The 144,179-nt window shown below is 32.1% G+C and overlaps 3 protein-coding genes across 11 annotated transcripts; 1 reads left to right on the top strand and 2 right to left on the bottom strand.

Annotated features, from left to right (window-relative positions):
* Window positions 1-47,763: 47,763 nt before the first annotated feature.
* Window positions 47,764-54,376, bottom strand: Shal (Potassium voltage-gated channel protein Shal). 2 transcript variants are annotated; one of them, XR_011783397.1, is made up of 6 exons: window positions 52,697-54,376; window positions 52,199-52,361; window positions 51,939-52,124; window positions 51,494-51,673; window positions 48,071-48,493; window positions 47,764-47,822 (listed from the first exon to the last, which is right to left on the bottom strand). XR_011783397.1 is itself a non-coding variant. In XM_040723590.2 (5 exons), exons 1-5 carry the CDS (start codon window positions 53,809-53,811, stop codon window positions 48,155-48,157), a joined length of 1,983 nt encoding a protein of 660 aa, XP_040579524.1. In that variant the 5' UTR covers window positions 53,812-54,376; the 3' UTR covers window positions 47,764-48,154. The 2 variants fall into 2 exon arrangements, 1 of the variants encoding a protein (XP_040579524.1); XM_040723590.2 differs by having other exon boundaries at window positions 47,764-48,493.
* Window positions 54,377-70,492: 16,116 nt separating this feature from the next.
* LOC121128222 (uncharacterized) lies at window positions 70,493-125,274 on the bottom strand. 5 transcript variants are annotated; one of them, XM_071893031.1, is made up of 6 exons: window positions 124,992-125,274; window positions 95,597-95,739; window positions 82,174-84,668; window positions 72,508-72,550; window positions 72,240-72,326; window positions 70,493-71,472 (listed from the first exon to the last, which is right to left on the bottom strand). In XM_071893031.1, the coding sequence occupies exons 3-6, from the start codon at window positions 84,561-84,563 to the stop codon at window positions 71,014-71,016; spliced, it is 2,979 nt and encodes a 992-aa protein (XP_071749132.1). In that variant the 5' UTR covers window positions 84,564-84,668; window positions 95,597-95,739; window positions 124,992-125,274; the 3' UTR covers window positions 70,493-71,013. The 5 variants fall into 5 exon arrangements, with proteins under 5 accessions (XP_071749132.1, XP_071749134.1, XP_071749135.1 ...); XM_071893033.1 differs by having other exon boundaries at window positions 82,174-84,665; window positions 124,992-125,248; XM_071893034.1 differs by lacking the exon at window positions 95,597-95,739 and having other exon boundaries at window positions 124,992-125,232.
* l(2)k01209 (lethal (2) k01209) lies at window positions 121,659-131,382 on the top strand. Of its 4 annotated transcripts, XM_071893035.1 has the most exons (3): window positions 127,639-127,905; window positions 127,970-128,102; window positions 129,081-131,382. In XM_071893035.1, exon 3 carries the CDS (start codon window positions 129,119-129,121, stop codon window positions 130,802-130,804), a length of 1,686 nt encoding a protein of 561 aa, XP_071749136.1. In that variant the 5' UTR covers window positions 127,639-127,905; window positions 127,970-128,102; window positions 129,081-129,118; the 3' UTR covers window positions 130,805-131,382. The 4 variants fall into 4 exon arrangements, with proteins under 4 accessions (XP_040579731.1, XP_040579730.1, XP_071749136.1 ...); XM_040723797.2 differs by lacking the exons at window positions 127,639-127,905; window positions 127,970-128,102 and adding an exon at window positions 121,659-121,732; XM_040723796.2 differs by lacking the exon at window positions 127,970-128,102 and having other exon boundaries at window positions 127,633-127,905.
* Window positions 131,383-144,179: the final 12,797 nt, after the last annotated feature.

The raw sequence follows: 144,179 nt of genomic DNA, 5'->3' as shown, positions 1-144,179 counted from the left end.
AGCCAAAAAAAATAAAAATATATAAATGTAATCCTAGGGAGGTCTTGCAGAACTCAGAGCTACGTTACAGATCTGAAATTTCCTTTTTGAGTTTTCAAATAACAGTTTATTTGACATACTAAATTTTGTTAAAATCGGATGAGAAAGACAAATAAAGTGAAAATCCCCTCCGGTAATTCCCACCTAGGGAATTCCTCTCTCCCAGCCCCTGAATTCCCCCATGGTGAATTCCCACCTATATTAATAAACCAATTTTGTATGAAAATAAAATAAATCGATTTATTTGCATATCCATTTTCTATTAATTTTGTTTAGTTTTGCTTGGTTTTTTCTTAACACAAATCCTTTGTTTACTCATCACAAAATCAACAATTTAATCTCCATTTATCATTTTTTTAGTTTATTTTCTCCCCATCAATCCCTAAACGTTGATTGGTTGAATAAGAATTACCTCTTGTTAGTTTGCTGTGAAACATCCCCACAATCATTAAATAATTATTCTAAAGTGAGGAAGAATTGGCTATTGACTTTGGACATTTTCCCTAATTTATTTTGAAGGGAAAGGCCACAAGATTACACCACTAAAATGAAAATTCACTCTGTATTTTATTATTAGTTATCGATTTTTTCACTTATTTTCATATTATGAAGGATCTGAACGTTGATTAGTTGAATTCGAATAAGTTCTTTTAAGATGGAATAATTTCCGCGAAATTATTTTTTTGCGTATAATAATTTCATAGTTAAGAAGAATAAGGAATGAGGAAACGAAAAAAAAAATCCATTACTTCAAGATGGGGCAAACATACTAAGTTGTTGATATAAAATAATAAGTAGCGAAATCTGACCACTTTAAATTTTAAACTTCAACAAGACATAATTTATTAATTAAAAAACATTTTTATTAAAATAAAATAAAATATATAATATTAAATTTTCTAGTAAAAAGTAAAAACTCCTTAGTTGGAGGATGGCTACAGCCCCTCTGGGCCACTCCCTGCAGACTTCCCTATACCATAATTTTTTGAATGGGAGTAAAACAAGTACTTCTTACACATTGCTTGGTTGTACATACATATATGTACCTACATGTAATTGTTCCATTGTCTACTTTGCCTTAAGAATTGATAGATGGTATATCATTACTCATGCATATTATAATTAAATAAAAAAAGTGGAAGCGTAGATTTATCTGGCTTTTTAGTTAAAAAAAAAGCCAAAACTGTAGACATTCTTTATTTTTATCTCTTCAAAAATATAATGCATTTTTTTGCTACTGTTGCCTTGCTTCCTTCGTTTTGATGGCGTAAGGTTGCCGTATTTAGTAAAGTAAAAGGCAAGGCCTCCAATGTAGAATATCTATTATTATACACACTATCAATAGCCAATTAATGACTAAAGGAAGAAGTTGCTAGACCACAATGAGACTATAGAGAGGAGATATGACTCCAAAAAATACCATCATTAATACAGAGGCCCCCAATGACGCTAATGATCTGGTTCCCGTAGGATTACAGTCTCATGGAAGCCATCTACATCGACGTCTTCAATGCCAACCTGCTCCTCTGGATCCAGGCAAATTTCTCGGACGGTAACCTCGTCTTTCACCAATATGGGGCTCCCGCTCACATTTCAAAAAATACTTAGACCTTCTTAGCTAACAACATCACTTTCTGGACAAGAGAATGTGACCACCATACATTCCGGATGTCAATTCCCTCGACTTTTCTTTCTGACCGCACATTAAGAAGATGGCCGTAGCATCCGTCACCCGAATGCCAGGAAGGCCTTTGTCGACGGGAGTGGGCTGCCACGGATCTACAATTCATTTGCAATACTTGCAACTCTTTTCGCAAAAGGCTTGTCGCCATCTTTGAGGGCAATTGTGTCCAAAAAGAATAGATCAATTTGACATTGGCTATGTATCAGAAAAAGATTAATAAAGATTTTCATTAATTGTACTATTAAAAAATGTAAGACTATTTTCTTTTTTCTTTACAAAGGTGTAAGGTTCAGGTTTCCACCCGATTTGTACCTATGTATACTTGATAAAAATAGGCAATGGTTCAAATGAGTCGAGACGCTACAAAATATGTATGTTCATTGAAGTTATGAACAAGTGAGATATTTCATGGTTGTTCAGTATCTTCTTCCCTATCCATTCATCGAATTCCATGACTCATCAAAGTGCATAGATACATAATAATATTTCTTAAGTGTGGACTGTGTATGAATATCTATATACATATTTTGACCATGTTACGTGCTGCAAAATGTCTAAAAAAATAATAATCAATATTAAATTCGCCTCAAGGCTTCAAAGCTATCTTAATTATAGTATATGTACTTTGTGTTCATCCACAAAAATAATCAAAATTCAAATAGGACTTCATGCCCATGAAGATAAGTGATGATCGAATTCCTAAAAAGATAGAAACAAAAGAGTTGTATACTGTATATATGTCAGTGCTGAAAGGAGTTTTTGCAAAGAATGATTGGATAATTTGTTGCTTTTAGTATGTATAAAATGGCTTTGTTTGTTTGTATATACATAAGTGGGCCCGGGAATGTATCATGTCGTGTACAAGTTGTAAAGTTAGAGTAGGCCTTTTGATGAAGATTATTTTGTAATAATTCCGTGGATGGTGGATATATAATGGGACCCGGGGAAAGGATAAATGCACGTCCAAATTTGTACCCCCAATTGCGTGGACCATAGACAAGAACAGGTTATTCGTCACTTAGTACCCGGATCGGACTATAGGGGGGGATATATAAGAACTTCCCATCCGAGCTTCAAACAATGGATGTTCATAATAGAGGGTAGAATTGAACATTTGGCCATAGGGGAGTAGCTTTGCCTGACAATCCCACCAAACACACAACATCAACTTCCTGGCTTGGCCACGGTCTGGGCCGCTTCGTTGACTTTCGACCACGATCTCTGTCACTTGAAATTGACTTAAGTGATACATTTTTCATTGTCAATCACAATCCGCTTAAGAAATGGATACATTTGGTTTCGATCCATGAGATTTTAAAATATGTCGAATTTCTTCCTTTGATACCACTATACTCGACGCACGATAATTCACGACTAAACCACCCCAGCACAATACTGTCAAAAAGTGTTTGTAGTGTACACCGACATCTTCACAACATCTTATAGTATGATCCGATGTGACCAATAATGAACAAGTTATACCTTGTTTTTAAAAAAAGGACGAGAAATTCGAAATAACTTTTTCCCAACATAATGATTATGTTATTAGTTTTGACTACATTATAAAGTTCAAGTACACACTGTTATATAACTCTGTATCTGAGTTCTAAATAGCTTAGTGCTTCTTATGGATATGGAAAAGTGGTTTTAGGCACTTAACATTGTAATTACAAGAGGAAGGAGATGGAGTAGATTATGGATCCAGGTCGGATACTAAGCTTGTCGGGGGCCTATAATATTTCGCAAGCCAGGGTTTCCCATATTTCACTATACCCAGCTCCCCATACACTTATACATTTTAAACTGAGGGCCCATTTATACTAATTTTCGGAGCCCTGCTGGAACTTGGGGCACTAAATACTCTGTAGATAAGGTAGATTCGTCCTTGTTTGTATCTAATATCATCGATTATTCAAGCGACGCCCCTTGTTTTAAGTCCCTGCTACGACACTGAGCCTGTATACCAAAGAACCAAGACCGAAGACCAGAACTGAGACCGACAAAGATGAAACCGTTGAAATGAAAGAATCGATTGAATCGCTGAACTTGAACCAGGCACAACCTTGTCAGAATGCAATTAATAGTTGATAATTAAAATAACAGATTTTTTAATTGAATAGAATGGTGTTATGATATCTACAAATCGTATCTTTTACGTACATACATAAAATCTGCTTGTATAAGTTACATCTCGTAGACAACACATACAGATCCGTGACTAGAGATAAGATAGCTTTGGATCTTGATCCAAAGTACCCAGATTTGCTATAAGTAATCTTTTTTATATAATATAATATAAGAAATCTTGTGTTATACGAAAAGATTTGTGGCATTTTATGGAACATGTTTGCAAGTGGAGGAGGGCCGTGACAAAGTTAGTTCTATGCAGAAAGGGGTGTTAGCCTTTTTTTTTTTTTGACTATTTTGATTGAATCTTTTTGATTTTCCAAAACTATGACGTATAACATTTTTTATACAATACAAAAAAAGTTTCTTGTGATAACTATCCAAATTCCTCAAAAACGGCAGGGGTGTGCAATGGCCTCTATAGTTCCGGTGCTATTCCTAAAAACTAATCTAGTGGTTATCTAGTGGTACACTTAATTTAAATTTTAATCAATCGGAATTTATTCGTAAATTGTCTTCAAACTCGGTGAAAGTTGGCTCAAGATTCAACTATGTAAAGTTTGGACTTAGTTAAAAACAAAACAAACGAGAACGAGTAGAATGGTGCAACAAGGTTGTGAAATTTTGAAACTTTTCTCACACAGGATGTTTACCATGCCCATATCCAAGGTACGAAGGTAAAGCTGTACCACTGTTTATCGTGTTAGGGAAACATTCACCGCCATCATGGGATTGGGTATTATGGCCAGCACAGGCAAAGTCTACCCTTCCTTTTTTGTGGAAGGAGCGGAGCAATACAGATGTTTACATCGAACTTCTGAATAAGAAAGTATTACCTTGGACCAGAGAAAAGTTCGGGCCCAACTTTTTTATCCACTCAAGACGGAGCTCAATTTCATAGCACCGCTAATACCCAGACTTTCTTGAGAGACGGTTTTCCAGGTTTTTGAGACCTCAACATGTGGCCACCCTCCTCTCCAGACACGAACCCCTTAGATATCAAGGTGCCTCTGGAGGAGAGGGTATGTGCAATTCCATACAGGAGTGTCCAGCCTGCAGAGGCTTCCATCAATAATGAGTGGACCAAACTGGAGTCTAACTACATAATCAAGGCCTGGAAAGGATTTAGGCCTCGTATGAAGCCGTTATTATAGCTGTGGGCTAACATATTTATTAAAAGTGCACATGATATTGTTTAATAAATGTTCTCAGAAGACCTCATGGTTAAATTTACTCGTGGAAAATTGAAAATAATAAATTGTGTACCACAAGATAAATCAACCCTGAACATTTTATTTATATTATATTATCTTATTGACACCATAATTCCTTAGACACGGTTTTCTATGGTATTATTCCAAGGTACAGTTAGAGGGATTAGGAAATTTACTGGTATCTTGCTTTGTCAGTATTCATCTCTTTATATACATATAATATAAGTTAATAAATTATACTCGTACTAATATGTATATAATGAAAATCAAGTAAAATAAAATATTAACGAGGTTATGATTAGTGATGGGACGATTCATCAGAATCCGGAATATAATATTTAATTTGCAATTCCGATTGTATTTCATATTTATTACTTTTCTAAGTTATATATTTAAAAAAAAAAAAAAAAAAAAAAATAGCCCCTCTAAAAAATTAACGAATTTTTCTTTTTTACAACAAAATATAATATTTAAACTTTTTATTCAAAAATTTTATATTTGAAGTTTTTATTCAAAAATTTTACATTTGACTTTTTATTCAAAAATTATATATAGTTGAAAATTAATTCAATTTTTCAAAAAAACTAATTTTCCAAATTAATTAAAAAAACTTAATTTTTGGTGAATAGCTATGGATTTTTGAAATTTTTCTCTTAAAAAATTTAAAATTCGATTTTTTTTTTTCAAAATTTAATTTTGGGATTTTTTTTCAATTTTTTTTTGTAAATAGCTATGGATTTTTGAACTTTTTTTCCAAAAAATAAAAAATAAGTTTTTGTAAACAGCTGTAGATTTTTGAATTTTTTTCCCAAAAAAAAGTTTTAAATTTTGTATTTTTTTCAAAAAAAAATCCAAAAAACAAGATCCCCCCCCCCATAAAAAAGATAAATATATAAATCTAATCCTGTGGATCTCTCCTGATAGCAAAATTGTATTTTTTAACTATTATTTATAATATTAAAGAATCAGAATCGGCATTGGGATTTTCTTTTTGAATCACTAGTTCTGATAGTCAAAATATGTATTAAGTACATATTCGATATATTTTTTATTTTTTCCAATAAAGAAAATATCTATAAAGTGATAATTAATAATAATGCAATGTACTCTTTCCAAACCAATTAATTATAATTTGAATCCTACAACAGTATTAGAAAATAACATATTCATATAATATCTTTTTTCATTCAGAAATAAGTGGATTAGGTACATATTCATTATTTGAATGACTCATACCTTTGTAAGCTCATATAAAATATTAATTACACGCTCCAATACTACACAGATGTATTTTTGGACCAAAATATACATAATTCGAAAATATTGAACAGTTACATATTTATATATCCTCCTGTTTATCGTTCGTTTTCTTAATTATGATCGTCAATGGAGACATTCGTCATAGAGTTTTATTCACCATTTACTTATAACTTGAACATTGAATTGACATGTCCTTTGGAAGTTGAAACATTATTAATTATTTAGGCTCGGCTGCACCCTAGAGAATATATAGAGTGATGAAGTTTTTATTGAAGAAGTTGATACCGACTTGAGTTGATATCAGCTGTTGTTGGGGGATTTAAGATATTATATTAATTATTATTTTGCATTAAAAAAAATATTTAAGTATATGTTGGGTGGAGTGCTAAAATAAAATAAAATTTTAGCCCTAATTTGCGGATTCAAAAGCACTGAGGACTCTAGAAAAAATAATTTCGAATTTACGGTCAAACTTCATTTAATTTTCTTCGAGTAGGTGCAATTGTGACACAGATTTGTCAATTTTAAGCATTATCTCACGAGCAAAATATTTGTTCGTTGGCAATCTGAACAGTGTTCCATATTTTTCTAAGCTGTTATCATTATTCTTGAAGAGAAAACAACCAAGTATAAAATTATCATGAGCGAATGAAAGGGATGATTTATTGATGAATTATAAGCAGTGTTGTAAATTATGTGTATTTTTAGCTGTCACATTCTTTTGGAATTGGTAATATGAAGAATTAATTTTCTATTCTTCAGCTGTTGTTGCTGTTATTTGACTCTTGGGTAATGAAATCCTTTTCCTACAACATTCAACTATATTCAAAACCTGTTGAACATTTGTTTGTGCTCATAAAAGACTAGAAATAACCTTGAGGATTTGTTGCCGAGTTTTAATTGTATATGTTCTTGTCTTTTCCTTCTTCTCTTCCTACCTTGTCACAGCTGATTATATCTGATATAATGAAATGTCATGACAGCTAAGCTACTCTCCTCCAAAACAGTTTTTCAAATTGTCAGGGTTGCCATGTTGATTTTCGTTCTTTTTTATATCCCCAAAATGCACAGGATTTTCATCACGGGTTAAAAGTCCTTGTTGGATTCAGATTAGAACCCTGGATCGACATCTGAGTAATTCCAGTCAATGTCCTTGCTAGACTCTGAGTTGATTTTTTTTCCTTTTCCTGGAAGCTACTCGTAGCTAATCTAATAACACATCACGACAGCTGAGCTGTTCTCCTTCCATTCATTCTGTAAATTATCAGGGTTACCATATTCCTTTTTGGCGTTTAATTTATAACTCTAATCATTAGCCCTGCTGTTCCCATATCAGTAAATTATTATGTGATTTGACGTAGAGGGTCACTCCAAGGAACCACAATGAATCATTATGACGTTAATTAAAGTCGTCCTTTTGGTAATGACTTATTTAAGAGCTTGTTAATAGTTTTCTCGAGAGTCAGGCTCCTTTTATCTGATTATTATTACTTTTCTTGCTTTCTCATGTTCTAAGGATTATTATAAAGGGTATTAAATATATATACAGTATTTACATAACCAAGAGGAAAAGATTTTCATCATATTTTTTAAGCCTTAAGGTCAGAGATATTTCTAAATTTGCTCAATACAAGGGTGTCATTCTTTGTAGCTTAATGTCTTGACATTCAAGTGGAAATACAAATACGGATGTAATATTTGAATAATATTCATATTAATATAAAAGATAATCTTTTGGATTCCCAGTTAAATATAGACTTGACTACTTTGTATATGTACAATGGTGCGATCATAGAATAAATTCATAGAGAAATACCTAGTTTGAACTATCTGTACATTTCTATAAATAGAATATTTTATTTACTCTAGAACAATAATAGAAAAAATTCTCCCAATTAGGTAGAAAAGCTTTATAGGATGTTTATTAATAGAATTTATGACGTCATCACTCATAAGACTATTGTCAATATGTATTACAATTACAGTAGAACCCCGTAATTTGAACCTCTCAGAACTTGAGATCATAGGCTCGGTAGAAGAAAGATTTTTTAAGGGCTCACAACATTGGGGCTCAGTATTTAAAAAAAAAAAAATATTTTTCAAATGATTTTCTTTTAAATTATTGCAGTAATTTATCAAATTACTTGCCTAAATAAGGATTGGGGGCAATTGAGCGAATATAACATATTAATTAAGTGAGGAGAGACAATTTCCTATCCGTCTCCAATATTTATGCTCGACATTTTCGAAGTTCAACGCAAAATGGCGGGGAAAATGTCTTTCTTCGAAATCTGACCTAATTCACGTAAACTTTTTAAACAAAAACAGTTCGTTCTTCGGTCACTTATCGCAGGGCGTGGGTTAAAGGGGCTGCAGCCCCCTCCCCAATGAAGAAATTGTAACTTTTTAGAAAAAACTTTTTTGCACAAAATCTATAAGTGGATTTTGATAATTTTTTTTCCAAAAAAATTAGCCTAGTAAGGAAATTGTTGAAAAAAATTTCCAAAAAATTTCATTTTTAAATATTTTGTAAATAGTAATGAATTTTTGAATTTTTTTTCAAAAATTTGGATTTTTGCATTTTTTTCAAAAAAAAATAAAAAAATCCAAAAACCAAGCGGACGCCTCTGCATAGTTGCAGTTGTTGTTTAGCCTTTTTTGAACCATTTTAAGACTGTATTCTAAGATTTTGTTGTATCATGTTGATTTTGCATTGTGTAGCTGTCGTCACGGAAAGGTGTGGTACCCCCATCTATTAATTAAATCTTATTTTTTTTAAAAACAATGATTGAAAATTGTCATTTAAAAATGTTTTCTTAATTTAAGTTCCATAGATTAATCTAAAAAGGAGTTTAACTTATTTGAATTGTGATCATAAACGTAATTTAACAGTTTATATATTCAACACATCAATATTTTACTAAAGTTTGGTTATAGCTTTTAACTATAATCCTTTAAGTAGCACTGATTCTCATTAATATGAATGCATTTTTTAAATATTTTCCCCCCCCCCAAAAAAAAAAAAAAAATATATAATCCTGCTTATAGCAAAAATTGAATCGGAACTTGACTGTTGCATCACTTCTTCTTACCGCTCCTTCCGGACCAAACAAAGTTGGAATTCCGGGCTCACTCTAGTAGAATATATTTATCATATAACTACATTCGTAATTTGTATGAACTAATTTATTAGATGTATGCATCTACTAAGCAATATATGTAAAAATGGCTCAAGTCACTTAATTTGAATGATAAACTCACTTGAAAAAAGGCATTGCATCAAATTTGTTTACAACATACATACATCTTATTAAAACCACCAGACTCTTGGTTCTACTCGCAGGTATGCATTTAATTGTATACAAGTGTTTAAAGAAAACCAATTATTACCTACGTGGCTGGTTGACTTATCATAAATAACTATAATGATTGTAAGACTAAGATAATTATGATAATTTCATATAATGATACAAATAACATATGACTAGTGATTGCTTAGTGTTTTTACTAACTTACATACAACATGTCACAATGACATTTAAATATGAATGGTCTGTACCTGATAAGTATTTATGGCATAACTATATAAAAGTTAATTGTCACCTATGTGGATTTAAAATACTTTGATACGGTGTTTCCTCGCTAACACAAAAATACCCTGTTGTCAGCTGTTGATCCCCTCTTCTCCCTTGATACGTCATGGCTATTTCATAATGTATTTTTTTTGATAAATAATCAAAGTAATAAGTTATTCAATACATATGCTCCGTTTCCAAAAGAGTAGCAATACAATTTCTTGTTTGTAATGTATTTCCCCTCGTCAAGACACAACATTGTTGATCCCTCGTCGTTTATATAATATATATTGGCCATTTTATTATTTATATGAATAAATTTTGGCTATCTTACTGCAATACAAATTAATAGCTACGCTTTTATTAGAATATTACTGAGCAATACTATACTAATCTAACGAATGAAATACAATGTAGATTTAAATATTATAAAATATATTTTAAAAATGGTGAAGAAATAATATCTGACGGTGATAGTTTGGAAAAAAAAACAAGTGAAAAAGGCCTAAAATCAGTAGATAGTTGGACCATTCTTTAGTACGGAGTTATTATTCAATATTTTTTTCGGAGTTCTTCACTGCCCAATAACAAGAGATTTTTGAATTCAACCAATCAACGTTCAGAACACCGATTAGGGAAATAAATGGAAAAATCTACAACTGACACGACGTTATCTCGCTAACACATAAATATTTAGTAAATTCTGTTGTCAGCTGTCGATGTTTCTGCTTCTTTTCTCCAAATCAACATTGGTTGCAGGGATTCGAATTCGTTCTTGTCTCGATGTGTGTTTAGAATTGAGAATGTATTTCTAAAGAATCTGCATTTTTTAATAATAATTTCATAACTGTTGGGAATTGTTCAAAGTTTAAAAATAGCTATTTATAATTCAACCAATCAACGTTCAGTAGAATAGATTAGGAGAAAAGATACAAACAAATCAACAGCTGAAAACAAATATATCAATGCGTTAGCAAGGTGTGTCAAACCTTAAAATAATACTCCTTTTTCAGAATATAAAAGTTCTACCATTTAAAAGGTTGAGATACACAATAAAGATTTTAAAACAATAATTTGGGGGATTTGACGACATTGGAGGAGAGACAATTCAAAGTATTCAACACTTCCTCAATCAATGATCAACTTTCTGACGGATCTGTCGAACATGATGACATATTATTGTATATTTTATGATTATGAAAAATCCATGATGTATTTACATTGTAAATATTTATACAGAAATAAAATATTTGACTTGAAGTTGTCAAGTTTCTGATGACAAGAAGATCTTTGATGAGAATGCACACAATTAAGGAACAACAACCCCTTGGGCAATGTTGCCAGATTGTATAATTTCCTACTAGATTTAGCCAAACATTACTTCATTCATTCGATTTTTGTTTGCTTACCTATTAATAAAAAAAATCAATTGATGTTTAAATGATTCAGCTATTTTAAGACTTATTTTTAACATTATGATCATTTAATAATATTTGTTAGATATGATTTTGATTATTAGTAACTTATTACGACCACATTTGTAGGTGGGTTCCTGATGGCTCATTTAGTAAAAATAAGCTCCCAAAATACTTTATAGTTGATGAAAATTTTAGAATAGAATTACAAATTTTTTTTTCCAAGTGTTGTAAAAAATTAAATAATATATAGAAGTATATCTTTTTTATGATATTAAATAGATTTATTAATTTAGACTGTAATGAGATATATAAATATTTAAAACGATCTTTTCACATATAATATGTTCAAATAAATTTAGCAGTTTTTTTAACTAAGATTTACAATAAGCTTCAACTGCAACTTGGAGGTGCATATCAGAGTGCATAGATTTTACTCCCCCAAGATTAAGGCAGCATGGGCCAAGTACAACAAAGGAGAATTTTCAGCATACAAAGTATTGAAGTCCAGTGTCCAGGACCCTGGGGGAATTTGGAAATAAGTTTATTTACTATTAATTGAAACCCCAAAAAACATATTTTAGTGAATGTATCTGCTCATAGAATTGATAGTCAACATGTGTCCAGACGATAACCCCTTGAACTAATCTTATTAGGTGCATCTGGGGGATAGGGGGTGTGCTACTCCTCACAGGAGTGACTAATCTCTAAAGGCTCTCATCAAGAAAGAGTCTACCAAGCTCGAGTTTGACTACATAGTCTACCCTGCAAGGGATTTAGGCTTCATATTGAGGCAATTATTAGAGCTGAGGTCTCAAATAATCAATAAAAGTTGTGCCGCCGATCACTATTTTTAGATGATTTTGTTAAATAAATTGTACTCGCAAGTGCTCTGGTTAAAATTTTTACTCTTGAAAAGAATGGAAAATATTAAAATGTGTGCCACATGATAAGATCAACCTTGTATATACTACATTTTACATCGTTGCACTCAGCAAAGTTATGTCCTTATAATTAAAAGGTTGCAATATATTGAATTTCAACCCTCCCTGTTACCAATTTTGAGACAGAAAAAGAAATCATTAAATTTGTAAGGTTATATTGTCGTTTCTTCTGCTTCGTTTTGTTTCTAAATATTATCTTTTTAGTTCATATGAAGATGTATTTTCTTTTTGCCATTATAACATTACAGCTGTCATTTCTTTCTTATTTTGTAGGTCAGCCTTATTTTCTTAATATAATATTGTTTTGTCTCTAGTGTATACATACTGTTACATTATGTATGTATAGAACCAATCGATTTTTTAACTCATGATACAAAGACGTCATGATAATAATATTTCACATTATTGCATATACTTGTACCTACCATTAAAATCCCTTAGCATCAGAGATATCTCATTTGTCTCCTCAGTGTTCTCTCCTTCTTCCAACCCAATGCACATTTTATGATAAAATGCAATTCCCTTAACTTGATTATCACATAGAACTATGACTCAGAATAAATAGTATCGTATCAACTTTATGACTTTTTGACAAGTCATTTATTTTTTTTTTGTTCGTGACTCATACCTACAGAAACACAATTAATATTTGACTCTGTTTCAAATATTCCATACATACAATAAAAAAATGGGTGGTTTGAATTCTATATATAAAAATCCTGATCCTATCTCTAAGGGATTTTTTATAGTACCTATCAATGCTACTACATTATGACTCATCTTATGACTCTCTTGCAGCTCTTAGTCAAGGATGTTTCAAAAATCTCAAGCAAATAGTTTTTTAGTTTGTATTTATAAAAACATGAGAGATGAGGTTGATAGTATATTATAATTTGCTTCTTCATAAACACAGAGGACACACACACGCACACTCACACGAATATCCTTCCTTACATATCCAAGGATAACTTTTGCAGATTACATATTATTAAAAGAGTCAAAAATGTTCATCAGCACATCCCTACATAAAATCCCTGAGTCGGACACCAATACAAAACATTTAATAATATTTTTTATAGCCTATATATGAGAGACAATAAATATATCTAGAGACTATAATTATAGATTTAATTTATAGGTATATTTAGTTATTAGTTAAATGAAGTAAATAATTGTGCCAAGTATCAGAAAATATTTCGAAGATAAGACTTTTAACAAGATGAACAACAAATGGAATGGATCAAAATCTATCTCTTTCCTCTGATGACATTTAGTATTCATAAGACTAAGTAATGAACTATCATGGCTATGTTCCACTCAATATAATAATTTAGACTTTGGGGATATTCGTCACTTAACCTTTCTAGAAGCAGCATAAAAACCTACCCGTCAAAAAATAGTATATTTAATAATATGTATTTCATTGCTTATAAAATTAGATAAAACTATAATATCAGAAAAAAAATAGAGTTTTTTAGTTACGTCACTTTTTCCCAACGATACATATATGTATATAGTGATGAAGTATTATTTGAGGGCACTGTTGTCATATACGTTGAAGTTAGCTGTTGTTGGGAGATTGATCAATATTTGTAAAATATCTTTTGGTTTTTTCTTGATGTTCCAGTTATATATATGTACGTCTTAAAAGGGAGGGAGAAACAACTGTTAACGTGAACTTATGCGTAGGGATGGGATTTTTGTAAGAGGATAAGGTCAGAGCGAGATATATAGTACTATTGAAAAAAGACCCTTGTTAATATTAGCTGCCTTTTATATACTTTTGGGGGGAGAAAATGAATTACTGCTATAAAAAGGATAACCTTCTACATTTAAAATATCATTAAGGCAGGAAAGATATTGTTCATATATATTTATTTTATTATGAGATTTCAAAACAATTTACACCAAAGATAGGCAAGAATACTTACTTCAGAGGGAGAAGTTAACACCTATTAAATACTGAAAAAAAAGGAAAAAAAAGAAAGAGCACACGCAACAAACGTTTTTCGATTTATAATCGCAACACTTAGTTTTTTTCTTTACACAAATCCCTTCTTTACTTATGCAACATCAGCATCTTTCAGAAAACTATACTTATTTACAAGTTTTGAGCCATTCACCCTTATTCTGTTCGTTCCTTCATTTGTTCATTTTCTCAAGAGTTTCTGTTCGTCGTTCATTCGTTCATTTTTCAACAATAGAAAAAAAAATCATGAAAGAAGAGAGTTTTGTGCTGCGATCAATACAAATGACTGTTACAGCAGCTACATGGCAAATATTCAGCATTTATAGTAACATATTTTTCCATAAAAGAACCCTTGCTATAGTTATTTTCCAAAAATTAAATGGGTCAAACCTCGTCTAACTACGTGTCACTGCATGAAGCATCCAAATCCAGTTTTCAAACTCAGAATTGTTACAATATAGGAAACAAGGCTTAAGAGTTCACGTAAACTAAGCAGTTGCTTTTTTAATTTACCTTTTCTGATCATTTAATGTAGATTTGAGAGTATTTGCGTTTTGTGGTCTCTGCAGGTAAAGTTCTGGTCATAATGAGCAAGACTTGAGAGTTGAAATTGATATGATATGTTTGCAGAAGTGGTATTAATCCCCCTGATATAAGAACATATCTTTTAATACTGGGGCTAGTACGATACAGGGCTTTTTTACGCGGTTCGGTACGTTTTTACATTCGTTGTGGCAAGTATATTTAATCACATATTAAAAGTTGTGAAATTATAAAATTTTGGTCATTTTGGTTAATCATTATTTATTTGGTTTATATATAACAATAAACCGAAGCCGTGGCTTTGGTTATTTTTTTTTACATAATCAAATTTACATTTCGTGTCATTAATATCTATGGCATCTTAAATTTTAATATGATACCTACGAATCTAAGTCAAAAGAAATAAAACATCATCCATCCAAAAGAAATAGAAAAAGAGATAATGACTTACGAAATGATAAAATGTAACCCAGCTGACGAAAGCCCAGTTATATGGTGGAGAAAATAATTGAATTTAGTTTTCCAATGTTTCTCAACTACAGGTACATTTGTACCATACCAAAGTATTTTTTTTTAACAGCTGGCGTTATTGGGACTGTCTTGGTTATTAAAGGACAAAGTAAACAAACCCATCTTTTTCAAATTTAAAAAAAAAAAAATTATAATAATAGTATTAAATAAAAATTATTAATTTAAAAAAACCACCATCAATTTTTGGACATACTGAAAAGGTTTCGTTCTACCCCTATGATTATCTACTTCTGGTCATCAGAGCAAACCAAAGATTGTGGGATCATTTCACTGTGAGTAAACCAAGTATATCTCTTGCATTACGAGTTCACAGACCTATTTTTTTCTGTGACTTGAGACAGTTAAGTTGAAATATGAAGTGCCTTGGCTTTTCTATCCCACATTACTTCATCTTGGTATTCAACCAACATGGATAATACACAATAAATTATAAGCTCAACTATGAATCTCAGATTTTTTTAATTTTCCTCCAACCTCCATGCTTTGATACCTAGATTCTATTCAATGTCTATTAGCAGTGGTGAGCTGTGGTAAATAGTTCCGATCTCCAAGAAAACCATCCTTTCAGAGAACACTTCTTCTCTGATAGCAAACAATATCTTGTAACCGTAGCATTGATCTGTAGAAAAATCTTGAATAACCTCATCTCACAGTTTAACTGGTGGTGGGCCAATAGAGACCCGGGGAAAGTTTGGATTGATGTCCAAGCCAGTAACTGAGTCTATGAACTTTCCTATTTGTCATGATGATCTATTATTTTAGGGAGTTGGGCCATGGACGTCTCGAGCACCTGGAAAACAGACTATAAAACGTGCACTCCAAGGGTTAGCTTAGAAGAAGTTCACGAATGTTATTTTTTAAATAAAAATACATTAATACAGTTTTTCAATACAGATACTAAAATCTATAAATATTTATTCATAATAAGAATTCAAGACTAAATAAGCAGCAGTTGTGATCTTACCTAAAAATAAAATCAATAAATTAAAATTCCGTCTAGTCGTCAACCCAACGGGTAAAGAAATATAAAAGAGTTGACTCTGGACGAGGTATAGTTTAAAAAGACGGATGCACTGAAAAAAACGGACTAAAATACATAAAAGCTTAAATATAGGGAAGTTACCTGACCCATAGGTAAAAATGTATAAACTTGAATAGTTAAAATATTAAAAGGTACACAATGATAACTAATATATAAAAAGAAATGACAAGACACTACGCAACCTTTCTAAATTAGAGCTTGTTTTCAGATGACCTTTTTCTGTCTTCCTTTTTTCGGATGTTGTCATTGAGTTGAAAAATCAATTTTTGCCCATCACGTTAAAGAGGATTTATATCCTCCTTGATGACTCCAACATCAATGAGTGCAGCCATTGCTATTGCTGCTGTTGATATCAGCCCAGTACCATACTTAATATTAATTAGGCCCATGTTTGGAATGATGTAATAATTTCTTCGTACATTTGGACGTGCCCAGAAAAACGACCATTGTCATGGACGAATTCAGTATTCTCTTCTTCCATCCCTTTGTCCTCTTCTGATATAGTTTTTTCCCCACTCATTTCAGTTGCCTTCTCTACTCAACGCGTCTCTGCCTTCTTTTCCATTTCTTTCTTTCCAATGTCCTCCTTATTTTCTTATGCTCTAAACGATAAGCGTTTCCGATTTGATGGGGCCCTTTAATTCGAATATTTTCTTTCTTATCTTTTATGTAAATAAGATCATTCGCAGTGACTGGAACATAAAGTCTATGTAAATTATGTTTAAATATATTTTGGTATTTATAAACTATTTAAAAGTTAACTTAAACTACCAATTGTGGTCAATTCTACACCAAGCAGAGCGTCATCAAGTAGTATACTTACTTAACTTAATGTTACGTTATGACTAGAATTTCTTCATATTTAAACTCTTCAAATCAAGGACAATAAATATATACCTATTCCTTTAATATGAATAAAACCTCATTTTCTCTAATCACTCTAAAGGGAAATTGATCTAGCTTAGGATCACTTTATCTTTTGAAAGTTACGTTTTTGAAATCTACGTGATAAAAAACACGACCGTTTTTAATTTTCGAAAAAAGAAAAACTACGACTCAGCCTAATATATAATACCCATCTAACTCGTCTTCCATATATTGATACAGACAATAAAAAAAATAAAAAATAGAATTTTTTGGTGTTCAATTGTAAATCCTTAAAATCAGTAATTCCATGTTATTAATTAATTCCTTTCCTCTAACTTTCTCCCTTCAAGTGAAAGATCAAAATGTTATAATCCTTTGTCTACTAATGGAATTATGCCTAATTACATAAAATAGGAATAACATTATATTTCATATAATCTCCGTGGATCTAAGATTGTCTTATTTAAAGCTGAGAAAAACCACACAAAAAAATCATGGATAAATCTACATAATTAGCTTCCCTAATAAAAAATGAAACCCTAAAAGTTGACTAAATTTGTAAAAAAATATATAAATTTTTTCTAAAATTAAGTACATACTTATTACATTAAAGATAAGTGTTTTTTTGGTAGTCAGTAGTGATCTAATATAAGATAGAATAGGTACACTTTAATAGTTTATGCAACTATTTAAGATTGAAGTCCTCGTTGGATAATTTAATTCAAAAAAATCCTTCAAAAATCCATTAAATCATTGAAGAAGCAATATAATAATATCTTATTTACGAATTACTGTTTCTTTCCACCAAATCCGGTAATACTTGATAATTCTCACGAATTGCCCTTGGAGCACTTGTTGAACAATATAAATGATTTCTTTTACATTCTGACTCCTATCTCCATTTCCATTTATAAATACACAAATGAGGGACTTTGTGGGGATCCCTATGATCAGGATTAATCCCTTTGAAACAATAAATAATTATTAATCATTCCTTTAAATTAAATGAATAACATTGAGATATTTATTTTATCATTCTTACAAAGTGATATTATGGAGGTTGCGTGTCTATTATATCTAGATGTCAATTTACCGACCATTTTTTTTCGGTCTCATTAATTATAAGAGACCATTTTTTTTCTAAATCAACTGTTATTCATTTTTTTCAAAAAAAAGTACACGATAAGTTATAGAAAAAATACTGTATATCTATAAGAGACGGTAGAATCAAAATTAATCCGAGCTATCTCTGTTTAAACTTCGTATAACGTCATCCTATATGTAAAAACATATGATGTCATGTTATAAACAATTTATTTGCAGAATCGGTCTAGACCGAAGTTTTTTGGGGACCGAACTAGACCGAATTTTTCATTTGGACCGATCTAGACTGAACTTTTCTTTTAGGCCGATCTAGACCGAATTTTTATATGAGATCGGTCTAGAACGAGCTTTTTTTCCCCCAACAAAAACTAATTCGGTCCAACAAAAATATAACGGTCTTAGCCCGGTCATGGATTTCCGAACCGAAACCCATCTCTAATAACTATCCATTGAGTAATGATATACATCGTATTTACATCAGAGAGGTGAAAAGAAGGTACTGCACTCATCGATGATTAATTCGACAAAATGATTAGAAAATATCTGGAATACATTTAGAGCCTGTATCCGCTAGTCTATTGAAATCTGAAAACTTACTATTCAATAATTTATGAAGGTTGAGTAATTGAAATTAATTCATATTTCGATGTATAAAAGCATTAACAATTAGTAACAAAACTAAAAAATACAAACCTGAGCTCTTGGTTACGTACAAGTCGAGAAAATGACCCTTGAACGTGATCGACGAATTTCCATTCGTGCACTCCTTCACGCTGGAAAACAGAAGTCTCCAAGCAATTGGGCCACCTCCTATGCCGTCAGCAAGTCCACAACGTTGGAGAGGAAGAAGGGCTCTCTCAAAAAGGCCAAACTGGACCGGGGGAGTTAAAGAAAACAGACCTCGGCCAATCCCCTTCAGTCTATGAAGGCTCATGCAATAAATCTTAGGGGTTCACACCATAATATCCAGAAAGCTATGAAAAAACTGGTTGACAAGATCCTTGTGAGGATGGAGAGGTCACTTTTGACACCAGCAATGAAAGAAATCGATATCCTCCGGTGCAAGACTCTTTTGAATGACCTCAAAAAGGCCTAAACCAAACGGTCATCATCCGCCCACCCCCACCCCATAAGGAACAGGCAGAATGACACTTACTTAAGCCTTTGGAGACATTGATGAATCAATGAGGACACTTAGTACTACAAAACAAGAGCCTCCGTCATATCCTGGGGGTTTGTGGCCTCTGATGGCAAGACAGCACCTCCGGTGCGGTTTCTGGTCGGGCACAAGGCTCACGGGATCCGACTAAAAACCTTGGAACCATCCAGTATCTTAGAGAGGGAAAATTTTTGTCATAGGAAAGAATATATAATAACCTCCCCCACTTTATTTTATACCTATTCTGGAACAACAATTGCGAGATAAATTTGCTCATCAGCCTTCGTTGAAGTAATAAAAATCTTCTCTTTTAACGACCATAATTTATCGGAGCTATGTAGGTATTTATTTATACTGATATAAATATATTAATTATAATTTATGGTCATATAATTTGTGAAGTGGATTGTTCCTCCATTTTTCCTTTGTTCTTTTTCTTCTTGTGGGGACCTGTTCCCTTCCCTATTGTACATTCATCTTTGTAATATATAAATATGTATCACATCTTTTTTAATGAAACATACATATATACAAACATACTTAAATATATCATATGAATATACATATTTAGTACCTAGATAATCTCTAGTAGAGGATATGTACATATAACACAAAGTTGTAGAGGAAAACTTTCGCACAGAAATTGAATGTGTTTTGTAATCTAGCAGCTGTGTATAAAAAATATATGTGTATATTCAGTTGTTTATATAACTGCTAACTAGGATTTAAAAATCTCTTTCAATAATTTACTATTTGAAAGAAGAAAAAATAAAATAAAACATACTTCAATCATTGTTAGTGATCTAAAAACACTATCTGTATATATTTGTACGCTCCATAACATGTGTTTTTGGACAGACTCCATTTACATAAATATTGCAAATTATAATTAATAGAGAGACCATATTTTACCCTCTCTCGTCAATAATAATAGTAATTAACATAATTCAATTACAATTTTTTGGCAGGCATTCTGCTTTGTGTTTATAGTGATTAGTACATAATTGATATCCTTCTGGGCCATAAGAAGTTCATTATATTTACGCTATGGGGACGCAAAACTTACAGTCGCACTTAATTATGATTCTAATCTCACTATTTCTAACTATTGCGAGGTGTCATTACGCAACTACGACAGCTGAAACAAAAATAAACAAATTTTCTTTTAATCCCATATTTCCATGTCGGAGCAACGGAAAAAAGTAGCGTATATTCGATCTTCTTTAGCACGGTGTCAGTACCGATAAGGCTGCAAAGACCATTGGCATATCCATTCGATTAGCCTTTTTTATTTGAGAGGGGGCCATCTTATTTAATTGTCCTTTCTAGACAAATAATACTACTATATGTATGTTCATATATCAGTCCATGCAAAAGAATTGAGACTCTTTCGGGATAAATAATTAAATACTTATAATTCATTTGAAAGGCATTTTTTCTGTATTCTATTTGTACAAAAGTGGCTTAATATTTGAATAATTAAATTTCAAATATTAACAACAAAAATTCCTCAATTTATTTTTGGGGTAAGGGAGCTTTATCCCCTCATTCCCACCCCCTGCGGACGTCCTAGAAATATTTATATTCGCCTCTGCATATATAGCATCTGGGGATCCTTGGGTATTCTCAGGTCAGACACATTTTGCAAATGATTAAAATATACATATGCTCTAGAAGAGTCCCCAACTATAGGACGATTTGTTTCATTAAGAATTTTTAAAAGTCTAAAAACCCTTTAGATTTTTGCCTATGGTTAATGGAAAAAAAAATCCACTCATTTCGAAATTTGATCTGCAATGTATTTCTAAAGGATAATTTCCCAAAATTTGTGCATGCTGTTGTAGTTTTTATTGTTTTGTGATTTCCGGGTAAAAAAGAGGTGGTCATTTGTCCGAATGTTAACCTTGATCCATTATATTTTTCAAAAGGTGTACTTTTCCACACAAATGCTGAACAATTCCGCAAAACTGTATGGATTTTAATTCTACAGGGTTGATCTTATCTAGTGGTACACATTTTATTATTTACAAAATGGAATGTCAAAGGTGCAAAATCACGGAAGAGGACAACAAGACATCTTATCTCAAGCTGAGACGGTTGAAAAGGGGAAAGAAGATCTGATGAAAAACTTTTCACCTTTGATGCCACTGTAAATAAGCAGAACAGCCGTTACATCACAACTGAAGACAATCTCTCATCTCCTGTAAGACAAATTTTTCAGAAAAAAAAAATCCGGTGACCATAACAGGTAAAGCCTCAATATGTGGGAAATTTCATCTCCAGACGCAACCCCCCTTGGACTACTCTATCTATACACATCTGGAGGATAGGCGTGTGCTCCTCCACACAGGAGTGTATAGTCTCTAGAGGCTTCAATAAAGAAGGAGTGGACCAAACTGGAGTCTCACTACATAGTCGAGGTCTATGAGGGATTTAGGCCTCATATTGAGGGAATTATTAGAGCTGAGGACTCACAGTTTTAATCAAAGATGTACCGAGCACTATTTTCAGAGGATTTTGTTAAATAAATGTCCTACCAAAACTTTTTGTTTAAACTTTATACTTGAAAATAATAAAATGTGTATCACTAGATAAGATCAACCATCTACATAACGATGAATCTGTAAGATATTTGGAATTGGCAGATGGAAAATATTGTTGTTAGATGGAAGGAATGTAAACCTTTTCCAAAATGTCCCTTTAACCATCATTATATCAATAATAAAGAACTTTGACATTCATGGAATCATTTATTAATATAAATGGACTGATTGTAAATACGTATATCCTTCTCTCTCATAGAGCCAAGAGAGTCCATATAATTATAAATAGCCCTTCCCCCTATAATAAATCATAATTGCATATCCCATTAAGCTGAGTTCACGTGAGTTTAATTACAAATGGAGGGACAGATTCTACCAACAATACTATATAATATATATCCTATATACATGAAATGTATAGGTGGTCCTTACAAAAAACGTAACATCCAAGGGCAATGGGATGCTGACTTGACCCATAGGATCCATTGCATTTGAGGAACTCAAAATGACTTTAATGATTTTCCATTTATGGTTACTTTGCGTGCTTCGTTCATGTTTTGTCTTTTTGAAGGTAGAATAATATCATTTATCATATGAGTGGTATTTTGTGAAAAGATAACAAATTATTTCAAAAAAAAGGTGTGAGGTTTCTTTTCCTTTTGTCTGCCTTCAAGGGAACTCTTAGTAGGGATTCATTCATTTCTGGGTGTACAATGTACCTACATACTAGTCCTGAAACTCGGCCCAAGACTGATTTTTTTTCGGTTCGGTTGTCTGTACTAATTTTAAGCCCAGACCGAAATTAAAATCGTAGATCTTAAATTTTATTTCTGTTTAAATGTTTGAGCTGAAAAACTCATGAAAAATTTAGATAAATAAGTTTCAAGAAGGAAGTTTCTAGGGGTTCGAACAATATTTCAACTAGAGAGAGTTCCCTATCACACGAGCCAAAAGGCCCGAAAATTTAGGGAGGTTAAACTTAAGGTTTTTGGTGCAAGAACATGTGCCCTCCCACCTCCCCCGATCTTAATCCTTTCGATTATTCCGTCCAGACTAAGATCTGGGAGGTGGCTGCACAAGAATCACAGATCTGTCAATTCTTTAGATTCGGCAATCAAGATTGTAGTGGCTGACTTGTCAGAAGACTACATCTGTAAGGTTTGTGCGCCCTTCAAGAAGAGATTGAACACCGTCATTGAGGCTGAGGAGGCAATATTGAATAAAAATGACCATTTTATTTATAATTCACTCGAAATAAACTTAATTTTTTAAACACTGTCTTCACAAACTAGTTTTTAATACAATTTGAAAAATCATATTGAGTTTAAACTTAAATATAACGCTTTGAGTATGTGTCAATGGTCAATACATTAACTGTAAAATCGTGCTATATGTTGATATCCGTGGTACATTGATCCTTTGCTAAGCTCTACGGGTCTGTGTGAAGGACTATTTCTCTTAATTTGTATTTTCAATCATAGGTATATAATAGAAGTCATCTTTCTCAAGGTTTCTCCACTTAGTGCTGGACGGGATAATTTTTGCCTATGTCCTTGTACGATACGGAGTAGGATTTGTGCTAATTTCCTTCACCTCATTTGTGCTTGCAGCTAATCTAATGAAACATCCTGACAGGTAAACTGCTCTACTCCCAAAAATATCTTAATATTGTAGGGATTAGCATGTTGTTTTTAGGTTTATTTTTTTAGCATATGGGAAGCAGGTCTTAATATTTTCTACAATTCTACAAAAGAATGAGTCTTTGCTTATTGTATAAAATACGATATGCATTTCAGGGCAGTCGACTATGTCCATACCCTCCTTCCGGTGTGCACAATATTCGAAATATGACCATTGCTTCATTAATTACTAGAGTAGTTTTGCCCAGGGTTAATTAAGAATTTTTTCTGTTTATTGTAAAACAAAAATAAGTGTTGGTATGTATCTTTGGATCCTTTTTTTTTTATATAAGAAGATAGAATAGGTTTGTCCGGTGTTCCCGGAACATTAAGACATTCAAGTTAATTCTAAATTCTTCTGCTTTTTATAAAGGAGATGATGAGGTTTAGACAAGAACAAATATTCAAGTTAAACTACTATTTTTTCTTCTCTGAACCTTATCGTCTCCTTTAAAAAAAAGTGTGCAAAGATACATATCAAAATACCGCAAGAATAACTCTTAAAATTTAACGTTCTTTATTTTTTTTAATATGAAATAGTCGTTTTTTAGTTTAAAAAAATAATTTCTAGAAAAATGCTATTTAAAGGCCGCAATAGGCATAAAGGACAAAAAAATTCTTACTAGAATCATCTCTTAACCTACATGAACCATTTCAATCAAACTTATACTTGGTTTGGGCAAATATACCCCCACACAGACCCATATTCACGATTAATATATAGATATTATAACAGATAAAACGAATGCCAGCCTGCAAACTATTTTTAATGATGAAGCCAGTCCGCGCCTTAAAAAAGGTTAGGTGACCTCTGATCTTGAGAAGAGGTAGATATATTGTAAGTATTTTTCCTTGCATCAATTGAAATGTACTATTGTAGACCTTAGGGCTCAATAATACTTATTAATAATGACTGATATTATTGATAATACTCTTAGTAATAAAAAACCTAAAGTAAATATATTTCTCAAGAAAAGGAAGTTGCAATTACGAACACAATACATGAGGGAATTTGATAATACAAAATAGTAATTAGAATCCAGTCAATTATAATTTGAAGAAGGAAAAAAAAACACAGAAAAGGGATTGAATGAGAAAATGTACATGATATGTAAGCTGTACATAATATGCAATATTCAAAGTAAAAATAAATTTCTTCCTTTCATCGATCCCTTCCATGACGTAACTTCAAATCTTATCACAATTATATGCATTTTAAAAATATCAGCTCCTCTGAAAAAATTGATTTTTTTTTCTGTAAAAAAATAATTGATGAACAAATATTTTTCTCGCATACATTATTGATGATATAATATATATGTCGTGTACAAGCTGTAACTTGTACAAACAGATTGTACAAGCTGCAACATAGGAATGAGATGAAAATATGAGTAAAGCCAAAGGTTGCATTCTTACATTTAAAGATACTTTGTTAAGAAGGAAATGTATTTTTGGGTGTGAAACTCAGGGTAACCAAGCTGTATGATTAGGACACCCCTTTTTAATTAATATTGAGGAACTATTGGCTGTTAATATAGGATCACCAGACATAAGGGGGTTATACCTTATTCTATCAACAATATATCTATCTATTTTCTAGTTTTATTATATATCTGATAGTCTGATCCTAATATCCATTAAAAGTATGTTACTATCAGAGATGCCACTCCTTGGGATTTATCTCAAGATTTTTTGTATATTGACATTACGTTAGGAATTATTTGTATCAAAATGTGGAAATCTTGGGATTTCAGTGTTGATTCTTGGAATTTTTAGGGGAAAGGCTAAGGGTGTTATAAAATAGACAAACGAAAACGAGTAAAAAATAGACTAAAGGTCAAGAGTTTACTTCTCGTTTAATCGTTCTCGTTCCGTCTGATTTTAACTGCAACTAAAAACAATATTAGAAAGAACGGGTGAACAGAACATGATTCTATACAGATATCAGCAGATATTATTTAGGGTGAAGAAGGATATGAAATATAAATGATTCAAGCTGATTATCAAATTATATTGATATGATATAAACTATCATTATTTTCTTGGGATTTCAGTGTTGATTCCTGAGATCCGATAGTAATGCTATAAATAACTCCGGAATCTAATGTATAATTGGAATTGGGAACGTATATTTGTATCAGCATTGAGATTTTTTTTGAAATCTACCATAGCTATTAGATAAATGATTTTTACTGATCAAAATGAAATGAGGACATCAATTTATGTTTACTGTAAATTCGTAATTAAATTAAGACGTTAGGTGACGAACTAATTGTAACTTGTCCAATCAGCTTATGGTAAAAGTTAAAACTTGTACAGAACATTTACATACATACAAAATATAAATACATATTGTACAAATTGTATAAAGATAGAAAGAAAAAATCGACCATCTTTGGATGAACTCAGTCAGTAGTATACTTTTGATAAGTAAGTGTTTTTGTTTTTTTGAATCTCTTTTTTGAAGTATTACTTTAAAGAAAGAACAGAACATTTTATAGATTCTATGTTGTAAGTTTGATTAAATTTACTTTTTGATTTACAATATTGTATTTATATATTACCTTTTCTTTAAAGTTATCGACTAATCTTGAATACTAAATGGTAGGCAGGTAATTTTGACGAGTGAATATGTTTATTTTTTGCCTGTATGGTTATTTTGATAGAAAATACAAAAATATTTATCATACATACAAATTAGTGATGTCATGGTTCGTGTATACGAACCACGTAACTATTTTTGATAATACATAAAAAGAAACGGCTCGTGAAACCTGCATTTGTACTGACCAATGAGAAGGGGATTATAGCACAAGAGATTACAACGCATGGGCAAATGTTTATTGAATAGGCCGCCTGATAATCTATCTGACAAAGAGAACGTGCCAGTTCAGGGGCGTCCACAGGATTATACATATATATATATATATTTTTTTTTTTTTTTGAGGGGGGGATGGGTTTAGATTTTTTTTTTTAATTTAAAATATCAATTTTTTTCCATTAAATTTCAAAAATCCATAATTATTCATAGAAAATTTAATTTTTTGGACAAAAAATTTAAAAATTATTTTTCAGTCATTAAATTTTTGTAAAAAAATTTCAGATGTTAAGTATTTTGGAAAAAATAAAAAAATAATTCCAGTAATTAAATTTTTGTAAAAAAATTTTAACTTATATTTCAGGTTTTAAATTTTTGTAAAAAATTCATAACTTTTCATATAAAATTTAATTTTATGAAAAAAAAAATTCAAAAATTATATTTCATGGTTAAATTTTTATTCAAAAATTTATAGATTTCATACAAAATTTAATTTTTTGAAAAAAAAATTCAAAACTTATATTTCAGGTTTTAAATTTTTGGAAAAAAATTCAGATATTAAGTATTTTTGAAAAAAAATCATAATTTGGGGAGGCCTACAACCCCTTTATCTCACCCTGTGGACGCCCGTGCCGTGTTGTAGGGCTGAACCATCAACCTATATAATAGCTGGATAATCAATTGGAGAAACAAAGAAGACCCGATCTTCAGCTGTTATTTTATATTAGATCTATGTAGTACACAAATCCATGTAGTAGTACTATTAGTTTAGTAGCCAACAGCTGAAAAACGAGGAGCTCTATTTCTACTTTTTATTGAGTAGGTTCCACCTCCAGTTGTGCAATCAGGTTGGTGGGCTCAATAAAAAGGAATAGAAACAAAGAAAGAGGCTAGAGGAAAAGAGACAGGGAGAGGAATGTAGAAAGAGACAGAAGGAGAAGAGAAGAGACAGAGAAAAGGAAGGTTTTATTTCGGTCAAAATTAAGCTTTTAACCTTTTACTCCCTGAATTAAATTTTAAATAAAAATATTTTTTAAACATTTAATGAAACATGAATTTCAGGATGATTATACTTCATATTAGTATTTTTTATTTATTTCAACAATTGGAAAAAATTTAAATCTATAAAAAGTAAAAATTGTCAGTTGTACCGCGGATGTGATAAAAAGTCTTACCGATAAAAACTCTTTTATTTGTCTTAATCTCACCTTATAATGCATTTTAGTGACATAAATAGATACTTTCATAAACGTGCATGATAGTTTACTACTAGTTAGCGTAGCCGGAATATTGTCTACCAAGTAAAATGAAACATATGTCAAGGAGAAATTAAATGCACTTAAATGCAGCGACAAAGTTTTTGTTTCGACTAAAAAGTGGTGCGATTTTCTGATGCAACACTAATTTAAAACGTCACCAGAAACTTTATCTACCAGTCTCTTTCTGTTTCTAAACTCTACTTCTTTATGTATTCTTGATATATGTATTTTTTTATAGTATGACGAATGAGTCATATACGGAAGTAAAGAGTTAATGACCTAGGAGGCCCAGAAAAATATCATAGGAACAAGCTTGGTTTATTTATAAGCCTACATGCTATAGGTCAGACTGATCTGTTTGACCTTTTTGGATTCAATATGTGATAGAGAAATGTATTTTCCAAAAAAAAACAAAAAAAGGTTTTCAAAGAATGTCTTTCATAAAAAAATTAATATATATTTAACCCCTGCGCGCCTATGCATAGGGCGTTAGTACATAAAATGGGATAAGAAACCCCCGGAACTCCAGGCTAATCAAGTCAACGGGTCAAAAACGGATCAAAACTGCTGAAATTTAGAAGATAATCCCTTAAGAATATGGAATCATTAAAGTATAGAGCCCGGAACCGTAATTTAAGGTTCCGTTACATCACTAAGCCTAACGTAGTCAAAAGTACATTAACACTCTATTTCTTAAGCTAGCCTTTGGTCATATGTAGGGTGTCTTTACGAAAGTCACGTTTAAAATGTATCACAGGGGCGTCTATGGGTGGGCCTATGGGAAAACAAAATATTTTTTATTAAATAATTTAATATTTGAAATTTTTTTTTTTTAAAAACCCAAAAAAATAATTTTCTATGAGAAAATTTCATTCCTTATGAATAAGGGTGGATTTTTTAATTTTTTTTCATAAAAAATTTACTTTTTAAAATCTTTTGCTAAATATTTTTTTTTTTCACAATAAATTTATTTTTTAAAATTTTTTGCTAAATATTTAATTTTTTTTTAATAATTTTTTGTTTTAAATTTGGCAAACAAAATCCAAAAACCAAACCCTTTCCAAAATCCATAATCCTGTAGACGCTCCGGTATTATGATGGAATAAATAACTATTATATAGTACTGTATATAATATTTCTAGGTACAGTTGATACTTAACTAAAAATACACAAATAAACGGCACTGTTCACCCTTACCTTATCCTACCAGGCAACTTTTTCATTCAATATTTAGTAGTAAATAGTGTTGTTATTCTGAATATATAATATTTCTATATATATTATATATACAAATAAATATTTGAAAAATAGGCTTATTTTACATTCATACCTAGATGCAATGTTATGACTCAGAGGTTCTTGATAAATCACAGGCGAGGCATAAAGATGTAGGGGAGACGGTTGCAAGACTTTATCCTTTTTAATTACTCCAAGTTGGTTTGAAGAAGATTCACGAAATCTACGCAAACATGTCAAATATATGTCTGCTTTTGTTTGAAGCTATTTGAGGGTTAAACTGGGCATTCATTTTTCCGGAAATTGCATATGAATGTAAGAGGTAAGCTAGAGGGTATGGAGCCCCCTAATATCCAAATTTCCAAAAAAATAATTTCTTCAAAAAAAAAAATAATAATAATAATTTTTAAAATTTTTTCCCGAAAAATAATTTTTTTTCGCGAATAGTTGAGGATTTTGAAATTTGATTTTCCAAAAAGTTTAATAATAATTAATTTTTTTGTAATTTCTTTGTGAATAGTTGTGCATTTTGTAATATTTTTTTATAAAAGTTAAAAAAATTGAAATATTTTTCTGAAATTTAAATTATTTGTGAACAGTTGTGGACTTTTGACATTTTTTTCCAGGAAAATAAATTTTTTGGAAGTAACTATGGGTTTTTGAATTTTCTTTATAAAAGATTTAATATTAGAAATTTTGTTTTGAATAGCTGAGAATTTTTGATTTTTTTTTTCGAATTTTTTTTTTTTTTTCTGTGGATTTTTTAAATTTTGTGTCACCCTTACCTTCACCCTGTTGTGACGGCCCATCTCCCACGCAAAAAATTTGAAGTATATTCCGGATTTTGTTTTTATGTTTCACTTCTTTAAAAATTAGGATTCCCCCCCCCTATTTCAGAGCCTAATAAAGCATTCATTGTAAGGAAGACATGATCCCCATGGCGTCCGCATGATTAAATTTTTTGTTTTTCTGAATTTGTTGGTTTTAAAATGTTATACCTCCGTTTTCTGATAAACAGATTTCTTCCAAATCAATATTCTTTTCTTGGTTAAGAAAAAAATTCTTTCATTGTGGCGTAGGAGGAGCTACATCCCCTTCAGACGCCCCTGACCCCGTCCCCCTCCCGACCACTCCACAAATGGGTTAGAAATATTATGACGTGTAATTACCATTTTCATTTGTAGTAAGTTTCATATACAGTCAAATCTGGATATAATCAAAATACGTTTATAATCTACGTTCTTTCAGACAAAATACTTTGCATAGAAGAAAAATGAAGTAAATCATCCATAGAAGATAAACTTTTTCTTCAATTTTTCGATATTAACTTCATAGGAATTCATAAGAATGAAGAAATCCCAAGATTATTTTCAGTATTTTTATTTTTAAATTAATTTCGCATTGCTTTTCAATCAATACATATCATACGTGCCCCCAAAAAACAATTCTACTGAAAGATAATCCAAAAATTATCGATGATCTGTCAAAAAAAAGGATATAATCATACACTGTTTACCTCCAAATGGGCAAGGTGAATAGAAATACAAGGTTATACCAAGACACTTTTTCCGACTGATGTTTGACTTCCACCACACTTTTTAATAGTTATGTCAAAGAGTATATCTATTAGCAAGAGTAGCTATAAATCACCTTTCCTTCATATTTACTGTTAAAGTACCATTGCTATACTTTATGACGTCAAATCGGTCTGTCTTGCCCAGCAGTCGGTATGGTACATCAAATTGAAAATTATAGCAAGCCTGATTACATGATGGCCTAATCTTGTATTTCTATTAATCTCGGGTTCTACAGAATATAAAAATTGTGTTATTTTTGTATCCATCGAATATTAAAAAATTCTGGATTTACTCAACTGTTCATCTGACAAATAGCAGGGTCCTTTAACCGGATTTGACTATATTTTTATAATCTAATGTCACTGAAAGTAACAGTTGTAATTCGAATCCAGTAAAATACCCTTTTATGTGCTGCTCCGGTGCCCTGGAATCACTATATTACCGGTTTACCGAACAACACTCGTACCTTTTAATAATGAATGATATTTCAATAGTTTGACCCTCAACACTATGTGTTTTCAATTATGAGCATCCCTGTTATTTTTTTAATATGTACAACCATTCAAATCTGTTTTTTGATTATTTCCTAATTTAAGGGTTTGTAATAAATATAATTAACTAATACATTTAAAAATATTAACATGCACACTGGCCTGACTTACAAATACTGCACATTTATGCATGTCCGTATACTCCTCCTACATACCTCTAAGGTGAAGCTTGTAAGCTCATTAAGTAATTAGCTATTTTTTTTATTATAGAATCTACATAGTGATTGATTGTCTACGTACACTCCAGGTATATGAATATTTTCTAAGAAATACAGGTATTCATTCTTTTTAATTTGACGCAACCATTAATTTATTATTAGAAACTGTGTGCATTTTTATCCTGCCTCTATTTATACTTCATGCAATAACACTAAAGCTCTGTACTCTATAGTTGCAAAGAAGGGTTGCAAAATCAGATAAGGGCCTTCACAAAAAAATTTGCATAGAAAAACAACCTCATAAAAAAGTTTATGATAATTTAATTGAGGTTTTATCAAACCATTATCTGAACGAAGGTAGGCACTTTAATAAACAAAAGCTATACTTATTAATACAGGGTGATGACTCAAAAATTAGAATCCTCCTCGAGGCCGTCTACCCTCACTTCTAAAAGTCTGACCATTTTGTACTTGGGGTATTTCAAAAGACAAACAGCAATAATTTTATGATCCTGTTGTTTTTGTGCGATCAAAAATGTCCGAACAACAAGCAAAACTCCTTCACGCACAAGTCGATCCCAAGAATATCTCAGCCAAGGTTAACGTGTCCCTGGGCGCCGTCTACAACACCAGGAAGGCAATGAACAACTCCAACACGGTCTCCAGGAAGCCTGAAAGCGGATACCATAGCAGAAAGAGGAGTATCGAGTTCGTGGCCATGGTCAAGGAGGAAATTGAGAAGGACATGAAAAAAATCCGTGAGGAAGATGACGATCGAGATGGAGGTCGATTTCAAGACCATCAGGAAGGCAATCAACGAAGACCGGGGCTTGAAGAGCTTCAGTCCCAGCACACACGTCCACGAAGGTGCAACATTTTCTGCAAGGAGAACATAGCTACCTTCTGGCAGACTTCTTGCCTTCGTCCTTACCTGTCGTGAACCCGTTGGACTACGCTGATTGGAGTTTCTTGGAGGGTAAGACAAACAAGACTTCTCACCCGAATGTCGATGCCCTGAAGACCGTGATCATGGAGGTGTGGAACAACTTGTCTTCGGACTTCATACAGGCCAGCTGTGCTTTTGTTCGTCCCTGTATTGAGGCCATCATTCAGAATGGAGGGGGAATATTGAATAAAAACTGTTGAAATTGTTCAATTACCAGCTTTTGCTTCGAAAGTTTGACATAAAAATGTGACAAAATAAGAATATGTAGAAGTGACAAGGGTTTTTAAAATTTTCTCATTTTTGAGTCATCACCCTGTAGGTGTATTAAAGGCTTGTACTTTGGCATAAACGACTTTTTTTCATTCATTTCATTTTCCAACAATTTACGTATAATGTACATTGATATGACGTCAAATCCTGAGGTTTTGAAAGCATAATATTAATTATGCATATACAAAGACTCTAGGCTACTGTTTTCCATTTAAAGAGGGTTCATTGTATTTATACACTGTACATATGTATACTTGGAAGGGGGGAGGCTACATCCTTTGTAATACATAGAATCGTCGTTTATTCTCAAGAGAGAGAGAAAAAAAAAGTAATTTTGATTCTTTTCTCCATAATAATATTTATGTTGTTTCTGGAACAGGAATCGTTTGATGAAAATAAGAGAGATTAAAAATAATAATATACCCAAACTTGGGGTGTCTATGCTCCTATTTCCTTTTATGGCCTCTAATCTCTTCCCGTACATATCAATCCAACACATCATCCACCCAATAATACCACCAACGAACTTTAATCACAAGAGAAAACACCTCACAGGGAGATGTAGCCATTAGTTAGTATGCCATATCAAGGTAATGCAGATAGAAACACTTTGTTATACATACAGTTTCATTATTTTCCCATACTTTTGTGGTAGATGAAAATGGAGGCCCACCTATACACATTAGACTGTCCCGTTTTCGAGTTATATTCCACCCCTCCCCTGAAAGATTTTTTTTTTTTTTACGGGAGACAATCAAAATTTAAATCGACTATTTCTTCGTTATATTTAACATAACCCTAATAAAAAACTAACTAAGGGAAAAAAAAGAGAGCGAGTACACTTGAATTAAGACCCATGTTAATATCAGCTGCCTGTTATATAATTTTAGGGGGAGAAAATGAATTACTACTATAAAGAGGAGAATCTTCTTCATTTAAAATAACATTAGAGCAGGAAAAATATTATAATTACATTTAAATTCATACAAATAGCTGTAGTAAAAAAAATCAATTATTTTTCCAATTGATGGCTCTAGTAATGTGTATCTCGCCTTGAAAAAAAAATTGTGCCGTGACGTTTTAGCTTAGGTTATTTTGCGTGTACATCAAAGGTGGACACCAGCAAATAGAAAATACACTATATTTTACTGTTTTTTATTCAGAAAGCAACAAATGCAAGCCAGGCTGCTGAAAATGCGTTTAAGGACCTGATACTATAACATCAAATCAAGTATAGTTTCGGTTTAGTGATTCTGTTTCGGTAATTTTGATGTCAAAGATGCACCAGGTTTTGGAAGGCCAGATGTCCAAAATGTGGATAAAACGGTGGAAATCGTCGAGTCCGACCATTGCGTATCCATTGTTTTGATTGCACAGAAGATAAATCTTAGGGAAAATTATATTATCCACTAAAAATAATTTATTTCTTATTACTACGCTTTATGTTTACTTTATCATACATTTAAAAAATAATTTAGAGCAAAGATAGGTGATAATACTTACTTCAGAGGGAAAAGTTAACACTCCGACCAACTATTAAATATTGAACACAAAAGAAGAAAAAACACTCTTAACAACGGTTTCTAATTTCTAAACGCAGTTTTTTTAATACAAAAATGTCAACTCTAAACATAACATAGAAAAATAGCCTTAAGATTTGCATGGGTTTGCCTTAGGGCTTCTAAAAAGTTATTTTATGATACAAAATCTCCTTTTGTATAATTTCCATGTTAATATCAATATTTTAAATAAATTTAGAGACAAGTATTTGGGAAAGAATATATATTTATATATAAAGCAGGAATTGAAAAGTCGCAATCTGTTATTTGCAACAAATTTTGTCAGTGGAATTGTTGAAGCCCAACAGAATGAAACCCCATTCTGGCTCTAAATATCATAACTTTGCGGTCACGGATATCTAGTATTCTAAGAACAAAACTGATGGTTTTTAAAAAAAAGATGTGAAAAATACAAAAAAACAAACTATGGCAGCCATTCCAACTTCATATTTAGTGGCTCTCAGAACCGTTATAGCCATTAAATATCACACCAACCCCAAGAAGTTGCAGGTGACAGTAACCAAGTACATTACTCGAGTTACGCTTGAAGCTGAATATCCTAACAAATTGAATACAGTTTCTTGTCTAATAACACCGTCAAGTTTAGATACATTACATCATATTTGAGGAGGCATAAAAGTCCTAAAATTACCCGTTATTTCTTCAAATAAAAATGGTCTCTACCACAATAAAAATAGTTCTAACTTAGCCAAAGTAAGTTATTTGATTGTCCTGGACAGGAAAGGTCCATGTTCAGATAGAAAAAAAATATATTTGATCAAAAACGAGTCAGTATAATCTACATACGTATTTTTGCGTTAAAGTTCAAATAAACTTTGCATTCCAGGGTTGGAAGGTTAAAAATATTCTTAAATTAGTTATTCTTTTGTGGTCGATTGTAAAAGACATGATTTATTCTTCGGAAAACTTTATACACTCATAAATATACATTTATATAGGTAGTTTTTTATTATCGTCAATATAAAAAAAAATACATTTTTTTTTTGCAAATTACATTTCAATATAGAATGTATGAATGTGTTTAGCTTCTTAATAAATAAAGTTATAAATAAATCTGCAAAAAAAAAAAATCTTATTCTTTGAAGTAATAAAAGAGAAAGCAATTAGTAAGAATTATTTTTCTTATATCCCACTTTTCCTCATATGTAATTGAAATAATTAGTGATAGATCCTAATACACGAATGGAACTGAGAGAAATGAATAATTCAAATAATTATTTTTGTTCTGTTGGTTAGACATCGAATAAACAGAGTATAAATCTACTTTCCTATGTACACGATGCAAATATAAGGATCCGGTTCCGAAATGGGTAACGGTATTTCCATACTTTTCCTACTAAAAATATATTACTCCGAGTTGTTAAGGCCTGAATGAACTTTGCTTCACTAATATAGATTGATGAAAATTGGACGTTCATTATTTCAGAGTTGGGAAACTGAAGAATGAATTTTCTTTTCCTTAGCTGTTGTCATAAATGATTTAATTTCTACTACATTCAATGATATACAAAATCTGATTGAACATTTGCGTTTGCTCAAACAAGACGTAGGGTAACTCTGATGATTTTTTCGGAGTTATATTTGTAAGGCCTTTTTGGAATTTGAGAATTTGTACAATTGAGGATCGAATTTTATAACAGCTAAGCAATTCTTCTCCAAAAAATTATTCAATTGATAAGAGTTACCATGTTGCTTACGTATTCAGAATGAAATCCGCCTCTCTTTCTAACCTCGGCCACACGGCAACAAAAGCATTGGCAGGGAAAGGCGACCTTGAGTGGAACCAACATTGCCATTGCACTGATTCTGATGCATTACTCGTAAAATTGCAAAGCTGGATCTTCACAAGGTCACCCGTGCCTCCTAAAGCTTCTGGTGCTGTGTGATTGCTGTAATCAAGATAGGCGGATTCCATTATAAATAATTGTATGTCATTAAATGTAACTTTCAAATCATTAAAGAAATTTGGAAGTAATCTCATTCGTTCGTTATACAGGGACCAGGGATCAAATTATCGTCAAAATATTGACGAGCATATAGGTAAAGAGTAGCCATTCATTCGATATAATCGCCGTTGGCATCAATAACGGCCTCAATACGGCCTCTGAACCGGCCGCAGGCTCTTTTGACCATCTCATTGTCCATGTTGCCGAATACCTCCTTGATGGAGTTCATTAGGCTGGCCTTGGTGCTATGGGGATGTCTGTTGGTATATCTCTCGACATAGCCCCAGACAAAATAGTCCAAAGGATTAAGGTTGGGAGAGTTAGGAGGCCACAAATCCTTAGTTACGACGTCATAACAGTTCTCGGTTAACCACTGTATGGAGATTTTGGACACATGGTAGGGTGCTGAGTCCTGCTGCCACACCCAGGATCCAGGGCAGAACTACCTTCTCCATAACATCCAGATAGGGTTAAGTCAATTTTTCTAATGACGTTCTATATATCGATTTGGATATCTATTTACAGGGTGCAAAAATTTAACTTCTTTTTACAAAAGGCAATAAAACAATTTTTTATAAATCAGAAAAGTTTTATTTTAGTTCCATAAAAACAGTTCACATTTAAAGTTTTTTTTAGTGAGTTTGGAAAGATAGACGACGTTCCCCATTTTGCATACACTTAATAAACCGAACTTTGGTATTTTTATATCAGGTGATTTTTCATTTTATTTTTCCCCTTCTCTTTAAATCAATTGTCACAGAAAAGTTTTAAAGGGATAGTTATTTTATACAAAATAGTTGTGAATGATAAGTTGATTAGGTAATCATTTATTGACGATTCTGCAGAGGTCTTAAGAATGTTGTCTTTTTTAAAAGAATAAATCACATTTCAATTACTTAATATGAACAAACAGAACCTATAAACTTTTTTTGTACCTCACCAATCTGATGGTAACAAAATTTAACCCTCTATCATAATTATCAGTGGAATTATTTGCCTTTAAACACATTCTCAAATTTCGAATTATGAAATAATTTAATAAAATCGTTTTTTGTTTATTAAAAAGCCTAGCAATTAATTGATTTTCAAAAATCGCACCAATAAAATCGGAGGAGCTAAATTGGGTTTAATTCTATAAAATAATATGTCAAAATAATTTTTGCAATATTTGTTTTCGTCGGCAAACACATGTTACTACTTCCGTGATGGTGACTAACTGTATTATCAAGAGATATCCCTTTTTGAGGGGAACGACACCCCTTCCCTCTTCAATTTCTGTAGCTTTATTGCTACACATAATAAAAAAAGGAAGCCCTTCTCTTCCAAACTATCCATTCGGAGTCTGTTCCTCTAAGGGCAATTTGGCCCTTGAAGTATTTATTCCAAGCGTTGACTATGGATATCCAAGGATTTAGATAATTTTTACGATCTGGACAGAGCGTATCGCTAAGGATGAAGTCAATTGTGTCTACAAATTGGAAACGAATATAATATGAAATTGTACATAATACGTTGAAAAGATCCAATCTACTACTTTTGATCAATATTAGAGGCACGAACGGAACCTTGGATGAGTATGAAGCTTTATAATTGGTTTTATAATATCGGATGGATATTTTTTTGTTCGAAGAAACTTGTATCAAATAAAGAACAACATGCTAATAACACTTACAATACTTGTAAAATGACCTACTTTATAGCTATTATTGATTTGGTCTACTAATGTAACTTAAAGCCTTAGGCCCATTTGCATTTTCTTGTTTTTCTTTGTAATACTATTCTAACAATGTTATCGTTTAAACGTGCCACTATATGTAGTACCCATATATCGAACAAACTTAAATGTACACATCTAACATCAAATTCTGTGAGGAATTAGACAAATCATAAGTTATCCATTAGTCTCAAGCAACCTCTTCACAAATATGGTCAATGCATAATCATTTTTATTTATGATGACATTATTCCTAAATCTCAAATATATCTCAGACTCCAATCTATTTATTTGTCAACTGTCAAATTTCTACATTCTAACCTCTTATGTATGTTTTGAACGTAGATTTAATTATTATAAATTAGCTGTTGATGAAATGTGAACATTTCCCAGCTATTAATTATTAAATGAAGAATTACTCTTTAGTTGAAAAAAAAGAGTTAGCAACCAATTAATTTTAGACATTTTCTCCTTTTTTGAAGGATAATTTGAGGTATACCTATATACAATGAGTATTTCCATGTAACTAACGTGAAAATTAACACTGTGTTTTCATACCAACTTTCGATTTTGTCCCTTATTAGTGTTCTGAACATTCATCTCCAATTAGTCCATATTAAGTCCATAACTATATCTTATTATAAATTAGATAAGTAATTGAATAATCGTAAGAGTTCACTAGTTACCATTAATTGATTTTTGATCAGTCTTTTTTAGAGAAAATCTTGAGAGATGCAATAGAAATCGTGTTTGATCCAAAGTTTTTTTTCTATTTTTCCAATACGCCACCCTCAAATTCTATTGCATTTCAAAGTTTCAGAGTAAATAATAGATTGGGGAGAAAGTAATTTCGTTTTTTTGCTTTATTTCAATGCTTTATAAGAAGTGCTACAATCATCCAATTTAAGGCACGTATGCTTTGTTCTGTTCAATACATTGTTGCCAACGAGAATCCAGCTTCATAATGTCCTTTTTGTAGAAGCCCTGGTCCTTATTTGCAAAAAAAAAAAAACCAAATTTGTACCTCAAACGCGTTAGCCGTAGATAGGAACAGGTTTAGTCATTTGGCGCTAAGTACGGACTGTAGGGCTGATGCATAAGAACTTCCCATTCAGGACTGCGAAGCTTTTGGCACATCATCCAAGATGTGTCCGACCGTGTGTTGTACTGATGAAACACGATTTATCATCTCCTATTCACCATTTCTGGCCGCTTCTGTTCGATTGCCATCTGCAAACAGAAGAACTTTTCACAATAGAGGGTAGAATTGAGCGGGAAAAATCACTCAAACCACTGTTATCAACACGAACATAAAGCTCTGTACACATCTCAAATATTCTTGGTCACTTCCGACATGTTTTTCCATTTCCAATAGTAAAAATGTAAAAAATGGCGAATTTCTTCCTTTGAGACCTCCATACTCGACTCAGGATAATTCACGACTGAAATGACCAAGCGCAATACTGTTTGAAAAGTGTTTGTATATACGCTCACATCTTGACAATAGTTTAGTAAATTTGTGAGTCTGAAATGAAGAACTGTCCAACAACGAAATACGGAATAAATGGGATGTCGCCGTAATTAGCGACTTGAACTAAATAGTTTTCTTGCAAGTTTGACAGAGTTCAAGTTATTTGACATTTTTTGGCAAGTTGAGTCCCAAGTGACTAAATAAAGTACTCAAATTCCCACTTCTGTTTTTAGGAGTCAAGAGAAGGGGAGGTCGATATGTTTTGCGTTATGAAATCCCCTTTTTTGAATATATTTGAAAATTATAAAGAATGTAAAAAGTATTGTCTTAAACAACGTTTCCTTAAGTGGCCGATATCTCCCCCTGGGAGTGGTGCTTTGATGTAGGAGGCGGTAATGCAATAAAAGGCGATTGGGGGGAGGTGGGCAAAATGGTGGTGATTAGATATTATTACATAAAACCAAGGTAACTAGAAATACAAGGTATGTCAATAGCATACTTCGGGCCAGCCCTCTTTTTCAAATTGGTGTACCCTACCGACCACTGGTCAACCTAAATAGAAGGATTGTTTTTGTGACATCAGAGTTGAGATGAATAGTTCATTATATAATATTGTTTAGTCATCGTTGTAATAGTAATTTGTAATAAATTATTATTATATTAAATTCATAAATTTTCATTGTAAGCCTCCATTTATATAGTGACTGGCGATGGAGTCCCGCAATAAAACTTGGATATGTGAGGTTACCATTTTTGTTAATTTATACATTCATATATAATCATGCTTCGAGCTATGTCCCGTGTATCTATCTATGATGATGTCAACGATTAATAAGTTCCATTTAAGTACTCATTGTGAATAGTGAGTGCGATTCAATCATCAACTCCTGAACATTTACATAACCAACAAAACAGTTATTATTTCATGAAATATATTGAAAAACTCGAAGAAACAGTTTATTGCTTTTACATATATAATGATTTATTTGGTATACCCCTTTGTATATATATGATATTCCAATCCTTTATATCTTTGTATAATATTGTTTCATTTTAACCAAGACAATTAGAAAACTATTAGATAAGGATAATGAGGAGCTAATGATATATCATAAATTAAGTTTTGATCATTTAAATATAGTTGGAAATGTCAGCCGCTGAATTATTTAGTCATGCACCTGGTAGTGTAATTCGACTTTTAAATGAGAAAGATCAATCTAAACAGAAATTTGCTCATTTATTGAACTTTTAGATAAATGGTTTGATGTCATGCATAGTTTTCAACCTATAAATAAAAGTTTTGGATGTGGTTATGGGGTTAATTTGAAGGCACAAAGGGGAATTATTCTTTCAATGATAAATATTGTAGGAAAAATGAAACAAATTAAAAGGAATCACAATAAAGAAATTATCTTATCCAAGTCATCTACCTTAAAGCCTTACAAAAAAGGGATAATTATTGCAACAAAGTTGATGATGGCGTTGTATGAAGATTTAAGAAATAAAATTCAGCTTCTCCATGTATTGTCATCTCACCTAAATCAGGATTCCCTAGAAAACTTTTTTGCCAGAATTAAATATAAAGGGTTTTTCATTAACAGCGCTCACATTTTTTTTTCAAATAAAACGAAAACTGTTTGAGATATTGACGATTTCTTTATTTGCCGTTAAAATACATTCAAGTTCATTTATGAATAAAATTCGATGTCGTTTGAATGACCACCACGTGCACGTTTTACAAAGTCCAATCGTTGAACCCAATTTTCGACTACTTTTCCGCATAAATTGACTGCAACTGCAGCAATTTCGCGTTAAATATTTGTTCTGAGCTCTTCTAACGTCGACGGATTATTGGTGTAGACCAGGGCTTTCACGTGACCCCAAAGAAAAAAGTCTAGAGGCGTTCAATCGCACGAGCGAGGCGGCCAATTGACTTGTCCATTTCTGGAGATAAGACGCTCACCAAACTTACTCTTCAATAAATCAATTGTAACATTTGCTGTGTGTGAAATGGCACCGTCTTGTTGAAACCACATATCGTCCAAGTCCATATCTTCCAATTCAGGTCAAAAAATCGGTTATCATGGCTTGGTAACGATTTCCATTCACAGTAACGTGGCGATTGTACGTCCCAATGACACCACCAGCATGCAATCCACACCGAACAGTAATTTTTTGGGGATGTAATGGCGCCTCATGAATCACGTGTGGGGTTTTCCGGCCCAATAGCGCATATTTTGCTTGTTAACAAAGCCATTGAGCCAAAAATGTGCCTCGTCGCTGAAGATGATTTTACGTTGAAAATCAGGATCATTTTCGAATTTTCCTTCAGCCCATTTTACGAATTCCCGACGTTTGAAGTGTTCAAGCGGCTTCAGTTCGTGTGTCGACTTGATCTTATACGGGTGTAGGCCAAGATCTTTTCGCAAAATTCGCCACAACGATGTCACAAAGATGCCAAACGATTGAGAACGGCGCGTAAGAGACAAATTTGGGTCATCTTGAATTGATACGCTTGCGGCAGCAATATTTTTTACACTTTGTGCATTTCTTTGTCTCACTGGCACAGGAACATTATGTAGCGTGTATGTTTCATCAAAAGTTTAATTGTTGATATTGCACGTCGATTACATTGAACATAAATTGGCGTTAACGCTCTTAAAGTTTGGATCAAAGACTCACCACTTATGTAATAAAGTTTAATAATTTACCAGCGTTGCTCGAGTGTGTACTGCTCCATGATCAAACTAAAATTATTTCTAAGCACAGCTGTCAAAAACAATAACAAATATGACGTCGTTTTCGAAACCTATTAACGTAAAAGGTGAGCATCCCTATTGTAAAACCCTTTATATTGGACGATCTAACTCTCATTCTAATGTTGTAGAATCAATAGATCGATTTCATATTGTTCTAAACAGTGGCTATCAAAAGATAATTCTTGAAAATGCTCCAGTTAATTTTCAAAATGATGATCACTCTCAATCTATGATTCAACAAGTCATAGGTAGTATATTGAATGAAAAAGATTTAACAGAAAATCATGAATCCATAACAAAGGAAACGTTTCAAGACATTGAAGATTTTGATTTTTACCATTTTTTTAAATTTTTTTTGAAGAATACAAGGACCCAGAATCTGGTAGTGAAGATGGAAATATAAACTACCCTGTAGGAGATTTTGCAAGTATTCCGAGCAAAATCAACTGTCAGGAAGAGGGATTGATATACATCGTTAATTATTCAGAATTATGCGTGAATTCAATCAATTAATTTAGTAATATATACACTATGACGTCACGCTCCATCGACAAAGGGAAAAAAAAAGAAGGAAAACGCGTGGTTAAAGGCACACATCAGTCCAAATATGCGATATTCACATACCTTGTATAAAATAAACAAATTGATATACAAAATTAAAAAAATGTGAATATTAGGTAACTGCAAGAATATGTTGAATATTATCTGGTTGATAGGATAGAAGTACCTTATGTCGAGATCGTATTATTATACCTCATGGTTGGTCCCTTTATATTTTAACTTTTTCTTGTATCTACCATGAATCATTACAGTATAATTACACGATGAATGTAATTGGTATCATGAGGAGGAACTTCAATGTCATCAAAACCAATAACTTATCTAACAGACAAAAATAATGTAAACATACATAAATAAAAATATACTGTACCAAATCTAATCATTATCTAATCTTACGTGAAAACTTATTGGAGCAATTATGATAAATTGCTCGAGCAATTTTGATCAATTGAGTCGATATTTCTCTCCTCCAACTTCAACAATAATATTGTCGTGTATTTTATTTGTTACTCTGATTAGATGGGTGGGATTATTATCCCGGTTTTAGACTTTCTTTTTTTATTAATGTACTTAGTTGTATCCTTTTAAATACACACGTAATCTTTTTACCTTTAAGGACTCAATTGCTCTTATCTTGAGAGTATACTCTATGCACTACATAGTCCTTCACGACTCCCTTTTTGTGTATAAATTGCCAACGATTTATTTTACGTTCCACCTTAATACATAACAAATATATTCTTTGTTTCATAGTTATTTCATTATTATTAAAAGACTGCAATAATTGGCTTTAGACTATCCACTGTGACTGTCTCGAATTTCGAGAAAGAAAGAGAAAGTATGGCGTGGGGGCAAACTTACAAAACGTACCCAAAAAGTACATTGAGCTAAGCCAAAGTTCAGGATATAATACCAAGATTTTTGTCTTAAAAAAATCAAAAAAGTCTTACTTCTATCCAGTATTGAGAAATAAAATGAAAATTTATTTGATTGTTTTTCGATTATCATCATGTTTGGTGGAAGATTTTTTTTTTTGTAATGCGTTTAGGGGTGGTAGTAGAAGTTTATATTGAAGCCAAGGGGGCAGTTTGAGAAACCCATCTCTATATGAAGAGTATTTTATAATATATTTCTTTTTCTAAATAACGGGTAATTAAAAGATGGGGAATTTAATTTATTTTATTATCAGTTTCTGGGAACGAAGCGGATTGGTTGAATTTTTGTTTCTTTTAAGTGGATGTTCTAAATGTTTGATATTATCTTTGAGTTATTAGCCCTCAGTAATAGTCACGAAACTTTTCATCAAGCTGCTGTTTTTTTATAGAAATTTTTAAATATTTTCCACCCCGCACGCCCCATAGCATGATTTCAAACAATTAACCAACTATCAACACATTAATTTATAACACCCGTATTGGCTTTGGAATTGTAAAAAGCTTACAACTTCACTTTTGCCGTTTATTAATATTTCTGAATGAATTTTATTTCTTCATACAAAGTTGACATAGACTCAAAATTACGCTAATTAATCATAACAACCTTTGATTTAGGGATTAACAAGATATAATATGTGATTATTATAATTAAAATATAATCTAATTTCATTTTCGATAAAAACTGCTATGAAATATTTATTACTTTTAATGGACTTTTGCTACTTAAAATGTATTAATTAACTTTGATGAGATTGAGTTTGATAACAGCTGATATTATATTTGTAGCAATGTATTTACCTTAAATTGAAACAGAGAAATAAGCAAACCAAAAGAATAACTTAAAAAGAATCAAATTTACCAAACCTTGATTAAAAATGACAAAATTTGCGAAAGGTTCCAAGAAAGTACATTTTTCCAACATCAACATTTATTCTAAATGATGTTTTTGAAGCATATTAATGCTGTTTCCAGCATTAAAATCTGTTCTAAATAGATTTATAGCATTAATATTACAATTGGGTTGTAGAAAATCTCCGTTCACCAAGGAAGGGTTTAAATAATAGAGAAATAAATGCCGCCAATATTATAAATCTGTATATCACTGAATTAATACCCTTGTTAATTACTATCAGCTTGACTTTTTATATAATTTTGAGGGAGAAAATGAATTACTACTATAAAGATATCTTCAAGATTTAAAATAGCACCTGTGCAGGGAAAATATTATCTTATTTTATTATGCATTCTTAAAACAATTTATGCCAAAAATATGCAAGAATGCAAACTTCTGAAGTAGAAGTTAACATCAGGACTATTCAATAATGAAGAAAAAAAAGAAGCAAGAGCACACGTAACCATACTTTTTCCCCTTTTCTAATCGCTAAACTTAGTTTTTTCTTTTGACGATTCCCTTCTTTAGGCTTAGTCAGAGCTGACCTGAAAAAAGTTTTACTGGTCTAAAGTGATAATATTTACACATGCATGCCCCCCTCTATGGCAGTTTTGCCTGACAACCACTGCTCCCAAACAAATTATGAATTAGTTTAAACCATAGCTAAAAAAAGCAATGTAGCCAAAATGAGTCTATTAGCTTTCCTTTGATACGTGAAATCTCTAGATTTCACTTTGGATTCTACAAATGACGTTACTTTATCATTTTCCCCCATAAAGTATACATTTTTGCCTTTCCTTTGCAGAATTCACCTTGCTAATTCAATTAAAAAGGTAATTGTATAGAGGCTAGGTTGTTAGTTAGTCAGCAATGCGTAGGAGAATTGGACCTTAATATTTGGGACTATCACTTAGAAAGATTTTTCTTTGATAAACTTTTTTTTTTAGATTACATTTTCCCAAAATTTACCATATTATTTGGACAAATATTTATTTGTTTTCCTTAAATAGGGAAAATTAAACTTAAATTACACCCCCTCCCCCCTCCTTCTGTCTCCTATGTCTATGAGTATACTCAACCCCCTAGTGGACGAAAACGTATTATTGTAGCATCTTAATTCGGAAAAAAATGATTATGCGGTAATTCTGGTATAAAGCTTTTTCTTCCAACATCTTTGGTACAGAATCCAGACCGAAAAAATCAAATACAAACCCCATATATAGTCTTACAACAAAGAAATATAAACGTAGCCTATTAATTATTAATCTTTTCTTTTTTAAACTTTTACTTTTTTATTATAATAAATCGACATAATTCATTCATTTTTATAAAACATTTCTACACAGAAGAAAATAAAATTTCAGGTCTAAAAAGTTTAACTGGAAGATGATTTTTTTTCATATTCAATAATATACATAATATTTATGTATGTACGCACCTACATTGTATATATATATATATACTTTCAAAGGTATAAAGTTAATAAAATCTATACACCAACAAATGATATATAATCGTTAGGTAGATGACTGAGTTATGTTGAAGAAGTACGAACAAACACACATATTAAGTAGATCAATTCATCAAAGAATACTCTATACATGCCATTTTTTCTTTTTCTATTTGTTGACCAACTAAAAGCTATTTTTTTGAGCAGAAGCGTTATTGAATTAAAACAATTGTTTATTGTCTTAAAATATATGTTTGATTTTTCTATTTATTTTATATAACCAGAATTATAATTAATAAAAACAGTTTCTTATACAAATGTTTTAATTCAATTGTCTCATTCATTTGATAATATTTTACTATGATTAAAAAAATAATATTAAGTTGTTCAAAAAAAAGAGTGATCCGTCCATGTATAGGGTATTCCTTGGATAGATCATATAATAATAGAAACTTGTAAGAGAAGCCTAAAGCGCGCCCGCTCTAAATGGGCAGAAAAATTGAGGAATATCAATAATGGCATACATAAGGGGTCATCTATTTATGACGAAATTCAGTTGACAGGAGGGGGAGGGAGGTAGGTGTACCGATTTTTTTTTTTTTTTTTAAGGATTGAGTAGAGGGGTATTGAATATTTTGGAGTCTGCTAAGTTGAGAACTGATCACTGTTTCACTGATGAACAAAACCATTTGAATATGAAGTGTATGCATGTTCTTTAAGATAACCAATATATTTTATTTACAAATGCATACAAATTACTATAACACACTAATTCAGAACCCCTGGTTCATGAAATGTACTCTTACTCCTCTCAACCAGATTCAATTTTGACAGAATGTCAAAATGAATCAGGAAGCCCACCATAAAAATTTGATCAAACTGTATAATCAAGCTTACCCCTATTTAAAAAAGCAAAAATCTCAGGAGGAGTGGAAACGAGTGAAATGGTCTCCTAAGAAGTACCAACAAATGATTCAATGATCCGAGGGCAAGGCTACAAGAAGACAATATATTCAATTAAATCCGTGCTTTATTAATTATAAAAATTATACAACCCATTTTAATTTAAACAAAATGGTCCTTTTTTCCGGATGTTATAAATGACGTTTGAGTTCATAAGCTCACTTTTCGACCATTTGTCATATTTTCATGGATAAAAAAGTATTTGTTATTTGTTTAAATGATCAAATATATACCTATATATAAATAAAGTCAGGGCTGTGAAATAAATACGTCGTATAAGTGTATATAAAAATTGTTTAATTGTAATATCAAGTCCCTTTTTTTTTTTTTTTTTTTTTTTTTTTTTTTTTTTTTTTTTTTTAGATATAAGAGTAAATTTGACTATTTAAATCTAATAAATGCTAAGTTTTTTTGGTCCATAAAAGGATGACAAATGGTTGACATATGACCTTATAAACGTATGCCATTATTGTGATTTCTCAGTTCTTCTACCCCATTTGTAGTGGGGGCGCTGGGGCTTTGGCTTACAGGTTTCTAGTATTATATGGATAAATACACTGATGATTTAAAAAAAAATAATTATATGCAGTTATAATAAATGAATACATAAACAAAGATATCAATAAACAATTATATCAATCCGTGAAAAACAATGAAAAAAAAAGTAGTAACGAAATATCTTTTTAACAATTTTTAAAATACTTTTTCATTAATACATAATAATATTCAGTACTCATGGGAGAAATTCAGCTCTCTCGTTTCCTTGTTAAAAATTAGATACTTATGTATAATGAATATAGTACCCATTTGGTAAATTAAGAGATTATTAAGGAATTATTAGATCTTTTATATTATATTAATAATATGTATTACATAAACCATTTCAAGTCATTTTACATTAATTGATAACCATGCTAACATTGAATTAAATGCAAAGTTAAATGTATTAAATAAATAAATATATATATATTGTTAAATATTATTTTGTATTTTGTCATTGTGTCCGTCCAGAAATTCATGTATCGATCTCGGGGTCAACACCTTTCAAGAGATACATAATTTTACTAATAGGTAATAATGGGGAAATTAAATCATAAAAAGATTCTCCAAGTCATATTTATTGACTAAAGTTCAACAAAAATAAAATAAAAGTTTACGATAGATGTAAGGAGAGTTAAATGAAGGATTTAAATTCCATTTAAAAAAAAAAAATCTCACTAGAAGAACAAAAATAAAGACCGTAAGAAACTAAGGAAGAAAAGATATGAGATGACTATAATTTGTCTTACTTTCTTTATTAATTGGTCGAGAAGTGACGTAGAATTCATGATTAATAGTTCAATTTACAGCCCGGGCCACCCCTCCCCACCTCTTCATAGATTGGATACTGTCACACTTGGTAAAATAGAGCTGGGTTGTACTTCAGGGGATGAAGGGCTATTGTTATTCTCTGAGCTGGGATTTGGAGCTGATACAACAGCAGAGATGACAACAGGAGAGTTTTCTGCGTGCGGAGATCCCAGAACGACGCCTAAGGCATTGTTGTTTAGGGATGGCTCTCTTCCAAACCCTCCGGTTATGGTCAGGTTTTCTCTATACATTCCCCGTATTTGTACGTCATTTAGCTCAGTGTCGTTGTGAAGATTATCGTGTTTTTTGTTTCCTGAAACGCTGTATTTGGACTCGTGCGTAATGGAGGGCTTTGAACAGCTCTGAAATGGATAAAAATCGTTGTGTATTGCATTGTTTTGTTGGTATGTGAACCAAGGGATAATGAAAAAACCTTTAATTTAAAACAAAATACATATTTAAAGATATTGTTTTTTTTTGTTTTTGTGTGGATGAAGAATTCAATTTAAAATGTATAAATAATGGTTCTATACAGGCGGTAAAAATAGATAGTGTCTTCTTCTCTTTATTACTCTAGTTGTAAAAAATATGCCATGAAGGTTTGTTAAAATAACCAACATCATGTTGTTTTATTAGACCAGCTACAATTAGCTATACCGAGTGGTCCTTTAAAATCTGAACACTTTGAATTTTAAAATTCCGCAACATGTACTTTATTAATCAACATTATAATTTCAGCGAAATTAATAAAATAAATAGATGTGCGTCTGAGCTATCTTAATTATTAATATAGCCGCCCTTAGTAGCAATAACGGCTTCCAGGCTGCCGTGGAAGGTCTGAAACCCGCTGCAGTCGTAGTACTCTATCATGTTTTCCCAGTACTGGGTGACTGTGCCTTTGGGGGCCTCAGTGTTTAGATGACGAACAATACAGTCGTCCCCTCGACATCCACCAAAAAGTTTTTTTAAAGCTGGTGTCAAAAGCTGCCTCTCCGCCATCACGGGGCTCTTTCCACCCCCTTTTGTGATAGCTCTCTGTACAGCCTGGGGTGAATCCCAGAGATCTCTAGCATGGGCACTCATGGACATTAAAGGATTAGCCTGATTTGTTTTTTTAACTCCTCTGGATCCAGTTTGCCATTTTTGAGAGAGATTTTCTTCCTCCCCAACGTTTGGACTTGCTGACGGCGTTGACAAAGATCCTACAGACGCCCAAATGCTTAGAGTGCGCGAATGGAAATTCGTCGACCACGTTCAAATGCCATTTTCTTGACTTGTACCTCAGCTAGAGAGCTCAGGTTTGGTTTGTTTTGCTACTAATTGCTTATGCTTTAACATATAGAAATATGAATGATTTTCAATTATTCATCCTTAATTAATTATTGAATTAAAAAGTATTCTGATATCAATGGGCCAGACGGTATAAGAGAACGAGTAGGATACGATACACAAATCCCACTCCATATCTAACAAGGACATAGACAGGAGTTACTCTGTTGACAATCCTCAATTCTACTCTTAGTCCAACAATGACTTATATTTATTATAGGAGTAAATTCTAAGCATTTATGCACGTGTTTTTTTTTGTAGTTGGCAATCTGAACAGTGTTTTATTCAATCCACAGCTGTTAGTATTATTCTATAATTCTTAATAAGAAACCGTCTGAGTAATCACTGATAAGTGTGTTCATGAAAGACGGAGAGTAAAAACCAAGAATTTGCTAAAAAGTAGTCAATATAAGACCTAGTTTGACTCAGAGTAGAATTGAGGATTGCTAACGTAGTAATTCCTGTTTACGTGCTGTTTGTAGTAAATCTCAAGAGGACTAATCTGCTCTCCTCTGCTTTTCCTTCAACATACCATCACTTCTTTGAATGTACAAATCTACAAATCCCGTTCCCGTTCCCGTCCCTTAAATACTTGAGCCCATTTCTTTATTTATTAGTACATTGTAGTCACATTATTTATTCCCTTGTGTCTTCATTATGATAAATATTAATAATACTTATAGTATTATTATTGCACTAATCATTAATCTTCATATTTAATTAATGTCCCCAGAGTTGACTGGAGGAAAACATATTTGATTACTTATTATTATATTGTTATTGATAGATAAATATGGAGTAAAAGAAAAGAAGAGACTCGTGGGCGTGCGCGTATTTTTTTTTTACGTAAAGATCACTTGTATTACTTTAAGGAAAATGAGATGACCGGCTTCTTTTCTTCCCATCTTTTATTAAAAATTATTTATGTATCTAACATAATGTATTATGTATGGTAACAAAAAGTTATGTTATCCGAAACCGTCAAATAAATGCAAAAAGATTTATTAGACTTTGTTTAACAAAAAAAAAAAAGTAAGGAAAGAGGTGAAAGCTGTTTCCGTAGTGATAAAGAGATGGGGGAAATATATATTAACAGAGGGAGATAATCCTGTGTACAAAAGCTCATGAGAATACATTATCCCCTATGCCTTATTATTTTAGCAAATAAACTTTGAATATCATGATTAAATTTGCTACAAATTTTGTAGTAAATAAATATATATTATATGCAATAAATATCTATCTCTCTCCATCCCCCAGCTGGACTCAATCATATGGTACTAATTTTACATATTGAGAGTCGTGTTGCGTCATTCTTTATTTATTCGGTCCATTCTAGCCCTAACAATCCATGGGACCAGCTAATAAGACTGTGTGAAAGTGTCAGTAATAGATCTAATTAAAAAAGAAGCAATAAAATTGATTTATCTCATCACAGACCGAACTTTATAAGTTTTAGGACTCAACTGTACGGGACTGCAGTCTTCAGTCCTAATTAAGGAAGTACACAACACATATTGAGAGTATTACTAACAACTATTGATCACCTTGACCTCTCCCTTCAAAAATACATTTATTCTTTCTTTGAGAACTGCGCATTGCAGAGTTAATTCGAAAATAAGTAGATTTTATGTATATAGGTATATAATGAGAAGATTGTTTTGTTTAAAAAAAAAAGAAATGACATTAAGCATGTAGGTAATTAACTGAATGAATCGTTTTTGTATTTATTTATTTTTTGATTCTTTTCTAGGTTGTGTGATATTTAAAAAATAATATGAAACAACAATTTAAATCAAGTGAAATCCTAGGGATTTCCTTGTGCCCTATTACTTTTTTTTTCTTCATAGAATATGTTGTATATGTATGGGGTTATACCATTCATTTCCCTAGTAGGTATAAGGCCTAGTACGCATGAGTATAAGGAAAATACATGCATACATTATAATTAACTGTAAGGCTGTCATCATGAATTTGAATCAAGAGACCTTGATAAATGCATTAGTAAAAAAAAAGAGACAATAATCACTTACATCCTCACAGCCTGAAGAACTACATTTTCCACAACAAGAGCCCAAGAGTGAGTTTTTCCATCCAGATCCATGGACAATGGATGGACTTGATGGAAGGGAAGAAGGACCTTGTGACATTGTAGCTCGAATTCCTCTTAGCCCTCCATTAAAGGGCACATCCATTTCTACGAATTCACGATTCTAAATTGAATCATACAAAAAAATAAGGAAGGATTAGTATTTGTTTACAAAAGAAAAAAAAATTGGCAATTGAATTATCATTTTTATTTAATTGGGGCTTTCGTTTTTCTCCTTTTCTTTGTAGTTTTCCTTCTTTCCACTACTCCTCTCAATAAAACTATTGAAGAGCTCATCAAAGATTCATCTTCAAAGCAGTGAAGTAATTTCAAATCAAACGACAAAATCTGGAAAACAGTATTGCAAAGGCATGAAAAAATGAACTCACAGTGGTTTTCTCCAAGCAGCGGAGTAAATGATGGTGCTGCATTTCAAAAATGTCCTCTTTGTCGTTCTCATTAACTTCCAGACCCGCAGCACGGGCTGCCATTCGTGCTTCAGCCGCCTTTTTCTTTGAGACAAAGGCTGCACCAGAGGTTGCTTTGGCTATTTGAATCCTTGCGAGTCGGGCTTTCTAACAGAGGGGAAAAAAGAAAAGACTCAATGAAAAACTTCCTTGAGGAGGAAAAATAAATTATCCTTTTCTACCTTTTGGGCTTTTCGTTTGTCTGCTCTTTGATTTTGATGATAGATTCTTGAAAAGTTGGAGACAATGACAGGGACGGGAAGAGCAATGACAAGTACTCCAGAAAGGGAGCAAATCCCTCCAATCAACTTCCCCAGATTCGTACTTGGTACCATGTCACCATAGCTGAAAGAATCACGAAATACAGACATTAAGAATTGTGTGTATGTCCAATGTACATATTTTTGGTTTTGTCTGCCTGAATTTCCCTTTCTCTCTCTCTGGTTCTCTATTCTTAGAAAATTAATCATATGCATAAATGAGAATCATAAAAAGAAAATAAATGTTATATATATTAATAACTAAAATAATTTCTTTTGATCGCTCAAGAGAGAAAAGAAAGAAAAACAAAAAAAAAAAAAGACTGGAAACAAGGAAGGAAAATCATCTCAATCGCTCCATAAATAGTAAAATATACACTGCTAGTATTCAGATTACCCCCCTGATGAACAGAAACTTACCCGAGTGTCGTCATAGTCACAATGGTGTACCAAAAAGCAGCTGGAATGGATGTAAAAGTGGACCCATCTACAGACTTTTCACAATAGAACATAATGGTTGCAAAGATAATGATGGCCATTGCTAGAGAGAAGACGAGAAAGCCCAGCTCTGAGGCACAGGACTGGAGAGTATATCCTAGGATCCGCAAACCTTGAGAATGACGGGAGAATTTAAAGATTCTAAAAACACGAAAGACGCGAAGCGTAACAAAAGCTCCAGAGACTTCATTATCATCACTTAAGCCAAGACCAATGTAGTAGGGCATAATGGCCACAAAGTCTATGACACTCATGACGGAGCGCATGAATTTAAACCGATCTGGAGCGGCGTATAATCGTAGAAAGTACTCTGCAGTAAAAATCATGACACATGCTGTGTCCAAACAAAAAAACATTATTTTGTATTTTTCCCCACAGGGCTGAATTTGATTCCGTCCAGGAACTTCCCCGCATGGCACTGTTTCCACCACATTAGCCATCACAGATACTGCAATGAAAAATCCAGTGACATAATAAAAGACAAGCGCTGGAGTGGAGGTGTGAGGCGTTTCAAAGGCTCGCCACATTCGTTCTCGAAACTCCTCTGGCACAATCGCATCGGCTCCCTCTTCTTCATCTAACTTATCATCCATGAGTCGCTCAGCATTCTCTCGCTTCCGATCACGATAATCCTCATAGCAACAATCACCAATGACATCTGGCATGATTCCGAAAAAGGCAAGTTCCTCGTCATACTGAGTCAAACACTCGTTCCGTGGATAATGGAGCTTCCCTGTTCGATAGTAATTAAGGATATGGCGAAATATATCCGGATCTCGATCAAAAAAGTACTCTCCCGTTTCCTCTTCGTAAAAAAAGTCACGTTCATTGGAGCCAAGGAGAGTGTCTGGATACTTTTCAAGTGTGTTTTGCCACGTTTCGAAGCGTCGGCCCGAGATGTTCACAATGAGTTTCTCATCCTCACATCGCTGCTTTCCATGCATCGCTGGAGGAGGAGGCAGGGGATGGGTGGCAATGGGAACCCATCCTATCGCTGCTGCTCGGGCGAAAGGAAGCCAGGCGGCCACCGAGGCCATATTTGGAGCTATTTTAAGGAAGGGAAGATCAAGTCCAAGGAAGATGGATTTATTTCAACCGTTTGTGAACTTTGAGAACTTGTCTTGAAGGTCTTTTTTTCCAACTGTCAGTAATTTTTTTTCTTTTTTCCCTTACAAATTACTTGCGAGGTCTTAATATTAACGTCGACTTTAATTCAATTTTAGCACCTCAAAATTATGTATCGGCTAAAATGATAATGATGATCTACTTATATCCAATTTACGGTTAACTCATAGTCATAATAAGGAACACCACACGGAAGTATAATCAAATATGTAACTCTGAGTTGTTCTACAACCTTTGGTCGGAAGGAAGGAAATTGAGGATTTTATTCAAATCATGTCACCTCAATTATTTTTTTTTAAATTTCACTCTACACTTTTCCATCTTGAAGAAATCAACGAATACGAATGGGAAACAACACGCTCAAGACAAAATGGTAATATGCACAAAAAACAAAAACAAAAAAAAAACGGAGTGAGTATAAAGTCTGCTTCAGCAGCAGCCCGAGGATCGGCCTTTTTTAAAAGCATACTTTGACTCTCTCTTCTTCCTCTCTCTTCTCTCCAACATAATTCCCCCTCTTCACTACTTCTTCTTCTTCCTTGCGCATTGATAGTCTTTCCAATTTATACATGTACTCGTAGATTAAGAAGAGGAAAAGAGAAGAAGAAGAAGAACTCGGGCTTTGAAGAGCCCGCTTAAAAATGACGTCATTAGAAACTTTCTTGAATATTTTGGAATTATATGTACATATATTTGTAAACATAATTATTTTCTTTTATGATTACATAGATTTTTATATATGTATAATACTTAATTATTTTATCAGATTTGGCTCCAAAGCTGCTTTTTGCATTTTTTCAAACATCTCCTAAATATTCTAAGTCCTCCTCCTATGTACCATTATTGTTTATCCATAAAATATAGTTATGCGTAGGGAAAGCAGCATACAAAATTAGAAAAAAAAGCTCCTAACAAAAAAGAAATAATAAAAAATGGCAATATCCTAATGAACCTATCAAAATTCCCCCTGCTCATATTACAAAAGTATTTTGATTTGTTTTTGACAACCTTGACATGACTCTCCTTGGTTTGTTGTTTTTATTTAGTATGTAAATACCTGGAAATTAATACCTAATACATCAATATATGTAATTATCTCTCATATTTGTAAGTGTCTCAAAAAGTATCAAATTTTTACTAACAGACAGGTCCATCATTTAAAACAACTATAAGAAACGTTTTAGAAGTAACATACGAGGGTGCTCTAAAAAGTTTCCAACCTCAATATGAAGATGACAGCACTCGTAAAAAAAAGCTAGTCACATCTATCTAGCATCTGTTGTAAGTTACTCACTAAAGTTTGAGTCATTTTGGACAATCAGATGTTATGTAACAGTCGTTTGAAGGAGTTGATTTAAGTGTTTTTTTCTGAAAATGGACAAAATGGAGTATCCAGGAGCCATAAATCAGAGTTTTGCCAAATAAAAAGGCAATTACCTTCGAGAACAATTATATTGCGGAAAAAACGCCGAGTACTATTTGGACAGACATGTGAGCATCTCTGGAAGAAATGTGTATAGTTATAAGGAGACTATGTTGAAAAATAAAATCAAAATTCGGAAAAAAAATGTATTGTATCTTTGTTGGGCCAGAAGCTTTTCAGACCACCCTGGTTTATATATTATTTGTCTACCTTGTCGATTTCATTTCTTGCGATAGGCATTCATTTGTACAAGTGTTGAGTTTCGGTCTAAAAAATTATAGAGTGGTAAGTTATAAAACTATTTATACCGTTAAAATTTAAATAATTCGGCTCAACACTAATTTCAAAATTTCGTATCTCGTTAGAGCCAACCTTATTATTTTTACCCAATATTAGTATGACTCCTATTGATTGTTAAATGAAAATAAGAAATATAACGTAAAAAATTTTTTTAACGTACCAACTTTTATATCTAATTCCAATCTTAACATATCATAAAATGCACATGGATAATGATTAGAGATGATCTTTTGTAATAGCACGAGGAGAAGGCGGGAGAAAAACATATGATACACTCGTATTGAGACCTTTTTTTTGGTTATTAGGTGCCTGTTTTATGATTTTAGAGGGATAAAATGAATTTCTACTATAAAGAGTAGAATCTTCTACATTTAAAATATCATTAATGAAAGGAAAATATGACAATTACATTTTAATTCATAGATATTTATTCTATTTAGCATTTTAAATCAATTTATACCACAGATAGGAGAGAATTCTTCTTTTAGAGAAAGATGTTGGCACACACACAATTATTAAATAATGAACAAAAGAGAATTGCTTTCTTAATATAGATCATTTATCGTTTCCCTTTTTAAAAAATCTCCATGTAAGATAACGAGTGGTGAATTAACATTTGAAACTTCAACAAGATATAATTTATTAATTAAGAATATAATTTATTATAAAAAAAATACTATAGATGTATGTTGAAGCAAGCTCTCCTACTCATTAATGGTTTCCAGTCGGCGGTGGAAGGCCTGGCACCTGCTGTAGATGTAGTCCTCTACCACAGCGTCACAGTATTGGCTGACTGTGCTTTTGAGGATATAAATGTTTGGATGACGGACACAGCAGTCCTTCCCCTCGACATGTACCCAAAAGGTGTAGTCGAGGGAGTTGGTATCGGGGCTGTAGGGGCAGGAGCAAAAGTATCAAAGAAATAGTACAAATGGACTCAAAAGACTCATTCAACAGAGTCTTGCAACGGAGAAGATGTTTTTTTTTTTTCATTGATGTTGTCAAAAGTGGCCTACCCACTCTCACAAGACTCTTTCCACCCATATTTGATAGCTCTTTGGACAGTGTGACGTGAAACCGTGAGATCTCTTGCATGAGTCCTCATTGACTTAAGGGGACTAGCATGAGCTGTTTTCTTTGACACTTCTGGATCTTGACCTTCTTCCTCTTCAACATTTCAAACTTGCTGACGGCGTAGACGTGGTCCTGGAGACCCCTGAATGCTTGGAGTGGGCGAATTGAAATTCGTCGATCTCGTTCAAGTGTCATTTTCTCGACTTGTACGTAAGCTAAAGAGCTCAGATTTGTTTTATTTTGTATCAAATTTTGTATGCTTTAGTATATATAAATATGAATAATTTCAATCCCTCAACCGTAATTAATTATTAAATGAATAAGTAGTTAGATTTCAATATACCATCTGTTATATACACACGCCTGCAATATTTTATTAATACAACGAATTTTTTTTTCCTTAGATCAAAATATGTTTATGATATACATCATTGAGCACTATATACATTATTCAGTCCACCCAGTTTTCATATCTTCATACCGATAGAAAGAAAGACAAAATTGGCTATATTAATAAAGATGATTTATCTTTTCTCTTTTAAAAAAATCTCCTTGTTAGATATACAAAAACATATTGAGGGACCAAGATTTTTTTGTCACTTAGCAGACTTTGTTCTTCAGCTGATAACTTTCTGTAGGATAACTAAATAAATATGATGTAATAGTTAAAGACGAAGGACTTTTAAAACTGTTGGTTACTTACTTGTAGATACCAAACTTCGATCTATATTAGATATCTAACTTCGTTAGAAGGGGAATTCACTGTATTTATGAAAAATGATTATTCTGGTAATTCATTTAAAGGTTCACTAAAGATAGGTATATACTTATATATATGTATTTAAATACGTTTTATGTACTTATGTATACATAATAGATGTTTAAAGGGATTTCCCCTTTGAAGTCGTGTAACTTTTCTATAGGGAAATTTAATAAATTAAAAATAAAATTCATCAGTTACAATTTTAAATCTAATTTAAAGCACTTTATTTAAAACAATAAATAAAGTACTTAATACAAACAAACATGTTTATGTATATATTGAACCTTGTGTGTTTGCACACTGCACAGTTAGACCTTGAATTAGAAACAGTTCGTTAACTAAAACAATCTTAGACTGCTCTTTTTGCAATAAAAAAATGCTTTAGTCTTCTCAATGGATAATAGGATCTGAGGTATATAACAATCTAAATAAGTGATCACTTACTTTGTTGGAGGTACTGAACCCTACAAAGTTCATCAGTGAACTCACCGAAATCCTTTGTGATTGGAGAAATAAAATATGATTTCATCAGAACATGGGTTTATATTTTATTAGTGAACAAAATAAACCATGCATCAGTTGCATCAAAAAACCACTGTGTTCAAGGAACAGAACCAAAAAAAAAACATGAATGTCACACAAAAAAGTAACTCAATGAATATTTGCGTCAAAGCTGTGTTGCAGTTGCCTTTTTGTCTCCCTCCACTCTGAGCGATGCAACGCTGTTACGGTAACTCGCACTAAAAAAACAGGTCGCTCAAGTCGACAGTGACATCTGTGGATGCAGGGAGCTTGCTGAGCCACTGAAAGTGTCTTGACGAACCTAAGGGGTTCGATGCAACCCATGTTAAGAACCAATGACCTGATGTACATATTTTCCAGATTAAATTTAGAAAGTTGGGAGTCGCAAGGGCGTCTGCAGGAATAAATATATATATTTTTTGGTGGAAGGGCTTAATTTTAGAAATTAAATTTTTAGAAAAAAAAATTGAAATTTCCACAGATGTTCAAAAAAAATTTTAAAGATGAAATTTTAAATAATAATTTTTTCAAAAGTAATTTAATGAATTAATAATCCAGAGATATTTACAAACCATGAAATTGTTAGGAAAATAAATTCAAAAATCCTTAGGAATCCACAAAAAATTAAATTTAATGGGAAAAAAATTCAAAAGTCCGTAGCTGTTCACAAAAAAAAATCAAAAATCCACAACTGTTCACATATAAACTTTTTTTTTTTTTTGAAAAACCTCTTCACAGAAAATTACATTTTTGGGGAAAAAAATAAAGAATAATGATATTTGGAAATTTAGATATTTTGGGGGGTTAGAGCCCCTCCAGCCCACCCCTTTGGAATTATGTATCTTTAATTCGTCCCTTGCAAAAGTTAATAGAAGTACAAGGTTATTCTAAAACACTTTTCATACTGATGTTTGACTTCCACCACGCTTTTTAATGCGGACGTCAAAGAGTATCACTGTTACCAAGAGTAGCTATATATAGCCTTCCTTGACTGTTAATGTTCAAATACCGCTGCTATACTCTATGACGTCAAATTGGTCTGTCTTGCCCAGCGGGTTGTGTGGTACATCAAATTGAAAATTTTAGCCAGCCCGATTACATGATGCCATAACCTTGTATTTCGATTAACTTTGTCCGTTGTAAATTTTATGAATGCTAAAGTTTTCAACATAATCTCCCTTGACTTCCACAGAACTTGATACAGCGCTTCTCCAACTTCAGGTTCCCTTTTGGAAATGGTTCTCCAAGGTTGTGAAAATATTCATTCACAGTCCTCTTCATTCTTCATGAGGTGTGAAACGTTTACAAATTAGGAGAAAGGGGAAATTGTCGTACAAATCATACTCCTAATCCTACAGTTTTCCAATTGCCAATGCACTTTTGTCTGCAGGTTTGTTCTCCAAGAAGATGGGAGTAATATTCACCTGAAATTATTCTGCCTTTTTCAAGATAATGCTGGGTGGTCCATTGAAATCTGAACATTTACTTACTCAATAATTAATGTTGTTTGAAATTAATTATAATCATCCAAACACTGAGACCCTCAAAGCCACTGTCATCTAGCACTGTGTCTCCATAATAGAGAACTACATCCGCAGTTGGTGCACACCCTTCCTCCACAGCCTAGAATCCATTATTGCCCCTAGGGGCGTCTACATGAATGATTATAAGAGCTCAGATACTCATTTATTTATAGCATTAATATTGTTGAAATTCTATTCTTTATTAATAAATTATATCTTGTTGAAGATCAAAATTCAAAATGTTCATATCTTATTGGACCACTCCATAAATGAACAGGTTTTGGGTGTGGTTCCTGCCAATGTCTTTACTAACTCATGTCATCTTATTTTGTTTATGATGTTGTCGTCTTCTGATGTCCCATGGGAGAGCTGTGTTTCTCCTTTCAAGAAAATAGCTCTCAGAGTGAACGTTTCATAGGGTCTTACTCTTTAATATTTAATAGGAAATGACATGGGAGGAAGACACAGAATAAATGGTCATTTCATTCCCAGAAGGCCTTTCCTTATTATTCATAGCTGGGTTCTCAGAACCATTCATCTTCCAATCAGAGAATATTAAGTAGTTATCTAATCAAAAGTACGCATATAAATTGTATTTATTAAAGAATTGTTTCTATATATTGTCCTAGTAGAAAAGAGAGAGATGAGAAGTCGTTGAAAGACGATTTTTAGGGAAAAAGTCTAAGTACAACATTGATGAGCTTGGTGAAAATGTTACTCCATGACATGGACGCAGTCAGAGGGTGCGGTGAGCTATAATCTACCAATAGATTGAGCGTAACTAATGGATCGAGTACCACGGGTCCGTCTAGTCCCACTAGTCCATAATTATAAATGGTAAGACAATAGTGTGAAATCATTAAAATTAATAGGTACAAAATTAATAAAATAATTATATAAAAGTGGTACTCCTGGGTAATTATAATAAGATTAACTCTTGCTTCTTTCGATGTAAAAAGATGTTCCATTAAAGAAATTAGGTTATTCCGTAAAGCGACCGACCCTGAGATAACATTTGACTTAAATAGTTGTTGGTTTTTTTTTTTTTTTTTGCAAAAGAGAAAGTATTTAAAAATAAACATTTTTCAATTTAAGAGACATCTAGCGAGGAAAAACATTAGTATCCGTTGAGGTATTTTTGATCTAAGAAATACCAATGTATTCATTCATGATGTTTTGTTCGCGAACTTAACGGCTCTTTGAAGTTACTGACGGGTAATGGCTCCCCACTAATCAAGAGCCGGTTCAGAGCGTCCGGAGGGGCTGTAGTTACCCTCAAATGAAGGAATTTATACTAATTTATTCCTTATAAAAAATTGTGAGGATGTCAAAATTTGAAACATAACAGGTCGGAATACCTTTTTTAAGGTTTTCTATTCTAAAAAAAGGTCATTGAGGCAAATTGATATTTTTTTAAATATTGATCTGCCGTAGGGACGTTTGAATGATTATTTTACTTGGTTTTTCGATTTTTTTTTTAGAAAAAAATCCAGAAATTAAAATTGTAGAGAAAAAATCCAAAAATCCATAGTTTTTAGAAAAATATTCAAAAATGAAATTGCAAATCTTAATTTTCTGGGAAAAAAATTCACAAATCTACATCTGACAATACAAAAATTAATTTTTTGAACAATAAAATAAAATCAAAAATCCATATCTATTTATAGAAAATTGGTTTTTTAGAAAAAACTTTCAAAACAGATTTTTTTTGAAGATCTAAAGCAACAAATATTTGCAGAGCTGTTTGCTAGCCGAGCCGAGCCAAAAGAGTTGATTCTCTAAAAAAGAACCAGAATTCCCATCACTATTAATCATATTAACAAAATATTGCAGGCGTTTTGTTTGTAGTGTCGGGCATACTGATTCATATTAAAAAAAGAAAAATATTATAATTAACAAAAAATAATTAATGCCACTTTAGATGAGGTTCAGGAACAAGCGTGTGTATGTAAAGCTCAGCAAGGTAGCGCTCTAGAGACTAAAGTACTCCTTGGTTCATCACGTCATACAACCTTTTTTTTCAAGCTGTTAGTCAAGCTGTTTTTGAAGCGAATAATCTAAGTATGAAGCCCAGCGACATCATTATAAAACAACCCATTAGTTTAATTTTCACATCCCTCATCCAGTAAAAAATGTTGATTATATTACTTGGCAAACTCTTAAGTCTTTGCCGAGAGTCCAATTTGCACGTTTGATGGCATTGATCCACAACTTCCTACGATTTATGTCTTTTGGAAAATTAAACATTTTCTTAGGCAATAAGCCATGAACCTTTTTAGTCAAAGTTGATCTATTATTACAATACACTACACGTTACGATTATGAATAATATATTGTAATTAATAAGTATTACCTAATTAAAACAAAAATAATTAAATTAATCTCACAAAGTAGTACATAAATTGAATTCAAAACCTGGTAAATTGCCCTGATGGCAGCTGACAATTTTAAGCCAATCAGCAAAGAGAAGAAAAAACATGCTCTTCTTTTATTGATCGTCCACTCTTTCCCTCAAGTCCTTCATATAGTACAGATCCTTTTGAGATAGTATTACACTTGGCCAGTTCAGTCTTGAATTATCGTGGGTCGAGTATGGAGATCTAAAAAGGAAGAAATTCCCCAAAATCGATCCATTTCTGAAGCAAATTGTAACTGGTATTGAAGAATGGATCACTTACGTACTTTTTAAGTCGCCCAGGGCGTACCCAAGCCAGGATTGACTGATTGAATTGACGTAGCTCATGGAAACGCCGTCGGGAGATATTATTCCCTTGAACTCAACGTATGTAGGTTTTCACATGGGTAATTCCTAGAGAAAGAAATATACTTTATGTATATGGACTTCAAACAAGAATCCTAGGTTAGATGGAGTAAATATAATACTATAATGTTTAAAATGCTTAATCAGCATCATCTAACCAATTAAAGGCACAATAAAAAGAAAGAAGCCATGATTGACTACCAAGAAGGTGATGCTGTGTGTTTGGTGGGATTGGCAAGGAATACTCTACTATGGGCTGCTTCCCTATGGCCAAAGGCTCAATTCTGCTATCTACTGTGAACAGCTCTACCGTTTATAAATGACAATCGGACAAAAGTGGCCAGCATTGGTGAATAGGAGATGAATTGTGTTTCATCAATATAACACAAGGCCGTACAGCTATTTGATGATGCGTCAGAAGCTTCCCAAGCTCGGATAGTTTTTATGCATCCAACCTACAGTCCAAACCTGTCACCAAGTGACTACCACATGTTCTTGTCTATACTCACCGTGCTTCGGGGTACAAATTTGGCCTCAATAGAGGACTTTGAAAATTGTTTGAGGAGTTTTTTTGCCAATAGGGACCAGGGCTTCTACGAGAAGGGCATTATGAAGTTATATTATCATTGGAAACAAGATATCAAACGGAAATGAGTTTACTTGCTTAAATTGGATGAAGTGAAAAATACAAAATTACTATATCCCCAGAGAGTGAAATAAGCCTTTACTTGTTCAATTCTTTTTGAATAGCCAGCTTTTTGTCGGTCACTTAATATCCGGCTTAATCCAGTTTTACTGTACATATTTTCTTTAGCGTTCATAAAAGGTATCATTATCATAATGATAAATAATTTTGCTAATCATTATCAATTTTTAGCTCTCTTGTTGTGCTGGGACTTGGCCAACTAAAGAGTGTTTTTCTTTTCCTAAGCTTTTATGGTAATTACTTAATTTCTGAGGAGTGAACTACCTTTTCTGCTACATACTTCGCCTTCGCAAGAATATATTTTAGAAGGGCCTTTGCTTTTTAGATTTTTTTTATGAAATTTTTTTCAAATAATAAATTTTTACAAAAAAAAAATAATTTTTCTAATTGTGTGTGAATCGCTGTGGATTTTTGAAAATTTTTTTCAAAAAATATAGTAATTGAATTTTTTTCTAAATAATTAAGTTTATCATGAACAGCTATGGATTTTAAATTTTTTAATTTTTTGTGACTAGCTGCAGAGTTTTGAAATTTTTCACCAAAGAAAATTTTTTATTTGAAAATTAATTGTTGAATTTTTTTTTCAAATAATCATATTTGTATGAACAACTTTGGATATTTGAAATTTAATTTTTCAACAAATTTAATTTTTTGAGTATACCCATAGATTTTTGAAATTTTTTTTCCAGAAAAATTGATATTTATAATTTTGTGTGACCAGCTGAAATTTTTTGAAATTTTTTCCTAAAAACTATATTAATATCAACAACCGTAGATGTTTTAATTTTTTTTCCTAAAAATTTAATATTTATAATTTTTTGTGAACGCCAGAAGATTTTGAGTTTTTTTTTTCCTAAAAATTATATTTTTGTCAACAGCTGAAGATTTTTGAGTTTTTTTCCTTACAAATTAAATTTTTTATGAACAACCGTAGATTTTTGAAAAAAATTTCAAAAACAATTTAATTTTTCAATTTAATTTTTCCTTTTTTTTAAAGAATTATGAAAACCAGGGGCCCTTGTTGTTACTTCCTTTTTGTTGTCCAGTTATGTATACACATTGTGCATTTACACAATTAATGACAAAAATTTAATATGCTGTACTCAAGCAAACTTTCACAAATAAATATCCATGTGCATATATACTTCTTTTCTTTTTTTAATGAAGAGAACATTTATGAGAGAGACGAACTATTATTTTTGGATTGGCACACCTTCATGTCAATAACTTTTATTTATGAACAAATATCACTTTAAAATATTAAAAAAATAAACAAAGTAAAAAGCTTTCTTTTATATCATTTATGAATGAGTATATATATTTCTTTGGTAACCGCCTTATCATTTGACAAAATTAGTTCTTGAATTAAAGGAAAATATTTTGACATACATAAATATATTTTTATTACTAGTGGAAGTAGATACTTCATACACATAGTTATGCGAGGCTTGATTTGTTTCTTTTTTAGATTAAGATGAATGTTTGCACAGTAAATATAAATGTTATATGTATTACGAAACTTTTCATTATATGGCTTATACTATATGCATGCAGCTATTTAATATTGGTATGTTCTCTCTACATACTTCCTTAAATAAATTGCTATAAGACATTTTCGTTATGTAATGCAAGAAAACTAATAATAGATATATCTATTTAATGGCGGTAGTATCCACCATACCCCGGAGTTATAAATTTTTTTTTCCTTTGATAATATATTAATATAACACCCCAACAAACCCTTGGTGACCCTCCGTTTTTCACTCAATAATTAGACATTATCTCTTCAAGAATTTAAAAAGTTAATACTTTAGTGAGTCATTAAAATCTGAACATAGTGAGCTATAAACTTCAAGAGGGTATAATGTATTAATTAACAATACAATTTCAAAAAAATAAAAATATAGAGTTATTCATATAGACACCCTTAGCGGCAATAATTGGGCTGGGAGGTAGGCCTGATACCCGCTGTGGATGTAGTCCTCTGTTTTTGCGCCCCAGTGCTGGCTGATAATGGCTTTGAGGGCCTCCGTGTTTGGATGGCGGACATTGTAGGCCTTCCTCTCAACATACACTCAAAAGGTATAGTCTAGGGGGCTGGCATGGGGGGTGCAAGGGACCAAAAGAACTCAAAACTCTCATTCATAAGAGCCTTTTAACGAAGGAGATGGGTTTCTTTCGTCGTTGGTGTCAAAAGTGGCCTTTCCAGCCTAACAAGGCTCTTTCCACCCACTTTTTTTAAATTTGAGTTGAACTAAATGCCTCCTAGATTCCATTAATTTTATAAAGTTCTCCCTGTAAATTATACTCCTTATTTATCTGTATATTGTATAAGTATATGGTCTATATGAGGGAGCGCTATCAGAGGGTTCGTAGGCGTTCCCCCAATGAAGGAACTAAAGAAATATATAATCTGGCGGACGTCATTGACTATATATAGTTTGATTATTTATTCAATAGATGACTCTTCAGTTGAATCAATGTTACTTTTTACTGAATTTTTTAGTACAATTAGCAAGATTTTTTTTTTGCAAAAGAACAAATAGATTCCAATCGATACATTCAAATTGTTTCAACTCACTAAATACTCATATTGTATCTCATGGTCACATAATGAAATGCCCTTCATGGAACATTCTTTTAGATTGAACGAAGCAAGAGTTGACGTTATTATGAATACCCAGGAGTTCAACTTCTTTTATTAATAGAGATGTACGTTAGAAATCGAAATCAAAGAGGTGCAAAGTTCATAATGTATCACAGAGCAATCTTAAAATTACATCACAAACTTTTTTGCAACAAAAAAAAATTTAATAGAATGAAATTCTGTTTGTAATAATTGTTGAACCTGAAATTATTTGGTTCTTGCATTAAGTTTGGTCCCGAAAAATTGGCCTTGTTTAAAATTTAATCTAGACCGAGTATACATAAAAACTGTTGATGACGTAATACATTGTGAAAACAGTACAGTGATGTCTTACGAAGCTTAAACAGAGAATGCTGGAAGAAATTTTCATCTGGTTGTTCTTTCTGGAATACAGAACTCCGAATTCGAGCATCTCTTGATCAAGTTAAAAGTATATTTTTCTGATTCCATTTATCTTCTTCGGATTATAACCCTTAGAGAACACAGAAAAATGTCCTTAATTCGATTTTAATTAATTAAAAATGATCATAGGCCTTAGCAATTGTCAAATTAAAAGCCTATTTAAATGTCAAATTATTAAATGTTTTGTTACAAAAGTTTGTAATGATGTGTGAATCTTTATATAGAACTGCAATCCACCCCAAAGGGTCGGTCCCAAAGCTATAAAAAAAATGGAAAAATGCACCTATTAGACTAAGTAGATTCATAGTTTACGTAATAGCAAAATGTCACTTTACATGATAACAAACCTTTTCATCATGACGTTTGGGTGATTCTATGTACATAAGCGTGGAACAAGCACGACATTCACCACCTCAAATTTTGATGAAGTGCTCCTAGCTGTAGTACCTGGCATTGTCTGTAGGAATTAGGCGTCAACTAAGAAACAAATCCTGCTTTAACAATATATAAGATGACTCCCAAGAAATCCTTAGTGTGACTCTTAGTGTTACTCAATACTTATATCAATTCATATGAGGAGTTCTGTCCTCAAGAATGAAAGAATTATAATATTAGTTTGAGACAAAAATTTAATATGATCGGATGACCTATGAGTACTTCAGTCTCACGAGCGCTCACTAGCAAAAACAAAAAACCAAGTGCTTCCCGTATGATGAATACAAAACGCCTTCGGAAGTTAAATCATATTTACATACCAGCCTAAATATTTCTTCAAATCTCAACATATCCTGCAAAGGAATATGAATATTCATATGAGAGTAATAACAAAAACAAACAAAAATAGTTATCCTTATTCGATGTTACATGCACACGCCCGCAATATTTCATTTAGAAGACTACACGTCTAATTAAGATTGGTTTAGATTGAAGAAATTGGGTCTGACTTAACTGATGTATTATTTAATACTACACTTATTCTTTTGTCAGCTGTAAATTTTTCTATTACCCTCGTCTTTTATTGTTGTTTCAAATGTTGATTGATTGAACTTGAATTATCGAGGAACAATTCCCTACTACTCATTCTTTCTCTTTTGGAGGAAGAATGGTTAAGACCTATTTAGATTCAAGATAAATGCAGGCTCGATAAGAACTAAGACAAGTTCAACGAATGAACGTTCAGAGGTCTAATAGGAGAAGGAGTAGTATTGGAAATATATAAAGCTGATAAAAAATTGGCGTGAAATGTTTTATGTACATATCTTGTCACAATTAGCTTCTTGAAATAAACAAAAATCCAATGTACTTCCTTTCAGCTTTTTTCATGAGTTGACTCTTGCATGATTTAAAGCAGCTGACTCTACGTATTATAAACATAAAAGAGGGATTAAGATAGGATTTTATTTTGATATTAATTTATATAATAATAAATCAAGGACCTTCGTTTACAATTCGTGTCATTTTATACTCAGTTATTGATTCTTATATTGATAAAAGGAATTAATGTCAAAATAATAATTCATAGTTGACTAAAATAAAAATAAAGAATGCTAGCTACTAGTGTTGAGACCCTGGTCCAGCACCTAATTATTTATCCAATTCGGTCTTACATGATTCTTTTAGACCAATTTTTGGTCCAGATCATGACCCCATCCTTTTTTCTCACTTTAAGGACCGATTTTTTTCAGTCTCATGTAGTATGACAGAATACTATTTCCTTCTTTTTTTTCAGATTGACCCTCATTGATATTTTCTGTTCTTACCTACATTTTTGAGGCTGGTAACTTTGCCTCGAGGAAATTTTGTTGCATGATATATTCGCCATCTCTTCATATTTTTATATTACCGGTTCGAACTTAACTGTTGTATCTCGATCAGATTAATTATATAGATAGAAGAAGAAGAAAAAAATAAAAAAATAATGGAGTTTGATTAATGAATTTTATAGTCAGCCCCGTTCTTCTTCGATTTTTTTATATATATCACGTGATGTTGATATAAAATTACAACTACAACAACTTTTATAACTGTACAAAGTTCATATGAGTTGACCAACAGGAATTTCTCATCAGAAATGATGTTGTTCAAATGTTTTAAACGTGAAAATAATAAATTCTGATTAGCTTAACATTAGAAACTGCGACATGTTCCTCCAGACACGCAGCCAGTTTGAACAAGCCCCCCTGCCTCAGTGAAAAGAGAAGAGTAAGGGCAACTACACCACAACAATAGCACCATATTATGGACAAGGTTATACCGTAAGGCCTCTACGACTAATGTTTGACTTCCACCACGCTTTAAATATTGACGTCATTGTAGATGAGTGGGTTGCGTGTTTTGTCAAAATCTGTTTTTCGTGCCCAGGAGTCGGTACGATACATTAAATTGATAATTATAGCAATAGTGACGTCATAGACTACGAGTGGTTGCGTGCTTTGTTAAAATCTACCGTTGTCCCGAGCAGTCGGTACAAATCATCAGATTGAAAATTCTAGCAAGCCCGATCACATGATAGTCTAACCTCGTTTTCCTTGTCTTTTGATTGAATTATTTATTTTTCTCTTAACTGCTCTTTTCGTCGAGTCCCCTTGTCTCTTTCAAAGAGGTTATGAATCGCTGATGTAACTTCAGCGACTCTATACTATGACGTATTTAATACTAATTACGTAATTTTACCTATTGTAGCTTCTACAAAAGACCGATAAGGACTGGTCGTCGTAGTGACAAATTTTATTAGGACCGGAACTGCAGTCTTTTTAAACCAATCTAACACTAGACACTCCATTATGTTAAGTGATAAATTAAGTCTGGTATGTAATAATGGCAAATAACTAGGTGATAAAATTGAAAAAAGAGAGTGAACTGAGAGATAAGGCAATTAATGGATCTTAAAAATGAATAAATACGGTTTAATGTTCTCATATTTTCCTTATAGAAAATTTATACGACAGTTCAAATATAGAACTTCATATGATTTGGCTATTTTCTTGCCCTTATAACAGTTCAGCTGTTGGTTTTACCCCACTCATTTCATGCTTAAGTCTCGTTCTTCTTTATTGTTTGGTCTCTAGATAAGTCATCCATGACATATTATAAAGATATGCCTACAATATATCCACGTCATTTTGGTCCTTGAAAGTGTATTTATCTATTTTTCAAGGCTTTGATTCCATCATATTCAATCCATGTACATACACATTATAAAAGTATCTTAACAAAAAAATTAAACCTTAGATGGTCGTCCCATATGTAAGGACATTGATATATATAGGAAATAAATATATATTTTGTCAAATAAAATATTCTAAAAAAACCAATATCTTAACTAAATATTGTAGGCGCATAAGAAACGATCACTCACTCAGCCTAATACAAAGTCCTTATACGCATACATAGCCGATATGGATCATAGGATTGATATATAAATACAGGAAGACAGGGGTCTGAGAGCCTTTCAAATAATTCACTCATAACTAGACTTAGGATTTTTGAGGGATTTTTTGGCCAAAATGAGCAAAAAAAGAGCGCTAAAATTTTGAAAATGTGCACCCAAAACATCAAAATTAAGTAATTTGTATTTAAAGAAAAATACAGTTTCATAAAAATGATTTGATACAATTAGTGTTTCTTAATATTTCCCATAGTTAATTTATAAATTTTAATTATTATATCGACAAATAAAGCTTTTAGAAAGATTTTCTTATGTTTCTATCAGTATTGGTTGTTTTAAACATACTAAAAGACGTCCACATGAGTGGTTGAATAAAATTTGGAGTTGACAAGATCTTAAAGAGCCTTGTCAGATGGAGGCGCCTCACCACCACCACTGATTAAATGTCTAACCTTTTCCATAAATAGAAAATCAGGATTCCGCAATTTGGCCCAAAAGTACATTTACCCTTTGTTACAAGATCCGAGGTGGTCAATTAAACAGTCCATTTTGTTTCAAATTCCACCTTCCTCTCGTTAGTTGTTGTCGGAAATTGGCTCCCTTACATATACGTAATTATATATTCTGTAATCGTAATCCGGACTACATCATATATATATATATAGTTTTACCTTTGAAAAGAGTGCCTAATAAAGGAGGGTTTTTGCAAGTGGATTTCCCCTCGAATAATATCAAAGGACCATCAAAATCTGTTGTGTAATCGAACTATAATCCAAATTTGCTCTATTTATTTTATAGCAGTCTAGAAAAATGAGCAATTTTTAAACAAAACAGGGCAAAATAAGCAACTTTTTGTAGGATTGAGTGATCATACACAAATCCAAAGTCCTACTCATCAGAATTTTTTAAACAATATATTCTTCTACTTGACGATTCCTTAATTTGTGGTTCCTTCAAGAAACGTCAATATAGAGAGGAGAGGGTTCTTTTTTCTTAATGATCTCCTTTCTATTGTGTGTTCATCATGCAGCATTGACTGAATGCATAAAAGAAAAAAAAGGATTGTATCTACATATGGTACATATTTAGTCAATTCAAAAAAAAATATATTTATTTACCGTTTTTTTTCTATATATATTATTATAAGGATGTATAATTATTTACTTGCTTGAAATTTAAAGAGATAACATGTTTTTATTATTTTGTATAGGTAGCAATAGAAATAATTTGAATAATTAATATATAGTAAAGAGCTATTATCATTTTACTCATAAAGTAGTAAATATTATATTATTATAGTAATTGGGTGCAAAAATAAAGCATGAGTCTAATAATATTTACGTGGAATAAAGAAAAAAATCTTTTTTTATTCTGACACACGGAGATATATAAAGTAAAGAAAGGGAGGATATAACTTTTCGTTTATCCATTCTGTGTCTTGAATTAATGTATCCTTCCTTAGTAAAAGGGGAGGGGTGGGGGTTTAAAAACAACACAATTCAACAAAATAATTTAAAATGTGAATAACTTTTTGAGATCTATCCATTATTATTATAATAATTATAATCAAATTAGGTCGTGGTGCTTCAAGCACTGCATTTGATTTTAAAGACTCTGATTGGCATTCAAATCATCTTCAGGATTAAGGGTTAAGGAGGATTTAACATTCGAGAGTCCTCCATTTGGCTTTTTGAGAGTCTGAGAAGTGTTATTAAGACTTAATGATGGTGTTGCCTCACTCCCACCACTCCTCAATCCATATTTGTCTTCCTCCTCTACACCCTTCTGTCCATTCTCTCTCTTGACTGCAATGGATGATGATGAGTCCGCAACGGACTCCATCTTTTTCTGAAGTCTCAAAAAGTCGTGATTTGCATTCACAATGTCAGGATGAGATTGAAGGACGTTCAGAACGTTCTCCACTGTGACTTGATATAAATTATCCATTTCATGGATCTCTGCCTCCGTATCTTTCCAATTGGACTGAAGGATTTCACGATGCTTGAGTATGCGCTCTGAGGCTTTTTTGAGCTCCTTGATCTCATTTTCTTTCTCTAAAAGGATCTGAAATGGAAAAGAAGAAGAATAAGTCATGACTTTTAGGATAAATTTGAAATATTAGGGTGGTCTGAAACGTTAGAAAGTTGTATCTAACAAGGATACAATACATTTTTTCTGAATTTTAATTTTTCAACATAGTCTCTTTGTAACTGTAGACACATTTTCGTAACGATGTTCCCATCTATGTAACCCGTACAAATAGTACTAAAGGTTTTTCTCTACAAAATAAGTCTTCACAAGACACTTTTTATTTTTGCCTCATTTACTCAGAGTTGGATTGACTTAGACACCTCAAATTTTAACACAGCAAACCGTCTATTTATACCTTACAGAAAGGTCAAAACAAATATTTAATGACAGCTCCATATTAAATTTTGTACTATCTTCAAAACAATCCTCTCACATCAACTCACAAACCACTCTGCCTCCAAAATGGCTGAAAATCTGGTGAGTAGCTGTAAGCAGATGCTAGATAGATGTGACTAGATGTTATTTACGAGTGCTGACACCTTCACTTTGAGGTTGGAAACTTTTCAAATTACCCTCGTAAATATTTTGTCAATTCTACTTATATTTGTAGAGTAAGATGATATATTATTATTCCAAGTAAGTTAAGAGCATGTGTTCACAAAAATTGCTCAGGCTAAAAGTAATTCATATTCTTAGGCAAAAGACCGTACTTCCGTTGCAAATTCAATAGGGTAATTTGCAAACATGTAATTATTGTACATATTATTACTCTCCAGCACAGAAACAAAACAAACACTCACCCTATTCAAGTCTTGATTGTTGTTACCATTGGTTTGATTTTCGTTGATGATATCCGCAGTTGTACTTGTGGCCAGAGGATCCAATTCCTAATCAATTAATACATAATATATGTAAATAAAATAACTTGAGTTTCATAAAAATAAACAAACAGACAATGGACCCTTCCACCATTTGAATTGAAATTAAAAACAAGAGCACTTCACACAGCGTTGAATAATATTTATTGATGGTATCAAATCAATTTATAAAAAATATAGATATATTTACCTTGATGTCAGTTGATCGATCGCAGTTACAGTTGGATATATTCCTGAAAAGAAAAACAGTAAAAAATAGTTTACTTCTTTGTTCATTGATGAATACTTAATATATATTACATAATAACTCCTCAGCACAAAATTAATCTTGGATAAATTAAAAAAAACAAAGTCATGATGATAGGTATTCTTCAAGTAGTAATTATTTTCTACTAACAAATTATTATGACTAATCCTTCGGAATTACCGAAAATAGTACTTACAAAAAATATAATATGACAGCCTATATTTCAAAGGCCATATCTGAGCCATACATCAAATGAAGATTTTAGAACAGTGATTTACAATCTTTGTATCACTGCGTGCCTGAAGGCCATTTTTTTAAGGGGGTGGGGGAATTAATTTTGCCTTAAAATTTGTGTCTAATATTTTTTTATATAGCTTTTTGATAATCTTGATAACGTTGCAAAGATCTAGACGATGAGATCAGGTTTGGAAATTAAAGTTCTAGATCCGCGTTTCTCAAAGTGGGTAATGCAGCCCACTGGGGGTGCCCCCTGACCGTATCAGGAGTTCTGTCAAAATAAGAAGTATTTAAAATAGATTGATAAATCTGACATTACATATGTAGTCGCGTATATACAGTATGTCCAAAAATTGATGGTGGTTTTAATAAAAAAATCATGAAATAACCTAAACAAGTGATTTTTTTGCCGCAAAATTTTATTTACTTTTCCAATATGACGAATTTTAAGCTTTATACATTTTTTATGCGTTTTAGCAACCCTTCATACAGATTATTTAAAGTATCTGGTGGAGAAATTTTTTCCCAAGCTTTTGTCCGTTTTTTTTTTTTTAATTCATCCTCTGAAGTTGCTTGCGGATTTTCATTGAGTTCCCTCTCGACCAAGGATCACAAATTTTCAATGGGAGACAAATCAGGACTGTTGGCAGGCCATGTACCTTTGCCCCAGAAAGAATCCAAGTTGTCTGAACACCACTTTTGTGCCTTTTTGGAGTGTTGAGCAGAGGCACCATCCTGCCGGAAAATGTCTCTTGATGTGTCAGACAACATTTTTTAGTACTCGGCCGTCACAGTTTGGTTTCGAGGAATCAGGTGAATATCTGACACTGCCTGGTGGCTGACTATGGCCCAAACGTGAAAAGGAAATTTCACAGTTGGAGTGGGTTCCACATCTCCCTTATCTCTTGACCAACCCCGATCTGTTTGGAGATTTGGGGCATGAAATAGCTCAAATGGACTTTCATCACGGAAGAGGATACATTTCCAGTCATCTGCAGTCCAGTGTTTCCGCTCACGACAGAATTGAAGCAGGGACTTCCTTTGGTTTTCTGAAAGTTTGCGGTGCAGACAAAGTTTGTATGGCGAAGCATTTAAAGAGTGCCTCAGGTAGTTGTGGACAGATGACTTGTATATTGGATAGCCATTTGAAGTCAATTTTGTTGCAAGTTTCCTTGTGGATTGCCTCTTTTTGGTCAATTTGCTAATTGTTTTCTCCCTTCCTCGACCCTTCTGATTTGCAAGGGCTTGTCCATCCTTCCTTTCCTTACACCAATTCTCAATGGTACTGAGAGGAATCTGTAACCTTTGGGCAACGTCTCTCTGGCTTGATCCACCTTCTATCATGCCAACAGCCTTGGCCCTGGTCTCCAAAGAGTGCTCTTTCAACATTTCTGATATTGAATCTCAACAAACATCCTGTGGTGTTTTCTGAGCCTTTTTATACTGATGTATGATGCAATCATCGAACATTATTATATCAGAAGAATTCAATATTCTCTAATGATTGTATCAGACAAATTTCATTTTATTCCGACGAATATAATTTTTTTAACTATAAAACGGATATTTTTAATACCACCATAAATTTTTGGACATACTGTAAAAACATTCTTTTTACACATCAAAGAATAAAATTAACCGTAGAAACCTTTATCAAATTTCCACTATCAGGCAATAACGTCTCATGTCAATAGCCCACCGGATTCAACATGACTGTAGTATATTGTTCTATCATTTAACCGCGAAAATACATTTGAACAAGCAACAACATCATGGATCATTTTCTAAAAAAATAAAAGTCCCTCAAGAACTGGACATGATTGACTTTGAAATTGAGCCTCCACTTAGGAACTTCTTGAAACCCTTCATTCACCAGCTTGCACGAAATGTCACAAAGATAGATACTAATAAGGATAAAATGAGGACATACAACGACAATTACCTCTCATTTGGCTTCATTAGTAGTATGGATGCAACATGAAATTGTATAACCAAGGGATGATTACGAGAAACCTTAAACTTGTTATCATTTTCAGTTCGAATTATGATTTGTTAATTATTTTCTAGTCTAAGTAAATATGACAGGGATGTCCACTGGGTTACATATTTTTGGGGGAAGGTTTTTTGTTTTTTTTTGCAAAAATTCAAAAATTAATTTTTTTGGCAAAAAAAAATAATAATTGAAAAATTAATTTTTTAAGGAATTTATTACTAAAAAATTTAAAACTTAATTTTTTTTTGTAAAAAAAAACAATAATACAAATTTAATTTAATTTTCCAAAAAATTAATTTTTTTGGGAATAGCTGTGGATTTGTATAAATTTTAATTTTTTGGTAATAGCAACGGATTTTTGAAATTAATTTACAAGGAAAAATTAAATTCCATGTGAATAGCCATGATTTTTCAAAAAAAATAATATTATTATTTTTTTTTTTTGAGAATAGCAAGGGATTTTTAAATTTTGTTCCAAAAAAATGTAATTTTTTTGTGAATAGCTATAGATTTATGAAATTTATTGTAAGAAAATTAAAATTTCTATTTTAATTTTTCAATTTTTTTCTTCAAAAAAATCAAAATCCACCCCCAAAAAAAATACAAATATATATATATATAATCCTGCGAACACCCCTGAAGAAGGGCTCGAATAAATACGAACCCACGCAACACTAGTAATTTACTTTATATTCAAACTCATGGGATTTCATTTGATTTATTAGCAAATAAATACATTGTTGATTTTAATTCAATATTCTTTTTATGTTGATGGACTAGATATGTAATTTCATTGTTGAAAGAATAAGTAGGAGGGCAAAAAGTAATGATGATAAAATGTTAATGACATGGATGATATTCAGAAGAGAATTATGTATTTAATCATTTTTTAAACCATACAAAAAATAGATATAGACCTCTCCACTGCTTTATTTCCCTTCAAAAAATAGATATAAATATTTAATCGTCGTCGTATATTGTAAGTGACACATTGTCAGGCATGAAGACAGAAAGGAACAACGAAGGAATGGATACGATGAAAAAATGGATCCTCATTTATCAAAAAATAGCTATTAATAATATAATATTATTTTTCATAAACAACATCAATAATATTAACACGCACTTGCAATATACGTACGTTTTAATTCTGTTTTTTTTTGTGTGTGTCTACCAAACTCAATACATTATCATCAAATCTGACAAAAGAGGAGGGGAAATCGAGATCCCCCTTTAGAGTCGTGTTGTATTAATCAGTATCATGCAAATCCTTATTTGTCAAAATATTAATAACAAAGGACTCTCAAGGCTCACGCTTTTCAAATACAAGTTACAAATACCTGATTTAGAACCCCAATGTATCAATCATAAATAGCTCAAAGCAAGTAGCAAGTCCAATTTAATATTTAATCTGAATGAGTTAATTAATATTTTTGTATTTATATGACATGGTTTGAGATTCGATCCCGGTTTGAAGGCCAAAATTGGGGACATATCAAGTTTCGTATTATGATGAGTGATGCATGCTTTCTATACCAAAATTTGATGTAAAATTCAAATTTGAAGTCAAAAATACGTAATATACAATTTTTTTTTTTTTGGATAGAACCATTTTTGTAAAAGTTTGTCTAATCTGACGGAAATAAAAATATATCTTTAGCACATTGAAGTTCTGCAAATGAATCATTAGTCAAACACCTGTAGTTGTTTTGTGACAAATTGGAGCTTGATTTTCTCAATATCAAGTAGCTACTGGTCATGTGATTGCGCGCAATATCATACGTTTCGAAACAAGTATATTTTCCTCAAAAATCAAGTTTCTGTTGCTTCGTAAAAAACAAAAACTCACATTGGGTATCGCTTTCATAAAGAAGTATATCCTAGGAATAATCAATTAACTTTTCACGAATATCGCTCATATTTTTGTCACGGACTCTCGTAATCCGAAATTTTGTCTAAAATTTTAAATGGGTAAATCGTAAAAAAATTGGTAACATTATACCTCCTAAGAGCAAATTAAACACATCAGCCTAACGGATACTATTTCAAATAAAAACAGTTAAATTTTCAAGTATATAGCTCTTAACGTTTTTATGTACCATCCATTTTAATGACAGACGGTATTTTTTGCACATGTCAATAGTATAAATTAGGTATCAATTTAAAACATTACCCCAATAAAATGATTGGTAAATCAAGCCTGTAGGACTTTCCTATTAGTTGATATGTCTACCTAAAGCAAGGCATTTATCGACAAGTGTTAATTTGTGATTCCCCTTACTTGAGACATATTTTTTAAACGCCCATTGCACTAAAGTCGCGGATAAAACAACTGAACAGACAGATTTATTTGAAATTCTTGGCCACTATTGATCATTATAATATACATAATGGTATTTTAAATTACATTGTAGATTCGATAGGTCTACGAAATCGGGATTTCAAAAATTTTGTCATTCAAAAAAAGTCATTTTTGTGCAAAATTGGTCACAAATTCAAATTTATTGGCTAAACAACACACAATACAGGATATAAACTTACAAAAATCATAATTTACAGACATTTTTACTTATTCAAAAAGTATCAATTCTTATTTTCTACCTTTAATATATTTTTTTTACTTTTGGCAGTGAAACCGGGGTCAAATCTCCAACCATGTCATATATCAGAGCCCGATTGAATAATGTCATGCTTTAAGATTAAACATATCATGCCGAACGGATTTAAGACTTGCGTGCTCTGTACTTGTATACAACAAAATGTACAAATTACAATTTGTATGTCACATAACGCCATGTTCAATTAAAAAATCAATTCACTTTAATTACAAACTATTAATTGATGCCTTCATTTCCTTTTTGATCTATACGAAGTACTTAACTATTATGTATTTATGAGTACTATAACTGGGATTTGAACTATATAATGTATGAAAGGATGAAATTATTAATTTTCAGCAAAATAGTCGATAACTACACCATTAATAATATATCAACAATCTGATAAATATTCAATTATTGCATTAAAACCCTCATCAAAAGTATATTTTTCATTTCATTATTGTTTTTGGTAGAATCTTGCTAATACTACTTTACAACTTGATATACAGTCGCAAATTGTACAAAATGGGGATTCAAAACTTGCAGTTGCATTTAATTAAGATTTTATACCCTTATTTTTAATTACAGGTTTTCATTTTGTACAGGTAAAACAAAAATACACAAATACTGTTTACATCCAAGTGTAAAAATGTCAGAATAAGAAGGGGAAAAAAAGGCACCACGTGTGGGATCTCCTCTGCACATGAGACTGTGAAAAGAAGGCTGTAGAGACCGTTTGCATCTCCAACTGAACTGCTTAGAATATAAAGAAGTCCATCAAGAATTGGAATGGCCTGGAAAGGATCAATACAGCCAATAAGAAACAAATAACTTCTACAGCAACAATATGGCTCACTTCTGACCTGCCTTCATTCGCCCTTCCTCCAGGTTTGACATCAATACCCTGGAAATTGCAGTTTGGGGGGGTCATTGAGAAGACTGTATGCCACATCACTCATCCAAATTCGGATTATCTCCGAGCTGCCATCATGACACACCATTGACACAACCTTCAGCTCAAGAGCTGCCATTATGTTTGCCAACGTGTTGAGGCTGTTATTGCTTATAATAGAGGACATATTGAATAATAATAAAAAGAAAGTAAATATAGTATTAATGTTAACATAATCTAAATTGGCTTTAAGGTGTTGTTTCTCAATTTCGTGCAAGTTTTGGGTCCCAGGCTGTATCTACATGACATAAGCACATATTTTGAACATAAAAACAGGCCGTGTTACTTAGTAAATGATAATAATAGCCTCATCATTGTGATTATTAACTTTTATATCTGTACATACATACGAAGGTATATGTAAGTACACACAGTCAGTCAGAAGTAATAATAATAATTATATTTAATTACAGGGGAAAAAAACAGACACTTTTTGAAGGTACTCTTAAAAATAGAAACTATCTCTATTTATTTTTTTAAACTTATTTATCTTATTGAAAAGAAAAGAGTCTTCTCTTTAACCTCTTTGCGGAATGGAATTGAGGAAAAACATTGAAGTGATGAATGATTGTATATCCTATGTGAGAAGAGGCCTTAGGAGAACGGGGTTAATGAACCACTGTCTTCCAGATGCTGATGATTCGATTGAGGGAATCAGTATTTCTTTCTTAGGCTTATATCTAGCCACAGTAGTAGACATCATTCGTACAAATACCTCTAAACAAAGTTGATGTACTTCCATTTTACATCTGGTTTGAAACCACAGAGTATGTAAAAGAACAAAGATGGAGGCAACCAAAAAAAAAAGTGCTAAAAAACATACACAGTTGCTTGCTATTATGTTCATTGGATCTACGTAAAAGAGTGAGAACAAACGACAGGGGATATATATCAATATGTACAACGTCTTGAAATATGTTTTCAAATATTCAATAATCCGTACACATGATAATAACTATCATGACTTTGTACATATAATTGAATGCTAAAGACTCTGTAGAACGTACAACATATTTTATACCTATCAAGAAAAAAAGAAGAGGATTCATTAGACCGTAAAGACCGTTTGCTTCTATATATGTCTCTATCTCTCTTTAATAGACGTACTACATGGGATATTATATGCATAATTATTTAAGGCATATTGAATAAACATAGAAACTAACAAGAGAAGTTAAAGACTGAAGAGTTGTAGGGAATTTAAATGAACTAATCCATTCTTTGTCTTTGTTCAAAGGTCATTTTTTCACCTTCTTTGGGGGTGGGGGATGGGAAAAGTGAGGTATGATTCATGTGGCAAGGATTGGATGGTTTTATAAAGGCTGGGCGTCCACAGAATTTTATTTATTGATTATATAATAATAATAATAATTTTTTTCCGGGGGGGTCTTGGTTTTTGTATTTTTTTTTTTGAAAAGAATCCAAAAATACATTTTTTTGGGAAAATAAATTTTTTGTACTAAAAAATTGTAAAATGCACAGCTATTTACAAAAAGTATTTTTTTTAAAAATCCATTGCTATTCTCAAAAAATTATTGTTTTTGGAAATAAATTTCAAAAATACACAGCTGTTTACAAAAAATTCATAGCTATTCTCAGAAATTAAATTTTAAAAAAAGTCTAAATTTTTTTTCTAAAATTCCCAGTTTTTTACAAAAAATTGAAATTTTTTGAGTTTTTTTTTCAAAAATTTCAAAAATCCACTGCTGTTCATTAAAAATTTCAAAAATCCAAAGCTATTCTCAAAAAAAAAAAAAAATAGAATAATACATTTTTAGAATAAAAAAAATTACAACAAATTCAAAAATTTTGAATTTTTTTTGTTTAATTATAATTTTTTTTCCAAATATTTAATCTTGTAATTATCTATTATATAGACTAATATCTGTAAGTCTTTACAATTATGAATATCCTCGAAATAGTGCTCATAAAATAGCATAATTTACATAACTTTTCCGGGTGGTCTGGTGAATTTTCTTGTGAAAAGCAAAAAAAAAAAAAAAATGTGGGGGGTACAGCTCCTCCAGACCACACCCTGCGGACGCCCCTGAAAAGTTATGCAAATTATGCTATTTGATGAGCACTATTCCGAGAATATTCATAATTAAAAAATTGCAGATATTAGTCAAAAAATCTCTACCATTTGCGGATTAATATTTTAGACCTCTTAATTTATTAGACAACTTGCAAAAATACTGTCTACTAATAAACCAAATACTATATAATATAAAAGTACAATTTTGATTCATACCATCATATTCGGCACGGTAATACAAAATGGCTTTTCGATTATGAAATCCCTTTAACAAAATAATTAAAATGACTAGTACCACAAAAAAAAAAAAAAATTACCTGAGAGGCTTCAAACCTTACCAAAGTCAATTTTTTATTTGTACCCAGCAGAATAGATCTTTGGGCAAGGGGATAAATATATCAAACCAAAAACGGGACAATCCAAGATGGTACATTATATCCTACATTGATCAAACAACGAATAATACGCTATAGTCATACGCCATATTGTATAACGTATTATTAATTAATTAGTTATGTAAAATTATTATTATTACTAGGGATTATGACTCCATGGATTGAAAACTCCCATTTATCTATATTCATTACTTTCTCAGTAATTATCTTGTACAATGAAATGCAACTGCGAAATGAAAATAAAAAATTCAATAATTGCGCAAGTCCCTGGACTCTTATGCATAATAAGCTTTCTTTTCTTCCAAATGCCTGGAATTTGATTGAAATAACATACATATAAATATACGTATGTAAGAGTCTTTGTGCAGGAGCAATTTGTTTAAAAAAAAATTATTTTGACTGTTGTAGGGTGATTGGTTTAAGTACGTTATAAGTCCCTTTAAAAAGAAAAGCCTGGATATGGATTAGTATCCATACGAATGCCTTGTACGTTAGATAACAAGAGTATACAGAACAAACAAACATGTATGTTATACACGAACAATTATTATATGTATTTCTGTAATTTCTACTTTTCCCATATTATTATTTTCGTTTTGCAAAAAATAAATACTTATATACATGTATATTACTAAGAACAAAAAAAATGATAAATATTTCCCGGAAGAAATCTTTCTAAATTATTATTTACTTACTAATTTACTCAATGATTGACAGCCCGATGCCGGGGAGATCTTATGGATACACCTAAATTAGTGATGGGACAATTAATCGGAATCAAGAATAGAGTGTTTATTCTGGAATCGGCATCGGGAAAATAATGTTTAATTAGCAATTCCGATTGTTATTGATTACTCGTATTGAAAGTTATGAAAAAAAAAATAGCCCTTCCCCAAAGAAATTAAGGAAATTTTTCTTTTACTAAAATTTAATATTAAAATTTTTTTTTTGCAAAAAATTTAATTTTTCGAACTTCTTTTTCCAAAAAATTTAATTTTTCAATTTCCCCCTCCCCCCAAAATGTAATTTTCTATCAATATCTATGATTTTTTGAATTTTTTCCCAAAAAAAATATTTTTTGAGAACTAAGGATTTTTGAAATTTTTCTCAAAACAATTTAATTTTTTTATGAATAGCTGTGGATTTTTAAAATATCAATTTGTATATTTGAAATTTTTTGACAAAAAATTTAATATTTGAAATGTAATTGTTAAATTTTTAGATGTTTAACATAAGCCTGTGGACGCCCCTGATTTCAAAATTTGTATTTTTAACTACTATTTAAGATATTAAAGAATTGAATCGGCTTCGGGAGTTTTTAGTAGAATCTCACCGGGATTTTTTTTTGGAATCATCCCATCACTAATATAAATTTAAAAAAATGACAGCACTCTTACCTGAGATTCAAATTGTATTTATCGATGAGATTGGTAATATAGCCAATTCTATCGACTAGAGAGGGCAGAGAGGATGAAGATGATGAAATGTCTGAATTCTCACTCAGACCTCCCGTCTCCTGTGACTTTTTACGAGTATCGATGGCGTTTGATAGGTTTTGAAGACTATTGCTTACGCCGTCTGTTGCTGCGTTCGTCGTTTCATTTGAATCACGTTTGTTATTATTGTTGTTGTTGTTGTTAATATTACAAAGGTTGTTATTTGAAAGGCACTCATTATTGTTGATGGAATTACTGGAGCCGGTGGCAGAGGGTCCCAATAAGGAGACATTCATCATGGCCTTATTAAATGGATCCCCAAGTTCTTCATCGTCCTCAAAGTCTTTATCAGGGGGAGTCACTAGGAAATGAGAAGCACTACGAGGAATGTTAATAGAGTTCTTACGAAGTGGGGATGACAGATTGGAAGAGGAGGGGGGTGAGCAGGAGTTCTCATCATCTTCATCAAAAGATGAACCTTGTCGAGGAAATAACCCTGTTGTTTTGAATCCATTCTGCGATAAATGTTGATGATTGAAATGATTATTATTTGTGAAATTGTTGAAAAAGGCCTCGAGTTTAGCGGAGAGTTGAGAGAATGCAATGGATGCACGAGAAATTTCAGCACCTTGAGATAAAATCATTTCCTTTGCCTTCTCTTGCACTCCGTTCAACTGCGTCTCGAGAGTGAGTATTTCCTGATGTCTCTGTTCACCCAGGCGCACCAGATGTTGACATCTCTCCTCCGCGCTTGCCAATTCCCTCTCTTTGTCAATGAATTTTTGCTTCATCTCCAAAATATCGGTTTCTGACTCTTTGAGTGCCTCTGTAAGTGTAGTTTTTTCCGCCTGAAGAAATTCTTGGAGCTCCGTAGTTTCAATTTCTGCTTCTTGGAAGCGAGACATGAGGGCCTTGTAGTCATTACATTTACGACTTAATTCCTGACGTTTCTCATTGATGGTTCGCTGAGCCTCGAACAGTTGAGACTGCATCTCTGCACACCTTTGTTCCAGTTGCAGCATATTATCCTGACGACACTCAAATTCCCTCTCCACAGTATCCATGGATCGAACAATACATTGAACTTTATCATTGTGTTCATCTAATTGTTTTTCAATATGAACCCGGGCTTTCACTTCCTCTTCAAGTTTAATGCGCACGGATTTTAATTCCTTCTTCAAATGCTCATTCTCGTTCACCTGTGCTTTTAATCTCTCCACTTCTCGATGAAGCTTCATATTGTCAAGGGTTAATTGACGATTTTTGCGTACATCAGGAGGATCCGAATGCTCAGAAACAATGGTTTCCACAGGATCCACAGAGTTGCCACAGCCTAGAATGTCTGGGAGATAAATGGAAAAGTCGACTGCTGTAGGAATAGATTCATCTTCCTTGGAGGAGACCCCTTCGTCCATAACATCCTTGGTTAATTGAGTTTGGACACCTCGGGACTTTTTTACACAGAGATCTTTATCCTTTAGTCGTCTCATGGATTGAGATCTCTTTGCTAAATTCCCAGAGGTGCCTGAGCGTTGAATGTTGTTGGAATCATCTCTTCTCGCAGGTCGTCTAAGTGAGGATGACATTGTCTTCGAAGAAGAACCATTTGAAGTAGTGGAGCTCGTGCTGCTGCTAGAACTGGGCCTATGACTAAAAGGCTCTTTAAAGCTCTTACTCCGACCAAGAGTGGTAGGTGGAGCTGGACTCTTGGCAATTCGTTTTTTAGGAGATGTTGCTGATATAAAAGGTTCATGCGTATTTGAAGGTGGGACGCTGGATGGTTTTGTAGTTGAAAATCGAGTCATGCGCTTCAAAGTGGACTTTAGCATGGATGAAGTAGTGGGGGCTGTAGCTGAATGCCCAGCATTAGTAGTATTACCACTACTGCTATTAGAAGGAGGACCAATCTCAGATATGGGAGAAGGAATATTCATAAGTTTTACGGATTTGTTACACTTTAATTTAAGGTCTGGTTTGGGAAGTAGGGATTTCGTAGGCTTAGGTAGATGCGAGGGAGCTAATGGTGCTGCAATTTTATTGAGACGATTCTCCAAAATGCGAAGTCCACTCTCTAATTCATTTGGTGATGGTGGAGAGGAAGAGTTGGGAGATGAAGAAGGGTCTTTCTTGGGCAATGTTGATGCTGTCATCGTAGTAGATGCATTCACATTTTCAGTTGTAGCCATAGTCTGATCAGAACAAGTTGGTGGTGGGAATGATGATGATGATGATGATGATGACGACTCCTTACCCTCATCAGGAGGGACGGTATTCGTTGTGGTCATAGTGCCGGTAATATTGTTGGGAAGGCTCATCGTCATAAGCTCATCAGTATCTGGGGAGTGGTTCATTTTCTATATGTAAAAAAAAGAAAAGGAGGTATATGTGTGTTTCTCTCTTTTATTTTCTCTTCTTCTTCCTTCTTTCTTCCGAGTTTACCCTCTCAGTTCCGGCTGCTGAAAAAGTTGTAAGAAAAGTATCGATTAATATATTATTTCTCTATCATTGTAACATAGAATATGTACAGTGAAAAAAGCGGGACAGACCAATAGAGTGAGTCCTTCCTGCTCACAAAGCCCTACAAAATGCAACCACCTCCCTTACCCTTCTGCTCTCTCTCAAGTAAGTAAGAGCTTTCTAATAATATTGCTCAATTGGAAAAAGTATATGTATAGGAAGGGAAGGATATCCATGAACGCCTCTCTTATAATGTCTTCTCCCCGTCTCAGGAAACACGGTAGACATATACAATGGAAAGTAATTCACTTATTTTTTTTTTTTAAGACTGAGTAATATACTGCTGAGTTGAGTATCATGCACGGAAAAAGAAAAAAAAATGCAAATGACAACGACTTCTTTAGCAGTCAGTCATCATTCATTCTGAAACACACACTGAAATAAAAACACGACGAGTATTTAATAATAATTTTTTAAAGAAAAAGAAAAATCCCATTTATGTGTGTATGTGTGAGCGTGCGTCGTATGAGAATCATTTCAGATATTATATACAAGCGCCACTCTTCTATACATTTATAAGTTAGATCCTATATTTATATATTGTAGAGTATTTCTGTACTATGAAAATATATCAAATTTTCGTTAGTGTTGATTCAAGAAGGAGTTTTTATTTCGGTTCGATCTTAAAATGGTTCTTACTAGAACGATTTGGACCGATATTTCGGTCCAAATCGGGATCTCAGAATTAATTAATCGTTTTCAAATCGTGGAACGATTTTTTCTGTCTAAATCAATGTACCCGACATTCCCCAATTCCCAGGGGCGTCCTGAGGGGAGAGGGATGTAGCCCCTCCCCGCAAATATCAAGGAACATTTGTGTTGAACAAGAATCCCGTTATGAAAAAAATAGTCATTTGATCCAATTCAGGACCGGGAAACAAATTTAAAAATTGTTTCCATTGTTTTTGATGAACAAACTTTTGGCTTCAAACACTGGGATTGGCGGAAGGCTGGATGGCTATAGCCCCCCCACCAAATATCAAGTAATTTTGCGTTGGTAAAGATACATTTTAATGAAAAAATAAGGACAACTCCGGATTTATTTTCTCAAAAAAGTCATTCGATCAATTCAAGTCTAGAGAGATTTTTTAAAACCATCCCGCCAAGCGGACGCGCCTCTTTCCGTAGTTTTGGTCCACTAACTTTTAGGTTCATACTATTAACCTTACTCAGCCAATCCATTTATTTTATCTATGTGTAGGGTCGTCTAGAGGAGGTGGGATTGGAGGGCAATAGCTCCCGTCCCAAAATGTCAAGGAATTTCTGTCTTGATCAAGAACAACTTATCCTAGTGTAAGAATAATTTTTAAAGGGAAAATAGGTGTAAAATTTTTTTAAAAGGATTTTTACCGAGAGAGAAAAAAAAGAAAGTCATTCGATCAAATTTAGGTACAGAGAATTAATGCAACACATTTCATTTCATATGACGTTATATTCCCGATTGTCAACATTTTAAAACGCACACATAAAGTCATCAATAATTCATCTTTATGTGTGCGTTCTAGACTCTAGAACCCAACACTAATGTTTATGCATTTGATATGTTACTATGTACCATGAAAAGTGTATTTATGTCTTCTTCATGTTTTGTCTTGGCTCCCGCTCCCTCACACCTTTCCCCTCCTCGCTTGCCCGAAAGCGAAATTCCATTCCTGAAGGAGACAGAGGATACTACTACTACTACTAGTCTATAGTCATGTTGATGATGACACATCCAAGGAAAGTATGTTGACGATTTACAATGATAGTTTGATACTTTATAGTATATACTTCCTATATAAATATTGAAAAGAGCTCATGTTTCTTAGTTAAATCCAATATTTCATGACTTAAATCTCAATCCTCAGGGACGTCACCAGGATAATATATGTTTTGTTTTTTGGAGGGGGGTCGATAAAAATTATCCAAGTCCATAGCTATTCACAAAAAATTCAAATATTACATTTTTCCCCCATTTTTGCGTATACTTTTTCATGCTTACCCCCAAAATTTCTAGCAAAAACCGAAAATTCCTTAATTGGGGGGGGCTACAGCCCTTCTGACCCACCCCCTGATTCCCCTCTGCTCCTTTGACATCAAAACCCAGAGTCGAGTTTGAAGGATGGTGGCCTTCCAGGCCCGCGCAGAATATTAACTATATTTTTTTAAATGTAATGATAACGCATGGGCTGAAAAGTTGTTCGTAACAACCTTCAAGACGGCTGTAAATTTTTTTATTTCCAAAATAGTGGATCAAAAACAATTTTGTGGGTAAATTTTACACTGCTTCTTGATTTAAAAAAAATAGCGTTTAAGCTAAGCAATGGCTTGAAAAGTGTTATAGGGACTCCCATCCGTCAAACAAATTTAAAAAGAAAAAAAATAATATTAATATTATCTCTAAAAAAATATGTTTGAATAAAAGAAAAACCCCGCCCGCGTTTTCTTTGTTAAACCCAGGACTTATCAGCTCATGTATAATAGAGCTTTTATACGTGATGTGATACATATGTCGACCATTTCTTGGGTGCCTAAACAACTAAATTTTATAACAATGAAATCTTTTTTTTTTTTTTTTGATTAATATTAAGAAAAGTAGTGAAATATTATTTGTCAAACTGAGACCAATAAATACAATGACTTGAACCTTACTGTCTATCAAATATCTATCCTTCTAATGCCTAGTTTTGTATTAAAAATATGTTATTACATCGTTATATTTTATATACAAATTAACTATTACAATGGAAATTATCAGATATTTTCTTTTAATTATCCTACTTTTCTCGTCCTAAATCAATCAAAAAATAAATAAATAAGAGTTGTACAAATCTAGGCATTTTTACTACATATTACTTTGATTTAATACAAACATTATTCTTTATCTTTGGCATCAAGTAGTATTTTAAGTCTTATTTATTCATCAAGTCATTTGATGTAGTTTAATTAAGATTAATTGCAACTTAGTCAGTTTTATGAAGTAAAAATTAAGTAAGAAAAGAAAAAGTAAGAAATTTAATATAATTTTTGCTTTTTACCGTTTAAAAAAATTCGCGATTCGGGTAAATTGTGCACCCGAGTAACAATTTTAATTTTTGATTTGTTTTCCCCAAAAAAATTTTATTCGACATTTTATTGATTTTTTTTTTTGTGAATAACAATGGATTTTTGAAATTATATACCAAAAAATTTCATTTTTTGTGAATACCTATGGATTTCTGATTTTTTCCACCCATTATATTTAATATTTGAAATTTTATTTGACAGTTCGTGTAGTATTTTTTTTTTTTTTTTTTTTTTTTTTTTTTGAGAATATGAATGGATTTTTGATATTACATTCACAAAAAATTAAATTTTTTGTGAATAGCGACGGATTTCTTTTTTTTTTTTAATATTTGAAATTTAATTTTTGCATTTTTGTTTCTTCCACAAAATTGAATTTACTATTAAAAGCTATGAATGTTTGAAATTTAAAAAAATATATATATATTGGAAATATTTTATTTTTTTTATATTGAATTTTTTGGATTTTGTTCAAAATTATTCCCAAAACCAAGCGCCCCAAAAATATAATCCTGTGGACATTTATACATTTATTTTTGCTCCAAGCTCCTTTACCAAACGCTGTATTTTTACAAAGTGAACACAGTTCTACATATTCGTAGCATGTTAGAAAACATTTATGAGGTATAAAGTTATCATGAGCGACAAACATGGAAGCTACGAAATGGAAAGTAATAGACATATTAATAATAAAGATATGTTTAGTGATAACTTTATTTACATCTGGACTATAAATGTGCGTAACTTTATCCTCTAATAAAAAATGTTTATAGTCTTCAATCCCATTTGGGAGCTATAAAATAATGTACATGACATATTTTTTAGTCAAGCTTTTAGAGTAAATTTCCAACACAAGACTTTAGAGTTGATTCAGATATCAAGGGAATCCATACTATGTAAGGTTGTGCTGGTCTTTACTTATTCGGTCAATTTCAGTCTTATAACCGGTCCTATCATTCCTTGAGACCGATCCTTTGGACAGTCAGTCCTTGGAATTTTTCCAAGCAATGTTGTTGGTTTATTAAGCCAAATAAGATATATGAGAGATCTATGAAAAACATTACACATATTCATATTTTCATTGTATTACAATTTATAGCGAATATATTAATATTTTATTTAGTTGAATAGTTTATTATTGTATTATTTAGCGTGAGAAGTAGAAAATGGAGATTACAGGAAGTCCTTGCATAACGGGTAGTGAGGAGACAATTAATCGGAATCGGATGCGAGCTCTCTAAATTAAGGAGTTTTTGCTTTATGCTAGAAAACTAATCATTTGATTTTTTTCTCTCGATAAATTGAATATAATATTTAATTTTTTTTTCCAAAAAAATTAAATCTGAACAATGTATTTTTATTTTGTCAAGCACATATTATTTTTCTTTCATACTTATAGAGGGAATATCTAAGCATTGAGTAGCTACGTGTGCTTCTGAAAAATGGAGAGGATTTGTTTTGGGGTGTTATCTTCTATACTAATAAAACAAAGTCTGTATGTACGTTGACCCCTTAATAACGCCAAGCAATGCGGGGTACTACCTCTAAGAATTAATAAGATCATTCTTAACAATATATATATATATATCAAGGATAGGAAATTATGACCCACAGCCCATAAAAAAACCCAGCGAATTCATTTTTGTGGCTCGTCAAAATGCTTTTATGAAGCGTTATAAATGTGATTCATATAAAATTTCCAGATTAGAGTAGTTTCATATATAAAAGACATATTCAACTTTTCCAAAAAGATAAATAGAAAAGGCCCAAATAACTTTGTATTGCCCTAAATCTGGCTAAATATTGAATTATTTCTCATTAAATGCTAGGAAATATATCAGAGCTTAACAAGAGTTAGTTCAAATTCAATCAATCAACGTCCAGGGTTAAGAACAGTCGAAAATTGATAGCTGACAAACCCATAGAAGTCAATTTCTTATAATAGATATGTTTTATTTTTTTTCTTAGACAAGGTGAAATATTTAAATTAACAAAACTTTAAAAAATGTGCTTTCCTGAATTTTCCCTTTCAAATATACAATTTCCTAAGTATGAAAAGTTTCTGATCTATATGATAGATTTGTTCTATTACTATCATTAACATTTGACAATGAAGCATTTTAGTAAAACATGGAATTGTACTCCATTCTTGCCTACTATGCTCGTCTGTGGAGTTGGTACATCAAATGTCCAACTCCGATTCCAGTACTCTGAATGTCACCGACACAAAAAAATTTAACAATATATTTAATAGCCTTTATAATATTTAGTCACTTGAGTCTAGATACTATAAATATAGATTTAATTTATAGCTACAATAGGTAGTTATTACTTTTAACTAATTACTAAGTAGTTATTAGTTGTATGTAGTAAATAATTGCACCATGTATAAAAAAATATATTTGGAATTTAAAATATTTAACGAAATGAATAACAAATGAAATGGATCAAAATCTAAATACATTCATAAGTTTCTGAACATAATTAATGCAAGAGTAACCGAGGAGCAACAATCCAAACAACCTCTCCCTGCAACGTTATTCATTACTCTGATGACATTGACTATTCACAAAACTAAGTAATGAACTAGCATGCCTTGTGGCTATGCTCTTCCCAAAATAATAATTAAGACTTTAGAGATGATCGGGAATTGTGATTGTATAGACTATTGAGCACGTTTGAAATTTGTGAAGTACACTTATAGAAGAGTAAACTTTCAAGTTTGATAAATTAATAGTAATTAATACCTATAATTTATAACCATTTAGAAAAACAAAACACTTTATGAACACTCAATCTAAGCCTTATAATATAAATATATAATTTATTTACATCAATTATAATAATTTTTGTAGCCGGAGTCAGGTCAAATTTTTCGACTCCTGACTCTGACTACAACTCCACCGAAAAAGGCAGCGACTCCCGAGTCCGCAGCCTTGCTACTATAGTAGAAAAAAATTAGTTATTCTTTATATTTCTGGAATGGTTTTAGCCCTACCTACATATTAGGACCTGGGCTATATATTAGTAGTTTGAAAATCCCCAGTAAACTAATAAACTTCTATTCATTATATTATTAACAATTTTCTTTTAACTAAATAAAAAATATCAACAAATTTAATGTTGTAAATGACAAAATCCAGGGTTTTTTTTTCTTCATAAAACCCAAATTGATTGTCATTAAATTATACATAAACAACCCATCCATACCTTAAAGAAACTTGCAGACACGTGGAATTGATATTGTTTTCTAAAAATAAATAATCAAACCATTACCAAAAAAACAAACTTGCCCTCCAGCAATTTGGCCTGATCAGAATGAAACATGGTCTTAGGTAAGTAACTCAGAGTTTTATGTCTAAAGTGTGTAGCTGTCTCTATTTTTGAAGTTTTTATCATTGTTTTTTTCCAAACGGGACGAACGGAAATCAGAGTCACACATAAATTATTTTAATACTATGTAGGACACAAGATATTCATCTTTTCATGAATAGATGCAAAAATGAGTCATGAGAAATGCTTCATTTCATACAAATATATGTACGTATGTCCATAATTTGTATATCTATATTATTATACATACATCATATACTGTCGAGACTCTTTGAGATATAAATGAACAAAGAGATGAGCCTTGGTGCGTTCACATTAAAACAATTTTGAGCAAAAGTCAAGAAAAGAAGAAAAACCCCCATATATTTTTGACTTTGGATACAAGGATAGTCTGAAAAGTTTCCGACCTAATAAAGATACGAGAATATTTTTCCTGAATTTTTATTTTATTTTTGGACATAGTACCCTTGTTACTCTACACATTTCTCCCAACGATGCTTGCATCTCCGTAACCCGTACAAATAGTACTCGGTGTTTTTCTATGCAAATTAATTGTTCAGGAGACCTTTTTTGGTGTTTGATTCAATTACTCCGGCGTTGGATTGACTTAGACGCGTCATATGTAGAGTTGGATCAGTCTTAGGAATGATCACCTTGCCCCCAGTTCCTTTCAGTCTTTTTTTTAATAAGACCGATCTTTTTTACCGTTCAACGGTCATAAGGACGGTCTTTAAGTGCTACAGTCGTAGCTATCTTTTTATTATCTTTAGTCACCGCTAGGATTCAAGAATATAATAACTCAGAAAATAATGAATGATAGGAAGAACGTATAATTAATCGTTCCAGTCACACATCTCCTACAGGTATCTTGTCTCTTTGAAAGAGGTTATAAATTATGATGTAACTTCAGCAACTCAAATGATGTAGTTATTACTTACTACGTCATTTGAGTTGTTTTGTTAGACCGATTCAAAACTAGTCATATGCCTTTAAATGTCTGGTATTGTTTGAATCTATTTAAAGGTGACACCATCAAAAAGAAATATTCAATGACTGCTCCATACTCGAAAAAAACTTACATCAACTCACTCAAACGACTGTTTTAACACAACTGCGACTCCGGAATGGCTGAATAACTTTGGTGAGTAACTGTCAATAGATACCAGATGTATGTGACTAGACTTTATTTACGAGTGCTGGCATCTTGACATTGAGGTCGGAAACTGTTCAGACAACCTTGTATACATACAGCCCAATATTTTTTTCTTTTCTTATTATTCAAATTTATGGTATGAGTTAAGATATCCAATAATTTTAGCAATAGTTTAGAACCTTAGTTCTCTGCGAATATGGCCTTTCAAATTATATGAGTCTACTTCTCTTTCTTTTATTCTTTATTTTGTATAATTTAGATGCAAAATCCAAATTATAAATTTTTATTATGTACTTATACGAAGATAAATGTAATCCACTCTCAATTTTGAAAAAAAAAAAACCCCATTCGTAGTTGTGTTGTGTTGTGTTGAGGAGTCACAATTCTACTTATTTAACTAAATATGTATTTATGTAAAGACGGACTAGGGAAGATAATGATTGATTGTATAAAATTTGGCCAAATAGTGGATATCCCATAATTAAGGGGAGAAAGAGTGGATGTTACATTCTATACTAATAATGATTGTTGTTGGTACATTTATTTACAAGAGAGATATAACAAAGGAAACGAAATGAACTTATAATCAAAGTGCTTGAGCAGGAGCGCACTCAATGTTTTAAATAAAGAGCGAGCCCATTATTTTAGAGAAGCGATAAAATCGCTCGAATTTTCGCTTATTTCTTTAAGTTTGTAGTACTTTTCTATTTCTACCTCTGTTTACATTCAGCTATTGGTTACCCCAGAGACAGCGCCAGCTCCTTCATTTGTAGAGATACAGTTGCAAAATAAATCTTTATTTTTTGTCAACAAATTTTACGAACTAAAATATGATTTTATTATATATTTATGCAGTAAATTGACATAAGATCTCAAAATCTCACGCAACCATAAATTTAAAATCTTTAGAAACCTGTGTACAAATTCAAGCTAATTATCAGGCTTAACTGGATTATATTGCACAAAACCTCAGTAAGCACACCAAAGGACAAATACAAAGTTATTGACCAACCTACTTTAATTAAACCAATCATTTGGATTATTATAAGCTATTGCAAATAAAGTAATGTTGTCACAAAACGTACGGCACACTTGTAATTGCAATAAATTGAACTTAATTGCAATATTTAAGAGTTTTCAAATTCAAATACAACTGAAAAAATGAGAGCCGCTCATTTTGAATTGAGTGGAAGTGCTCTCTGGATTTATTGAGCGGACCAATGCTCTATACGAGTGTGCTCTGCAAATTTGATGACCTAACTAAGATACCAGACATTTTGTATGAATTTTATTTTTCATTTTTCAACATAGTTTCCTTATAAATCGACACACTTTTACCAGCAATGCTCCCGTCTCTGTAACAGTGATAGGACATTTTGCCTTAAAGTAATTCTGCCTCAATGCTTACACTAACAAAGTATCAATATGTAATAAAATATCACTATGCAATGAACGAAGATACATAATTGGTAATAAAATTTAATTTAATAAGAACGACAAAAATAAATAAACACGGCAAAGTTTCGAAACGGAGAATTGCTAATCGTTTCTCCATTAGTCATTAACCATTATTTTTTGGATTATTCCTACTAGACAATGCTCATGGATTAACCAACAACCAAAATATAAGGCAATAGTATAATTACATAATTATATCATGTGGAAACAAACATTTGACGCATTTTATAGTAATAAATATAACAAAAAAAATTCAAAGGGAACGTCAATTTCAGCCAAAAATAAACAATCACGACGTATAAACTTAATATATTAAGGCGTTCTGATGGGAAATAGTTTAAGACCAAATTAGGGGGCATCCTTTGTAAACTTCGAAATAGTACTCATCGTTTTTCTCTGCGAAATAATTGTTAAAAGCTGATTTACTCTTCATTTGACAAAAATATTTGCAGTCCACTATTCGGACTGTATTTTTGTTTCGGGCGTATAATGGTGTATCCAAGTTTCATCTACATTAACTAATCGGCCCCAAAACTCGGATTTATTGCACCTAAACTGGGCCAACAGAGCGATACTATATTTTGTCAATTTTCAGAAAAATTCTGACATCAACTAACTCAAATGACTGTTACAAAACAACTCCACCTTCCAAAATGGCTGAAACTTTGGTGAATAACTCAACAGATGCTAGAGAAATGTGACTAGGTTACAGTAACGAGTGTTGTCATATGCATATACAATTGTGTATCATTTAAGGACTGACTAGAGGGACTGGACCGCAGTCCGAAATAAGGATAGGCACACCACTAGTTATTATTATAACTTATAATTATTTTTAAAATAAAATTAGAACAATCATGCGATGCAACTGTTTATGTGGACTCCCCTTCAAGTACAGATAAAGATAGAGATATCACGTTCGATACAGATCTTTTTTTTTTTTTTTTTAAATGAGGATTTAGTATAAAACAATACTATAAGCATTTTTAGATACGAAAAAAAACCCTCAGATCTTTAATAAGATCCGTAAAAGTTATAGATCCCAGATAGTTAAAATTGATCTATACAATAGTACTTTGGATCAATTTTCAAAACCCCAAGGCTGTTCTCAGGGGGTGGGCTAGAGTGGCTGTAGTCCATCTACCCAAATATCCAAAAATTTAATTCTTCAATTTTTCCTTCCAAAAAATTTAATTTCCCGTGAATATCATTGAATTTTTGAAATGCAGGTGCCCCTGGACCCGTCCTAGTGTAATTAAGCATTAAAAAAAGCTTTTTAAGATCCTGAATATATCCCTTGGATCTTTTTTTAAGATCTGTAAAAGTTCGAGTACCAGAAGCTCGTTCGAATTTCAGATAATACAAATTGACTTATACCGTACAAGAGTACTTCGGATGAATTTCCAAGACCCCAGGGCCGTCCACAGGGGGCTGGTCTAGAGGGGCTGTAGTTCCTTTCCCAAAGTATAAAAAGAATTAATTTTTCAAATTTTTATTACAAAAAAATTTACTTTTCTGTATATAACATTGGATTTTTAAAATGTTTTTTTAAAGAATTTTAATTTTTGAAATTTTTTTTCAAAAAATTCCAAAAACCAATCGCCCCCCTACCGAAAAAAAACCTGAGGGTGCCCCTGGACCCATCCTAGGGTAATTAAGAAATACTAAAAGCTTTTTAAGATCCGGAATATCCCTCGAATCTTTTTTTCAGATTTATAAAAGTTCATGTACCCAAAGCCAATTTGGGTCTCAAATCTTTTTGAATAATACAAGTTTACACAGACCCTATTAGGGTCCAAGACTCGTTCTATCTCCACCTTATCACTACTACTATTGAATCCCTCTTTCCAAATGATTTTTTTAAGTAAATTATACACTTACCCAAAGGATTTTAAACAGTTTTTGATTTCAAAGAAACAAAAACAAAGCTGAAGCTCAATCTAGAATTTCTTTTTCTTCTTCTAATCATAAGTAAGTATTTCCTCCTTTCGCCGAATAGACTCTGGAAGAGTGTTCTTCCTTAACTGAAATATAAATGAAGTGAACAAAAATTAAGTTAAATATGACATTTACATATTCTAACAATGTAGATAGGACGATTTAATCGGAATCGGATATCTGGAAAATAATGTTTAATTGGCGATTTCCCGATTCTTATTTATTGCCGGTATTCAAAAATTAAAATTACTTTTATGAGTTATGAAAAAAAAAAAAAATCCCCACAAATTAATGAATTTTTTGCTTATCAATAGAAAATTTAGTTTCATTTTTCAATTTAAAAAAAAAAAAATTTATTTTCAGCGAATAACTAAATATTTTTGAAAAATTATCTCCAAAAAATTTAATTTTCAGCGAATAACTAAATATTTTTGAAAATTTATCTCCAAAAAATTTAATATTTTATTTTAAGTCAAAAAATACAAAATTACAAATTTAATTTTTCAATTTTTTTTCCAAAAAATTTATTCTTGTGAGGGCAGCTGAGGATTTTTGAAATTTTTAAAAAAAAAAATTATATTTGAAATACTTATCAATTCATTCTTTTTTGTGATTATATTTTTTATATTTTTTGCTAATAGTTGTAGATTTTTGACATTAAAAAAAATTGCCCCCCTCCCCCAAATTAAGGAATTTTTGCATAGAAAATTTGACATTTGAAATTTAGTTTTTCAATTTTTTTTTCCAAAAAAAATAATTTTCATTGAATAACTATATTTATAAAATATATAAAAAATTAAACATTTTTTGGAGAAAAAATTCAATGTTTAATTTTTTTTTTTCAAAAAATTTTATATTAGAAATTTAATTTTTCAAATTTTTTTTCAAAAATTTATTCTTATGAGAACAGCTGGGGTTTTTTGAATCTTTAAAAAAAAAAATTATTTACCAAATGTCGTGGATTTTTGAAAAAAACAACAATAAAAACACTATCTTATGATTTTTTTCTTCAAAAAAATTCCACAAAACCAATATAATTCTGTTGACGCCCCTGAATAAAAGGGTATAATTTTTATATTATTATTTAAAATATTAATGAATTGGAATGGGGAATTTGTACGAGAATCGTATCAAAAACAGTTTCAGGATTATTTTTTTGTAATTCTCCTATCACTAAAAAATAGACTATTAATTTTATAATCCGTGTGTATGTTTTTTTGTATTCATGAATGCAGGTATTTTTATTGTCTTTTCTGGAGGTATACCTAATTACGTATTTGTCTAAAATCAAAGGAAATTGTTATAATTGTACTTGTAACTCTAATGAAGTATCCCTTCAAAAAATTGAACTTTTTTACGTGAGCCCAGCAACGCCCACTAGGATAATCCTAGGTGGTTTTAAATTTGGAATCCGTGTCCATTTTTAAAAACAAACAGGGTTTATTTTTGTGGATAATTTTCTATTTTTTAAACAACATTTTTAAATTGTTGGTTACATTTTTTTACATTTAAAATAATGATCGGACTGTTCTTGCGAATTTATAATCTCTAAACTTAGAATCACATTGGAAGATATACATTCACCCTTTTTACTTTAGTAAAATAATTAGTTATCTGTATTTTTAATAGTTTTGTTGCATTTTCGAATCGACAACCCATATCTTTAAAAAAAAACTTGAAGACATGGGGAATCGATCTTGTTTTGTAAATTAGAAATTGTTGTAATTAGAAAGAATGAAATATGGCCTTATACCTACACGTAACTCAGAATTCTAAACAACTTTTATTACATGTCTAAAGTCTGTATCTGTTTCCGTCTTAGAAGTTGGTATAATTGGTTTTCCAAGCGGGACGAATGGAAATCGGACACACACATAAATTATTCTAATACTATGTAGAATAAAAAATAGAAATATACATACAGACAAACGTTGCTCTATTCAATTTAATGAATACTAAAACTATAAAAAAAGGGAGATACGATCTGGGATATCTCATGTTTTTATTTTATTGACAGGTATCTAATTGTTAGTAAGAGTAAATTGTAATAAATTTATGATTTAAAAAAATATCAACAATAACTTTGCATACAGTCAAATTAAACAAGTGAAATTTTTATTCATGTTTTAAATCATTATCAAATCAAATGAATCATCATCTTAATCCCCAATATTTGAATCTTTTTTTATTTTACAGCTTAGGTTTCATTTAAATTTAAGTTATTTTTGTAAATATTATCATTTATTTTTGACCTGTAGTTAAAAATTCGACTGCTGATCAGTGGTATAAACGGATCAAACAATGTTCAATGCCAAACATTTCCAGAAAATGTTTAGATCTTCTACTATAAGTTTTAGTATTTTTTTAGACTATTTCGTTAATACTTATCTTAAATATATGCTTGTTTTCAATATATATGAGAATATTGCACTAAGAAAATGAAGCAATATAGTTAATTTTTAAACTTTGATGCCTCATTTCTACTACTGGATTCTAGAACGGAACAATTCTTTACCATATCGATGGATTTCAAGGCAATACACTTATAAATAAACCAATGAGAGAAGATGGACCGTAAAAAACAACAAGAACATAATATTCAACTACATTGACAAAGGATATTTATAAGTTTGTTATTGTAAATTGTAGTAAATTATTTAAAACTTTAAACAATTGAATGAATTATGTGTGATAATTACATGCTTTACAATTGTCAAGGCACTTTTTTCTATCATGTAGTGGCAATGAATACGGAAACAATCGTTCTTATATAAGGTTTTTGTCACATCGTAAGCAAGTGTAACGGTAATTTATTCATTGAATAGGAGCAAATGTACCAGGCATCGACGAACCGACGTACTTTTTTTTTGTTGGTATAAAAGACAATTCTCCAACAAATCCTTAGTTTTTCCATGAGCACACTCAAACTTTTACTTAATCAATACTTTAACTCTTTCTCCTCAATAATAAAATAATAATAACAAAATGGAGACTTTTTTATAAACAAAATATGAACTATTTATGTGCATTTTCAATAGCAGAGTTGAATATGCTTTGCAGCTTTGATGATTAAGATGTCTAGAAAAAGAGGATCACATATTCTTTCAAAAGTCTAGGATCGTTTTCTACTTATTTCCAATGACATGACTGACTCACAAGTAATAGGAGAATCGGAAATGAGGCTTTAAGTGTCTAGGATTACAGCAATAATTTAGTCTTATAAATTGATTTAGTGTCATAGATATGAGTTGTTTGTTTGTTATGTACATCCAAGGGCGTCCGCAGGATTATATATATATATATTTTTTTTTAGGGGGGGGGGGGCAGTTTTTGGATTTTAAAAAAATATAAAAAATTATAATTTTTTGTGAAAAAATTTGAAAAATTAAATTTTTCTGAAAAAAAAATTGAAAAATTATATTATTATTTCAGAAATTCAATTATTCACAATCTAAAATTAAATTTCAAATATAAAATTTTTTGAGAAAACATTTTCAATATTAAATGTGATGAAAAAATTGGAATATTAAATATTTCAGAGAAAAACTTAAAAATTCCATAGCTATTCCCAGACAATTAAATTTTTCTGGATTTTTTTTCCAAAAATTTATGTAAATTTCAAATATAAAATTTTCTATTCAGAATAAAAAATCACGAATTTGGGAAGGCTACAGTACCTCCAGTCCTCCCTCTGCAGACATCCCTGACGTCAATGACACTGAAGGACTCAAATCAATGAAACATTTTTCTTGGAATAGGAGATAAAATAGAGTGGACTTTGGGAGGAACAGGCTTCAAGAGTTTCAATAAAGAAGCTTTAGATGAAGGATGAAAACTCTCTTTTTTCCTTACTGGATATTTCCTTGGAGTATTACATATATTTATCAAATTCTTCAATTCTTATATATAAGTATAAAATAATTCCATCAAAAAATGGATCTTAACTTACTTGTGGGGAATGGCTGAGTTGCCAAGTGGGTAATCACCGGTCGGACAGATGAACCACTGCACAAATTTTTCTAAATTTTCAAACCAGAACCATTTACAGACTGTTTTAATCATTAAAAAAAAAAAAAAAAATGAAGACGATGCTATTAAGTATTACCCCTCGATGTCTGCTAAATATTTATACTCTTTAAAGTAGATTGTAAGATCTTACAAAGCTTTTAAAAAGAAATAGTCTTACTATGGAGACTGTTTGTACTTTTAATGGTGGATTGCTTCTTATACTATTATTATGTGCTCCTATTTTGGTTTTAGTTATATGCTTGTATGTGTGTTCTAAATTCTGTATGATGAAGGATTTTATTTCGTTGTTTTTGATAAGTAATATGTGTAGTGTTTAGGTAGCGGTGATTAATTTTTGGAAAGGGATAAATGTTAACTAAAATGTTTATTTATATGATCTTTGTACGTGATCCTTGTTCCTTTATTTATTTCTTATGTAATTTGTGCATATAAAAACCTCAATAAAAAAAATAAATAAAAAAACAAGGCATGTTCAGAGCAAGGATAACTGAGATGGAAGCCAAAAGAAATCCTTTCTTTACGGGAATGAGTTTGGATAAGATCTTTTGCATCTTGCTCTGCTACAAGGGGGTCATACCAATATTAAAGACAACTTGGTGAATTTCTCTCCCTGGAAAATGTGGTTTCCGTCACCACCAGACCCCAATCCTATCTTGACTATGGGATCTGGGGCACCATCGATAAGAAGCCCTGTGCCGCCTTACTTGAGAATGTAATTTCCTAAAGGGAGGAATACGTGAAGAAGACCTGCAAGGCCTTCAGGCCAAAGATAAAGGTCATAAATTCTCATGGTCTAACTACTTTTTAAGAATCTTGTTAAAGTTGAGCTTGGGAACATTTGTTCACGATTCGGTGGGACTAGTGTTGTGGCGATCCTTATTTAGGACCGCCGTCCAGTCTGGTCCCATACAGTCACACTTGTCGGTCCTTAAATAAGGTAAAATCGATCCCTCGTGACGTCCATGAGTGTGTTTTTCCTCTTTTTAATTATTCTGTTATATTATAAAATAAATTATATAACTATGTAAGTAACAATAAAGTATGTTCCTATTAAATTGTATTTTTCATGAAAAATATAACATTTTTTCGCAAGATATCTGCAGTAATCTTAATACTTGTCTGTATAAACCATCGATAACTTTATGAACAATTCCAAGGACAATAGTCTTAAGGACCGGCCCTAAGAATACACACAGTAGCGTAAGGACCCTAAAATATATATATAAATGGTATCTCCTATTAATTTCGCAGTGTCTCATATTGAATATAAGCCCGATTACGGAACTGGGTCAATATAAGATCCATTTGTATTAAGACCAAAGTAGAACCTTGAGGTTACGAACGCTACATTGCTTTTAATTACACCATCATAGGTAGATATTAATATTGAGAAATATTTGCATATTTTGGATATTATGTATGTACTTAGATTATTATAAAAGAACAACATTTCGTCGTCATATGTACAATGTATCTACATAGCTAGAAATAATATCTGTACAAATAAAAAAAACATATTCCCTGTGATATGTAAAATAGATAATAATAATTATATTAATACAATACGAACTAAAAGAACACACGCAGAAATCTTTCCTTATTTTTTTAAATATATATAGTGTTGAGACTCGGTCCGAGACTTATTTCTTTTCTCAGTTCGGTCCAAAGTAGTGTTGGATGGGTCTAAAAACTGCAGTTTGAACCTTATAAAAGTTATTTATCCTAGGACCGGTTCTTATCGGTCTTTTATGGTAACTACTACAACTGAAATGACTAAGGAAATAACTACACCGTTTCACCTGTTGGAGTTTTATAATAACCTCTTTCAAAGAGACAAAATACCTTAACTTTAAAGTAGGAGGTGTCTGGCTATGATTCATTATTTGCTTCCTTGTAATATTCTTCAATTCTAGCTAGGAGTGAGGAAAATAAAATATAGCAAGGATCGGCTAATCTGTCCTTAGGACCATTGAATGGTAAAAAATCGAAACGATAAAAAAAAAAAAAACGGAAGGGGAAGACTGATAAGGAAATCAGTCATAGGACAGATTCAGCACTAGTCCTGAGTGCTTTTGAAACGATATCTCAGTCCAGACCGTAGACCCGAGATTTATTTGTTTTTAAATCGTGGATCGATTTTTTTCTCAGTAAATAGAGACCGAATTTCCCTACTCATGATTTATGAGTTGTACAAATATGATTTATTCGACACACATTTAACTTCATATGACCTGAATGTGCAGATACTCGCCATTTTGAAACATACATGACATCATGAACAATCCATCTATGAAATCAATCTAAACCAATTTTTTCTTTGAGGCGTGAACTTCTAATAAGAGCATTTTTCAACTAATTTTCACAGGCTTCTATTGAAGCCAAATTTGTACCCTCAAGCGTGTTGGCCATAAACAGGAACAGATAGTAGTCACTTAGTGCCAGGTCCGAACTGTAAGGTAGATATATAAGAACTTCTGAAGCTCCCAAAGCTTTTGGGGCGTCATCAAAGATGGGCGCGGCCTGGTATTGTCTTGATGATGTCTTGTTGTGTCCTATTTACCAACACTGACCACTTCTGTTCCTTTGCCATCTTCAAACGGCCCAGTTGTTCACAGTATAGGGCAAAATTGAGCGGGAAAAATTGCTCCAACCATTTTTGTGCAACACGAACCGAAATAGTATTGGCTCCGTAAACATTGCAAATCTTCTTGGTCGCGTTCGAGGGGTTTTTCCTTTTCAGATAGTAAAAATATAAAATATGGCAATTTCTTCCTTTGAGACCTCCATACTGGATGCACGATAATTCACAACTGAATCGGCCCATCGCAATACTGTCCAAAAAGCGTTTGTAGTATATACTTCAACCTTTACAACGGTTTGCCCTATGCTCCGATGTGACATTTTAAAGTAAGGGCGGTTAATATAAAATTACGTTTTATATAAAAACGTTTGTCAAAGTAAAAAGTTAAGATCTTATGCTATACATAAAGATCTGAGTTACAGAACAATAAATTTAGTATCCTTTTTTAACTTTAAGAAAACATCCTTTTAGGGGATAACTATATTGCCCTCCTCAGAAAAAAACAAACAAACTTCCATCTTCATAAATGATGTGAAAGTTGATTTTAGTTTGTATATTCGACTCTGTTTAAACAAACAATAGGATCCAAAAAAGTGCATAATCATTATTATTTATACTCAAGTGTTAGCTATTATTCACCAATTGAAACACACTAGTCAATAAGCATAGTTAGTGTGTTTGACTGGATATTCAAAGCAAAAAGTCTAATGGTATTTGAACAAAAAACAAACTACTGATAGGATGATTTTGTTAAAAAAATTTAGAGGAGACCATTTTAACATCAGGGAGTTTCATCTACAAAAATTTAGATATATTATAATAATTATTTACTCTTATATTGACTATTCTATGGTGGAAAAAATGTTTTTATCCTATAGAGTTGTGTAACTAACAGATTGACGCGTCTTGAACATCTATGTATATGACTGAAACTTTAATTTAACTCTCCCCCCCCAACATCTCCTTAAAAAATAGTCTAAAAACCAGTCTAGTATAGAATTTTCTCATCTCACGATTTGTAATTTGATTTGGATGGAAATAATATCATAAGTAGGTAGTTGTATATTATATTACTATTAATATTATGGCCTCTGATAAATAAACAAATCATACATATTATGTATAATTAAAAATCATGAATCGGCACACTTCCCCTTCTTTGTTTTATTGACTCAAAAACATGCAGCTTATTTATAAATTAAGTGCACTCTTTTATACTATAGAGGGTCATCTGTTTAAATGGAAACCTTTTATGAAATTACAAAAACTGTTATATTTACAAAATATCACGAAATTTGGAAAATTTAATTAATAAATATAGGTAGTTTTTGCCATAATGACGAGTTCCAACCATGTACAGAACTTTGCACAACAGTTCTTTACAAAACCTGGCTCTAACAAAGAGGATGGGGGCTTTCAGTTGGTCCTTTGTTGTGTATCAAACTCCTGAAAGCTTCCCCTTGAGGTGCCTAAAAATACCGAAGTCCAGAGAGACACAGTCAGGGCTATGGGAGAGCAGGAGTATTTCTTTTCCAGCTGGTGCAGGAGGACTTTGCACCAGGTCACACCCTTTACAGGATCCAAAAGCTTCAAACTCTGACGAGGAGTTCTCTTGTAGGAATTAAGATTTAAGTCTTGCTTCATCAAGTTCATCATGGTTGTCTGACTGATATCAAATTCACGAATAAGGCTATTGACGCTCAACATGTCGATTATCCCTTTAATGGTGCTTTTAACTGCATCAACCAATTCTTTTGGCAACTTTGGGCTCGATTTGAACCTTGTGGATCTTTTGGTATCCCTCTCGTGGTCACTGGGTTAGAGCTGTTACATCTCAGCAATTTAGAGATGTCTGATGGTGAATTTCTACACGCGGATAGATCCACAATTGCAACTCTGCATTACTTTATGTTTTTAGTTTTGACGTTCTTATTTCTCAGTTGACTTTGCTTATTTTTTGTTTACAGCTTCTTCAGATAATTTTTTATAATGTTAAACATCGAAATTTAACAAATACGACAATGGCTCTCCGATTATCAAAGTGTTGCATTTTAGACTGAGGCCTTGCAATACTTCAACCTTCCTTTTACACAGTGGAAGGTCATAATATTGTTACTTTTTCGGTTTGAGGGAGTGGTGTTCACTATTTGGGTTAAGTGATTTTTCTGAGATAATTTCAGACAGATTTTTTAAATCCTGGATCGATATTTTCCGTCTCACTCAGGACCTTTTTTCTACAGGCAACACTTTGAAGAAGTATATTGATTGTTGTTGCAGTATGTTCCTTAGGCCCAATTCACACGGCAACGTTTTCAAAAATAAGCAGTATTTCTTAATATTCTGACTCAAAAAGTTTCACGTCCAGAAAGAAAGTAAGAAATCTACTTAGTCCGAGCCGGTTATGAATGTTTATATTTATTATAGAAATCTTATAAATACAATGGTTTTTGTTAAATCCATGTATTCTCTTTTTAGAATTAATATTTTAAAAAATCAGTGTCACTCAAATATATTACACCCAACTTTAGTAAAATATTGATTATGTAAACTGTTTAATTAAGCTTATGACCATGATTAAAATAAATAATGCTAAGTTTCATGTTACACTCTGTAGAACATAAATGAGGTGGGAAAATTTAGATGACAGGTTTTCAATCATTCTTTTGAAAAGATGGATTTTGACTGACGAGTTTGTTAGCGAGCAAAAACTGTAGTGCGTGTAACGAGTATTCGGGCGAATAACGAGTATAGCTCCTAATTTATCGACCCTTATTTTCAAAAAACAAATATCATTACTCGAGCAGCAAAATTCAACTCGCGGCACATGACTAGTTGATAGTTGGGTAATTCTTCCTAACTATTAGTGGCTTGCCGCGAGCTGAATTTTCCTACATGGGCATTTTTGAATTTCTACGAAAACACTCGATGAATTACAAGCTATACTCGTTACTCGTTTGAATACTCGTTACTTACTCTAACAATTTTTGTTCTCTTCGTAACTCGTAAAAATCATATCTTTTAAAGAATTATTGAAATAATGGATAATTTGTTTTTATTCTTGATTAGAATCATAGCTGCCTTTCGATCAAATATTTATTTTCGAGGCACAGACAACCTAATTTTTTGAAGAAACATAATGATAGACTGATAGTTGTAAAGTATCATTGTTGATAAAATAATTTAAAGCGACTTCATGGATGTTTTTCAAGTGGCCTTTGATTAAAGTCATGCCATCAGAAACTTTAATATGTTTGCTACATAGACTGTAAACCCCAATATCTTTATCCTTCTTGGATCTAATAAAAAATTTATAAACAATGCTATTTTTACTCTTTCACATTTTCTAACTGGACAGTGTCAGGGTTTGGTGGAGAGGAATGATTTATATATATGAATTAAAACCTGGTATAACTGGAATAAGAATTGCAAGGTTGACATTTTCTCAACCTTGTGATTCAACTAGGGATTCGAAAAGATAAACTGGGATGCTAGACTCATCTACTTCACCATTACTTTCCTCGTCATTAAAATTCATAATGGCCAATTTATTATTATAATTGATCGAATAGAAAAACATATTAAAATTTTAACAAATAAACTCATTTCAAGATTTAACTACTATTTAAACAAAAAAATAATAATGATAGTTACAAAGTTAGTATCCTAATCCTAAAAGGCTGTAAAAGGAATGGGGATTATGCTTCAGGTTAGATTTCAAGGGATACGACAAACCAATTTGTATTTTCGTAGCTTTGAAGAGTTCTGAGTAACAGTCGGCTTTTCATGCTAACGAGTCGAGTTTTTGTGTCCTTTTTAATTTACTTCATAAAACTCGAGTATCAATTTATGAGTTTTGCTCGTGGCGTATCACTATCAATTATGCCATTGGAAATTGTTCACAGCTTATCAAGAGCTATTTCGAATTCAACCAATCCGCGTTCAGAACACTGATACAAGAAAAAGAAGTAGAAAAATGGAGAGTTGACAATAAAGTACAAAATAAATATTTATATCAGTGGAGTAAGGATGTGGTATCCAATAATTTGAAATGAATATGAGTTCATTAAAGCAATGTTCACGATTTGGACACACAGATAACGTCATCAACATTTCACGTATAAAATGGGTCTAGACCGATTTTTTCTATGTGGTCAATCAAAGACTCAACTTCTATAAAACAACCGAATTCGTGTGGTGTAAGTAAAGTTTTAACTAGTGATGTAAATCCTGTATATTTTTTAGTTGATTATCTTTTTGAAATTGTTAATCTGAAGAATAAATTTTCTTTTCCTCAGCTGTTGTCATTAATATTTAACTCCTGAGCAGTGAACTACTTTTCCTACTGCATTTGATCTTATTCAAACCTGATTGAACATTCGTGTACACTCAAGATTAATAGAAATACAAGATTATGTCATCATGTAATCGGGCTTGGCAGATTTTTCAATTTGATGTACCGTACCGAATGCTGTGCAAGCCAGACAGTTTTTAAAGTCAGAGTATAACAACGCTATATTAAGAGCATGTCATACTATAAATTATATGATTAATAGTAACAGAATATACTCTTTGACGTCACTTTTAAAAAGCGTGGTGAAGGTCAAATATCAGTCGACAAAGCGTGTTAGTATAACATTGTATTTCTATTAAACGTTGTGTGTGCTCATACATGACAAAAAGTAACCTTCAAGATTTGTAGCAGACTTATAATTATAAATCCTTGTTGTAGTCAGAGTGGAATTGAGGATTGACGTCGAAGGATTTTTGCCAATGTTCTTGTTTATTTATTTTCTCCCTCCTCCCTTGTCACAGCTGATTGTAACAGCTGATCTAATGAACACCATGACAGCTAAGCTGTTCCCTAACAAACATTCTTCAAGTGTCTTTCTTCGATTTCTTTTTTAATGACATCCCCAAAATACACACAATTTTTACAACTACTCATAACTGTCAAAGTCCGCTCTAGGATTTACAGACTGAGCTCCAATCCCAGTGACAAAGAAATAATAGGTGTTTTAAATTAGGTCAAGAATCCTATATACTATATACAAACATATGAATGGAGTTGATGATTGAGGCAGCAGTTTCTTTTCATCGTCATTATAAAGAGAGAGAGAGAGAAAGAAAAAACCGGATCTGCCCATAGCCAACATCACTTAAATACAAATCTATCATATGTATGTATATCATTTTATGTAAATATCATAAACTCGAATATTGTGTATGTACAGTAAAATCCAATGAAGGATCAGCATTTTTGTGGAGATGGGAGGAAAGATGTCTATATATGTATATAATTATTATTTATGTTGTTAGGGGTGTCCGTAGAATTATATATATAAATATATTTTTATTATTATTTTTTTTTTTGGGGGGGGGGGGAATTTTAGTTTTTAGGTTTTTAGGAATTTCAAAATCACAAAAAATTAAATTCTTTAGAAAAAAAACCACAAAAATTAAATTTCAAATATTAAATATTGTGGAAAAAAAATCAAAAATCCATAGTTATTAACAAAAAATTAATTTTTTTGGGAAAATATTTCAAAAATCCATAGCTATGCATATAAAAATTTTACTTTTTGAAAAATTTGTAAAAATGAGATTTTTGGAAAAAGATTTCAAAAATTCGTCGCTACTGACAGAAAATTAAATTTTTTTGGAAAAAAATTTCAAAAATCAATTGCTATTCATAGAAAAATTTTGAGAAAAAATTCAAGTATTAAATATTTGGAATTTATTTTCCAAAGAATATAATTTCTAGTAAAAAGAAAAAATCTATAATTTGTGGATGAAGAGGGGCTAAGCCCCTCCAGCCCAACCATTGCGGACGCCCTTGGTTGTGTACAAGTTAGAACTTGTATAAGGAAATTGTACAAGTTCGAATAGGGTATAAGTATTGTTTACTTTTATTAGTTTTGTAAAAAAAGTGACAGAGAGTGGCTCTATCTTGCAGCTCAATAATACAACTACGTATATGAAAATATATTTTATATAAAATGTTATTCACATAAAGGGCGCTGTGAATTTTTATTTAATAGAAAATTAAGAATAAATACCCTTTCTAAAGTATTCTGTTAAACACCAAAGCTACAAACTGTCACGCCCCCTTGAATGATACTGCTCTGAAAGTCAGTTACTTAGCTTTAGTACCAAAGCCTTATAGTGATGGGAATTTGTTAAAAAATTGCTGTTAACTGCTGCCAAAGTTAAGTGTCCTGAGAAAGGACATGTTTTTGATAACATTAGTCCGACTAGAAATACCGTGGCGGACAGGATTTTGGAACTATCGATCACGTCGTGGAGTTGGTTGTCATTTCATCTGAGCCATAGATCTCAATCATCGTCAGTTTGACAACCTTATCAGGTACTGCAACATTACCCATAGTGTGCCTTGCCACGAGGTGCTGTGCTGAAGTGCTTCTTTGGTTTACTTGGCGAAAATGGACAATTAAGGGAGTAAAAAGGTAAACCTGTTATGGAATTAGAGTGCTCACTTTAGCTACAAGACCTTGCGTTTATGGTTGATATCACTGAGCTCAGGATTAATTTTAAAAAAATGTTGCAAGGACGCAAAAAGTTGTAAAACAGTATTAGGACAGTTCTAGGAAATAAGAAAAATCTGTGCTGTACGGAGACTCCCCCCCCCCTATGCAAAATTATACACTTCTATTATTTGAATATATAGGCATAGTATCAACGAACTCATCAACAACTAATATATAACTTAATATATAGTTTTTTTATAATTTATTATCACAATATAAAAAACCGTGATATGAGGTGAAAATAACGCACTATGCAAGGAGTCAGACGAATTAAAAAACCGGGTTACGCGTAATCCACGGTGTTTGAAACCGTATTATGCGAGGACCCCCTGTGTATAAATCAGTTATAGGAAAATTTCTCCTCATTTACTAACAAAATCACAATACCTCAGTACAAAACATATTTTGCGCAATGGTATTTAGGGCCCTCCATAGCTTCAAAATAAACCCCGAGCACATGGGTTGACTAAAGACTACGGTAGGAACACCCGCATGTTAAAACCACCACCACTTCACAAAGCATTTAGTCCCTTTCCAAAAAGCTCCAAAATAAACAACGGATCCATGGGTTGATTAAGACTACAGGAAGGTCATCAATCAGACTAAAAACTACCAACGCTTCACAAATCATTTAGACCCCTTCAAAATGAACCCCAGGAACATGGGTGGATTAAGGCAACGACAAAGACGGCAAACAGGTTCAAAACAACCACTGCCACTTCAAAAGGCATTTAGGATCTCCTCTAAATACTTCAAAATGAACCACGGGACCATGTTTTTTAAATCAGCTTTGTGTATTTGCCTTCAATATTATGACGATTGTAATTGTAATTATTTGAAGGTATACTTAATAAACTTATCTCCTATGTATATACATACATTGAATGATCTATTATTATGTATTATGTATACTCTATATACCTTAGTAGGGTAAACTATTATACTAAGATTGAAGAAATAAACTCTACAAAACAAACTACTTTTTATACCTATTAACAGATAAGCATAAAAGAGGAAGTCATATAGTTCAAAAAGGATTATATTTACATTGTAGAATGTTGATACTGAATAACCACCACAATAGATAAAATAAATCATATGAAGACTCACTCCATAAGTAGAACATGAATATACATAATATATGCAAATTAGGTAGTAATATTATATATAGGTAGGTATGTGAAGATTATATTTTTTCCTAAATGGAGCAGATCAAACAGCGCAATGTTGTGCTCTAATAAAAGACTTCCTAGGAACCTCTATTTCAAAAATGGTCGTACAATATTCTTGAAGGAAGTAGGTACCTTAGATCAGGTGCTCTCAAATTGCTACAAGTAGTCTTATGTCAGTCCTTAAAAAGGGGTTTTCAGTATGAGCGCTTCAACTTTTTTTAAATAAATAAAACACAAACGCTTAAAGATTTTACCAAATTCATTTTTTATGTACAAATTATAAAAATGTACATTTATGTATCAAAATCGATTTCCGATTCACCGATATTGCAGTACTTTTGCCTTCGATATTTTCTCTGAGCTCTTCTAATGTCGTTGCCTAATTGTTGTAGATCAATTACCTCACGTGACCCAAAAGAATTTTGCACGTGGTCCATTTCTCGAAATAAAGCACTCGTCAAATTTGCTTTACAATAAATTTATTGAAATGTTTCCTGTGGGGCAAGTCTTACTGAAACCACATGTCTGCCAAGTACATACCTTGCGATTGGGCAAAAAAAAAATCTGTTAGCATCGTGTGATAGTGATTTCCATCTACAGTAACGTGGCGATTATCATCATCAACGAAAAAAAGACTCTATGATCCCTCCAGCATGAAGTTCACACCGGACAGTAATTTTTTCGGGATGCCATGATGTCTCGTGAAGCACTTGTGGATGTCTGCCTGACAAATAGTGCATATTTTACTTATTTAATAAAGCCATTGAGCTAAAAATGAGCGTCATTACTGAATATGATTTTGCAATGAATATCAGTTATTTTTTATTACGGTTATTTTGATAATAAATTTGAATAATTAGTCATCGCTAATCAAGTGTACATGATTCCATGATGAAATGTATACTTATGAAGTTTCTAAATATCAAAGGAGGAAAATAAATATGGGGTCATTTTTTCCCTAACGAAAATAAATTGAAGCTTCCCTAATGCAAACACTTTTTTATTTGGCCAAGTCCAGTCTTAGGACCGTCTATCATTCGGACTTTCAATACTAGAAGTGATAAAAAAAAGAAGAAATAACGTTGAGTGACTTCACCAAGGACCGAGGTTTATCAACTATAGGATTTATAAGCAGGACTAAACTGGACGGGGCAGAAGTCTTTAGTCCTAAATAAGGATCGAATTAACATTAGCTACAAGTAACACGAACTACACAAACTTTAAAGTCAGGGGGTCTAGATGGGGAAGAGGGGGCTGTATTAAGAATATCTATTTTATCAAAAACTTTCCTGATAAATACTTTTGTAGTAAATAAAATAAAAATAAAAGTGTGCTTATATAGATTGTTAAAAAAGAGGTTAGGTGACACCGGAACCATGAATATGTTACGACAAAAAACAACAAAGTCAGTAAAATTTTAGCTCCTGAGTTTTGGGGAAAAAGGATTGACCTTGAAGGAGTTAAAAACCAGCAAACTAAATTTGAGTTTTACTCCCTAGTGGGGAAAAATTGAGGTCTCGTATCAAACGCCATGTTTACAAAAAGTAAATAATATTTTTTTATACAACAGGATATCAATTTCTTGTCAATAAAAGAACGTGAATTATAATAGGAAAAATATTTAAAAAAGTTAATTGGGCGGGGGAGGGGAAGAGTGGGCCTTATGCACTAGGTGGCACGTGAAAGTACATAGGAGGGTTGTCCTTTAAAAGTATACAAAAATAGAGTATCCAAATTTTTGGTATAATATTTTGTCAAAAATTGCCAAATTAGAGGTGTATGAACTTCTTAATTAAGCATAGTTTTTATTACAGATCGACTAGTCTTTGGAATTTTATACCTTTATGAATTATATGTACCAACAAGTGAAGGAATGACCTCAATACACATTTCAAGGAACTTTTGAATTCATGGGTGGTATTTTATTGATGAATAACCAAAAAATGCAATCCTCAAAATTATTCATAGCCGTGACAATAATGTCAATGAAAATGTTTCAAAGTTATGAATCTTTGTCGTTAAGTTCTTTCAATATATCTTAATAGAAAAAATAACTCTTCTGATGCCCAAATGCTAAACTAAATAAGAAATGGCCATAGGAGTAAAAATAGTGTAATAGTCTTCTCGTCACACTCAATTTTGATCATCATGGTCAAGATGAAGAATCTCAGTAAGGGCCTGTTTCAGCGTCTTGTGAATGCCTACGGTGAAAAAAAAGTTACAAGGCCATTTCTAAGCAGTATTATGCCTCTGTGGCATAGTTAACAAGCACAAGAGTTCAACACTAAGCGAGCGTGGCAGGCAGCGTAAAGTGTCCCCCAAACTTGCCAGAGAAGTATGCCGAGAGGTCAAAAAGAGCCCCCCCACCAACAACTAAGACTCTAATGGAAACGCTTGACCAGCCAAGGACCAAGGTGTCACAGTCTACAATAGAGAGAGTCTTGCACATAGGTATTCATAGACGTAGGCCCCGGAAGACACAGCTGCGCAAGAAAAAAACATGTAGACGATAACCTGACCATTGATAGAGGTTATCTGAAGCAAGATCCCATCTTTTGGTCAACCGTCTTGCGGTCTGATGAGACGAAGTTAGAGCTATTTGGTCATATGGATGTTCAGTATGTCTGGAGGAAGAAAGGAGAAACATACAAGCAGAAGAACACTGTCCCCAATGTGAAGCATGGTGGTGCTAGTATAATGCAATGGGGATGCTTCTCTTCCAGTGGCACAGGGAACCTCTTCAAGATCCAAAGAATTATGAAGAAGGAGGATTACATCAAGATCCTTGATGCAAACTTGAAGGAGTCAGCTGAGAAACTCCGGCTTCGCTGCAACTCTTTATGTATCCAGCCTTCTGCAAATGCTTCAAAACGGTTTTATGATGAATTTACAACTCCTATTCGATGCTACAACAGCTAACATGAAGGACTATATCGATATTTTAGATGACATGCCTACCAGTACGTGGCGCATCATTTACCTCCACTACACCTGAATGAAATCGCTCGAACCACTGTTGTGCAACTCGAACTGAAAGAGTATCAACCCCGTATACATCGGAAATTTTCTTCGTTGCTTTCGACATTTTTTCCCTTTCAAGTAGTAAAGATGTACGATACAGGGAATTTCTTCCTTTGAGCTCCATACCCGACGCACGATAATTCACAACTGAACCAGCCAAGGACAATACTGTCGAAAAAAGGATTGTAATATACACTCACAGAGTTACAAAGCCTTATCGTATAATCCAATGTGACCATTAACGCAAAAGATATACATAGTTAAAAAAAGCGCGGGAAATACGGAATTACTTTATCTCAACCTATTATAATGGGTCGTGCGTGCTTATATAAACTTTACATCTTAAGTTCCACTTCTGCAAAGGAACTAAAAATTGATAATGGTTTCTTATTCTTTATAAGAGGAAATCCTATACTTATATAGATACATCCACCATAAATATAGATGAATCTTTCTGTTCTCACTCCTTCGTCAAAGAAATATAATTATTCTATATTTCTATGCAAATTAAGCAATGCATCAAACTCAATTGGTTAAGGTTTCTTCATCTTTTTCATTTTCCCCTCTATCATCCTCCATTATAATGATGCATTGCATTCCGAAAAGTTCATAATATTTATGATGTATTTCTCACATGGAGATATACCTACAATACAACTTAACAAAGGCTGCATACATAACAAGCCATGAAGAAAAAGAAACATAATTGAACATTACACAGACATTGATTGCAAAAATTCACCTCATACTAGGTACTGTAATAATATGTTTTAACATGCATCATTCAATGAAATAGACAGGATGTTGGGAATGAAAATTATAGCAATCTCAATCAGCATCTAAGTAAGTACTTTGAGTACACTAGAACGGCATCAAAGCATAAATTATTAGAATGGATGGGCAGTTATTTTGACTGCCATAGAAAATGAATATATATACAGTGACGTGGTGGTGGTAAGATATTTTTTTGATAGATTTATTTTCTTTAAAAAAATAAGTCATTCTGGCAAATTATGCAACAGAGCAATAAATTTAATATTCTAAATTTTTTTCCATAAGAATTAATTTCTTTTAATGGCTATGGATTTTAGAGAAAAAATTCTAAAAAATATATATTTGAAGTTCTTTTTTTTTTGTAAATAGCAAATGGATTTTTGATTTTTTTTTTCAAGAAGTTTAATTTGTCAATTTATTTTAGAAAAACATACATTTTTCAAATATATTTTTTTTTAAATCAATCCCCCCCATATAATCCAACAGGCGCCTCTGCTATGGGTTAGTATTTCTTCCATGATTAATAGGTGCAAATAATCAATCAACATTACTTTAATTATATTGGTGTTGGTCTAAAAATCCTAGACCGGTCTGAGATCGTTACTTTATTTTAAATAACTTAGTCCAACTACTACTAGAACCGAGCTAAATTTGATCTTAATCCGATTCCAGGTCAATTATGTGATACCTTTTTTGAAGAAAAGGACATTTCGGGTCTACAGTTTGGAATTTCGACCTGGACCCAAATATTGGTATAGAAAAAAAATCACTTCAGACTGAACCAGAAAAAATTGGTCCAGAATAAACTATCAGGACTTACTAATTTCCTCTGTAACGAAGTTGAAATGAGGTTATATTTTTGCGTCTGTCTTTAGTATTACCACGAAAGAAACTGATCGATTTTCATCAAACTTGCTATAAAGATTATATAAAGATCACAGTAAAAGGCCATTAAATTTTTAGATTTACGTAACACAAAACTTAATAAATGTATAATCGACCAAATTTTGGAACAATAGAAATCCATAACTCAATTTTATTTTAGGGGAGGGGTTGCCCTTTACGAGTGCCCATCTAGTTAATAGATGCAAATAATTTAACAACATTATTTTAATTATGTTAATATTTGTGTTGATCTAGAAATCCTTGACCGGTCTGAGATCCTTATTATTTAAACTAATTTGGTCCAACTTCGACTTACGACTGGTCGGAATTCGGCATTGATCTGGTCCCAAGTCAATAATGAGGGATTTTTTTTTTTTAGAAAAGGGAAATCGTTATCCAATGTTTAGAATTTCGAGCTAGACCAAAATATATGTCTCAAAAAAACTTAAGAGCAGAAAAAAATTGTCAAATCTAAGACGTTCAATATACAGCTTGGAAGGACAGTGTCTACAACTTACAGATAGCATTTGTTTAATGTATATGTTGCGTATACTTTTTAACTTGTCCAATCAAACTACACTAGTTACAAACCAAAAATGATGCATAATTCATAGTTCTTTTCATGAAGATCATGCAAAGACCAAATATTTCAAGTATTGTCGATATATTTATGATGTACTTTCTGACTTTTCTGATGAAAATTACTTATTGATGAGTATTCTATGGCACATAATGAAGTTCCAAAGTTATATTACTCATAAATATATAATGTAAATAATTAATGCGTAATTTAAATAGGCAAAAATAAAATGATGTCATTAATTTAGGTTGGTAATTAAAATGAAGGATGTTTTAATTATTTAGGTGTAATGAGATGTAGAAATTATAACTTGTACAATATACATATACCGGGTGCGGTGAAAAAATCTTTACACTATAAATCTAGAAATTTATCAACATGTATTTCAGCAACCAGTTGTAATAGGGTATATCAATAAGATCAAAATAACTAATATGAGGTCTTGGCTACCTTAATTATAGATGTAGCCCTAATTGGGAGCAATGATGGATTCCAGGCCTTATACCCAGTGCAGATGTAGTACTCAGACATGACATCCCAGTGCTGTTTGACGGTGTACTTGAGGTTGTTGATATTTGGTGACGGATGGTTAGGGCCTTGGACTCAACATGCACCCAAAAAGTGAAGTTCAATAGGTTGGTTATAATTGGCGAATAGGGGACCACATTTTCTTTGGCCATGAAGGCAAGTTGTCCTCCAACCACTTCTAGGCCTTTTTAGACGTCTGTGCAGGCACACCATGCTACTGCAACACCAAGTTCATGTCCGGGTAGTTCCTCTGGATCCTTGGTAACAACTTCTCCTCCTTTGGTTTCTTGCCAGTGTCCAAAATTGCGCGGAACTAAATTCGTTGATTACGTTCAGATGGCATTTTCTCGGCTTTTAAGACACACAGGAAGATCCATCTTCTTCTTTTTTTTTCTTTCATTTTTTCTTTCTTTTTAGTATTTGGCCGGAACAATTTTACCGCATTCACAAAAACCTTGATGTATGCAGCAAAAACAAAGTGTAAAGATTTTTTCCGCCACACACGGTATAAACATTTATATGTATATATATATATATATAAAGGAGACATCTGATCTAAATTGCAGACAAAAAATCCGTTAAGTTCTAAAAATATACCCTTTCATAAGTCTTTTGGGGAGATTCAAAAATTTAAATAGTTTTTACTTTTAAGATGAGTTTGAACATCTATGGGAAGTTTCCTCGTCAATGCGTGTTTGGAATGGCTAATTTATCCATATGAGTTATTAACATTATAATCTTCAAACATCTACTAATCCTTCCTTTCAAAAAGTGATGTGATTTATAATGTTTCGTGTTTGTATGAGAGATGTGCCATAACAAAAAAAGATAATTTGTAAATACGCCAGTAACCATAATAACCAGAATTCTATTTATAGAAGTATTTTCTCCCACAAATTTATATGCAAAGGAATTTCCAGACAAATTTCTAGGAATATGAATATATCTACAATCCAATATTACATTGGATTCCATTTTTTTTTTTTTGCACATAAAAAAACATGAAATTGCAATCTTCACCGATTTTTTTTTTGTGCATAACTTTTTTAATTTCGAATAAATTTAGGAACCAATATAATTTATATAGTTGTTTTTTTCCTATGTAAAATGGTTGTATGCACCCATAGTGGACACACACGGATATACATACAGATATTATTATCATTCGGGGAGTTGTAATATTTTGCCACACGATGACGCCACTCTCTGTCGCTTTGTTTACAAACGAGTGTAAATAAACAATTGCCGTTTTTGTAGCATAATTGTACTCAGAATGTTTTGACGTCCGACCATCATTTGTGTTGTTGTTTACTGTGACCTGAAAAAATGTATTTGGCAAAAAAATGGAATTAAGTCGTGATCATAGACGCGCGATAATTTTTCACAACTTTCGACGTAGATTATCACGACAATAGTGCATTGATGAACTTAAATCTTTGTATGGTGATGAATCACCATCCTATAATACTGTGAAACACTGATTTAATGAATTCAATCGTGGCCGACGCTCGCTCAAAGACAGATTCCGTGAAGGTCGTCCAAAAACGGCCGTTGTGCCAGAGAATATTGATGCCGTGCGTAAAGTGATAATGCAAAAGCGTCATGGGAAATACCGTGAGATAAAGACATCCTTGGGCATTTCTTCCACCAGCATACATTCGATATTGCATGTAGACCTGGCCATAAAAAAGGTTTGTTCTCGTTGGATCCCACACAATTTGACAATCGCTCTAAAGAAGGCTCGTGTCGATTGGTGCAAAGAAATGTTGACAAAATACGCTCGCGATACTTCGAAAGACGTTTATAAGATCATCACAGGTGACAAATCAAGGATCTATGCGTATGAGCCCGAAATAAAACAACAATTTACCGTGTGGGTCTTCGAAGACGAGCCAAATCCAAAGAAAGTTGTTCTTGGAAGAAGCACTTCGAAGCAAATGGTCGCCTGTTTCTTCGGCAAAACTGTTCACGTGGCTACTGTTTCATTTGGGCATCGTAGGACGGTCATTTCTGAATGGTACATCACAATTTGTTTACCTCAAGTCTTCGGAGAAATTCGAAAAACGAACAAGAGAAGACGAATCATTATTCATCATGACAATGCGAGCTCTCACACATCGGCTCAAACTAACGCCTTTTTGACCGGCCAAAACGTCAAATTGATGGGTCATACGTCGTACAGCCCTGACCCAACGACTTCTTTTTATTCCCACATATCAAGGAAAAAATGCGTGGTCAAAGATTTTCGTCGCCTAAAGATGTTGTTGAAGCGTTTAAAAACCATGTTTTGGAGGTGTCTCAATCAGATTGGAAAAAGAGCTTCGACAATTGGTTTGAGCGCATACAAAAGTGTATAAATCATGCTAGAGAATACTTTGAAGAACAATAAAACCATTTTTGATGATAAATATTCGCATTTTCATTATTAGGGGAGATATATATATAGCAGCCTACGTACAAGCCAATAAATCTTCAAAATAGTATGTTACCCGTCAACAAAAAAGCAAGTTGAATTGACTTTTCTTTAAATTGAGCGTAGATTTCATTTGTATACTCGGATAAATTATTCTTATTCATCTGTTGTAGGCGCCACAAATTGCACATCCAAGTAGGCAAAATTGACCGACAGAATAAAAGAATCAGAACTTGTCAATTGTTTGATTTTAATTTGAAAGGACATAGCAAATTAATTTAATAATCATAAATCAAATAAAGATAATAAACCAGGGACGCCCAACTCATGGCCTCGGCCTGCATTGCAGGCCCCTTAATGTTTAAGTGTGGCTCACTACTCATTCTCACTTGAAATAGTATTTTCTAGCAAAATTGTCACAATATCATCAAAACGCGTAGAACGCGCATAACCAGGGCGTCTGTAGCGGCTGTAGTCCCCCTCCCACCAAATTTTTTTCGTCATTGGGGCAGATGATGCAGCAGAACAAAAAAATTAATGTTTAAAATTTAATTTTCTTAAGTTTTTTTTCCAAAAAAATTAATTTTTTTATTTAGCTATGGCATTTTGAAATTATTTTCAAAAAAATGACAAAAATCATTCCCTCTCATCAGTTTCTTTTTTGTCCTTTAAAAATTTCGTTTGCCCCTTTTTTTATACATTATTTTTTATTTGGCCTAAATTTACAAAAAATGTGTATGTAATAGTTTTGTATTATTAAGCCATTTTTCATAAAAATTTAATTTAATAGGTTCTGGGGCTCATTAAGATGTTTAAAGTGGCAATCCGGCCCATTATATTAAAAGGTTGGACAGCCATGTTCTAAACCATAGCTAAAATTCTTGTGTACCTTAGCAATTCTCACAAATTTGTATACAAAGATTCAAATATGCCTATGAAATAATGGATATAATATAGATCGTGCCTCATTAATTGTGTTTCACTAGAAAAACAACTATAACAAAGCTATATCTTTGTTAACTGGATACTCTTTGGCTCTGAGCCATTTAAAAAAATTATGATTTAGATTGATGAGTTGTTCCCATAGACTTTACAATCACAACTTTTGACATTCTCCTCCACTTTCCAGTCTATTCTGGTCGTGGCTTGTCTTTTTCTGTCCTTGTTTGTGGCAGCTTCCTCGATCAAGAAAATGAATGTATGGACACCTCCAACTACTTTGTTCCACTAGCCACACTAATTCCTACCTGAAGAAGTAACATTCAAAGGAATCATGAATTGGATTTCAGCAAATAAACAAAACAAAGTGAATTGAAAACAAATACAATGTCCTATGGTTGTCATCATTAGTGATGAAAATACAGTGAATAATGCTCATGACGTTTCATTATATCAGCTACAATCAGCTGTGACAAGGGAGGAGAGAGAAGGAAATAAACAAGAACATTGGCAAGAGTTATTCCAATTTGAATCCTCAACTCTACTCTGAGTCTAATAAAGACTTACAATTATGACTGCAACAAATCCGAATGTTCAATCAGGTTTTGAATATAATTGAATCTATTCAGGAATTAAATAATAATGATAACTGCTATAGAAAAGAAAATTCATGCTTCACATTACCGATTAAAAAAAAAACTGCCCAGTTAAAAAATTCACTTAATTTACATGCCTATCTATGAACATAAGAAAGCTAGTTAATTATTTCAGATCACAGGTAGAGACAATTAATGAGACACTCTCTTTATTTATTTGTGCTCAAGGTTGTTTTTACGTATACACATCACATATCTAAATTTAAAAACTTCTCACAAACATCTAAACTCCACGCATAGCGGTAGTTTAGAATCAAAGATTTGTTATTAAAAACAATTTATCTCCAATCTTGAGGTGTGAATCGATCATATTCTGTAGTACACATACACAATATAATAATATATTCTTCTTCTCATTTGCATACAATGAGTCATTGTAATCAGTGACAAAAGTATTCTTAGATATCTTAAACGATCAGAAAAGCTGACAGAGAATAGAAATAGCATGGCAAAAACTATTAATTGCATAATATATTTATTCAAGATAAGTTAAATCTAATTTTGTAATAAATGATGGTAAATAAATGGGACATCTGCAAGATATAATAATAATATACACTACCTCAAGACACAAATTCCTTTTCTTTAATTCAACTATGTAAAGGGATTATTTTTTTCTTTTTCTTTGGGAGGGCAAGGCTTGTTTTTTTATTTTATTTGTTTTCAAGAAAAAATAACCAAAAATTATTTTTAGGGAAAAAATTTCAAAATGCTCAGTTATTCACAAAAAATTATTTTTTTCTAATTTTTTCTAAAATCTACGGCCGTACAAACAATTTACATTATTTGGAAAAAAAATTCAAAATTCGCAGCTATTCACGAAAAATTAAATTTAAAAAAAATATTCAAATATGAAATTTTGGCAGAAAAAGTTAAAAATCCAGTTGTTCAGAAAAAAATTCAAAAATCCACGACTATTAAAATAAAATTTTTTGCATTTTTTTTTAAATCCACGAATATATTCACAGAAAATTTACCTTTTTTGGGAAAAAAATTTCAAAAATATTTATTTGTGGGGGAAAAAAATCAAAAATCCACAGTTTTTCACAAAAAATTAAATTAAAGAAAAGTTCAAACATTAAACTTTTCTCCAAAAATTTCAAAAATCCACAGTTTTTCACAAAATAACTTAACAAAAAAAAAATTCAAAATTTTTCAAAAATCCACAGATATTCACAAAAAAAATTGAAAAACTAAATTTCATATATTACATTTTTTTGGGAAAAAATTTGGAAAATTAAACTTTTTGGGAAAAAATTTGGAAAATTAAATTTCAAATAGTAAATTTTCGAGTAAAAAGCTTAAGTTCTTTAATTTGGGGAGGGGGCTCTAGCCTTCCACTTCCTACGGGCGCCCCTGATGTACGTAAAAACTACAATATATATGCAAAATACCAATTGTGAGACATTTAAATTTATTGTTATAAATTCTTGGAGTAAAATTCACACTACACGTCTTTTAAATAGAGCAACAACCTATGTACAACCTTTTTTCATCGCCATTTAATTTCTCTTTATTAGTCTTTATCCAACTTTTATTTTACAGAGAGCCAATGCTTAAATGAATGACCAGCACGAGTTGAATTATATTTTACTTTTTTATATTGTAAATATATTTACAATATAACAAGTCTCACCATCTTTTGCAATCCCAAAATTGGAGTTTTAAGACACAAATGGAAGGAACGGTATACAGTTATATTTTACGTTGAAACTTGTTGAAAACTTGTAAAAGCAGATTGCAAGCAAAAATATGATACATTAAGAATTTACCGTTCTTGTAAAAATGATCATGATAATTGAATGACTAATATTTCATTCAGTGTTCTATAAGCTGCCAAAGTTCCAATGTGTACAAAATGTAAATACATTCATTTTTACATTATAAAAACAATACTCGAAAATGTTTTCCTTAAATATCCAATCATATCGTGATAACCTACGGGAGGAAGATCGGGTGAGTTGATATATTTTTTCCTTTTCTTGTCTAAGTAGAAAATTATACATCAGTTTCTTTAGTTGAGTTTAGCAAATTGCGTATCATTATATCGTGTACAGCGGATCTATACTTTCATTGCGATATGCACCAAAGTGTAGGATATACTAAGAAGTCCATTAAAATCTGAACACTTTGAATTTTAAACTTCAACACGATATATTAAAAAAAAAAAAAAAAAAAAAAAAAAAAGAATTTCAACAAAATTAATATTATAAATAGGTGTGTCTGAGTTTTCTAGATCATTAATGTAGCCGCCCTTAGTGGCAATGATGGCTTTCAAGCAGTGACGGAATGCCTTCACCCGCTGCGGATGTTGCCCTCTGTCATGGCACACAGTGCTGACTGGCAATGACTTTGAGGGCCTTGGTGTTTAAATGACGGACACTTCATACCTTCCCCTCGACATGCATCCAAAAGGTATAGTCCATCAGGGTTGGCATCAGTGCTTTAAGGGGTCCAAAAGTGTCAAAAAGAGTTCAAAAGACTTATCAAAAGTGTTTTGTAATGGAAGAGATGGGTTTCTTTCATTGTTGGTGTCAAAAGCGGTTTCTCCACAGGCACAAGGCTCTTACCATCCACTTTTTTGATAGCTCTCTGGACAGTCTTGATGGGATTGGCCTGAGCTGTTTTTTCTTCACTCCTCCGGATCTAGTTTGGCCTTTTTGACAGAGCCCTTTTTCCACTCCAACATTTCGTATTTGCTGACAGCGTAGACGGTTGTCTTGGAGACCGTCAAGGATTGCGCGAATGGAAATTCTTCGATCACGTTCAAGTGCCGTTTTTTTTACTTGTACGTAAGCTAGAAATCTCAGGTTTTCTTTTTTTATCTAATTTATTATACTTTAATTTATCGAAATATGAAATAATTTCAATCACTCAACATTCATTGATTATTGAATGAGTAAGTGCTCTGCAACTGGCATGTAGGTAAATTTATTCAAAAGATCAGAGCAGTATTATTTTTTAACTCTATTTTGAGAAAAATAGAGTTAAAAAATATACTAAGACCACTTCCGACCCAATTAGCTGTTAGGCTACAGCTTAACAGCACGTTATTTTCAAGACGTTTCAAACAACTTCGTCATGTTTATCGACTCTACCTTCATTGGGTTATTGTACATTTGCTTTCTTTTCAAATGATAGTGAAGTTTTAATAAATATTTTAAGCAAAATTAAACTATGATTTCGTTTTAACAATATATCACTCAAATTAAGGAAAATTAGTACTTGTTTCAAATGTATCTTCCTCTCTCTCTAACGAATCATAGAGGAGTACATCATTATCCATCGACATGTTGTATAAGAGCTAGAAAGTGTGTAACCCAAGTGAAGATCTATTGGATTTCTGAAAGATATCAATACATAAGTTGTCCCATACTAGTGTTTCATATTTTAACAATCAAACTCAAATACTATCTAAGGGGCGTACCAATTGATATTACGCCTGGACCAGGTCCAGGGCCCATAGCTTAGTCATCTCTGTTCTAAATAAATGAATAAGTATTTGAATTTTAACTACGTAAAAAAAGTCATCTATTAACAACTTGCAATTTTTAATGGAATAATGGATTTTTGTAATTGTGTGAAATGTACATAAAAGTTAGAAACCAGAGCTTTTTTGCTTATTAAATAATTTTTTAAATCAAACCAATATAATAGGTTGCTCTAACAAAACACGTTCATTATATTTATGAACATTTAGATTGCGCCAAATATGCTACAAACATTTAAATTGGTATGCATTCCAAATTAAAATCAGATTAACATGCCACAATATTTGGAATAAATACATTACACAATAGATATATCTATTTCTGTCAAAGGATACCCAATAAGATATTATTTGATTCATGATGCCAAGAATGATTTATGAGTAGACTCTAGAAGCAATTTAAAGAATGACACTTTAATTAAAATTTAAGTAAATGCGATTTTATATGTATGTATAGAGTCTCATGAATGAGGAAATTCTTCAACACTATAAAATACAACTGAAATTCATAGCTTCATTGAAGCCTCTAATTCTTTACACAATGGAGTTATTGCTTCTTAAATATTATAAAGTTGTGAAATTCATAAAAATATGAATTAGAATTGACATGAATGTATGTTTAAGGAATCCTTGATATAAAAAGTTAATTAGTGTTCGAATACGAATATATATAAACAAACGTCAATGCTAAAATTCATCATGTTCAATCAAATTATTCAGAACCATTAAATACATACATAATACGGAAGAAAATATTTATTTTTTTAAGTAACTACCTACATAATAAGTATTTATTTTGTAGCTGGAAATCATTTATTATTAGTATTTTTAATTTGCCAATGTGGAATGATGAATAACTTAATTAAACCTTTGGGAGACATTCATACACTTTATGACTTTGAATAAAGCTAATAGAGCGTTTTCACTGACGATATAAATTGAAGGAGACGTCATCTCGGGGCTCCAAGTTGATTATTTACTGCATAAAATGGACAAATTTTCAATAAATATTTGTTCAACTCCATCAAATGGCTCTATGAAAATAAAATGACTTCACGCTTGCATTGAATACTCCTTGATACCAATTATAAACAGTAATATTTGAATATAATCAAAGTAATATTTAATGAAAATCCCATTGAATTGTCTAAATTTATACAATTATATATATTGTTTGATCCATTAAGGACGAAAAAAGTAAGATCATTAGTGAAAAGTATCTTATTCTTTCTATTGTAATAGTTAATTTTAATATACACTATGAAAATATTATTGTATAACGATGTAACAACATATTTCAATGGATATTAGGATCTGATATATAATAAAACTAGACAATAGAGGGATTTATTTTTGATTGAGAGTAACATTTTATTTGTTGGCCTCATTTCGAGATTCAACAGTTCACTATTTTCCTTAATATTAATTAAAGAAGAGTTTTGATTGTTATAAAACATGGTTGTTTAGGGTCATGAAATGGCCCCGATCAACAATGCGACGTCAAATGAAAATGCTCTATAGCCTCATAGTCGTATCGGTGTAATAAATGAAACAGACAATGAACATGTCATTGACATTTCGAGAGGATTCCGGGGATGTCATTGCACACTGTGGACACTGCCACGGAAATATTAGAGTCGAACCACTGATAGAGATACATAATGATGTAGAAGAGTTAGAGTAATTTGGATGTAATAAGTAATAATCATTCGATGAGATACTTACCGGTAAAAAACGATCTTCCTTGAGATGTTCCCTCAATACTTTGATTGGGAGTATCCTTAAATCCGTGGAATCCCAGTTTAATGAGCCGCTCCAATGATATCAACGAACGTGGAAATATTATGAGGTCCAACACATGGATCCGTATCTTTTTCTCTTTTCTCACACTCCGTATCTTTGTTCTATGTCCGAATAAAGGAATAAGGATTTTATACAACATGAAATTTATTAAATAGGAATTCGTTCCTCTTTTTTGTTATTCTTTCTTTATTCAAAAATCCCTCACAAAATAATTGTAGGCAACGCAACCTCGCCTCCGCAATATTTTACTCTTTATTAAAATAGAAACCTTTGAAATTTGAATGTGTAAAAAATCAAATGATAATATTATTGTTTCATTTCAATTCATTGTTTTATACTCGCAAAGAAAATAGCATGCTGATAATAGAATAATGATAAAAGAAAAACTCTTCGTAGAGATATTTGCAAATAATTCATAAATACTGTAGAAAAAATTCGTCGCATGTTCAACATGAATTGGGAGTTTATTAGTTATTGACTATAAAACTAATACGTATGAAACTAGTACGTATGTTATGTTCCTGTAATCCAGAATTTCCTTCTCCAGACAATGTAGGATATTTAGGTTCATGCACATTCCTTAATACGTACCTCCTTTTTTCAAGCATAAAATTCGGTATCATCAGTTTTTATCTAACAGCTCAAATGATATGATTCATACTTCATGTTAAAATATTCAAACTTCAAAGATAGGAAGATAAATCCAGATTGATTTGTAATTTAATAAGTACGACGCATGTATTTTAATTTATCAATTTATACACGTAATAGAATGGAATGAAACTGCAATTTACAATAATCACAAACAGACAAAGAATTCATTGAAGCCAATCTTGCGAATAACCTTTGCAGCAAGTATACGACTTATAATAAAATATAAGGACATATATATTTGTAAATGAAACGTGGAAATAAGCAATACAGATTATTATGGCTTTATATGATAATATATTGTTCATATCAACATATATGCACAAACATGTTGGTATGCAGGACGATTGTGTAATACGGGATAGTCAACCATGAAATCTTGCAAAAAGATTACAAATTAATTATGTGCTTAGATATATGTGTAAGTTTTGAAGACGTTAACGTTACGACCATAGATAAACAAATAAATTTATTTGTGAATAATTATGATTAAAAAAATGTCAATTGAAATTTTTTGTAGCCATTGCACTCTAAAAATGTTAACCAATGAGATTGCCTCAAACGATATATGGTTTTTTTTTATTTGATAAGGCTATAAATTATACGGATTAGGTAGCTATCCACCCTTATTACTATTGCATTATAGAATATAAGGAATAGCCCAAATATCTGCCCTAAGAAAACAACCCATTTATCTCCTATTGGAAAGTGTTCTCAACCTGGTGGTTTTCCATAACAAAAACAAACAAAAAAATAAGATTATGTTATGTACACGTATTTTTAATTCCTTAGTGACAAAAATATACAGAGGGTCATGAGTAATGATGAGAAAAGCTCCATATTCGAACTTTCATTTATACTACCGTCCCAAATTCACATACGACATAAAAATATAACTTGTAGAATGTAGAGACAATATCTTTAAATCCAACCAATACTACATACTCTTTATTTCACCTTGAAATAGCAAAGCCAAACGTAGATACATACATATCGATTATACATGCATTCATTCCACCGTATCATGATTATTTTAGCCACATCCATAAATAGTCATATTCCAACATACATAAGTGATGACATATTTAGTATTTTGAACATGAGGGATAATGATGCTATTTATTAGTGGAGTAGCTATTAAAAGAAAAATGATTTCTTTGGAGTTGTTGTAATTTGAGAAGGATTTATGGACTTGATTCGAGAGTTTTAAATCTGCTTCATTTTCTACTACATAATTAATATCCTCGAATTTTTTCTTTGGAAAGAGTAGTCTGAGGGTCATTCAACTCTCATTTATTGTACATAATATGTATTCATTGATATTCAAAATATCTAAATACATACACACAACATGCCGGGTCATCCTCAGGATTGTATTTATATATATATATTATTTTTTTGGAAGGGGGAGTTGGTTTTTGAAATTTTTTTGGAAAAAAATCCAAAAATTAAAACTTTTGGAAAAGAAAATGACAAAAGTTCAAAACTGTTCACAAAAAATTTCAAAAATCCACAAAAAATGAAATTTTTTGACAAAAAAATTTCAAAAATTAAATGTCAAATATTAAATTTTTTAGAATCATATTTGAGAAATTTTCAGCTATTAAAGAAAAAATGAAATTATTAGGAATTTTTTTTTCAAAATCCATAGCTATTCACAGAAAATTGAATTTTAAGGAATAAAATTGAATTTGAATCATTTAATTTTGTGGAATAAAAATATCGAAAGTTAAATTATTTGAAAACAAATTGCAAATATTAAATTTTTGTGCTTTACTGCATAATTTGCCGAACGACGAAACAATTTTCTAGTAAAAATCCTTATAGGGGGGGGGAGAGGGGGGGCTATAAGCCCTACAGCCCACTCCCTGCGGACGTCATCGATAAGTTTCTTTTTTTTAGATTTTATTATAAAGCTACAAGATTTGTTTAGTTGATGTTCGCTGTATCTCTATTTAATTCACCTTCAAAAGTCTAGTGAGAGCTGGCGTAGCGGTTGAATTATGTTGGTAATTGAATAGTGGGAATATAATTTTTGATAGTATTCTTTGTACCATTTGAATGCTATTAAGACAACTCGGAGGATCATTTCATATATCTTTTAATGTATATATATATATAAATTATCGTCACTCTCCTTAACGACAAAAAAGGGAAAAAATATCATCTTAAACTCGTATTAAAGGTAAGAAAACAAAACTTGAGAACATGTTTTTACCTTTTATTTTCTTTGTCTCAATGGGAAATAGTCACCATTTCTATTCAGCATAGTTGCATTCCTCCTAAAGGATTGGGGGAATCCACATCGATATAGTATCCTGCTGTCTCAATATATGTGGTAAAATCAAAAAAATACCTAGTTTCATAGAAGTTTATTTTTTAGTAAGTAGTTTTATCCATTCTTTCAAATACAAAATATGTATAATATTATTCAATTATTTTTTTAAATGGATTGTTGAGTCAGTCTAAGGACATTTTATTAGCTAGCGGCTGTAGCCGTTTTTGTTATCACTAATATACCCTACTGTTAATGCCACATGTTTTGAATGAAAAGAAAAGTGATATATGCTTCAAACTAAGCAGTTTCCCAGAATAATATATTTCCCCATGACTTTCTTACATAATGTTCTAACAAACTTTGCTACATTTTATGAGTGTTTACATAATTAACTAAACATATTGATAATATTCAGTGAAAGAGTTTGGATTTTCCTCTATTTTAAAACACCGGTATTGCACACGTGCTTTGTATTTATGCCTGTATTACGTATGCTCAATACACTAACTACGAAAACTACCTTTGAGTAAATAAACGAGTAATCGATTGTTACTCTTTAATAAGTAATCATATCTCACTAGAGTCGATAAAAAAGCATATTTTTTCCGTTATATCTAGCATCATATTCGCCTAAGCGAATGTGAGGATTTGTCGCATGGTGTAACAAAGAACTTACCCATGAATTTGCACAGAGTATCTTGTATGAAGCCTCCATTTGGGCGTGCTTTCCATATGAAATCAATGCTGTTCATGTAAGATAAGCATAAGGAGGGGGAAGTTGCTACTTCTACATACTTAGAACTTCATTCAGTGAAGGCAGCTCTCTTTCTTCTCGGAAGCTAGCTTTCCACACTCCGAAACACGCTACTTTTTTATATATATTATTATATGTACACTCAAGAGAGAAACGGAATAATGAAAATAGTTTAATTTCAATATTAGGTCCAACTTCCAACTTGATTCTAATAGTGGTAATGAATTGATTGAGCACTGAACAGTCCTTTCATAATCTTGAATAGTTCTTCAATATTTTTAGTTATTACTAATTAATTTATACTTATTTTTTATCTTCATATTTGTAGGAATCAAGTATTAGGCGAGAAGTCCAAATTAGCTCAAAATGGAAAGCAGTCTTACTAGCGTGGACTCTGACGATTCTAATAATGCTCTTGAAGATTTAGAAATAGATAACCTCAACGATATACCAGAAGATGTGATTTTTGGACATCAGGAATCAATTCTTTGGTCAGATGAAAATGATGAAAACTCCGATAGTCGTCCTCGATCTGCTACAGAAGTTAGAGATCCACGAGTCAGTTTGAGAAGACGGAGAAGAACATGTTCTCTTTCAGCTACTATTAGTACTGAGAGAGAACCAATTATACGTACGAATCGGAGGACTATTTACACACAAGGAAGACCTCCATGGTATAATTCTCAAGGGCAATTGAAAGAGCCATTCGTAATTGGAATATGTGGAGGATCTGCATCTGGTAAGACGACTGTTGCTTCGAAAATAATCAAGGAATTAGGAGTACCATGGGTTACTCTGCTCAGCTTGGATTCGTTTTATAAAGTGCTGAATGAAGAACAGCATAATTTAGCTTGCAATAACGAATATAACTTTGATCATCCTGATGCATTTGATTTTGAACTTTTATCTAAAACACTTAAGAGGCTCAAAGAAGGAAAGAAAGTGGAAGTCCCCATTTATAACTTTGTTACACATCGTAGAGAAACAAAGACTACGTCCATGTATGGAGCTAATGTACTAATTTTTGAAGGGATCTTGGCTTTTCATAGAAAGGATATTTTAAACTTTTTGGATATGAAAATATTTGTTGATGCAGATCCAGACATTCGTCTCTGTCGACGTTTAAAAAGAGATATCCAACAAAGAGGTCGTGAAATGAAATCTGTATTAGAGCAATATGATCGATATGTCAAGCCAGCATTTGAATATTACATAGCTCCAACCATGGCACATGCTGATATAATTGTTCCTCGTGGAGGAGAAAATAAAGTAGCCATTGATCTGATTGTTCGACATGTACAGACACAACTTGATGCTCGTGGATTCAAATTACGACCCAAACTTGTGATAAATGCAATTGAGTCTCAACCTCCTGATACTCTCCAACTCCTTCCCCCAACCCCTCAAATCCGAGGTCTTCACACATATATACGAAATCGTAATACACCTAGAGATGAATTTATATTTTATTCAAAGAGACTGATTCGTTTAGTGATTGAGTATGCATTGTCTCTTCTTCCCTATTTGCCTGTTACAGTTGACACTCCTCAGGGTGTTCCATATGAAGGTAAATTATGTTCGGTCAAGAAAGTATGTGGAGTCTCTATTCTTAGAGCTGGCGAGACAATGGAAGCATCCCTGACAGAAGTTTGTAAAGATATCCGAGTAGGTAAAATCCTCATTCAGACCAGTCATGAGACTGGAGAACCTGAACTCTATTATCTTCGGCTACCAAAAGACATAAAGGACTTTCAAATAATTTTAATGGATGCTACAGTCGCAACTGGGGCTGCAGCCATGATGGCTATTCGTGTACTTTTGGATCATGATGTGCCTGAAGGAAATATCAGTTTAGTTTCCTTACTTATGGCTGTATCTGGAGTACATACCATTGCTTATGCTTTTCCCGAAGTTAAAATTGTGACAACTGCAGTGGATAAAGAAATCAATGAAAAATTTCATGTAGTCCCAGGAATAGGAAACTTTGGAGATAGATACTTTGGGACAGAGCCCATGATCTGTAGCTTTCAAACTAAGAAATGGAAACATTAATTATAATCATACATTCGGTCTATAAAAAACCACATACAAACCATTCAATTTTAACTTTTACTTTGGAAGAAAACAAAACTACAAATCTGATCCATTAAGAGGAAGTGTGACGTTATTATAAATCACTCCCGTCCAAATTGAAATTTCTATTTCAATTTTTTATTCAATGAGGCTCTTGATTTGTTGAAAGTACTATTAATTTTTGAAAAATTATCAGGCTTGTTTACAATCCAAAACTAATGATATATTTGTAATAAATCTGACAAGCCATTCATTTTGTTCTTGAGTAATGCAAAAAGAAAATTAAAAGACTAATAAGATTGTTGAATATATTCCATATCACATGACATAACGGCATGACATTTTTGAAAGTGTGAAGCAACCAAGCAGAATTACTCAATGTATTTATTAGCTAATTAACTTATATATTCATATATATTCATCATTTAGGAAAAAACTGACTTTAATGCGAGTGTTATTTTTTTAAAACTTGATAATTAAATTTTGTTACTTTTAATTCAGTTATGATACGTCTTTATGTACATATTAAATACAATTTTTATATAAGTACAACTTCATAATATCGAAACTAATAATTAATTTATTTGGATTTCTTGAACATGGAATGAGCTTATCAGTATGCTTATTTCTTTCTTCTTCTACCATTTCAGGGGTACACATGATTTGGGAGTATATCAAATCCCTTGTGTAGTCGTTTTAAAGATGGCTAAAGATGAAAGTTACGTATCTCAAACACTACTATAAATTAACCCCATACTTGAATATTAGAGGCATAGTACCTCTACTATGATTATACTCTTCTAGGAGGGGCTGATGAGCACTTATCGTATTTGAGCTGGAGCCTCTTGGAAGAAAATATAGATGTTCAATCATAGTTAAAATGATTATTGCTTTATTGAATGATCATATTTTCCATGGTTAAGCCTATTAGTCGATTCAAAATATGAAGCTTCACTTCTTAGCAGTTAATTTAAGTAGTTATTATTTAGGCAATTTATATATTTTTTTTAAAAGACAACAGATTATAGTATTAAATGATTAAAAAGTTTCATATTTCAACTCAATAATCTCTCTATACTACCATTTTTGTCGTTATGATCATAATATTTCCAACACCAGTAAAAGGTACAGCTCTCAAGTTGTCTTTCAGGATTATATTGTGCGAGTGAACTATATCAAAAATGTACTAATTTAACAAGGAAAGTCTGTTTGTGCTTAGCTCATTTAAAGTTTATTTAAATACCCATTTATTCGGCAGATTTCAAAATTAAATGTATCCGTTTTTATTAATTAAAACAGATTATTCAAAGGTTTGTAAGACATACATTAAATATTAAGAAGGAATTGAATGTTGAATTTGAGTTTTATGTTAATGTTTGTCTTTAAATAAATGAAATTGAATTTTATATGAGATTATACGAAATTAAAAGAACTTCATCATGATATCCCGATGTTTAAAACATTCATTCGGTTAAAAACTATACCAATTTTAAGTAGTTAAGTAATATTTCTTGATTAATTACAATTGTAATTGCCTAGTATAGGTTTATAAATAAAAGTATAACTATATCTCTTAATATTAGCACCCTGAATTTTCAGAGATGGGGCTCTGCCTAGGACCACTAAACATAACATTTTTTGGTACAACCTCTCTTATCTTAGAATTTCTAGAGTTTTCTATCTTTTAAACTTTAAATATTTGAGAAGAGATGGGATTTCATTAAATTGACCTTTCATTAGTGTAGATGAATCCGTCTAAAATTTAACAATAACTACATTACATGCAGAGATTTTTCCTCTTTTAACATACATGCTAAATAATTTATGACCTGTTCTAGAGCAACCTTAAAGGGATAAATTTGTTAATTAAAAATCTCCTTTTCTAATAAAAAAAACCCATATCTTTAGATAATTTAAAGCATTCGAAATATCATAAGAGCTAAGTTATTCGATAAACATGACCCCCTTGCAAGGCCCGAGTGATTAATTGGGCAGTAAATGTAATACTAAGAGAAACTAGTGAAAGGTGAATGAAACTTTTTCTTTGTACAAGGAAAACTATTACACTCACTCACCTTTCTGAGATGATTTTCACTCTAATAGTTGGAATAGGGTGACCTCTTCCCTCCCCCCCCCTGAGGTAGGGTTTACTGTCTGAGGCTTTTCCTTATTTTATAAAATATAAAATCAGAAACGAGGAATATTAGTTTTGTTCTTAAATTTTGAAGATTTCGGCGTTAGGTGATAAAAACCTTTTCCCCATCGACGTAGATAAATGAAGAAAATATGGAGGTATTTTTTGTAACATTGGAAGATGATAAACGGAAAAATGGAAATTCCAAAATTTTTCAGTACCAGAAGTAACCAAAGCTTTTAGGTTGTCAAAACTCCTTTTTATTACTTTTTTTGTGATCGAATTTTCCTATACAATGCCTTATTTTTATAGATAACCGCTGAAACTATTTTCACATTTAATTTGAAAAATATAAACCCCTAGAAAAATTGACGTAGATAAAGGAAGAAAATTGAATAACACTGGATCTTCCCTCTATTTTTATAGATAACCGGCTACATACCCCTATTGCTTGATAACACTGGACACATTGCTTTTAAAAGAGTGAAGCTGTATTAGCAATCTTTTGACTAATTTTCTTCCGGCGCGGATTGATCTCTGACTTTGCCTCTTATATTATCGAATGAACTTTGCCTATGATGAACTCTATTATATTTGCCCAACGTCGAGACCTGCAAGTCAGAAGTACTCAATCTCTTCTTATAATGACTCCAGATCTCAGCCTCTACTACTTTCACCACAGGCACTATACGAGTGTAAGAATAAAAGAGGTAGAAGTAAGTGTCGATGATAGTTACACAAAAATAGCACACCTGCCCTTTCGGAATATATCGGCTCTTGTTGGTAAAGATTGACGAAGTTGCTAATCTAAACCTACTGCCTACTTCCTCCTGGCAGAAGAATGGACTTGATGAAGTCAGATCGACCTCCTTTGCAGACTTATCTCTACTTCTCAGTCTCGGGTTAAAATTTAATGGCGTGTTAGGGCCAAGAAGGGGAAGCACAGAATTGACAATACCAGGCCATTATGATCCAATGTCTCGCCAATACGGTTCGCATTTTTTTGGTCACTGAAAGGCGTTTCGTTGGCCCTATACATACTCTGTCCACGAAGTTGAATTCAGTAACTTGAAATTCCTATTGTAGCTCCGAATGGTTTTTTAAATTTCTTGTCTAGTAATAGGAGAGTCTAATTTTTGGAATATATCTTCATTAGTAGGGACCCTGGCGGAGGACAGATGAAAAACAGCAGGCTTCCTTAGAAATTTGTATTGGGGCAAGAGTAATTTCTCCTGAAGATAATTTAAGGGATGAAAGTTTTTTCCTACGACAAGTGTACTCTAAATGCTTGAAAGCCTTTTTAGATTCAATTCCACACGTTCCTTTCTGATCATAGTTCTCCCATTTTCAGAGTAAATAATTTCCTCAAAGACTCTGAAGATGGTGCATTAGGTACGAAAGGACAGCTGGGGTATGGCAGCCTTCACACGGTGGGACGAGTTTAAAATTTACGTGTCCCTGTTTGGGGAATCGTCCCCGGAACGAAAAAAGTCTCTCCTGCTTCACTGTGCAGGGACAGCGGTCCAGCAATATTTCAACACCATAAAATTTATTGCTTTGTCTGAACAGGACGTCTTTACCTCTAAGATACGGGCTATTAGTGATGCTTTCTCCCCAATAGAGAGTATGCTAGTCCATCTTTCCGAGTCCCCTCCTAGCCTTTGGTAAGAAGATTCGTCGGTGATTGATAGATTTTGGAGTGCCCACAAACTCTGTACTCTTTCTCTTCCAATCCTGGGCATTAAATTTGTCGAAGGGGGTACATCAGAAAATGTGATTTTTTTTTTTAATGTTCCTTTCATTGGTTAGATAGAGTTGCACAGATTAAGTATAAGTAAACATTATAGTATTAAATTTACTTCATCTGACATAGGAATCTTTTGGTCAAATCCATATACATTAAGTATATTTCTTTCTCTAGGAATCGCCTGGCTGCGAACACACATTGAATTCAATAGAATAACTTCTCCTGAGCGCGTTGTCTCGATGAACTACGGCGATTTAATTCCCGAGAGTATAGTCATATTCCAACATTTTATTTTATGGAAAACCCCAAGTTTGTATTTCTGGATTTCTATTATAACACCAACTAAATAGGTTTTTCAATTTACGATAGATCTTATTATAATTTTTTTGAAATATTTGCAAAAATGAACAAGTCATCTAGGGTTATTTTTTCTATAACTTTTTTTGTTTTGCAAGTATGAAAAAAATCTTGGTAGCTTTGTGTTTCTCTTTACAATGCAAAAAAATGTTATTGACTATATTTTCTTTATTATTAGTTTGCAAATATTCCATTAAGTTTTCTCGTAAAGGATTTTATTTTGTTATGGGAGATGTTGTTTAGTTAAAAGAAGCCATTAACTAAATATATATTAAACAAGTGGTTGTGTCTCTAAGGAAAAAGTGAAAAAGAGGAACACAGGTTCATGATAACTTGGGTTCTAGGATGTTACACCCCCAGCAGTTTACCCTGGGAAGTTTTGATATCAAACATCAATGTTACACCTTTTTATAAAGAGTTGGAACAAGCTTCTTTAAAAACCGTTATACTTCTGATGAGAAAAAAGAAGAAGAAACTCTATAAACAAATAAATAATCATAAGATGAAGTCTTAAATTATCATATCGCGTAGAAGCTTGCTGATGGGAAGCTTTTCGGGAAGGACCTCTACCAATAAGGAGCACAACAGATCAGGCACCAGGAATTGCATCATGAACTTCTTAGTGAACCAACAGATCGCCATCGGTGATCAGATGAATTACTCGGACTAGTCCACAGGGCCTCTACAACAGATTCGGTTGTACAACTTCTACGTGTTAAAGCTGAAGCATGACTTCTTGAGGCTATTAAGAAGCATTGGTTCAGTAAGTCCTAGGGCCTCTTCTTGTCGCTCAAGCAGGCTGTGTCTCTTCTAGGACGAGGAGATCTCAGTGGACGCCAAAGTGTCGTATGAACGACAGGTGGCTTGCGTAGAATCCTGAAGACGTGCTTCTCATAGACAAAACCAAGTGACTGCTATCGGTGCACGTCCTGTTTGTCTTCATCAAGAAGCGGGGGGGGGGTCAAGCCACACATAAAGCTCGAATTGTAGAGCCTCTCAACTCCTACATCTGTGGCTTGAATAAAAGGTACCAACAAGAGTGCTCACCTTAACGGGGGCTCCCTGAGACAACGCAATCAATCTTCCTCTCCTCTTTCTTCACCTATTTTGGACAATCGATATAGTTTTAAAATTGGTTTAGAACTAATTCATTTTCGTAAAATACGTCATCTAGATTTAAATTCAAACACATCTTTTCATTCCATCGGTAGGTCTTGAAATGTAATTGCATCTATTAGTAAAATGTATTGATTTTTAGTTACTTTTTTCTACTCGAATACAGTTTTGTTTATTAATAGAATGATTTATGTTTAAATGCTTGTTTTTATTCGTTTGTATAATCCAGTTGTAAAATCGTCTAAATAGAACTCGCGTTATGATCTGGAAAGAAAATCCTGGACAGAGTTCGTATTTAATTCCCCTCGAGTATACCTTGCTAACCAATGGTGATTTTTTTTTGCTTTTGGACAGTGGACAGTTTGATGAGGATCGTGTATTGATTTTTGGAACAGAAAGTGGGATTCTTGACTTTTAAATGCCACCCAAATATCTACTATCAACAGTTTACAATAAGTACTGTTCTAGAACACCCCTCGCCTTTTTGCATTACTTCCATCCAAATCGCAGGAAACATACAAGTGCCTTTTCCTAGCGTTGAAGGGACTGAATGAAGCTTTGGAACCGGAATCATTAATGATTGATTTTGAGAAAGCACTGGTGAATTCATTTGGCGAAGTTTTTCCCACCACCAATATCACAGGATGCCTTTTCCATTTATCAAAAAATATATTACGGCATATCGTGGATCTGGGGATGAAGGGATGAAAGAACGATATCAGACGGATCCCATTTCTAACACAAAAGTGCTTCACCGCGTTGGCATTTTTACTGGTAGAAGATGTTCTCAATTGTTTCATTGACTTAACCGATGATGATGATTTGTCTCAAGAACTTGTCTCATATTTTGAGACAAATTACATCGGAGGTGAACGAGGTCGAGGAGATCATCGAAGTCGAAAACAGCCTATTTTCCCAATTTCCTTATGGAACATGTATGAACGAACTCTTCATGCAGATATTCGTACTAATAATAGTTTAGAAGGGCCTCATAATGCAATTCGAAGTTCAATTGCATGCACACATCCCAATTTATGGAAGCTCATAGACTATATAAAGAAAGAGGAATCACTCGCAAGAAAGAAAATTTTTTTGCCATAGTGCGAGGTGATCCGATTAAAAAAATGTGGAGGGATATAAATAAAAGACTGGAACGTCAAGTTGCTCAGTATAATCTCAATGACAAACTAGGGTATTTGAGAAGCATTGCTAGGAATTTACACAATTTTAATTTTTTTTTTTTTTTGTGTTTTATGTAATATATATTTGTATTTATAAATCATCTGCCCTTGTTTTTTCATGTATAAAGTTTAATTTTTCTATTTATTATTGTAAATAATCCATAGAATAAACAATATATTTATATATTGTTTATTCTATTATTTGTGTTCAACGCAACAATAATATGTAAACAGTTAGAATTTACTCGTCTAAAACAATGCATACTCATAGTTTGGTGTGCTTCCATAATGGTGAAAGAGATGGGGTGCCCAATCTAGGTAATAGCAATAAAATACTCAAGAACATGTTAAATTAAAGTCCTCCCCGTAGCAACAGCAATACAATCAAAACATTGCTGTAATAGCAATAACTATCCAGAGGGAAATTGATATACTGAAAGAGGGTTTCTATGACCCCCCCTCCCTCCCTCTTTCGATCCGGTACTGATAGTTCATTTTCAAAGATTATTAAAAAAAATATATGCCATTTTATATTTATATTATATTCTAACGAGGTATTGTTCGACCCAATACAAAATCTTAGTCTTAGTTGTGAATAGAATGAATAATTCTTGTTAATATCGTAAAAACCCTTTCCTTCCTCTCCTTGACAGGCTTATAGAGTTTTTTCTGTACATCTCTGTTACTAAATATATATTCAATGGCCACTGGACGCTTAGTGCTACGATCGATCCTGATCTTAATCCGTCATGAGATATGATGACTAAAAAAGCTGAAAAAGGTACTTTGATTTAGCTTCAAAATATGAGTAATTGAATATTTTATATTTTCTACCAAGAATAAGTCAAAGGGATTCTGATCATTGCAAGTCTCATCCTATTTAATTTAAACATTTGATGCCAAAAAGTTATTAACAAGCAATAAAGCATTACAAATACTCACAATAGGTATATGTAAAAAAGTGAAACAACTTCTTGAATTGAATAAAAGTAACAATACTAAGTTCATTCAAAATTATTTATTTGTGTTCCTTCTTCCTCTTTTCCCTCAGCTTAAGTACACCGGTAAAAAAACGGTTCGAATTTATTATAATAAAAAACTACAATGATTTCATATTGATTACTCAAATGCCATAATTTCATAATTAATGTCAAAGGACTTCAAGTTGAAGTAAAGGAAGACCTAAAATTATATGCGGAAGATACATTTATGCTATGATTAATATTTGTATGAGGGTGAAACTTCCCAGGGCGTAGCTTCCGGTCACGGATTATTTGCAAACTAATTAATACTTTTATATTGCTATTAAGATGTATCAATTAGTTAATAACTATAAATAAAGGCAATAAGATGCACGAATATATGAACAACAGGGGCGTCTGCAGAAGATTGGCTGTAGGGGCTCTTTCTTTTGAAATTATTTTCCAAAAAATGTAATTTTTTAAGAATGACTTTGAATTTTTGAAATTTTTTTCGAAAAAATTAACTTTTTGTGAACAGCTGTCGACTTTTGAACTTTTTTTCCCAAAAATTTTGTATATGAAACTTTTTTCAAGTAAATTAAATTTTTTATGAATATCTGTGGATTTTTAAGTTTTTTTTCTCCAAAAAACAAGCTGACACAAAGGGTGTACTATGACTATGTACTATGTAATTATAAAATAATTAAAAATATTACTCTTGATGACAGTAATTCATTTTTTTAAATAATTATAATTTTATCTTTTTTTTAGTTTAGTTTTTTTCTTTACACAGATCAATTATAATTAATTATTATTTATATTAGTTTTATAATTTTTTTTAAATAAAAGTTTTTCTTTTTAACTTTTTCTCCTGCTGGTGTCTATCTTTGACGCGTACTCAAATAATACTGAGTCAAACAATAAAAAAACTGCCAAATAAATTTCTTTTTATTACAAAACAATACGAGATACACATTTGTAAATCCACCTATCGGAAAAAAAATGAATTTATTTTACTTCAACTATTATATAAGAAAATCCATCCCTCTCCAGAATTTTTGATGTTTATTTTCTGTTAAATGAAATACTTAAGAATGATTAAGTTATTAAACCAAAATAGAATACATTTGAAGCCAATATCTTAAAAAAACCTTCAGCCATTTTGTTTTTCCTATAAAACATTGAAAAACTACATTAATCTGTTTCTAAATGCCTTAGTAAATACAACGGATTATTCCATGTATAGGAACGTTTGTATGTTTATATATATTTAATATTATTATTTTTTCTTTGGGTGGGGGATGGGGTTGTGTTTTTGATTTTTTTTTGAAAAAAATTTCAATTATAAATTTCTTAAGAATTTTTTTAAAAAAGTCCACAAATATTCACAAAAAGTTAATTTTTTTGTGGAAAAAAAATCATATATTAAGTTTTTTGGAAAAAAAAATTTAAAAATCCAAAGTTACTCAAGTAAACTTAAATTTTTTGGAAAAAAATTTCAAATATTAAACTTTTTGAAAAAAATGTCAAATAATAATTTTGTTTTAACTTTAAAAATCCACAAAAATTCACAAAAAATTACATTTTTTGGAAAAAAAATTTCGAAATAAAATTTCAGATTTTAATTTTTTTTTTTTTAAACTAAATTTCAAATATTAAATTTAAAAAAAAAAAAAATTAAAACCCATACATATTCACAAAAAGTATAATTTGCTCGAATGATGATAAAAAATTTAAAATAATAAGCAAAAATTCCTTAATTTTGGAGGGGCTACAGCCCATACCCTTCAGACGCTCTTCATGTAACAGGGAGATTCTTTTGATGGATGGAATCAAAAATGTGCCCTTTGAATATTTAAATATGATCCTGTTGTATTCATTTTGAGTCATTCACGTAGCTTTAATTTACTGTACATACATTTATCCACTAAAAATGTTATTTTTAAAATCCTACCGGGCTTTTCATTACATCACAATGAGAGTGAATTAATATCAAAGAACATGAAAGAAGAAGGATAAAAGCTAAATTAATTTTGTTTTATTTCTTTGACAAGTCCTTTGAGACATACAATGTAAAAAATTTAAAAAAAAGAGAGACTCATTTCATGGTTTGTATGTATGTATGTATAAATACCTATAGAGTTAAATAAGAGTCAAATAAACCTCATAGCCTCATGCATAGTAACATGGATAATATCCATGTCTAATATAGTTTTTAGACAGCTCTCATTGTTCAAATGCAACCTATAATTATAATCAAAATGAATGATAGCATTGAGAAACGCCCATTTAAACATATTGTGAGGCGTGCTTTGTATTCGATAAAGCTATCTTTTAGTTCATTGTCCTTTTGTATCTTTAATCAGTCCATTTTATGTTCTATCTAGAGTTGATACCTTTTTAAAGAAAAAAAAGAGCGCGAGGAAAAGGCAAGGCATGTGATCAGTGATGAAAATCTGGTGAATTTTTAGCACGCCCATTTTTTGTAATTAATAATCTGAAGAATGAATTTTCTTTTCCTTAGTAGTTGTCATTATTTTTTAATTTCTGAATCGTGAACATTCTTTCCTAAATAAATTTAATTATATTCAAAACCTGATTGAATAGTTTGTGCCTGCTCATAAAATACACGCGTAATCCGTAGGATTCGTTGCGGAGTTATAATTGTAAGTCCTTGTTGGACCAAGAGTAGAATTTGGATCAAGTAGAATTAATTCTAGCAAATGTCTTTGTTTACATCTTTTTCTACTTCCTTCTTTGTCACAGGTGATTGTTGCTGATCTAATTATACGGCATGAGAATAACTCTTTCTATCCTTCTAAATATTCTTCAAATATTGATAAATATAAACCATTTTGATCCATATTTCGATATATTAAAGTATAAACAATTAGTTACAAAAAAAAAAAAAAAATCATGAGCTCTCTAGCTTACGTACCGGTCGAGATAATGAGACTTGAACGTGATTGACGAATTTTCGTTCGCACAATCCAAGCTTGTGGGTGTGTCTCCAGGACAACCGTGTGCGACGTCAGCAAGTCCAAAATGTCGGAGAGGAAGATGGGCTCTTTCAAAAAGATTTTTGGAACAGAGGAGACGGGGGTTCCACCCTCACTAGGCTCTTTCTACCCACCTTTTTGATAGCTCTCTTGACATTCTGGTGTGAAACCTCTATATATCTTGCATGGACCATCATGAACTTGAGGGGATTGGTCAAGGATTATTCCTTTAACTACTTTGGGTCCAGTTTGACTGAGACCTTCTTCCTCTCAATTTCTCTGTGTAAGATGTAGCCTTTATTATACTACAGATAACGTTATTGTATAATTTTTGTCTTTTCCCTTTCGACCCTGATAACTTATTGACAATACATATTGATGATGAATACGAATTTATAAGTTTTATCAACTTACTTTTTAATTCCATGTTTTTATAAGGGAAAAGAATGACTCTCAGCGAATTAATTACGAATTACTATAACCCCAGACAACTGAGAGAACAACTTAGACCAGTTTTGGATTTTGTGCTCAAAAATAAATTCATTTTATAGCTTGAATTCACTTGTACAAAATTCTTCGTCCTTCCTAATTGTTCCCCTGAGTAATTTATTTGGTCACCGTGACGTTAAGTTTTCACTCTGAAGTAAGAATTCTCGCCTATCTTTGGTTAAAAAAATTTTGAAAATGTATAATTAAATAAATACTTGGTAGGCCTTTAAAAAGGGGACTTTTAATGTTTATTCGTATACTAAGGACCTAACCCATCCTCTGACGGAGGGCATGAAAACCAGGAGGCTGGAGAGGTACAAGAAAATCCTCACATGGATCAAGGCAAAGGGGTCAATTGTGAAAATTTTCTCGACAAGAAGATTTTGACAGCTGATCAATTCTACAACCGCCGGAACGACCCTTGGCTTGCAGAAAAAAAATAAGAGGTCCAAAGGGATTACCATACCAAATATCCAACCGAAACAATGGTCCTCAGCGTTGTGGACTCTGATAGAAAGAAGATGCATCCGTTCTTTTTCAAGGCTGGATAGAAAATGGGATAGAAGGCCTATTATAATGTGCTTATAAGGTTGTATGGGACAACTTGTCGGAGGAGTTTGTCATCAACTCCTGCTTGGCCTCCAAGCGACGTGTAAAAGCTGTAATTGATAATGAAGTATTACAATTAAAATCTTGTCTATATATTTTTTGTGTACATGATTTATTTGCCTATTATTGAAAATATAAAATTATTCATGAATTTCTAAATCCATCTCTTGAGTCCACGTTTTGCAGCCTTACCCAGAATATATATGGATTGAAATATAATTACAATATTATCCTGCACTAATGTTATTTTAAATGTAGAAGGTTCTCCATTTTAAAGCAGTAATTCATTTGACAAGTGTGCGTTATGTCTCACTCCCACCCTCTCCTTGCCCTATTTTTTATTAAAAATAACTCAATTCCAGTTATGACTGATATCATCAAGTTATTCTATAAATAATTTACCAAATAATGCTGTGAAGTAAACAACATCATATTTGGACTTTGCCTTCCGTTCCAAGTTCCATATCCTACTCTTTCTTCAATAGAATCATAATAATAGTTATTACATAATTGCTATTTAAGATGAATTATTTGAAAAGTGGGAAAGATTTCATAGCTGTGCCACCACATAAATCATTACAATTCAACGATAAGTATTGGATATTATGTAGGTAGGAATACTAGACTATGTGCAATCATATATATAGGCACAAAACAGTATATTGTTACTATTGAACCAGAGAGGGGCTTTAAAATCAAATTCAATTTTAAGCCTACTTTTCGGAGGCAAGAGTATCTTTTAAGCACTCTAGAAAAAGTATTTTTAATTTCCACCTAAACCAAAGTTGAGTATCCAAAGTAAATCCTTGGCTTATTACAATTTGTTTTTCTTCAAAATGAAAAATAAGCTTATATTCTTGAGAAAAGGAACATTAATGAAACTTTTGAAATTCAACAACATAACATTCAGAAATTGAAATTTCTGAATCCCTTTACAAAATAGAGTATTTCTTTAAGAAAAGTCATTTTCAAATGGCTATAGAGGTCAAAAACGCTCTTTGATGTCTGAAACTTTACAAAAATAACTTTTTTTTATTAAAATGCAACAGAAGATCGAATTAACAGGCCATGTTAAAAATTGGACACCCTAATACACACGTTAAAAAAAAGATTTATAAAAAGTTGGCCTTTTTGGTGACCTTTTACCTTTTATATGACCTGTAAACTATACGTTATTAACTTAAAAGGTTATATAATCATTGTTTTAAGCATAAAAAGTATTTCATGATCATGCCATCTGCAATTTTCTTCTGATTCAATTGAAAATATATTAAAAAATACGTATTCATGGTTGAGACTCGGTCCAGCACCGATTTTTCTGGCCAGACCGCAGTTTCAGACTTTCAACCAATTTTTTTCTGTCTAGCTTTGTGAACCAATTTTTTCAGTCTCAATTTGTAGACCAATTTTTTTGGTCTTACCCTATTGACCGATTTTTTTGGTTCCATATATTATGAGATACCATTTTTCTTTTTTTAGATCAACAGTTTCAGATTTTTTCAAAAAGTATCAAAAGTACAGGATATGTTCTAGAACAAATACTGTATGTATATAAGAGACGAGAGGATTAAAAATCATCTGAGCTATCTCTGTTGACACTTTGCATGACGTCATTGTACATGAAAATACATATGATGTCATGTTATAAATAATTTATCAGTAAAATCGGTCTAGGCACATTTTTTTTTTGGTACCAAACTAGATAGAATTTTTTCCTTTTGACACATCTATACCAAATTTTTTTGGACGGTTCAGACTTA

Source organism: Lepeophtheirus salmonis, chromosome 13 (genome assembly GCF_016086655.4).
Source record: "Lepeophtheirus salmonis chromosome 13, UVic_Lsal_1.4, whole genome shotgun sequence".
Classification (NCBI taxonomy): Eukaryota; Metazoa; Arthropoda; class Copepoda; order Siphonostomatoida; family Caligidae; genus Lepeophtheirus; species Lepeophtheirus salmonis.
Note: the sequence above shows the minus strand (reverse complement) of the source record. Positions and strands in the feature narration are given on the sequence as shown.

What these genes read in the sequence shown, in the direction of transcription:
- Shal (XM_040723590.2), bottom strand. Translation starts at nt 53,811, where the DNA reads ATGGCCTCGGTGGCCGCCTGGCTTCCTTTCGCCCGAGCAGCAGCGATA. An exon ending in GTGACTATGACGACACTCGG is followed by an intron (nt 52,362 to 52,696) that starts GTAAGTTTCTGT and finishes TGATTCTTTCAG; the next exon opens with CTATGGTGACATGGTACCAA. An exon ending in GCTGCTTGGAGAAAACCACT is followed by an intron (nt 51,674 to 51,938) that starts GTGAGTTCATTT and finishes GATTCAATTTAG; the next exon opens with AATCGTGAATTCGTAGAAAT.
- LOC121128222 (XM_071893031.1), bottom strand. Translation starts at nt 84,563, where the DNA reads ATGAACCACTCCCCAGATACTGATGAGCTTATGACGATGAGCCTTCCC. An exon ending in AAATACAATTTGAATCTCAG is followed by an intron (nt 72,551 to 82,173) that starts GTAAGAGTGCTG and finishes TTTTCTTTTCAG; the next exon opens with GAATATATCCAACTGTAACT. An exon ending in ATCGATCAACTGACATCAAG is followed by an intron (nt 72,327 to 72,507) that starts GTAAATATATCT and finishes TTAATTGATTAG; the next exon opens with GAATTGGATCCTCTGGCCAC.